The sequence below is a fragment of the Phyllostomus discolor genome, chromosome 6, assembly GCF_004126475.2.
Source record: "Phyllostomus discolor isolate MPI-MPIP mPhyDis1 chromosome 6, mPhyDis1.pri.v3, whole genome shotgun sequence".
Classification (NCBI taxonomy): Eukaryota; Metazoa; Chordata; class Mammalia; order Chiroptera; family Phyllostomidae; genus Phyllostomus; species Phyllostomus discolor.
The window spans coordinates 170436193-170568571 of NC_040908.2; the positions used below are offsets into that span (position 1 = coordinate 170436193).

A 132379-nucleotide genomic window follows, 5' to 3' on the forward strand; every position below is an offset into this window, starting at 1 on the left:
GAAAAATAAATTTCTTGTTTTACGATGAGAAGGGCGGGAGGGGCGGGAAGAGTGAGATTTATGTGTCCCCTTCTCACTTTTCAGGGTCCTCTTTCCTGCGCCCCGAGGCCCCTCCCCCCACTCCAGGACATCCTGACCCTGGGTCCGGCAGTGGGGAGGAGGAAGAGGAGGAGGAGGAGGAGGAGGGGGCAGGGGTGGAATTTAAGCCGGCTGTCCACCCAACCGCCATCTGAAACCCTAGGCCAGGGCGAGGGGCCTGCAGCCCAGCGGTGTGTGTGGGGGTGGGGGGGTTGCTGGGGAGGCTGCCCAGCCCGGGGAGGGGAATGCGCACTGTGGGGTCTTCTTCCGGGCGCAGTACAGCACCCCAGCTCCCCGGCACCGGCCCTAAAGCGCACTCCAAAGGGAGCTGGGAGGGGTGACCCCTCGGGCTGCGCCCCACAGCCAGGCATCGCAGGGATGGTCCCGGGCTCCGGGCCTGGGGCCCCGCCTTCCCGGGTGCCACAAAGGCGCAGGCCTGACAGACAGGCAGGGGCCCCTCTAGGGGGAGCAGCCGCTTCCGGACCCTCACGCGGTGGTGGTGGTGGTGGGCTCCTGACCCCTGCGGGGCCCAGCCCGCTCCCCCCCGCACCCGAGTCCTCACCCCGCACCCTGCCTCCCCGGGCCACGCCGGTGCCCACAGCCGCGTCCTCCAGCGAAGGGACCCGGCTGCCCCGTGGCGGCCCCAGGCTCCGTGTGTCCTGGGGGCTTGCTGCCCGGGCAGATGCTCCGGCCAGGCTCTGTGCAGCCCCGGGCCGGGCCCCTCCAGACCCCTGGCCCACGCTTCTCCCCTCAGGGTCTTCGCCGGGGCCCGGGGGCTCCGGCTGGGATGCTGCGTCTCGTGGGAGTGGGCGGAGGAGAGGTGGGCAGGGCTGTGGCCGTGGCAGCCCGCACTCCGGGGTCACCGTCCTCCAGCGCCGCCCCTGCCCTGGTTCGGGGACTGTCCGTGGCTCGGAGGTGGGAGTGGCTGCAGCAGCCCGGGGTCCGGGTAGCCCCCAGGAGATGGGCCACAAGGGGGGACCGTGGGCTCAGGGGCTGGGCGGGCACCCCGAGGTGGGGAGGCCGGCCTCTACCCCTGCCCCTCGGGGGTGCCACCCCCTGCACCCCGAGTCTCCGTGAGGAGGGCGTGGTCTCTGGCTCCCACCGGACGGGGCACGAACCAGGGGAAGGGGGGATGGCGTGGGCGCCATGCTGGACGGCCCGTCAGCCATCCCCTGCATCCTCCTGCTCAGCCAGGGCCGGGGGTGGGGGGGGCCAGGGCCGGCCTCTCCGTGCCCGGATGGAGGGCGGCGCAGACAGGGAGGGGGCCAGCAGGGAGAGGGGGTCCTGCAGGGACTCGGTCCCAGCCGGCCTCTCCGGGGTGTGCGTGGGGCCAGGCGGCAGCCCCCCGGCCCAGCGAGCAGGGGACCCCGGGCCGCGTCCACGTGTCTTCCGGCAGCGGAGGGCCGTGGCGGGGTCTTCACCCGGCGGCGGCTCCTGTCCATCCCCCTGGGGCCCAGCTGAGCTCGTGGGACCTGAGGTTCGGTTCTAGGGGACCGGCCCGGGTCCAGCACACCCTAGTGGGCGGGAGGTGGTGGCCCAAGCTCAGGGAGGCCTCAGAGCCTGGAGGGCCCCTGGGAAGGGGGGCCAAGGGGGGGGCACTCGGTCACCCCGAAGCAAGGCTCAGCAAGGGCCCTCTGAGGGCAGGGGCTCCCACGGAGAGGCGTCCTAGGAGAGGGGCCTTTTGGCTCGCTGGGGAGTGGGCTGAGGGGCCAGGGGCGGGGCGGGTGATGGGGACGCTGAGGCAGGGCAGGGCTGTCCCCGTGTGGGTCAGCTCCGGCGGCCCTCGCCACGCGCGCGGAACCACAGAGCCTCACGGGCCCCGTCCTGAGGCCGGCGTCAGAGACCAGGTGTCCTGGGGCCCGTCCCCCCTACCCCGAGGGCTCTCTCCTGGGCGTGCGGACGGCCGTCCACTCCCTGTGTCCCCCCACACGGTCGTCCCTCGGTGTGTGTCTGCGTCCTGGTCTCCTCTTGCAAGGACCCCACCCCGGTGGCCTCAGTTTACCGCGGTCACGGAGTGCAGGGCCCACCTCCCCACGCAGTCACGCTCTGGAGTGTGGGTGGGGGTGAGGTGCGGGGTCAGCGCTGCAGCCTGTGGGTGTATGGGGACTCGACCCTCGAGCGTCACCCTTCTGAGAAACGTCACTGAAAACGACAGGGAGGCCACCGCAGGGCGATGGGAGGGGGTGGTGGGCCCACGCCGGCAGAGCTTCGAGAAGTGGGGGGCACAGAAGCGCCCCACAGAAAGGAGGGCAGGCTGGGGAGGGGGCAGCCGGGGCGGGGGGCTCCTCCTGGGGCTGGAGTTGGGGCCCACGCCCCCGGCAAGCTGGCTCCAGGGCGGGGGCGGAGGCCCCCGGGCGTGGGTGGGACAGGCAGCGGCATTTCCTCAGCTGGGGTGATGGATGGAGTTCGGGGGGCCAAGGGGCTGGAAACGCAGTGTGGGAAACAGCCGAGCCAGGGCCGGATGAGGGAGAGAGTGGGCCCTGGGGAGGGGCCCCAGGGCTGCACGTGCATGCTGCCCCCCTCCCCCCCCGCCCGCCCCCTTCCCCGGATCCCTGGCCTCGGGACCCTGGGACCCCGGGACCCCAGGCCCACAGGCGAGCCAGTGCCCTGGCAGGCAGGGGACGGGGTGCCCGGGCTGTGCGGCGCCCCCACTCCTCGCCTCCCCATCTCCCCGCCTCCCCTAATTGTCCCCGCATGAGCTTGGCCAGCGGAGTGAGTTAACGCAGGAGTTTCCTCCAAAATAGCTCATCAGCCGAGCCCAGATGGAAGCCCGCCTCCGCCTCCGTGGGGCGGTGATTTCTTCCCGGAAAAATGTGGTGCGAGGGGTGAGACAGAGGACAGGCCCTGGGTGTTCCTGGGCCCGGGCCGAGTCCACGCACCGCCAGCCCCCGCCGCCCAGGACCCTCGCCTTCGTGCCCCCTCCCCTCCCTCCCTCCTCCTGCTGCCCCGGGGCTCAGCACCCTGATGCCCGGTCCTGATGCTCGCTCAGCACCCTGACTCTCAGTCCCCGACGCTCGCTCAGCACCCTGACTCTCAGTCCCTGATGCTCGCTCAGCACCCTGACTCTCAGTCCCCGACGCTCACTCAGCACCCTGACACTCAGCACCCTGACGCTCAGTCCCTGACACTCACTCAGCACCCTGACTCTCAGTCCCTGATGCTCACTCAGCACCCTGACTCTCAGTCCCCGACGCTCACTCAGCACCCTGACACTCAGCACCCTGACGCTCAGTCCCTGACACTCACTCAGCACCCTGACTCTCAGTCCCTGATGCTCACTCAGCACCCTGACTCTCAGTCTCCGACGCTCGCTCAGCACCCTGACACTCAGTCCCCGACGCTCGCTCAGCACCCTGACTCTCAGTCCCCGACGCTCACTCAGCACCCTGACACTCAGTCCCCGACACTCGCTCAGCACCCTGACTCTCAGTCCCCGACGCTCGCTCAGCACCCTGACGCTCAGTCCCCGACGCTCACTCAGCACCCTGACGCTCAGTCCCAATGCTCACTCAGCACCCTGACGCTCAGTCCCTGATGCTCAGCACCCAGTGCTCAGTCCCCGACGCTCAGCACCCTGACCCTCAGTCCCTGACACTCACTCAGCACCCAGTGCTCAGCACCCTGACGCTCAGTCCCCGACACCCAGTGCTCAACGCTCGGGCCCTCAAACATCCCTCTGCTCTCTGACCGCCCTCCTCCATCCCCACGAGGCGGCTTCCGGTCTCTGCCGGGGAGTCGGGGGGCTCCCCTCCGCTGCCTGGGGCACTTGCAAATGGGGTGGGAGAGCAGACCCGAAGGGGAGGGTCTGGTTCCAGCTGCGGCCCACCCCCAGGAGCTCAGGGGAGAGAGCAGGGGACGGGGGAGGCGGCCCCCATCCTGGCAGGCCACTCTCTCGGGGCCTGAGGGTGCCCAGAGCAGCCCGCGGTGGCCGGCCCGCCCGGGCTCCAAGCGCAGGGGACATCAGGCAGAGGGGGCCTCCGCAGGGCAAACACTTGTGACCGTCCGGACCCTGGCACGGAGTGTGGGAAGGGGAACGGGGCGAGCGCCCCTTCTCCCGGGCCGGCCCCGAGGGGCCAGGGGAAAAGGTGGAGGAGTCGTGGCAGCCAGGTCCTCGCGGCGGCCCGGCCTCCCGGCTCCAGAGCCCGGACGCGTAGCCTCAGCCTTCAGGAATGTCCTGTCCGTGGCGGAGCCGCCGCGGGGAATGGACGCGGCCCAGGAGCGGGGGCCCGGGCAGGTGGCCGGCGGCTCTGACACTCTCCTGGCCGAGGCCCGCGTCCCCGGTGGACGCCGAGGAGAGGCCGCGGTGGGCTTCGGCACCTGGGCGCGCGGGAGAGCGGCCAGGCCTCCCCGGCCCATCTGCTGGGGCCCCCGCTGGAGCGCCTGGCTTGTCACGCCTGAAATATCTGCTTTACAAAAGAGGAACTGCCAGAAGGTTCTGGAAGGGGCCGGAACCATGGCCGTCCATGGAGGGAGCAGGGAGGCCCTCACTCCCCCGCGGAGCCGGAGCCAAGAAGGCACCTCTGTGCCTTGCAAAGTCGGTCCGTTCTCTTCCCTCCGTGAGCACCCGCCCGTCCACCCTGGGTCCTCCCGCCCCAGTCCACCCGCCCGTCCGTCCACCTGTCCGTCCGTCCACTCACAAGCGGACACCTCCACAGTGACCCAGCCCTGTGGCCGGGGGGCTCCAGGCCCCTCCCGCTCAAGGAGACTTCCCAGCCGGGTGGAGCGTGGGCGGCCACCCCTCGAGGGTCGGAGTCCCCCCGCCCCAGGTCCCTACACTCACAGCTCTCCCTCCCCCTGTGTCTCTGTCACACACACACCCGGGGCTTCCAGGACCTGTTGCCGTGGGTGTCAGCCCCGTGTGGTCCGGTGGCCCCTTAGGGGTCCGGCGGAGCAGGGGAGGCGCCTGCCAGCCCTCCTGGGGAAGCTGCAGTGCGGGGAGTGGGGGGTTCTCCACTGTCCCGTGTCCAGCCCGAGCGTGGCGGTCGTGGGGTGGAGGTCGCTGTGCCAGGCGGTGTGTTGGGTGACGGCGAGTCTGCTGGGGCCCTGGAGCCCCGACTGAGCGCCTCGGGGTCTCTCGCTGGGATCCCATGGGAGCCTGAAGGGTGGGGGCAGCCTGGGGGCCCCAGGAGAGCCGGAGGGTCGGCACGCCCCCAGGAGCATGGGTGCCCAGGGCCAGAGAAGCATCCCGAAGGGAAGGAAGGCAAGTCCGGGCCGGAGGAGGCGAGGGCCAGGGTCCTCAGCTCGATGGCGGGCGGTGGTGGCTGCAGGACACCCACAAACCCAAGAGGACCCACACTTCGTCCCCGAGGACGCCCGCGTGCCATGTCTCTACCCCGACGTGTGACTGGGGGGCACAAGGCCCCCAACGTTCAAACACCGTCCCCGCGTGGCCAGCACCACCCAGATCCCTGTGGAGGAGGGGGTCCTCAGGGAAGCATCCAGGCTTTGCTTCTGGACACAGCCCAGGCCCACCCCACTCCACCACAGCTCTGGGAGGATGCTCGCCAGGCCACACCCTCAAGGCTCCCTTGGGAGTCTGCAGGCCCTGCACCCCGACTCTGTCCCTGGGGCTGGGACTGTGGCACACCCCTGCCGTGCGGGAGCCTGAGCTCCGGGCCCCAAAGGCTGACGGAGGGTGGCCCCCGGCCTGAGTTGAGCCGAGAGCCGTGTCCCTAGACTTAACTGGGACCATCAGGGAAGACACCATCTTCCCGTGGGAGGCCTCCGTCCATTTCCTGGGCTCCCCCCGAACCGATGACCTCGCCCTGGGCCGGGGACACAGCAGAAGTCATCCCGTCCCCATCCTGGGGGCTGGCGGTCCAAGGCCTGAGGGGTTGTGGGGCTGTACTCCCCCCGAAGTCTCCTGGGGAGGGTCCTTCCTGGCCCCCCCCCTCCCAGGCTCTGGGGCTGCAGGCGGCGGCCCAGGCTCCAACCCCCCCTCCACACGGCCTCTGCTCTCCTTCTTCCGACAAGGACACTTGTCCCTGGACTTAGGGCCCACCTGGCCCCCCGGGAGTATCTCATCCTGTGGCCCTGAAGTGGGGGAGTGGGGTGTCCTGTGAAGGCCCTTTGCCCCAGGAGGCCGCCGGCCCCTGTTGGGGACTGTCACCCGCTCACTGGGGGCTGTGTGCCCGGGCAGGTGGCGGCTGCCCTGTCCAGCCTGGGGACTGGTGGCCTGCCGACACAGGACAGGCCGGCGTCAGGGCCTTGTGCTGCACTCACGGGGACGTCCAGGGACTCGGCTCTGCCATCGGTCCCCTCGCAGACACTGGTGTCTTTGCTGCCGAGTCCTGTTGGGGCTCCGGGCCGGCCACAGTGCAGGGAAGGAAACCCAATGCGGGGCGGGGCGGGGGGGAGCTGGGTCCCGGAGGCTCTGCCAGCACCTGGCCCGGCTGCGCCACCTCCGGACACCCACCGGTCAGCCCGGGCCCCTCGTCCTCCTTTGGGCTGGGGTGAGTCCTCCCCTTCGTTGGAGCAAATGGCTGCTCCTGCCTGCTGGCCCGGCCACCCCCGAGTGGCCTCCCCGCCCTCCCCCGCGCCTGCAGGCCCCCCAGAGGGGCCTGGCGGGGCGGCCCTTCCCTGATGAGTGCATCTGGCTTCTGCCCAGGGCTCCCTCCAGGTCCCCGGCACCTCCGTGTCCAAAGCCAGTCCCGAGTGGTGTGGGCCGGTGCAGACCGGCCCTGCGCGGGCCAAGCTGATGCCCCTCTGCTCTGAGGCCGAGAGGGCAAACCCCGCGCCCGGCACCGCCTGTCCGTCCCGGGCCCCGTTCGGGGCTGCATGGTCTGCTCCCCAATTTGCAGCCGTAGCCTCCGTAGCCCAGAATGGGTCTTATTTGGAAGTGGGGTCGTGACAGAGGTCACTGGGGAGGTCCCATGGGAGGAGGGTGGGCCCCGCACCCAGGCGGACTGTGTCCTGGCAGGGGGAGGACGGCCCCAGGAGGGCTCAGAGACCAGGAGGACCCAGAGACCAGGGGGACCGCCCTGCGAGGCTGCAGGCGGGAGCTGGAGTGACGCCGGGGACGGGCACCACCACCAGGGGCCGGGACGAAGGCCGGGAAGGGCTTCTCCCTCGGAGTCGGGGGCTTCCGGCCTCCAGGACGGCGAGAGGGTGCGCTCCTGCTGTCCTCACCCGCGGCCGGCGGGACCTGGACATGGCTGCCTCGGAACGGCACGGGGCCCACGCTGCCTATGCCCACACCAGTCAAGCATGCCGGTCCCTGCCCGTGGGCGAGGGCGCCGAGCCGTGCCCTTTGAGTGGGTGACGAGCAGTCACACCTAGCACCCGCACCCGCGTCCCTGTGGCCAGAAACAAGTCACGTGGCCACACCTAGCTGCAAGGGAGGCTGGAGGATGTGACGGTGCAACAAAGTAGCCCACACCGGTTACTGATGGAACGTGAGGTTGGTGCGTAGGGCGGGAGAGTGGAGGGGGTGACACTCAGCCGTGTGGGGTGCGAGGGCCTCGAACCAGCATCTGCAGCGTCCACCCAGGCACACAGCTGCCCCGAAGATTCCCTGCTGGCTGCAAGCCCAAGCCCAGGCAGCCCTGCTCCCGGGGGTGGCAGCCCCTCCAACGGGGACCGCTGAGGAGTGACGGGACAGCCTGGTGCTCTGGCTGTTTGAGTGTCAGACCGGGAAGTGTGGGTTCACACTGTCCAGCCTCAGGGCAAGGCAGCGGCTCCAGGCGCTGACAATGGCCAGTGGTCAGCCGCAGTGGATGGAGAGGAGCAGCCTGGGAAGGGGGAGGCGGCTTCTCGAGGTGCCCTGGGGGTGAGGCCCGGAGGTGTGGGTGCTCGCTGCTGCGGCCCCTTTCCGCCGCCGTGGGCCGGGTGCACGGGTGCCCTGCTCCCGGGGGCTCCGGGAGGAAGACACACGGGCCGGTGTGGCACGGCCGTGCTGTGGCAGGTGTCTATGCCAGGTGACACAGGCCTCATTGTCTGGGACCTGCGGGGGTCAGCTTCAGGGTACAGGACTCTTTCGAGGCCAGAAGATGAGGTGGCCAGAGCGGCCGAGGGCAGAGGCCGTGGCCGGCCACCAGGAGAAGGGAGGGAAGGAGACACAACCATCTGAGCGGCGGGGTCCGGTGCAGGCAGGGGAGGCCGGGCCCCAGGGTGGGGGCTGCTGCTGGGCCCAGCCGCTGGAGCTGGCAGGACGGGGAGGGCAAAGGGGTCCCGGCTCACAGAGTCACGGGGACTTGTTGTCTGACTGGATCTGGAGGGGACGGAGGGCGAGTGGCAGGGTGACGAGGCCAGGACAGACACTTCTAGGGAAGGGACACAGAGGGCAGCGAGGCCAGGGGCTGGGGAGATGAGGGGGCGAGAAGGTGCACCAGCCGTGGTGCTGGCGTTAGCTGTCCCTCCGTCTGGACACCCGGGGGGCCGCTGGCCTGGGAGTCGGGGACCAACTGGGAGTGGTGGTGTGTGGGCAGGGGAGCACCCTGGGGTGACGGGCTGTCAGCCTTTGTCCCCGCTGCTCAGGGTCCTGGTCTCCGCCCCCCACAGGGTTCGTGTCTCCGCCCCCCACAGGGTCCCCATCTCTGCCTGCTGCAACATCCCCAGGCTAGTGGCGGTGAATCATCGCCCGGACCTCAGCCCTTCCCCCCTCTCCACACTGGGCCGGGTTTGGCCCCGCCTCCGTGCTCCTGCTCCGCCCCCTCTCCACTCCAGGCGGGGCTCCCCAGTGTCGCCTTCTGCGGTGGCCCGTGTGCCTGGCGCGCTGGCCATCTGGGGACCAGGGCTCTGGGGATCGGCGGCCCGGGGACCGGGGCCTCGCTTCCTCGTGAGCCTACACGGCGCCTGGGCCCTCCCTGGGACCTCCCGGGGGCCATGCCCAGCTCTTCACTGAGGTCTCTCATGAGCCAGATTGTCGCCCCTGTACCCGCCCAGCATCAGCTTCAAAGGTGACCCCTGCGTGCCCCGCCTCCGCCCCCCCCGAGGCTGGGGGAGGGGCCTCTGCCACACCCCGTCCGGTCACTTGTGTCGGCCAGCCTCTCTGCACACGCCCCGAAGCTGATGACGCCCCCGGTGCCCCCGTCCCCCAGCCAGCACTGCCTCCAGCTCCCTAAGGCCAGCAGCTCCCCCCCCAGGGGTGGACAGCACGGGGGTGCGCACCTGTCCAGCGGCCGGGCGGAGCACACGCTGCCCCCAGGACGCACGTGGCGGCTGTGGTGTGGGCGCCCACAGCTTCTCAAGGGTTGGCAGCAGGCCTGAGCAGCTCGGGACGCCGGTGCCAGGCAGCAGCCCCAGGGGCCCACACGGAGGCGAGGCCAGGGGTCCAGGCGGGAGCCCTTAGCTGGGCGGGGCTGCTCCATGCCCCCAGGAGGCAGCGGCCTGGGGGCGGCCGCACTCCGGGCAGGCGGGCGCCTGGGGCCACCCCTGCACGAGCTCCCGTCCTGCTCCGGGGGGCGGCGGAGCTGGAGTCGCATGGTGCCTGTGAAGGCTCGCGAGGCGAGGGCGCCCGCGGCACCAGGGCCACAGGCGGAGGGGGGAGGGAGGGCGGGCCTGTCTGGGGCAGCGCAGGCTCTGGGCCCGGGCCCTGCCCACGCGAGTGCAGGCCGTGCGTGGGGCGCAGCCCCTTGCCCCCCGCTGTCACCGCGCCCACTGCGGACCAGACTTCCCAAAGCTGCACCCACCGCGGCCAGCCCGGCGGGCCCTCCGCTGGGAGGCCTCTGCAGCCGAGGGGACCGAAGCTGGGGTCATGCGGCCCTCTGCAGGGGCCCCACAGAGACGCCCGCATCCCCGGGAGGAGGGCAGCCGGAGGCCCCCCAGACGAGCACGCCCAGACACTCCCCAGGGGAACGGAGAGCTAGAGAGGGGTGCTTTCCGCCTGGTGGCAGGGCGGGTCTGCACCTGGAGGGCCGCAGGATCCGGGCACTGTGGAGCCCGCACCCGGCTGGACGCCCCCCCACAGGGCCGGCACCGCGGACCTGGCTCCGGTGTCCTGGGCCAAAGGGAAGGTCGCAGTGGATAACCAGAGGCACCGGGGTCCCGTGTCCGGGGCTGGCCACCTCTGAGAGCCCTGACGGAAGGTCCGGGGCAGCAGGCCCGGCCCGGCAGCCTCCGCGGCAAAGGGTCCCGACGGTCGCTTTGCCGAACAAAGGAGGGTTCAGGGTTCTCCCTCCGCATCGGGCCCGGACCCCAGCCGGCCCTGAACGGTGTCCACGCCGCGACGGCGTCACCTCAGTCGTGGTGGTGAAGACAGCGGTGTCCGCGAGGTGGCAGCACCGCTCAGAGTGGCGCCCGAGGCGGCGGGGCCCGGGGTTCGCCCGGCACCCGTCCCGGGTCCGCCGGCCCGGCGTCGCCGGCGCCCTAGGTCGGATACCCCAGTGGCCACCCCAGAGGGTCATCGGGAGACTGGACGCTCGCCAAGCCACCCTCAGCTCAGATCGGGTTATAGCCGCAGCCCCTCGGCCCCGGGTCCCCCTCCGAGGCGGTTAGCACCGGGTGGAAAACCTTCATATTCGGTCCCAGGTCAATGAAGGGGAACGGGCGACCAGGTCCCGGGGCCGCCCCGCCGGCCAGTGGCCGCCCCACCAAGGACAGACCCCAAGGCTCCCCAAACTCAGGGCACTTGATTTCGCCAGCGTCCGCTTCCCCAGGGGCAGACTCGGAGCTCCGCAGAGCCCCCGGGCCAGGCATTAGCACCTCCATTCACAGGTGTTTGAGATGCTAAAGGCCAGGGCCACGCCCCCGCGGCTCTGCTGCCGGAGGGTCCCGCTGCGCGCCAGGTGAGCGCCGGTTTGGGCGCAGCCAAGTCTCCCGAGGCCTGGGGGATCGTTAACTCAGGGGTCGTGACGGGCCAGCGTGCGGTGGCCGGGGTCCGGTTCCCCACGTTGTGCTCTGGGGTCAGAGTGCACGGGGGGCATCACCCGACTGGAGCGACTCTGCCTGCCCTGGAGCCCACGCTCTCTTGGGAGTGGGATCCCGGCAGCACCCAGGGGTCGTGACCCGGTGTCACCAAGGCCAGGGAGACGGGTGATACTTCGAGCTCAAGAGGTAACCTACCGCGCGGGACCCGCGGCCGCACCGGGCCTGGGGCTGCTTGGAGGAGCGCAAGAGCACTTTGGGGGCGCTGCCCTTGGTCTGGGCGGACCCCCACCCCTCTCTGCTCTGCCTGTGTGCTGCCGAGTCGGGTGTGGTTTTGGAGACCGGAGTGGCCGCGAGGTGGCGGTGCCGGCTAGCACATTACCGCGGGCGGCGGCCGAGGGTTCGCCCGCGCGGTGTCCCGGGTCTTCCCGCCCGATGTCCCGGGTTCACTCGCGCATTGTCCCCATCTGCCCCCCCCGCCCAGTGTCAGGGGTTCGCCCGCGAAGCGTCCCGGGTCATCATCCCGCCCAGCGTCCCGGGTTTGCCTGTGCGGTCCCACGTCTCCCGCCCCACGCCCCTGGCTCGCCCACTCGGTCTCCCGGGTCTTCCCGCCCCGTGTCCCGGGTTCGCCCGCACAGCGTCCTGGTTCCTGCCCGGCCTGGTACCGTGGTAACCCGTGAGGTTCTCAAGGAGATGTGGTCCTCATCGGGGTCGACCCAGGCTGCACAGTGAAGTTGGAGCGGCGAGAGGGGATACTTGGGACAACGAGGGGCCCCATGCTTGGGTGATGTGGGGCGCAGTCTCAGAGGTTGGCCCTTTCCACAGCCCCCCGTGGCACAGGGTCCTGGGGGCGGCCCTTCCCAGTGCAGGGGGTTTTCAGCATCCCCCCCCCGCCCCCCGGCTTCGGGTCCCGGCGCCCTAGCTAAACTTAGCCATGAACGGTGCGGAACCGGTTGTCGGTGTGGAGACAGCCACGGCCGCGCGGTGGCAGCCCCGACTCACACATCGCCGCCCGAGGCGGCGGCGGAGACCGGGGTTCGCCGGCCCCACGCCCCAGGTGCGCCGAGGCCTACCGCTGCAGTGGCCGGCGAGAGTCATCACGGATACGGGACACCTGCGAGCCACCGCGGCTCAGCTCGGGTAGTACCTGCAGCCCCTCGGCCCCGGGTCCCCCTCCGAGGCGGTCAGCACCGGGGTGGAAACCCTACACTGTCGGTCCCAGGTCAATGAAAGGGAACGGGCGACCAGGTCCCGGGGCCGCCCCGCCGGCCAGTGGCCGCCCCACCAAGGACAGACCCCAAGGCTCCCCAAACTCAGGGCACTTGATTTCGCCAGCGTCCGCTTCCCTGGGGGCAGACTCGGAGCTCCGCAGAGCCCCCGGGCCGGGCATTAGCGCCTCCATTCACAGGTGTTTGAGATGCTAAAGACCAGGGCCACGCCCCCGCGGCTCTGCTGCCGGAGGGTCCCGCTGCGCGCCAGGTGAGCGCCGGTTTGGGCGCAGCCAAGTCTCCCGAGGCCTGGGGGATCGTTAACTCAGGGGTCGTGACGGGCCAGCGTGCGGTGGCCGGGGTCCGGTTCCCCACGTTGTGCTCTGGGGTCAGAGTGCACGGGGGGCATCACCCGACTGGAGCGACTCTGCCTGCCCTGGAGCCCACGTGCTCTTGGGAGTGGGATCCCGGCAGCACCCAGGGGTCGTGACCCGGTGTCACCAAGGCCAGGGAGACGGGTGATACTTCGAGCTCAAGAGGTAACCTACCGCGCGGGACCCGCGGCCGCACCGGGCCTGGGGCTGCTTGGAGGAGCGCAAGAGCACTTTGGGGGCGCTGCCCTTGGTCTGGGTGGACCCCCACCCCCCTCTGCTCTGCCTGTGTGCTGCCGAATCGGGTGTGGTTTTGGAGACCGGAGTGGCCGCGAGGTGGCGGTGCCGGCTTGCACATTACCGCGGGCGGCGGCCGAGGGTTCGCCCGCGCGGTGTCCCGGGTCTTCCCGCCAAGTGTCCCGGGTTCGACCGCAGGACGTCCCGGGTCTTCCCGCCCAGCGTCCCGGGTCTCCCCGCCCAGCGTCCCGGGTCTGCCCGCACGGATTCCCAGGTCCGCCCGCCCCATTCGTGTCTCTGGGCCACCCGCTCCGCGCCTCTGCTCTTCCCGCCCCGTGTCCCAGGTTCGCCCGCTCCACGTCCCGGGTCCACTCATGTCCGATACCACGGCGGTCCCCTAGTGTCATCAGGGAGATGGGGTGCTCGCCTGAGCACCCCAGCGATCCTATCCGAGTCACAGCAGGCTGTGCGGTTGGAGTTGGGGAGGCGGGGGCGGGGAGAGCAGTGAGGGACCTCGTGCCCGGATGACGCGGAGCCGATTCTCAGAGGGAGACCCTCCCCACGGGGCCCCGGGGACTGCCCTGTCCAACACCGGAGGACTTCGGGTGTCCTCCCCACTGTTTGGGCGCCCGCCGCCCCCGCGGATCCCCGATCCGAGCGGCGCCGAGTCGCTGAGGGTGCAGACATGGTGACGGCCGCGAGGCGGCGGCCCCGACCGAGGCGCTCACGGCCGCGTGTGTGTGGGACTCTGCTCCGTCCTGATCTCCGATCTGGAGGTCCCCCACGGCCACGTCTGGGGTTCCCCACGCAGGTTGTGGGTTCGTCCATGACAAAGGGCGGGTGTCAGGGTGGGTCGGTGGGGCACCCCACACCTCACGGTGGAGTCCACGGCACAGAGGGTCTGCCCAAGCCCCTTCCTCCGAGGCGCCGGCCTCAGTCCCCCCGAGTCTTGCTCCCTTGCCTAGGCATGGCCGTCCCCGTGGCTCCAGCACCCAGGCTAGGTGGGCGACCCGTGGACAGCTCGGGGTTCCACGGCCTCCCTGCCGCACGGGCAGTCGCTCCAGGGACGGGACGGCCGTGGGTCTTTGTCCCGTTCCCGCACGGGCAGAGCCTCGGGCCGGCGCTGGGGACGGAGCTGTGAGGCTGCAGGCGTCGTGACCGGGGCGCGCCTGCGAGCCGCGGTGCACGGCTGGCGCGCTGCACCCACGGGATGGGAACGTGGCAGTGGGGGGGGGTACTCAGGGCGCCCAACCACAGTGGGAGCCTGCCCTGTGGACACTGTTGTAGCGCAACGGTCACCGTTAAAGAGGCACTCGGGCTGGGGACTGGCCACCCACTGTATCCTGCTGAGACCACCCCTCCGCGCTTCCCTGGGCCCGCGCAGAGCCCAGACCCCCACCCACACTCCCCGCGAGCCTGCTCCCCGTGGATCCCGGGGCCGAGGGCGAACGTGCGGTCTCAGCCACGGAGACGTGGCTCTAAGTGCCGCCCGAATCCCGGGTCCGGCTGGAGCCCTCCCACTCTGTCCACGGGCAGGGTGGCCACCCGGCGCTGGGGGGGTGAGGAACAGCGTGCGTGGTCTGCCCCGGGGGGACCCGCCTTGTTTCGACTGGGGGGAGGGGGTGCTTGGGGACAATGCCCAGCCCTGTTCGCCCCTGCCAGGGGAAGGGTGCGGGCAGGCTGTCTTTGGAGGATTTCGGATCGGGTGAGGTACGTGCGCGGGGCGGTCCCGGCTGGGGGTGGCGCTGGCAGTGGCCCCAAACACGGTCCCCGCTTTGATTGGCTGGCGGGGTAGGGGCGGGAATTCTGGGCGGGGCCACCCCAGTTAGAAAAAGCCCGGGCTAGGGCCGGGGAACAGGGCGCGGGAGGGGGTGGGTGCGGGATGGGGAAGCCCGGGGGAAACTGGGGAAGCGGGGGTGCCGTGGGGTAACCAGGGAAGCTGGGGCGCTGGGGAAACCAGGGGAAGATGGGGAACTGGGGTTCGGGGAAGTCTGCGTGGGCCAAGGAGCACCTTGGAAATCTGGAGTCTGGCAGGAGAGGCGGGGGGCAGAGGGGCCGGCGGGGGCCTGGGAGCAGGGCGGGAGGGCGGCGTGGGCTCCTGGAGGCAGGGCGGCAGCATCGGCGTGAGGCGTGAAGGGCCCCAGCCGGCGGGGACAGAGGGGTGAGGGGGGAGCCAGACATTCATCCCGGTCAACTTTGGTTTCAGGACGTGGCGGCTGGCGGACAGGGGGAGCCGGAGAGGGGTTCGTCCCCCGGGCCTGGGCCGTGGAGTAGCTGGCAGCCACGGGCGGAGTTGGAGAGCGACCTGCCGGGCCAGGTGAGTCCCCTTCCCCTCGCGCCCTCGCTTCCGGGCCCTTCTGCAAGGAGGAGGCGCCCGGGGGTGAGGGCGGCGAGGGGAAGCGGCTGACCGCCCCGGCAGGGCCGCAGGGACGAAGGCAGGGCGTGGGCACAGGTGACACCGTCTCGGGGGGAGCCGAGACCGTGCGGGCTGGGGGGGCCGCGGGCCCGCCCCGGGCAGAAAGAGCACTTCGAGAGGGCGAGGCGGGAGACGAGAAAGGGCTGCCAGTGAGGGAGGGGACAGGGGCCCGCAGACCTCCACCATCTGCGGGGACACTCCAGGCCCGGTCGGACAGGACAAGATGAGCGGGGGACTCAGGTCACACAGCAGGGTCCCCGGCCGCCACCACACCCACCGCAATTCACTCAGGAGAGGGTTCAGCAGGCGCTCTGGCCGGGCCGCCCGGGCCCGCGCCGGGGCCTCGAGGGCCGGAGAGCGAGACGGAGGGCACAGTGCGCGGGAAACCGCCGAGGGGCGACACCTGGGTGGGGCGGCGGCCGCGGGTCCGGGCCCCGGAGATTTCCGCAGCGAGGAGGCTGCGGGGGGCCCGGCCCGCGGACGCGCCGTTCCCACGTGGCACTGTGGCTCGGCGGCGGGCGTGGGGACCGGTCACAGGTCACTGTGGCCCTCCCCCGCACGCCTCTGGGACTGGCAAGGTAGACAGGTCGACACCAGGGGAGTCAAGGACACACGCGAGACCTAGGCTAGGCGAGGCGGGCAGGGCAGTGTGAGTGAGAGTGGGGGGAGGGAGGCAGGGGCGCAGGCAGGCAGGGACGCAGGCGGCAGGCAGCCTGGCGGCGATCCGAGAGGGGCGCTGGACTCCAGAGCCCGTGGCCGAGGCGCGGCCGCGGGCGGTGACGGAGCGGGGATCGGTGCCTCCGCGTTCGGATCCGAGACCAGGTGAGCGTCCGGCCAGCCCCGCCCCCGCCCGTGGGCTCTGCCCGCCCCACCCCCCGTGACCCTGGCCGCTGTCCCCAGCCAGGTCTCTGGTGGCGGTGACGTGCGTGCCAGCCCGCGAAGGCCGGGCGCCAGGAGGTGCTCAGAGCGACATGACATGGTCCGGTGTGACGGCGAGGACGGCAGAGTCGCCCGGCCTTCCTCGTGAGTGCGGGGGCAGGGCGTGGTCCCCAGGCCGGTGGGCCGGCGGGGACGGCCACCTCGCGCCTGACCCGTCTTCTCCCCACAGGACATCTCGGCTGGAACCGCGGGCAGCAGAGCGCCCGGCAGGTCTCTGTCCCTCGGCTTTCCGGAAGGAGTCGGCACACCCTTTGCTCTCTGGACCTCTAGAATCCTCAAGATGACAAGGTGACAGCCCCGGGTCCCAGGGGACACGGGGCTGGGGGCGGGGGGCGTGGGGCGGGGCCAGGACCCCGCTCACGCTGCCCCTCCCGCCCACAGAGATGGTGCTGCCCAGCTCACGCCTGGGCCTTGGACCCCGGACTTCTTCAAGTCCCTCTAGCTCTGACTCAAGAATATGCTGCACATCGAACCACCACACCACCCCACTCAGGAATCGGCTCCAGAAGGTGGGCGTGGGAGCCCCCTCTGGAAGCTGCCCCGCCCCCCCGCCCACCGCCCGGGCCTCGGCCCCGCCCACACGTCCCCCCACTGTCTCCGCAGGTTTCGCCGACGGACCGAGATCGCGCCCAGCACCACCGGAAGGGAGCCGCTCCCGCGGCAGCACCCGCCCCGCCGCCGCCGCCCCCGCAGACGCTGGAGACCACCGCCAGCACGCCCCCATCACCACCGCCCTCCCTCCCCCCCTCCTCCTTTTCCGACTTTTCTCTCGTCTTCTCTCGTTTCTTCCTTTTCTCTTCTGTCCTTTGCTCAGCGGGCTCGAGCCCCCGGGGCTCCGTTCCCCCTGCCCCCCAACTCAATTTGCACTATAAGTCGTTTGCACTGGTTGGGGCCCCGGACACGGCCTTGCACCCCTGAGCGTGTGCGTGACACGACTGCCGAGCGTGCCCGGCCCCTGCGGCCGGGGCCGCCCCCGCGAGCCCCCGCCACCCATCCTCGGGGGCGACCGGGGGCGGTCGAGTGTGTGGGGCCCTGCCCGCCCCCCGCCTGGTCTGGGAGCTCCGAACACCGGGAGCACCTCCAGCATTGTGCTGGCCATCTTGCGTGTGTCCCTCCTCACCGGGGCTTCACCAGAGGCCCTGGACTCATCAATAAATTCCGTTACAGCACTCCGGGTCTCCGCTCGTTCTTGGGGGGCTCCTCGGACACGGGGACGGGGTGGGGGACATGAAGAACACAGGGGGACAGGGGAGGGCAGGGGGGACATGGGGGAAGAAACCCGACCGTCACTGGGTGGGGCGGGCAGTGCAGGGTCCATGACTGTGGTGGGGCTGTGGGCCGGGGTCTCTGCAGCGAGGGGTGGGGCTCCCCCACTCAACCACGAGAGGGTCCCCTCAGTCCTGCCACACGGACCACCCCCTGGATGACACCCCAGGCCCTCCTGGTCCTTGCCACACACCCCAAGGGCCTGCTCTGGGGGAGCAGGCTTGATGGAGGTTGGGGGGCACTCTTGGCCTGGGTGGGCAGTGTGCCTGGGCCCCGCCACCCCCTCAGCAGACCTATGAGCCCCAAGCCCAAGGGGACAGGGGGATGTTCCTTCCCACACGACCCCCACCGCCCTGGCGCTGTGGTGAACGTGGGGGGGGGGGGGCGGTGCAGGGGTTCTGCTCAGCTCCGGGGAGGAGGGAGAGCTCGATAATAGCCAGGTGACAGCTCAGCAGAAGGGGGCGGGGAGCAGGAAGGGGGGAAGGGGTGCCGCTGAGCAGAGAGAGCCGCGGGAACTGGGGGGCGGGGAGCGGGGGGACTGAGTGGAGGAGGTGAGGGGTGCCAGAAGGGGTGTGGGTCTTGCCTTGGAGGAGGCCCCAAGACTTTGGGGTGTGAGTGAGGCCCCCACCCTGGTTGGCGGTTGGGCGGCTGGGCCAGGGGCCTGCAGACGGGGCGCGGGCTCTGCCTCGGAGCTCCGGGCCCCCCGCCCCGGCCCCCCCCACCCCCTCCAGCGGAGCCGTGGCTGGAAGCAGCTGTTGGAGATGGGCCTGGGTCCCGCCCCTCCCCTCCCCTCCCCGCGCTCAGAGCGGGAACGCGGCCGCAGCCCCAGATAGAAACCAGAGAGGGGAAACGAGGAGCACGCCCCGCCCCCCTCCTCCCGCAGGCCCCTGCCCCTGTGGTCCCCCCAATCTCCTGCTCTGGGCTGCCTGCCCCCCGGCCGTGTGGGCTACAAGGGGACGGTCTCGGGCCAGCTGGGCGGTGGTCTCCACAGCGAGCATTTGCATTTGCGTACAGGAGGTTCTGGAAGGCCTGACATTGGTGTCCTCAGGGTCCCCACGTGCCCTGCAGGGGGTTGCAGGCCCCCAGCCCTGCTCCGGGCAAGGCTGCCTCCTCTCTGGGCCTCCGGCTGGGCCCACTCACCCACGTGGGCTCCCCAGGGGGCGAAGGGACCCATGCACGAGAAACTAGAGTTAGGGCTGTAAACGGCCTTTATTAATAATAAGCACCGTCCCTGCTAGAGCGTCACAAAGGGAGGCTGTGGGGGAGGCAAGCTGGGCGGCCAGGCGGTGGGCCCTGCCGAGGGTGGGCTGGGAGCCTCCTCTGGGGAACACGGGGAGTCGGGCCCCCGAATAGGGTGGGCAACCCCCGGGGGTCCTGGAGTCAGCCGGGCTGGTTCCTCAGCGTGCTGCGGCCCCCTCCTGGTCGCTGGGGTCTCACGGTGCACCCCACGAACACTCCAGGGCCCCCACCTGGGCCCGGAGGCCCTGAGCGAGAGCACGAGTCTGGGTTGGAATGCAGGCGGGTGGGGCCTGGTCCCACACCCACCAGTGGCGGGGGGGGGGGGGGGGGAATGCTGAGGCCCCAGCACCCCCTCCCACCTGCCCCCGGTGAATCCACAAGCCAGGGTCCACACTGGGTGGGGTGCTGTTTTCCCCAGCATTCCGGGCTGGTCCCAGGCCGGGGGATGGGGGGAGCGGGAGGGAAGGGGCCTGAGCGCCCAGAGGGGCCCCCGCTGCGGCGCGGGGCCGCCCGTGGGGCCGGCGGCGGGCGGGGGCAAGAAGCCACAGGCCAAGGCCCCGCTCTGCAAACAGGCCGTGAGCCCCGCGCCTCGCCCAGGGCCGGGCAAACAGGCCCGCCCGCCCCCGGAGCCCTCCGAGGAGCTGGGGCCTGCGGGTGGAATGTTTACCTTCGGCCCAGCCCGATTTCCTGCTTTTCAGAAAAGGGGCTCAGAGAGGGTGGCCAGACGGGCTCCTGGCGCCCCCACCACCCAGAGGCGCTTTCAGAACGCCCCTGAGCCGGGTTAAGTGTCGCCGAGCAAACAGGGGCTTGAATTTCACTCCCCAGCCCCAGCCCCAGCCGGGGCGGGGGCGGGGGCAGGGGGCCGCGGCCACCGGCAACGGGGCGGGAAGTCTGGGGGCAGGCAGGCATTTCTGAGGCAGGGGTGGGGGGCGGGGGGTGGGGGGGAGACCGGGGAGCGGCCCGGGCCCCCGCCACCCTCTGCCCCTTCCTTCGAGGCTCCCGGCCGGAAGGGCCTGGTGGTCACACCTGGACCGTCCACACCGGCCGGGGTTCTGTGCAGGGGCGCTCAGCTGGCCTGGCCGCCCCGCTCACAGCAAACAGGGCGCACCGCCTGTGTCCGGGCACGTCCCCTGCCTGTGGGTGCTCACGCCTGTGCGGTCACACAGGCACCAACATGCGTGTGTCCCTGTGCATCCCCATGTGTCCACACGTGTGTCTACAGCTGCCCTTTCATGCACACGTGCCTGTGGGTGCCTGTGTCCGTGCGTGCCCACACATGTCTGCATGCGTGCCTCTGCGTGTCCACGTGCACGCCTGTGTGTGCCCGTGTGCCCACATGTGTGTCCACACGTGTGTTTGTGAGCACCCCTCGGCGTGGCCCGGGGCCCGTTGTGCACAGCTGGGGGCTGTGGCGGCCGGGGTGGGGGTCTCTCTCGGGGTCCCTCGCCCTGCCGTCACGCCGCAGGCACGGCCGCGGGCCCTGCTCTGCTCGGCAGCACTCGGGGGGCCTGCTGACTTCTGCGTGGCCCAGCCCCCCGCGTGGGACCGGGGTCCCTGGAGGGCGGACATCGGATTCGGCCTGTGTGTGGCTCGTGCCTTGGTATGGGTTTGCCTCTCGGTCTGGATTTAATGACCCGGGAGCCCACTTTCAGGGGGACTGCGGGCAGCTGGGGGGCAGGGCCGAGGCAGGACCCTGGCTGCACCCCCGAATGAGGAGGGAGGAAAGGCTCCCAACACAAAGGAAATGAAAGCCCCCAGACGGTGGGCCGAGGGACAGGCTCGGGCTGGGGGGTCTCAGGGGAGGCCCGAGGGCCCCTGCCCCAGCCCGGATCCCGGGGAGGCGGCAGCACCCCGCGCCCCGGAGCTGGGGGTGGCACCTGGCCCCGACGCAGGGGGAGCAGAGCGCCCGGAGCCAGTGCGCCGGTTCGAGACCCAGCCTGCACTCAGGCCCGTCCTCGTCTGCGGGCACGTGTGTGCGCTGTGCCCGACGGGCCCCAGGGAGCTAGGGGCCTGGCAGAGACCCGTGGGGAGCCCGGCAGAGAGGAGTGGGGGGTCTGGCAGAGATGAGTGGGGGGCCAGAGCTCCCAGGAGGGGCGCGCCCAGCCCCGGCGCCCTGAGCCCCGCCGACTGCACTAGGCCGCCCCCGGTCCCCCCACTCCCTGCCCCTGCGCTCCCCCCTCTCCAGACCCCTCCCCGGCCCACACCTGGTGACACGGCTGGCCCCTTCCCAGAGGCGAGGGGGCCAGCGGGGCCCCTTCCTGGAAGCCCACCTGCGGGCCGCCTTGCTGGGAAGGGGCCCCCCGCGGCGCCCCCGCCCGCTTCCTGGAAGCGGTCACTGGATATTCTGCCCCGAGGCAGCGCGGGGCTGGCCCGCGGCAGACACTGGGCCCCTTGTCCTCCGGGAGCCCGCGCTCCATCACCGAACACCTGGCCGGACACAGGCGGGGAGCCGGGGCCCGCGGGGCCCGGGGCTGGACCGGCAGACCAACAGGGGCGCCAAGTGCAGGGAGGTCCCCTCCTCCCCCGGTCCCCACCTCTGCCTGAACCCCCCCACCCGCGCGCCACGGGCCCCTCGAAGGGCCGGGGGCAGCTGTGCACACGCGGCCGAGAAGGGGGCGGGGGCCGTGAGGGTGCGGGGCCTGGGTTCACGTTCGCTTCCCAGAAACACGAGGGCCTGGGGCTGAGGCTCGCTGGGAGCCCGGGGGGGCTGGAGCCGGGCGGGAGGGTGTGGTAGATTGGGACGGGGCCCCGGACCCCCGCCCTCCCCGCTCTCTCTGCACGCAGGCAGGGGTGGGAGGAGAGGCCCCCGGGGCTTTGGAGGGTGGGGGCGACAGGCCGCGGCAGCCCGGAGCCTGTGGGTCTGGTATGCGGCCCGGAGGGGGGAGGGGGCGGCAGGATGGCGGGAAGACCGTTCCCGGGGTTGGGGCCTGAGCGAGGCGCAGGCGGAGGGAGAGGGGGTGGGGTGGCTGGGACGGAGGCCCAGAGGCCCAGCTCCAGCCCCGGCTCAGGGGCTCCTCGCTGCCTGCGCGGGGGCTGCGGAGCAGAGCTGGGGCGCGGAAGGGGGAGCGGGACCAGGAGGGGGAGCGGGGCCAGGAGGGGGACCGCAGATCCGCCTCCCAGGACACGGCCCAGGGAATGGGGGGCCGTGATCTCAGGGGGTGCCTCGTCCCTGGCCTTAGGGGTGCAGGGGGACAGAGTTTGGGGGGCTCCGGCAGGGGGGTACATAGGTCTACATGCCCCTTCCCTCTCTCCCGCCTCTCCTGGGGGGATGTGCAGGACTGGGGCCCCTTGGGTTTACTCAGGCAGCTTTCAGGGCACGCCCTGTGTGTGCCGGGGGCCCCCAGAGCCGGAGAAGCACACAGGGCTCCAGCGGTACACCGTGGGCCCCCAGTGGTGCCCCCCCTGTGTCAACACCCGAGGGGTGCAGGGTCCACGGAGCAGGACCGGCCGCCCAGGCCTCTGCCCCACACCCCATGCCCTACACATGGGCCCGCTGTCCTGGGGGCAGTGTCCTGGAGCTGCCCGTCCCGCCGACCCCCCAGTCCCAGCACTCCCCCGGAGAGGGAGGGTCCGAGGGCTTGGGGCGCAGGCCTGGGGCTCGAGGGGGTGCAGAGTGGCCTCCGGGGTGGGCCTCAGGCTGAACACCGTGGAGGGGGCTCCCGCAGGCCCCTCCACATGAGGGGCAGCCCTCCACAGAGCCCTGAAGGGCCAGAGGGGACACCCTTCCTTGTCCCTCACTCTGGCTGACCACCCTGGGGTGGCAGGCCACTGGCCAGAGGGTGGCCCCGGGAGCAGGGACCGTCCTGCCCAGCTATTCCGTCTCCAGGACACCGCTGGGCGGCCTGCCGCAGGGCAGGGGGGCAGGACGAGGCCCAAGCCCCTTGCTTCCCAACACCCCTGCAGCAGTGGGGTCCAGGAGGGGCCCCCTCCGCAGAGGGCACCAGGGCTGCCAGGCGACAGAGACCCCGAGGGGCCACGGTGGGGCCTGGTGTCGGCTCAGCAAGCGCATGCTCCCCGCCGGCCCCAGGGGTGGCTGGGGGACCGCTCCTGCACACCCCCACTGCAGACTACTTTGGGTGGGGGGCCGGGGGGGGCCCTGCCACGAAGTGCCTGCCCTCCTGAGGGTGCATCCTTTCCTGGGGGTCTCCGACCCCCAAGAGTGTTGGGCTGGATGGCAAAGGTCACCTGGGCCAGAGGACCTGGTGGCGGGGGCGGGCGGGGGGAGATCGCCCCTCCAGGGACCCATCTCCCAGGAGCTTGGAGCCCCTCAGGGTGCCCTGAGACACAGCGTGTCCCCGTGTGCTGGTTGGGGACAGGCCTGAGAGACGCCGCCGTGACTGTGGCTGTGGATGGCGTGTGGGGAGAATGGAGGGGGTCCGCTGCCCCCCACCCTGTATTCCACTGTCAGCTCCGTGGTCACCGCCCATGTCACCCAAGAAGTGGGGTGAGCCCCCTCGGCCACCAGGAGGGTCCCTGCGGGCTGCACCCCCCCCCCCTCAGGCTGAGCTCCCCTCAGCTGCCTGTCTGCTATGTCCCCTCCTCCCCCAGGGCCTCGGTCCCCAGCCCCCACTGTCCCTTCAGCCCCGGCAGGCAGGCGGTCTGAGCTGGAGCCTGGGCCTGCGCTGCTCCGGCCCCCTCCCCGGGCCCCCAGCCCCCCTCCGGGGGTGAAGGACCTCACCCCGGGGCACGGGGCAGAGGGCATGTGTGCCAAGAGCAGCCCCCGGGGACACGTGTCTCTGAGGCTGTTTGCAGACCAGGAGGCAGCGGAGATAAAGCGGCTCTTTTCCCAGTTGGATCGCGGCCAAGGGGGCCGGGGGGCCGGGGGCCGGCCCGGGGTCAAGGGTAGGCCCCTGCTTCAGGCCCCCCTCCTGTGCCGCCGCTCTGGTCTCGGGGACGGTGGTTGCACAATGAGGCCCCCCCCCACACACACACAGTGCAGTGGCGACAGGCCGCCGAGCCCCTCCCCACCCGGAGACGGTCCCTTGTCTGTGCCCAAAGCGCCCCCCCCAGGTGGCCCCAGAGGGTCCCCGGGTATTAGCCTCCCACACTCGGGCCCCGCCCTGCAGCAGCCCCCTAATTAAGGCCAGATTTCACGGGGCTTGAGATGTAGGTGGGCCCGGCCCCTGCCCGAGGACGGTGGCCCGGACAACGGGAGGGGGACAACAGGCTGAGGGGCTGCCCTGTGGTCCCTGTCGCCAGGAGCACTGTGGAGAGCAGAGCAGGGGCGCGGGGGCCAGGTGGGAGGACATCGGGCGGGTGGGACCCCAGGACTCGGGGCCTCGGATGGAATTTCAGAGGCCTTGGAGCCCCCCGGCCTCAGGAAGGCCCAGGGCTGGGGGCTGACCCCACTTGGGCCTCTCGGGTGGCGCAGGGGGCACCCCCGAGGAGCCCCCCAGACCCCTGTCCCCAGCTGGGTGTCGGGCGCAGGCTCACGGGCCGGGTGTGCCTCACTCAGCACCCCTGGGGAGGCCTGGGCCGGGGCCGGGGAGGTGGGAGCGGGCCCCAGCAACGAGGCTGCCCCGCGTGGCACGGCACAGCACAGCCCAAGCCCACGGGCCGGCCCCAGGCATCTCCGCCCCCCGCCATCCATCACAGGGGCTGTCACGCAGGAATGCGCCAGGTCTGCACTCCCTCTGCCTGAGGCCCCTGCCGCCCCGCTCCCCTGCCCGCCCCCTCCCACACTCCCTTGCAGTCCCGGGGTCCCCATCCCCCAGCCCCTGCCTCCGCCCTGGACACCCCCTTCTCTGGCCTGGTCTTAGGGGGACACGGGGCGTGCCCCCCAAGTCAGCTCGGGGAGCCCCGGGCGTGCTCTCCGGGTGTCTCAGAAAGGGGGTGCTCCACAGACCCGCCCGCCCCATTCTCCCTGGGTGAGGAGGAGGCGGCCCACCTGCCTCAGCCAGCTCCAACGGCCTGTTGCTTGCAGAGCAGCACGGAGGCCTGGGGGCCCCGTGAGGGGGGAGGTCTGTGAGTTCTGCACCCCACACACACACCCCCTGCCCAGGCCAGGCCCGACACAGGGGGCGCTGAGAAGGAAGAGTCGGGGAGCCCTGCCGGTCCCGGACGGGGGCTGCCCCTGCCCGGGGACCCCTGGGAGCCCAGGGTGGAGGACAAAGGAAGCTCAGCCGTGGGGAAGCCCCGGAGATGGGGCCTTTGCTGGGAGAGCCGGCGCCGCCCGCTGACCCTCCGCACCGAGACGCGGCTGCCGCCCTCAGAGGGTGCCCGCCCGCGGGCCGGAGCCTTCAGCCCAGGTCCCCGTTTGCCTCGGCTCCTTGGTGGGGGGGCCCACCCCTTGTCCCTCACGCACGCACTCGTCCCCCGCTTTTTATTTTGACACTTGAGCTGACCACGGTCCAGGAGCAGGAGCGGGCAGCCGGGTCTGTCCCGGTGACGGTTGCCCACGGGCCCTCCCGGCCCAGCTGCTGTCCGCTGCTGGATGTCCCCCAGAAAGAAGGCCCTCGAGGTCCCAGACTTGGGGTTCTCTGGCCCCCAGCTGCCGAAACCCCTTGGGGTCCCCAGCGGCAGGGCCGGGTCTCGGCTGCGCCTGGGGCAAGGCGGGTCAGGCAGGACCCCAGGCCGCACGCGGGCCCCGGGGCTCGGGGCCACAGCCCGAACAGGCCATGAGGAGGTGCTCTCCACAGCCCCCTCGTGCGGATGAGGAAACCAAGGCACCGAGGGGTGGGGGTCTCCCCGAACTCCCAAAGCCATTGTGGGAACCACTCAGGGTGTGGGACCGGCGGCCGCTCCTGTCCCAGGTTCTGTCCCTCTGGCCCTGCACTTGCTGGCCGGGGGTGGGGGGGGGCCGGGGGGCCCTGACTGGACAGGACAGCTCCAGGGCAAAGCAGCCCCACCTCCCGCAGGGCTCAGGCTCTGGGGCCCAGGCAGGAGGAACCTTCTGGAAGGTCAAAGGCTTCTGCCCCCTCCCCAGCCCGGAAGGAGGGTGCGGCCCGCGTGGGTCCAGAGCACCCCACCGAGGGCAAAGTCCGGCCTCTGACCTGGAGCTCAAACAGGGCCTGCGGGGCCCCTCGGGGGCCAGGGGCGGGGCGGGGGCTCACCCAGGGAGGCAGTGGTGACACACCCGCCCCGCCAGGGCCCTGCAGCCGGCCTGCCAGCCTCGCTTCTCCACACCCCCCGAGGGGCCCCACAGCCTGCGGCCTCCCGTGCCAGGACTGGGGTGTGCAGGGGGCTGCCCAGGAAGGCCCCCTCGCTCTGAGGGCTCCCCGCCCTCGGGCATCTCTGGGACACAGGCCGCAAGCCTGCTGCCCGCTCGCTGACACCCCCCACATGTCTGTGGGTTCCCTCTGCACCAGAGTCACAGCCCCGGTGCCCAAGCCGGGCTGGGTGGCCGGGGGGGTTCTGGCCGTTCTGAGGTGGGCCCAGCGCCGGGGACTACAGACACCCTTGGGAGACACAGGCAGCTGGGGGGGTGGAGGGGGGACACTGAGCCCAGCCACAGGTCGGGGAGACATGCCCCAAAGCCAGCTCTGCCGTCCCCCCACCAGCCCCGCCCTGCCAGGGATGAGAAAGGGCACGTGGAGCACTCAGGGCAACATGCTCTTGCTTCTAGAAACTTCTCAGGGCACTGTCAAAGCTCTGAGCCCCCCCCGGGCTGCCTGCCCTCTGGGCAGGAGGCAGCCAGCGGGTAGGAGGGAGCCCCCCCAGGCGGGTCCCCCCACCCTCAGGCCTGAGCTCAGGCGACCCCTGGAAGGGGGGGGCTGGGATTGGTTCCCAGAGCAGGAAGTGCCGCGCTGCCTTAGCAGGGCCTGTCCTGGGGGAGGACCTAGTGCCGCACGGCCGCCCCTCACCCCCACAGGAAGCCCCTGAGCCTCAGGTCCAAGGCCTTGGGGGTGCAGGTCTCCGCAGAAAAGTGGGGAGCAGGGTGAGAGGAGAGGGGGCCCGCCTAGGAGACTGGCCAGGGCACAGTCACCTGTGTGGAGGCCTCCCCTCAGACACGAGAGCCAGGCCACACGACGGTGTCCCCGGCTCTGGGTGGCGACAGGGCGCCCGGCCTCCAGAGCCTTCTGGCTGGGAAGGGCCCTGGCCTGGCCGGCCTGGGAGGTGTCCCCCGGGGGTCCGAGGCAGCTCTGGCTGGGAGACCCCCGAGCTGCCCACCCCCGCTCTCTGGGGGTCCCGGGCCATCAGAGGGGCGCCAGCACCAGTGTTTATTTTCAAGTGACATTTTTAAGAAAAACAGCTTCCCCCAAATGCTTGACCTTGCGTCTGGAATGCGGGCAGGTCAACAGCTGTCCACTCCCCAGACCCTGCACAGCCCCCGGTCACGGGCAGGGGCCGAGGGGGCCTCCTCCGGGACCCGGGCCGTACGCGGCCAGAGCGTGGAACCCGGCTCTGGGCTCCGTTCCCAGTCTCGCTGGGTCCCCAGCGGGGCGCTGACACCCCCAACCCCGCCCCGTCCAGCAGCCCCTGCAGGGACGGCTTATCTTGGCCTGGGCCCCGGCGCCCAGGGCCCGAGGTTCTGGACCCGGACCCCGGTAGCACGCGCCGCGCTCCGGGACGGCCCTGTGCTTCTGTCCCCGCCGGGCTGGCCGCTCGTGTCCCCCTCGGCTGCCAGCTGGCCGGACACTCTCGTCCTCCCTGAAGCCCCCACCTCCGGGAAGCCCTCGGGGGAGCTCAGCAGGGTCTGCTCTTGGGGAGCAGCGGAGGGCGCCCCCGGCGGGGGTCTGTGCCGCCCGCCCACAGGCCCTGTGCCGGAGGCAGGCTGGATCAGTGGATCCCACCCGAGGACCCCTGCCCCGGGCGGTGTCCCGAGCCGGACCCTTGCCCTGGGACAGTCAGTGGCTCTCCCGTGGGTGGAGCCCACAGCCCTGGGTGCCAGGCAGACCCCCTCGGCGTGCCCTGCCTCTGGGGGCCCACCGTCAGAGAGGAGCCCCGTCCCCAGCGACGGCCTGCCCTTCCCCCGCAGAGGGGCCCGGCCCCGGGGTCCCTGACAGCCTGCTGCCGAGGGGAGGAGGCGCCGGCACGGCCCCCGAACCCCGGGGCTTCCTGTCTCGCAGCCCACAAAGCACTCAAGGCCGCAGGTCCCGGGACATCAAAGGCCCGGGGAGCTCCTTGTGCGGAATTAAGTGTCAATGAAGCAGCCATGTGGCTTGCATTTCCACAGGCCGCCCGCCCCGCCGGCCTGCTGCTCGGGAGGGCTGGGGCGAGGGCGGCGGGCGGAGGGGCGGCCGGGAGGGTGGCCCGCCACCGGAACTGGCCCCCTCTGCTGCCCCCCAGCCCCCGGGGCGGGGGACACAGCACACACGACCCCTCCAGGCAAAGCTACTTCGAGCCCCAAAGGGAGGGGACGGAGGGCCGGGGTTTGGGAGGGTGCTGCCCACACCTGGGCCCCCTCTGCCGCCCGGTGGGCACCTTCAAGTGTTTGCCAGGCCCGGGGCCCTCAGGGGCGCCAGGCCCGAAGGCCAGCCTGGCCTTCGCCCCCCTGCCCTGTGCTCCTCTGAAAGAAGGGCTCAGCCCTCGAGCCTGGGGCAGGGGGAGCTCCTGGCGGACAGACAGACAAAGAGCCAGGAGCTCCATCCCCCTCAAGAATGCGTTGGGTGGGGGACAGGTAGGGGGGGACGGGGGTGGGGAGGCCGCGGTGGGAGCCCGGAGCCCAGCCCCGCCCGCCTCCCCCTCCTCTAAGTGGTGGGACCTCCGGCAGCTGCCAAGCTGCCAGGAGAGGGGAGGCGCCGGGCGGAGGGAGAGGGGGCCGGGGCCGGGGGCCCGCTGAAGAGGAGGAGGAGGAGGAGGAGGAGGAGGAGGAGGCCGGAGGGGGGGCGCCCCGGAGTCAACGACCCGGGGCTTTATCGCGGGTCTCTTTGCACAGCGTCTCGTCTGCAGAGCTGGCTGAGCAAACACGGGAGGCAAGGGTCGGGCAGATAGGGCTGGGGGGGCCCCCCACCACCCCGCCACCCCCTCCTCGGAGCAGCTCCCCCGGCATCCAGCCCACAGCTGCCCCCGCGGTGACCCAGCGCTCCCGGAGGCTCAGGGGTCCCCTCACTGCTGCCCACCCCCACGGATGCCCCAGCACCCACCCCCTCACCGTTCCTCTCTGCCCAGGCAACAGCGCCCCCACCCCCGGGCAGGGGCATTTACTGCTTCTCCCCGTGCGTGTGTGCTGCCCACCGACTTGGGCCTGGTGGGGGGCATGTGAACGCATCCTCCCCCAGGTCCCTCTGCTGGGCCTGGTGACTCGGTTTACCCAACGTGGCCAGAGCCCTGGAGCCCTGCTGGGCCCCCTCTGCGGGGGGGCAGGACGGGGTTGGGGGGGCTCGCACTTCCTCTGGGAAGGGCCCGAGAGCCCAGAGAGGGGAGAAAGCCGAGTCGAGGCCGGAAGGAGCCGCCGCGTGGGAAGCCGCGCAGGCAGGGCTGGGGGAGGGGCGGCGAGGGGCCCGGGCCCCTCCAGCAGCTGCCGGCTTATCCGGCCTTCTCCCCCAGCGCCGTATCCGCCACCATCAATCATGGAAGCCTGGGCCGGGGGCTGGGACAGCTGCGGCTCCAGAGGGCTCCCGGGGCCCGGACCCACCAGACAGCGGACTGGGCCCCACCCCCAGGGGCGCCCCCTCCCAGAGCCCGGGCCGCAGGGTCCGGCCCACAGAGGCCACGGGCAAGGGCGAGGGCGGGCATGGGCCCCTGCACGAGGTGGCTCGGGGAGGGGGGGCAGGCACTGGCTCCCCAAAAGCTGGTCCCATGGGGAGCCCCGGGGCTGCGCCTCTGGTCCTGAGGCAGGCTGTGGGAGCCCCCCAGGGCTGGGGCCTGACCCCCTCACGCCCAGGGTCAAAGGCCTGTGTGATGAGCGGCTGGAGGAGAGTGGGCGGGCGGACTGGTGGATGGACGGGGACAGCTGCCGCCTGGACTCTCCCACGCACAGGGAGCCCCTGCCTGCCCATCGGGCCCACCCGGGACCCCGGGCCCGTTGCCCCCCTCTCTAATCCCCCTCTGGCTCCTTCCCAGTGTTCCAAGCACTCGACACATTTTCCAAATTCTCGGGCCACTGCCGCTTCCTCTTCAAATTCCTCGCCCCCCCACCCCCGCCCCAGCCCCATCCTGGGAAAGGCCGCTGCTGCCTGGACACAGGCTCCGTCCTGGGCGGGGCGGGGGTTGGGGGGGCGGCCAGCAGAGTGGTCCCGGCAGCTGGGAGGTGTGGGGGTGCCAAGGAGAAGAGCCCGGATTACGGGGGCGTCATGGGAAAGCTGTGACGGAATGCTCCCCAGAGCCCCTCCCGCTCTCGGCCGGGCCCCCGCTCCCTCTCAGGGTTTCTGGCCTCCCAGTGGCTCTGGGGGGAGGGCGGGAGGGAAGGAGAGGGGGCTCCCAGCCGGGACCTTGGGGTCCTGTGGGCAGCCGGCTCTGCCAGGAAGGCCCGTGGGTCCCTGCGCCCGGGCCCGGGCCGAGTGCGGCCTCTGGGAGCCTCCACGCCAGGGCATCCCGCTCCTGGCTCAGAGGGTGCAGCCCCACCAAGCCCCACACGATGTCCACGGCCCCCCATCCCCCCCCACCCCCCAGGAGGGCCCAGGGCGCCACTGCTGCAGGACGAGCGAGGGAGGGGGCGGCACTGGCGGGCGCTGCGACGCCCCGGGCCCACCTTCACAGGGCCGGGCAGCCCAGGGGACCCACGGACGGCGCACGGCCACAGGGGGACTGCTGTGCGGACAGAGGGCAGCTCCCCTGCTGACCACGAGGGCTCCCCTCTGCCACCCGGGAGGCGGAGAGGGAGACCTGACCCCGGGCCCTGGGCCTCCCCTCGGAGGTTCCTCGGTCGAGGTCGGCCCCCGAGGCACAACCAGGCCTCTCTGAACGGCGGGGGGTGGGGGGGGCGGTGCCCAACGCTCGGGTGTCCCTGCCACGCCGGTGGCCCACCTTCAGATCTTGACCCTGGCCTCCCCGAGGCGGCCGGCCTGCCCTCGCCCTGCCCAGGCCCGGCGCTCCTCACGCCCCCTCGCCGTTCTCCACCACCGTCTCCCCTGTCTCCCCCTTGTCTCCTTTCTCACAGACCGTCAGGGCCCCCCCATCCTGCCCGTGGGGACGGGAGCCCAAAGCAACGCAGGCCCCTGGGCCGGTGTGGCCAGTCCCCGGCCGTCCGAGGGCTCCGGTGCCAGGACCCCGGCCGCCCCCCCAGCCCCCCGTGCCAGTGGCCTCTGCCCTGCTCCGTCCCTCGCCGGCTGGTCCACGGCTCCCCGGTGAGGGGGACAATGTCAGTGTTTCTCGAGGCGCAGGCTGGGGACAGCGAGGGACTCGGTGCCCTCCCCGCGCTGCGGCCCCCACCTCCGGCCCGCAGGCGGCCACACCTGCCTCCATCAGGGCCCAGCCGCTGTGCACGGGGTCGGCAGCAGGGAGGCCAGAGGCTGCGGGCTAGGGCTGCGAGGGGTCGTGGCAGGAGTGGAGGGGACAGTGTCCCGGTGGGAGCTCCCGGGGGCAGGCAGGTCGGTGACCGGAAGCAGGGTGGGGTTCCGGGATGCCGCCCCGCTGCCCTGGGTCCCACAGGGGACGCTGCCCAGCAGTCAGGACAGCAACGGCAGGCGGTCCCGAGCTCGGTCCTTTGTGCTTTATTGCGGCAAAACAAAACGAGGACCGTAGGGCCCGCCGTTGAGCGCCTGGAGGGGGAGGTCAAGGGCGTGCGGCGCCTTCGCCACCACTGCCCGTCTCCCCAGGGTGTGCCCTCCTGGAGGGACGGATGGAAGCTCCTCGGCCTCCCCCCCCCCCCCAGGGCGGAGGGAGGGGGAGGCAGCCGTGTGTCTCATAGTGGCCGTCGGGACCCTCACCCACGGGTCTCCCCGTGGAGGTCCCGTGGAGACCGGGGTGGGGGGGGACGTGGCGGGGTGGCCCACGGGCCCGAGGCAGGCCGAGGCAGACCTGGGGGCCAGCGGGGGCCCCGGCCCGCTGCCCACCTGCCGGCCGGAGGGTCGGCCCACCGCCTGACAGCTCGGGGGGTTTCACCTTCCAGCCTCTGGTTGTCGTTAGCCGCGCCCGGGCGGGAGGCGGGCCCTGCAGCCAGCGAGGGTCGAGGCTCACGGAGGGCCACCTGGACCTCATTATTCTTAAGTGGTCGGGTTTGCGCGGGTGGGGGAGGGGAGGAGGAGGAGCTGCCCTCCCCACCCCCTCCCAGCCAGCACTTGGGGAGCTCCACGCGGATGGAGTGCACAGAGCCAGGCCCCCCAGAGCCTGTGAGGGGCGTCTGCGGGGGCTCAGCCCAGTGGGGGGACGGCCTGCAGGACATGGGACCCCGGTCCTCCCCTATCTCCCCGTGGGGACCCCGTCCTTCCCCGAGGAATGCTGGGGAGTTTGCAGTCTGGGCCACTGCCAGCGCCTGACCCCGGGAAGGGCCCTCCGGCCCCCCCCTCCGCCCTGGTCTTCCTGGACCCCAGGGAGCCCCCCTCCAGGAGGCTGCTCAGGGGGTGCTGTGCCAGTGAGCCCTGGTCTCAAAGGACCCCCTCAAGGGGCACGTCAGCAAGCGCCCTCAGCCTCCAGGAGGCCCCTGGGTGCCTCGTGGGAAGGGACTGGGGTCTGGGTGCTGGGCCCCCCCCGCATGAGCCAGGGTGAGGCTCCCAGCTCCCCCCCGTGTGGGTCAAGGGCCTCGAGGGCCCACACTCTGGGCTCCGGGCGGGAGACAGGGTCCCCGGTGGGGCCCTGGGGACCTGGGGGCCAGCTCCCCACCCACGCAGAGGGTCCCACATGCGTCCCCCCCACGTGCCCCTGCGCTCACTTCGGAGCGCAGGGGAGGGTCCCGGGGGCCCCCAGGCCGGCCGCGGGAATGTGCCAAATGGCCGCTGGAGAGGGGCAGGTGGGCCGGGAGGGGCGGCCTCCGGCCCGAGGACCCGGCGGGGCTGGGCAGCCGAGCCCTGGGCGCCCTCGCCCCGAGGTTCACCCAGCGAGGAGACACACACACAAACACACACACAGTGAGCGAAGCACGCACAGGCAGGGCCAGGGGACACTCGACTCTCTCCTCCCTCCTTAATCCCTTTGGCTCAGGGCTTCCCGGCCCGGGCAGCCTGTCCGAGGGGAAGGCCGCCCGGGGGCACGCGGGCACCCGTCCGGGACGCTCAGGCGGCGACCAATCCCTGCCCGCCCCGGGCGCGCCCTGCTCCGTGGACCTTTCTCCAGGCGGCAGCCGGGCGGTGGTGGGGCCGGGGGGTGGGGTGCAGCCGCTGCGGTCCCCCCAGGCAGGGAGAGATGGCCCCGGACAGACTTGGGGTGGGGACCCGTGTGCGGCTGTGAGGGCCTGAGCAGCAGCGCCGGGACGGAGGACCCACTTACCGTCCGTCCCCCGGCCGAGCCACGGAAGGCCAGCCTCCCTGCCCCCAGCCCCCAGCAGCTACCTGGAGACCATGCTGGGCCGGAGCCGGCACGGCTGCCACCGCCTCCCAGCTGTCCAGCTCGGACAGGTCAGTCCCCGGAGGTCCAGGCTGCAGCAGGTCCTCGGAGACCCTCGGGGTGGCAGCAGGCGCTGGAGTGTGCAGGGGTGGGGTGGGGGTGGCTGGAGAGCCCGCTGTAGGCATTGGGGTGCCACTCCGGCTGGCTGGGACACCGGCCCTGGAGGAAGGGTCAGGGTCAGTGGTCTGGAGGGAGCCCCTCTGTGCAGATGAGCTCCCTGCGCATGGGGCTGCTGCCCTGCCCACTTGCAGCCTGGCCGGCCTTTGGGGTCAGCAGACCCCCCTCAGGGGGTACGCCCCGTGTCCCCTCCTCTAACGCCCCCCCCTCCCCCGCTGACCCTGCGGGGCCGGGAGCGTGGAATAAAGCCAAAGGCCGGTGCCCGCATCCTCACATGGTCTGGTGTCCACCACGAAGCTCTGCCTGTTGCTGGGGCTTCCTCCAGGTGCCCCCCAGCCCCAGCCCAACAGAGAGAGGGAGGGCGATGGGGCTGCCACCCACCCAGCACAGGGCCGTGGCCCAGCCAGCTGGGGTCCATGCTGCCCAGGACCATGTCGGGCCCTCCTTGTTCCTAGGGGTCAGCTGGGGATCCTGGGGACGGAAAGGGGATGAGGAAACTGCCCTGGGTTTCCAGAAGGTTCTTTCCTCTTTTGGTTGAGTTTCTCTGCAGCACTGAGCCCCCTGGGACGAGGACCCCTTCACCTGGGCACCCACCTCTGGCCACAGGGAGAGAGCACGGTGCCCCAGTCCCCGGGGCCCCGCCTTCAGCCGGGCAGTGGGGGTGCTCGGTCATTTCTCAGACAACTGTCTCCCCAGAACCCACCCCTCCCCGCTCCTCTTGCAGAGGACAGAGCCCTGGGGGGGGGGGGCAGCCCCAAGGGGGGGATGTGGCCCAGAGCACCCAGCCTCTCTGGGCACCTCACGCACCGGTCGCCTTCCCACCCCGCCAACCTGGAAGGGCAGGCGCTTGTCAGCTGTAGCTCCCTGCCCGCCTGCCCGCCCACCGCCCGGCACTCAGCGCAGCTCGGGCGGTGGAGGGCCTGGGCGCTGCGGGGGCCCACGGCAGCGGGAAAGAGGGCTGCACCGTTTAGCCGTGCACACAGCACCCTTCTGTCCGGCCCGTGTCCGCCCCCGCTCTGGCCACGGCCCCTGCGACGAAGGCCCGCTCCCCCGAGCCCTCTCCTTTCCACTCTCGTGATATGGCCTCTTCTCCGAGGTCCCAGCCGGTCCCCGCCCCGAGACACCCTGCCCTCCCAAAGCCCCCTCACCTCCCTGTGCTCCGCCTCCCAGAACCTTCTGCCGCCTTCAGGTCCCGGCTCCGCACGGGCGGGCGAGAGGGACGGCAGGCAGGCGGGCTCCTGCGCCGTGGCCCGGGACGCCGCTGGCCGCCTCCCAAGGAGGCGCGAGGAAGTGGCCATGTGGGTGGCCCTGTGGGTGGCCATGTGGGTGGGTGGCCCAGCCCCGAGGAGCGGGAGTCAGCCAGCATGCGTCTCGGGGTGGCCTCGCCCTTGCAGCCAGGCAGGGCCACCTCCGGCCGGGACGCCCCGCCGGCGCCGGGGGGCGTCCTACCTGAGGCAGCGCCCCACGTGCCAGTGCCGGCGGGGAAACCGCTCTGGGCCTCGGCTTGGACTGGGCCCCGCTTGCGTGCGTGCCGCTGTACCTGACCATGTGACCCCGGGGTCCCCACGGTGGCCCTCAGGCCACCCCGCGGCCTCAGCCAGGCCTCCCGGGACCCCAGCGGGGCTGCCCACGGGGCCCATGGAAACGTGGCTGGACTGGGTGTCCAGGAGCAACTCAACAGCCGGCCGAGGTGGCCCAGGCCTCACTTGAGCAGCGTCCCAGCCCAGGGGAAGAGCCGGCCCGGTGTCTGCGGCCAGCGCTCTGGGGCCGGGCTGCCCACTGGGCTGCAGGCGAGTCTGGGGTGCCCCCTGCTCTGCAGTGGGCGCCCGAGTGGGTGGTGGAGGAGGCAGCAGGCCCGGCCGGGAGGGGAGGAGAGGGCACCCTGGCTGCTCCGCTTCCTGCAGGGCACGGAGGGCTGGGGGGGGCGGGTGAGAGACCCGACAGGAGGAGTCTGGGGTGCGGCAGCACGTCGTGGGGGGAGCCCACACCGGGGTGAGGGCGCTGTCACCGGGGAACTGAGTCGTGCACCGACGACCGGCTCCGTGGGGTCTGCAGAGTGCGGACCCGCCAAGCCCGCGGCCAGATCCGCAGGGGACGGGAAGGGGCTGGCCGCCTGGCCCTGGGCACGGCTGACCCGTCATCGCCCACTCCCAGGACCCCAGAGCCACTGCATCTGCCAGCTAGGTGCCCAGGGCGGGCCCGCCGGGGCACTCGAAGCTGGGCTGCCGGCCTCACGGGGCGCAGGGGAGGTGTGTCCTGCGGCCCCGCGCCCTGGTCCAGCTCCCGCCCTGGGGCCTTCCCGGCGCCTCCTCCAGGACCCTGGGCTGCATCTCTCCCTCGGAGCGGGGCGCAGTGGAGCCCCCCCCCCACACACGGGAGCCCCGCCCCCTGCGTTTCCTGCCCTGTCCCCAGTCCTCCCTGTGCAGGAAGACCACAGCGGATGTCCTCGGTGGCTGAGGGGCCGGAGAAGAGCCTGGCCTCAATGTCGGGGGCCTGCGTGGGACGGGGTGGGGGGTAGTGGGCAGCAGGGAGAGCCTGGGGTGTCCCCTGTTGGCCTCGCCGGCCCTAGTGGGTCCCTCTCTGTGGGCGGTAGGGGAGGGCGGGAGTGGGCCCTGCCGGGCGTGAGGCGAAGAGCCAGCCGGAGGTGGGAGGGTCAGGCCGGGCTCTGCAGGGGTCCAGAACACAGAGGGTCCAGGGCCGGGAGGGCCAGGGGCAGGCTGGCTGGCTCTGAAACCCGCTGCGGGGCCGGGAGCTGGGCCCCAGCGGGATGCCTCTTGTGTGCCGGCCTCGTGTGGGGCCCCGTGGGGGTCACCAAGGGAAGGGACCTCGGGCCTGAGCCTGGCGATGGCCTGGGGAAAGCGGGGTGTGCTGGGAAGGGGCAGGCCGAGAAGGCTCCCCCCACAGGGGGCCGGGCGGGACTGGGGCCGGTGGGGTGCCAGCCCCACCTTGGGCCCGTCCCCCTTCCCACGATATTCGGGGGTGAGGCTGGGCCGTGTCGGCCAGGCCCTTGTGTGGAGCACCGTCAGGAGGACCCCGGACGGGCTGGGGTTGGGGTTTGGGGTTTGGGGTTTGGGGTGAGCGCATCCCGGCACAGCCAGCGGTGACGGCCGGGCCAGCCATGAGTGGGGTGGGCGAGTGGAGCCGCAGCCCCCTGCCCCCCGCCTCCGGCCTGCCCGCTCAGGGGCTTCTGGATTCCATCAGGTGTCGCGGCCATCTGGCTGTGACATAACGAGGCGGGCCTGGGTCAGCGGGGTGACCTCCTGTGGCCCCGATGTTCGGAAATCCCCAAATCGGAATGACCCAAGAGACGGGCTCAAGACTGAGCGTTCCAAGGGGACCCCCTCCGACTACCCAAGGACCCGCTGTCCGCCGAGGGTGCAGCCTCTGGGCCCCAGACCCTCCTGGGGCCAGAGCGGTCCCCCCACCAGGGCCCCTCAAGGAGGGTGGAGGGCGGAGGGCAGAGGGCAGAGGGGAGGACAGCCCCGGGGACGAAGGACAACGTGGGACCCAGCGCGGCTCCCCGTGTGACCCTGGGCCCCCACTCCTGTGGGGCCAAGGGGCAGGGCTGCCCGCAGGACTCGGGGGGTTGCGGGGGACCCCGCCGGAGCCAGGCCCAGGCAGGAGGCTCCCGCAGCCGGAACCTACAACCCACAGTCACATTCCTGGAGCGGGTGTGGGGAGGGGTCCCTCCTGTCCCCAGGTTCAAAGTCTGACGGGAACAGGCCTAACGCCCTTCTTGTCCCTCCCCTCCAGGTGTGTTCTGGAAAAAAATACGCCTCAAAGTACACGTTGAAACCTCGGCACGAAAATAATGTCAGAAAGCAGGCACCCCTCCTCTGGGGCCGGTAGGGCTGGCGCCGGAGACCAGGCCCCGCGGCCCGGAAACCGCCTCGGGGGGCGGCTGTCCGAGCAGGCAGGCACGTCCGCACGGGGCTCCGGCCTCCACCACCGGCTCCTGCCTGCCCTCCGGGCTGCGCCGTCCCAGGGGCCGGGCCGGACATTCCAGCTGCCGGCAGGTCCAGGTGTCCGCCCAGGGCCTTGCCCTCGGGCCCTCATTCCGGCCATGTGACTCCCGACCAGCGTGGGGGGTTCAGGTTGTCAGCGGCCGAGCGGGAAGGGACAGCTCAGCCGTACGGCCTTTCCGAGCAGCCCTGCCCTTGGGGGACATGACCCACTGCCCCCGGGGGACCCCGCCCGGGTCCGCCGCAGCAGTCAGCTCCGGGAACTGAGTCTGGGTGTGGGGGTTGGGGGGTTCGGCACTGCCCTGGTCGGCCCCGGCCCCAGCCTGGGGCGTGGGGAGGCGAGCCGAAGACCCCAGCCAGCACCGGCCTCAGTTTCCCCTTGGTGACACACACAGAACTTCGTTGACCCTTGGCGTTGGTCCCCAAGGGTCCCCAATGGAAACAAAGCCTTGACCTCGGCCCTCAGAGAACAGCCAGACCCCCACACCCCAGGCCGCCCCTTCTTGGGGGCACGGCTCAGGCACCTTGGTACAGCAAGTGGGGTGCCCCTCGGGCCTGTGGGCGCCAGACCCCGACTTCCGGGTCCGTTTTCTGGGAGGGCGGCCGGCAAGCAGGCGCCGGGGCAGAGAGGCGGCCGGGCTGGGGGCGGGGCCCAGGCCGCCCGCGGCCTCACTGTGCGGTGCTACTGCCCCCGTCAGGCCGCCACCACCTGTGGCTTCAACCCGGCCGCCCTGCCCAGCCCGGCCCTGCCCAGTTCCGGGACCCCGAGTCCTGAGGGATGAGAGGAGCCCTGGCGGGGCCGGCGTGTCCCCGTTTTAACGGAAGGAGATGGGGACCCCCCGCGTGTCCCGTTGCCCCGTGCACGAGTGACCCAGAGCCCGAGGTCTCGCTTGCCAGTGGTGGAGGCCCTCTCTCGCTGAACTCCGACATCCCGGGGGGCCCTGAATGGGGAGGGGGCGCCAGCCCCCTCGCCCCTGCTTGCACCCCGTGTGCACACGCCCTTGAGGGGTGTCCCGGGCTGGAGCGAGGCCGAGAGGTGCGTTTCTTCTCCCGGTCAGGCTGCCCCGCCCCCTCGAGGGGACCAGGAGTCGGGGGGCCACTCTGTTGTGGGCTGTTTGCTGGCCCATCCCGGTGTTGCTGTGGCAACGCCGTGGGTGCGGCGGGGGGGGGAGCCATGCCTCAGAGGTGACTAAGTGTGCTGCGTCCCTGCCCAGATGGCCCCCAGCCCCCTCCCGGGACTCTCGCCCCGGCCCCCGGCCCCTGGCCCCCGGCAGGAATGCTCTGAGACCCCACGGGCGAGCACGTGCGCCAGCGAGCCTGGCCGGCGCCTGCCCCCCTCCTGCCTGCGGGCCTCCCCCTCCCGGACCACCACGGACCCGCCCACGTGGCCACGCTGTCCTCCTCCAGCCCCTCCTGGGGGCTCCCAGAGGCTTTCAGGGTCGCCCTGCTCTCCACCTGGTCCCCGAAACCACACTCCCTGTTGTGCACCCCACGCTCTGTGGGTCACTCCCTGGCCTTGGCCCCCCGACTGTCCCAGAGCCCCTCCCTGCTGCTCGGGACCCTCGGCCAGCACCCCCGGCTGTGGAGGGGGCTTCGGGCCGGGAGCAGAACCCCGGGCAGGTGGGCGGGCAAACAGAGAAGCCACAGGCCTGGCATGGAAAAGGCTTTAAATGGCCCTGGCAACCCCCGCCCGGCCCTCTTCTGGGGTCTGGGGGGCGCTGGCAGCCCCCCTGACCGGGGAAGTCAGGGAGCCTGGAGGCTGCAGCCCTGGCCGGGTCATCCTGACGGACGGGGACAGCTGTGCCCCACCTCCCACGGCTATTTCAGTTTCTGCGGGAGTCGGGGGGCGAGGGGGGGCTCCGGCATCTCTCAGGCAACCCGATAGCTCCGGAGGGAGGGCGTCCCTGGGGCCCCTCCGCTCTCTCCCGGGGCAGCTGTCGGCCCCGCGCTCCCCCGAGCCCCGAGGGAGGCTGGGACGCCTAGTGTTCCCGTTCCACACGGGCCAAGGGGCCGAGAGGGACTTGGCTGGGGCGGGAGGTGGGGACGGCAGGGTGAGGGCCGGCCAGGACCAGAGCCCGAGCCGCTCCGAACCCCGCTGGGGCTCCTACAGGGCCGGCTGGCCGGCACTTCCCGCCAGGTTGTATTTTTAGAGGGTGCCTTCTGGAGCGGGCACTGCCTCGTCCTGGGGCCACGGGGACAAGTCCGGCGTGGTCACGGGCCAGGCCACCCCGGGAGCCGGCGGCGAACCCAGCTGGTCCCAGGACCTGGGCACCGAGTTCTGAGTGGTGCTCCCCACACCCCCAGCCATGCCCGCCCCCGGGCAGCGGCCAGGGGGCCCCCAGGATCCCCCAAGGCTGAGCCTGGCAGGGCAGGGCACTGGCGACCCCGTCCTGCACACCCTCCTCCTGGGAAGCCCAGGGGCACCCTGGGGCCGCCCGCAGAGCGCTGGGAGGGAGTGAGTCTCGAACCCAGACCCTGAAGGGTACCCCCCATTGCAGGCCCGCACGAGCCAGGCCCCCAGGGACGGAGGGGAGCACGAACAAGGAACGGGTGCGGTGACAGTGGGAATTCTCTCTCTGAAAGGACGGAAAACCGGTGCAGCAGGGATGTGGGTGGTACCCCCAAATCACGGAGGGGAACAGGGGTGTCCCAGATGCCAGGGAGCAGCAGGAGGGCAGTGGGGCTGGGATGGGGCTTGCGGCGGGGCTGGGTCCTCTCAGAGGGCGAGGCTGAGCGTGGCCAACTCAGGAGCCACGTGACAGGCTGGCTCAGGGGTGACGAGAACCTTGGTGGCCTCCCCACTGTCCCCCAGGGGTCAGGGACCAGCCTGGTTGGACATGATCTCCCCCTGGCCAGCAGGGGCATGACCAAGGGGGCTGCTCTGGGGGGTCGCCCGCTCCGCAGGAGCCTGGACCGACTCACACTGGGGTGGACACCCCGAGAGCCCTCCGACCCTCGACCCTGGGGGACGGGGGCCTCCAGAGGACCCGCCATGTGCACTCGGCCCCGAGGACAGCCCAGAGCCACACCCAGCAGGGACGCAGGGTGGGCCGGGGACACGGGGCGGGGCATGGTGACTGACAGCCCTGGAGGCAGAGACCCAGGCCTCCCTCCACCCCAAGACACGTCTGGGGGACAGGCGGTCCGGGGGTGGGGGGCGGGGGCAAGCCCCAGGGTCAGCCCGTGTGGGACGGGCGCCCCCACCAGCAGGGACCCTCCCCTCCCTGGCCTGCACTATAGCCCCCACGTTTCAGAGAAACACAGTCAAGGCTGCAGCCGCCAGCGGCTCCCGGCGGCAAGGCCGCCCGCCGGAGCCCCCGCTCTCGCCCGTCCTTGCACGTCACCCTCGGCCCTCGCTCGGGCCCCGCTCCTCCGAGGTCCCGGAGGCCCGCTGGCGGCCAGTGTCCTGGCAGCAGAAACCACAGGGTGACCTTGGAGGACCGCAGGGCCCACCGACGCCCCCCTGCCTCCCCAGTGCGGGGTTCTGGGCCTTGGAGACCGCCTGTGACGACCCGCCCCTCCGAGGGCCCGGCTCCGTTCCCCCACCAGGGTCCCCAGCCCATGCAGGGGGGAACACCCAGACGCCCCCCACAGCCGCAGCCCCAAGCTGGGTGCTGTGTGCCCTGCTTCCCGCCAGGGCGCAAGGGGACACTCCCTGCCGTGTTCTGGGCGGGAGGTGGCCAGGCCGGGCTGCCCCCAGGCTCCATGTTGCGAGACAGAAACACCGTTTTGTCACCGGGGGCTGCCTCGGAGACACACGGGCTGCAGCCGGTCGTGGGGGCCCGTGGGCCTGCCCCAGCCCTGGCCCTCGGCTTGGGCAGCCAGCTCTCTGAGGGCGGCTGGGGCAGCCTGGGACGGGGAGCCGGGACCCCCTCCCCTGGGCACCCTGGCCTTCTCCAAGCACTGCCGCTAGGCCGTCCTGCCCGGCAGCAGCCGCTGGTCCCCAGCCCGCAGGGCTGCAGGAGGCCTGAGTCCCCCCCAGCCGCAGCCTGAGCAAGCACGGCGCGGAGTGGGGTGCGGGGTGGCAGGGGCAGCTTCGGGGCGCAGCCCGGCTCCCTCCCTCACACGCATGCATGCACACGTGTGCGCACACACATGCGTGCCGGCCCCCCGCCGCCCCCACTCTGGCAGCCGGCGCGGGGTTTTATTGCTGCTACAAATCAGATATCACACAGTTTGGGGCTGACGTGGCTTTTATAAGAATTATTTAGGGCCCTGGCCGCCGGTGAGCGGAGTCCCGGGGAGAACCTGGCAGGAACACCCAGCCGCTCGGGCCGTCGGAATTCCAAACACTTCGTAAAGCGCCGGCTCTCGGGGCCAGCACCTTGTTCTGTTTAAGGGGCGCCTCACCCCGCCCTGAGCCCGCCGCAGAGGCTCCTGGGAGGCCCCTCCCCCAGCTGGTGGGGGCGGGGGGCCTCCCGCAGCTGCGAGGCGAGGGCTGCCGGGGGGTCCTCCGCCGGCGCCTGCCCCCCACCCCCACCCCGGAAGCGCCCCCCAGGAGCCTTGGAGGCCCAGACCCTCTCGGTGGCCGTGCACACTGTGTGGAGTGTCCTCGTGCTTTCCCCACTGCCTCTGCCCAGGCCAGCGGCCCGGGTCTGCCACCGGCCAGTCCCCGGGGCCGCGGCGGCAGCCGCTGGGGGCCGCAGCCAGCTCAGGGGCCGGCCTCCAGGTGCCCCCGGCACCGTGCAGAGCGCCACGGGGCTGGTGGAGGGACGGCGTGGCGGGCGGCCCAGGGTCCCTGACTCCACGGCCACACGTGGGCGACGGGGCAGTGGGGACGTGTGTGTGGGGGGTCCGCCCCACGGACACCGCGCATCGACTCTGAGGACACTGTCACAGTCGCCCAGGTCAGCGACACGCCCCGTGACGCCCCTCCCCTGCCCTTGCAGGCCCCGGCGTCGGGACGAGGGGAGTGGGTCGGAGAAGAGGGGCCGAGCTCCACCCACACGTCAGCCCACAGGGCACCCCACAGTGGGGCTGCCCCGGGGAGACTCCCAGGAAGCCCCAGAGTGGCACCCACACGGGGAGGAAGGGCAGTAACAGGGTTCCTGTGGGAACCTGCGACCAGCCCTCCCTCCCGCAGCCCCCCAGAGCGGGGGTGCCGGCGACCTGGGACCTGCAGGCCGGGAACCTGACGGGGACCTTCCGCGTGTGGCTCCGTGCAGCAGGGCAGGGGTGACCCGGCTCCGGAGGGAGGGACGGATGGAGGGACCTGGAGGGACCAGGGGCAGCAGGTCGGCCGTGGGGACCTGCGGGACCCCTGTGGAAGGGATGTCCCCTGGGTGCCAGCTGAGGCGGCCACACCGGGGCCCTCGAAGCCGGGTGGGCAGCAGGCAGCTGTGTGCCGGGAGGGCGCCCCCGGCCCCTGGGCCTGGGCCCCGCGTGGGGAGGGAGGCGGGCTCCCCCTCCCCCCTCCTCACGACGTCAGGGCTCCAGCATCCGCCCCGTGAGGCCGGGGCCGATCAAAGCCAGATGTGGGAGCGGCAGAAAAACGCTGATTATTTTGACTAGGAAAAGCCCTATTTACGAAGAAATAATGAAGTGATTTGGGGGGATTGGTGTTGGGGATGATCTCAGCAGGGAGGAGTGGACACAGACGCCGCACGGGTCGCCTGCGGGGTCCCGTGGGGGGGGTCCCGGGACAGCTGCTCCCCAGGCCAGTGGCCCTGGTGTCCCCCCAGGCTCCCCACAGGCGTCTCAGGGTGTCCGAGGCTGAGCCCCGTGGGGTGCAGCTTGCCCGGCTGAGCCAGGCACGGACCCGGAGAGAGGTTCCTGGGTGGGAGGCAGGCCAGGCCCGTGCCCCTGTCACCCAGGCAGCTAAGGTGGGAGTGTGGGCACGGCCCCACCATGGGGGTGCCCTCACGCACAGCGGAGGGGCAGGGCCCGCCACCTGCCTCGGACAGAGTCCGGGCGGTGGGTGGCGTGGGCCGCGGGGCCGCGGCTGCGTGCACACTGCGGGGACTCCGCTCCCCGAAACGCGGGCGGCCCTGCAGGGCACTGGGCCGAGCGACAGGACCCGGTCGCCACAGGCAAGCTGCGTGCGTGCGTGTCACCCGGGGCCTGTGCCACACAGCGCCCGCAGACCGTGGCGGGTCCCGGGTCGGGGGGCACTGGCAGGGGCTGCCGGGGGCAGCACGGTGCTGTTCCAGAACCGTCCTGGTGGCCGACCGGCGCTGTCCATGGGGGCCCCAGGGTGTGAGCTCTGCTCAGCCGAGCCGCTGAGGGGGACCAGGCTGCTCACGCCAGCGTCCTGCCCTGGGACGGCGGAGGGTCCCCCGCCCCTTCACTGCAGCTGCATGCCAGGGGCCCCGCCTCAGGCGGGACGGCCACGGTGCTGGTGGCAGGGGGCCAGCACCACCCAGCACCTCCCTGGCAGCCCCCGGGACCCCCGCCCACCCGGTCTGACCCCTGCCTCCGGCTCCCAGGGACGGGCCGCCAGGCTCCCCGTGGTCCACTTGCTTGTTCACTCGGTCCCCTCGATCTGGACCCACAGGAAGGCACGGAGGTGGGAGACTGAGCCCAAGGTCATGGTCACCCCAGAGCTGCCCTCACGGGGCCTCGTTTCTTCAGCTTCTGCAGCCTCAGGACCTGAGGCAGGAGCGCAGCGGGGTGGGGTGGGGGGGCAGGAGGCAAGAAGGCTTCGGACCACCTCATGGTCGGGGGCGGGGGGCCGGGCCCGGCAGGCGGGGTGGAGCCCTGCGGCGAGTCCCTGTGGGGAGTCCTTTGGAGACGGGGTGGCAGGTTGAGGCAGCCGGGCCTCACACCACCGGGAGCTGCTGGGTACCCTGGGGTGCGTCTGTGGGTCTCAGCCCTGGGCCCGAGGGGTGAGGCCCATGGGCTCCGGCCCCAGAGTGGACAGGCGGCCGGCCCGGCCCCCGTGGTCCTTCCCTAGCAGGCCTCTGCCCTTCCGCCTGCCCCCCCGGCCGGGGCCTCGACACTCCTGCAGAGTGAACAGACCCCCGCAGTGCGGCCAAGGGGCAAGGGGTGAGCTCCGGGCTCTCCTCCGCCCCCCAGCTGGGCCGACCCCAGCGCCCGGCAGGAGGCGCCCGCAGGGGGCTCAGGGCCCCTCTCCCGGCTCCAGCCCTGGGAAGGACACCCCACACAGGCGGGCACCCACCCTGAGCCGGGAGCCTGGGGGGGCACAGGGCGACTGGCCAGCCCCCTCTCGAAGCACTGCGCCTGGGGACGACGGTGGGGAGCGACCCCGCCGAAGGCCCACCTCCTGGATCCTGGCACGCCACCCCCGGCCCCTGTACTCCCCCCCTCACTGCCCTGCCCGACCCTAGCATTCACGCAGGAGCTCTGCCGGCCCTGGGTCTCGGGGGAGGCGGAGGGCTCTGGGGCTGGGGCGTCCTCCGTGCTGGGCCTTGGGGGCCCAGGCCTTGGGGGCCTGGGTACAGCACGGGCTGCACGGCAGAGCCAAGGCTGCCCGGGGGCGGAGCCGTGTGGGGGCAGCGGGGCAGGAAGGGCGGCCGGTGAAGGGTGAGATGCCCCCCCACCCCCGGCCTTGAGTCGGGGTCCTCAGGGCCGCGGGGCCCCGAGAGCTGTTTCTCCAAGGAAAACACCGTGGCCGCAGCCTCCAGCCTGCTTCCGGGCCGCCCCGTCGCTTTAAATCAACACTCGAGAGCGGGGTGGGCCCGGCAGGCGGAGGGGTGCCTGGCGCCAGCGTCCTGTCCAGGTGTCCCCCACCCCCGGCAGAGGGGGTGGCCCGGCCAGCTCCCCCATCCCCGTCTCCCCTTGCAGCCTCCGGGGAGGAGCAGGGCCCCGGTCCCCACGGACTCGCTCCTGCCCGCTGCACAGCCCTCCAGCCCCCCCCCCCCCCCCCGACACCTCCTCCTCCTCCTCCTCTGTCCGGGGAGAGAGCAGCCAGGCGGCCGGGGGTGGGGGGCTCTCGGCACAGAGCTCAGACCAGTAGGGCTGCGGACGGGCCCGTGGAACCTGAGACGCAGGGCACTGGCCGCCTGGGCGCCGCGGCCACCGTCATGCCCCACTGGCCTCGGGCCGGGGCTCCGTGGTGGGGCCGCCTCCCCAGTTCCCAAACAGCACCTCCCTCGGGCCCCCGCCCCCCCAGCACCCACCGGTCACGCAGAACCGGAGCCTCGGCCCAGAGGGGTCGGGGCCGGCGTGGCTCCAGCCAACCCCCCCACCTGGAGCCGGCCCCCCGGCGTGCCCACGTGGGGCTGGGACGCAGGTGCCCCTCCTCGGCGCGGCCGCGGGGACAGAGGGACGGAGCCACTGGTTCTGTCACACGGGGCACTTTTATTGGGGCGTCAGCCCGTCACAGGCCGAACCAGCCAGGGACGCCCCCGCGCCGGGGGTCGCTGCTCTGCCTCCTCCGCTGCTCCTCCAGCAGCTCCTCCCGGGCGCTGTCCTCCGCGCCTGGCGTCTTCTCGGGGAAGAGGTCGGGGAACGTGAAGGTCTGTCCGTGAGCCTGCGGAGGGAAGGCCAGGGCTCCAGCACGGCCGGCTCCGGCCGCCCACGGGGGGGAGGGTGGGGGGCGCCGTTCGGCCTGGACAGAGTCTCCCCACCCCGCCCCGTCCATCTGCCAGGGCTGGGCCCCGCCCGCGGGCCGGTACCTGGTTCTGCCCACCCTCCCCGCACATGGCCCTCGTGCCCAGCGTCTAAAACAACGCCTGGGCACTTTGCACACCAGGGCCCGCCTTCCGGGGCCACGCTCCGGTCCCACTGCAGGCCCAGCAAGCCCCTGCCCCCCAGCTCAGTGGGCCCCTGGGGCGGGGGAGGGAAGACCCCCACTCCCAGGCGCAGTGGGAGAGGAGAGGACGTCGACAGGGTCGGCAGGCAGGGACGGTGGGGGCGGCACGGGGGCTGGGGCCCTCCGGCCTGAGGAGCCGGCAGGCCGGGCTCGGTCCCCGCAGACCCTTGCTCTGGGCAGAAACGTGGATGTGGGCAGGAGCCCCCCGAGAACGCGAGGCCTGTGCACGCGGGTCACGTGGCGCGGGGCGCGGGCCTGCGGTGATGAGAAGCAGCCGCGGCGCGCTCGGTAGCCAGCCCGCGGGAGGATTATCTTACACATTTCAGACCCTTTTTTTTCTCTTTTAAAATACCAAAGGGCAACAGTTTACGTGCAGGGCTGGCTGCCCAGAACGGGGGGTTTGTGTTTAATATATGGAGGTGCTTCTGCTGGTTTTCTGGGGCGGGGGAAACCAGAGTGACATTTTGAACGTAAACACGAAGATGGCGGTTTGCAGCAGCAGCGCGGGGAAGGCGTGCGGAAGGGAGGGGCGAGTCCGGTTCCTGCCGGCAGGGACAGCTGCGGCGGTGCCCCGCGGCCCCTTTCCGGAGAGCTCACCTTGTGCTTTCAAAAACAAGACTCTCAAAGAGCAATCTGATAGCGGAGAAGTACAAAAAAGGAGAAAAATGCCATAAAAACGGAGAAACCGGCCCTGCCGGAGCCCGGGGGCCCGGGCGGTGGTCTGCTGGGGCTCGCCCCTGCGCCCGGGGCCTCCCTCATTCCTGCGCGGCTGTGTCACCGCCGGCCCCGGCTGCGGGCCGTGCGGGCCCGGCGCCGGCCGGACTGGGTGGGGGCCCGAGGAGATGCTTATCCGGTTGTCTGAGGAGGGAGAAATGCGGGTCCCCCCCCACCCGTGGGACCAGCCTGTCCGCGGCGGCCATCTCCAAGTAAACCCGGTGACTGAACTTGTCCTTCCCATCGACCCTCCATGTGTGTGCTTCACAAGCAGCGGTTTTCAGAAGCTCCGGGGCGGGGGGGGGGGGGGCCCAATGAGACGGGCCGGCAGAGGACGGGCCACAGAGGGGGACCCCCTTCCAGGGGTGCAGGCTCAGACTCCTGGCTGTGTGCAGGGCTGGCACATGTCTGCAGGAGCCCGGGGGAGGGGGTGTCACGAAGGTGACCCCGGAGCAGCAGGGCTGTGTCCCGGCCGGCAGCCTGCACCTTGTGGCCGGCCCCCCTGCAGCTGCAGCCCCCGGGCCTGCGTGCCCCTCGGTCCGGGGTCCCTGAGTTGGGGGGCGGAGGTCAGGGAGAGCTCAGTGAGCGAGGCTCGGACAACGCAAAAGCCACTTCTGACCGCAGCTCTGCTGTGCGGGGCCTTGTGGCGGAGGGGGGCACTCGGGCTGCCCCCGGCCGGGCCCCTCGGGAGGACACCCCCCCCCCCGCCGCGGGAGAACTTGGGGCACAGCACATGCCGGGCCGGACAACCTTGGGCCCCGTTCGGGACGGCAGCTGTGGCCGTTTCCCGGGGAAGCCGCCATTCCACCCCGGCCCCTGACGAGCTGCTCCTGAGGCCCCGATCGGGGCTGCGGGCGCAGGGTTCGCAACAGCGCTACTGCCATCTAGCGGCCGCCCGCCCCGGCTCCTGGGGGCCTGCCCGCACGGGAGCCCCCAGGTCCCCAACCCCCGGGGTTTGAAACGGGAGCCCCCCAGGTTTGAAACGGGAGCAGGGGAGTCCACGGCAGCCCCCCAGGTTTGAAACAGGAGCAGGGCAGCTCACAGGAGCCCCCCAGGTTTGAAATGGGAGCAGCACTGACCCCGGGAGGGCCCCCGCACTGGGGAGGAGACCGTGCCAGGGTGCGGGGTGTGGGAGGGAGTGCACCAGTGTGGGCCCCGCAGTCCCACTGAGGGGGGCGGTGAGCAAGGGTGCGTCCGACCGCCCCCAGCCCTGGGCCTGCTCAGTGAAGGCTCCTGTGGCTGGAGCCCGCGCCTGGAGCCCCGGCCGGCCGGGCAGGAGCCGCGGGGGCAGGCGGCGCCCGCGGGGCCACAGCCCCGCGGAGGGGCGGGATACCAGCCCGAGGCCCCGGCAGCGGCGAGCACCCCAAGGCAGGGCCGCCTCCCGCCTGGGACCCGTCCAGGGCCGGCCCTCCCGAGCAGGCGGCCCCCGGGGCTCAGCGTGGTCTGGTTTCTGTCAGAGCCCAAATCCCCGGGCCTGGGTGGGCCTGCTCTGCCCGCAGCACGTTCCGAGTTCAAAGGCTCGACGGGGGTGGCCCCCGAGACGTTCCAAAGTGCCCCAGCCCGTCTCCTCCCACTGGCTTAGCTGTGCTTTGAACCCCGGCCCCTCCTGGGCTGCGCTGTGGATTAGCGCGGAGGCAGCCGCCCCGGGACCCTGCCCCTCGAGGCCTCCCCGGCCCGAGGCAGCGGCTGCACAAACACGGCCCCCGCCCCCGGCCAGGGCGCTGCCGCCCGCCCGGCCAGCCATGCGGTCACACTCACCAGCTGCACGTAGGCCACCTTGTAGTCCGGCGTCTTCACCCGCACGTTCCTGTGGTCCCTCTTCCTGCCGGGACCTGGGGGGCAGGCGGGGGGCACAGATGCCACACTTGTGAGCGCTCAACCTCTGGAAGGACACGCCTGCGAGAGCCCGCTGGTTGCACCCCGAGGTGCCACTTCCAGTGCACAGGCTGTGCCCCCCCGGGCCCAGCCGCAGCCCCCGCAGCCCCCCGCCCGTGTCTGAGATGACTCGGGGGGCCGTCTTCCCGGCACCCCCGCGGGCCCCCGGCCTCAGGCTGCAGGCCCCGGGTGGGCGGGCGATGGGGCCCCCAGGAAGGGCCCAAGGGTGGGCTCAGGGGAAGAGAGCGCGTCGGCCGTGCCCAGAGGGGCCGGGGGGGGGGGGGCAGCCACCCCGCCCCGGCAGGAGTGCAGCCCTAGACGTCGCCCGAGCACTGTGCCTCGGTTTCCCCCTGTGCCGAGAACCAGGCCCGCAGAGCGGCCACGAGGACGGCAGGGGTCAGGGGCGTGGGGTGGCACAGCCGTCTGCTGGGGAGGGGGCAGGAGGGGAAGGGGCCCACCCACACGACAGGCGCAGCCCTGCCCGGCGGGCACCCACCGTGCTGCACCCTGGTCCGCACGGCGGCCACGGGCACACCGTAGATGCGCTCCAGGTAGTTCCGCAGGTCCACCCTGGTCATCCTGGCAGGGAGGGGGGGCGACGGGGACCGTGAGCCACACCGGACCGGCCCCCAAGGGCAGTGACCGGTCCCCACCCAGCACTCCCCCCGGGACCCGCCAGCTCGGGGGCGATGGAGGGCCGGCCCGGGCTCCCTGGACTAGGCCGGCCCCATCGCCCCCCCCCCTGTCCCCCCCCACTGGCCCACGCTGGGGCCAGGCGGCCGAGCTCCAGGGACTCTCCAGAGGGAAGCCACGGTCTGCGAGTGCCCCCTGGCTGCCGGGAGCCCGGGCCGGCCCGAGTCCGAGGCCCTGGGGTGGCCCGGTGTGCGGCCGCCGCCTCACCGCACGGCCCGAACCCGCATTTCTGAAAAGCAACTGTCTGTCGGGTTGGGTCTTGCTCCCTTCCCACCTCGAATGTGTCAGCAGCTCAGGCCCTCGGCCTCCCCTGCCCCTGCCCCTGCCCACCGGCGCCCCAGGGGCACGCTGAGGCCGGGCCACACGGGAGCAGTGGCACCGGGGGCTCCGGGCGGCGCCCTGCAGCGAGGGTGGCGGGTAGGCCGGGCCCCTGGGGCGAGCACAGGCCTGGTGGAGGGCCGGGCTCTGGCCCCGTGTCACAGCAGCTCTGGGGGCCGGGCCCAGCCTTGGGGTGGGGGTGGGGGTGGGGGGCACGGTGACCCGACCCTGCAGGAAGGGCAGGAAAGAAACCGGCTCCCCACCCGGCCTCTCCAGGTGGAGGGCGCCCGGCCGCCTCGGCAAACAGCGGGCCTCTGTCAACATCGGCAGAGCTTCCGCGGCGGGAGGCCGGAGGCGGGAGGGGGCTGAGCCCCCACCGTGGCGGGCGCCCGCGGACTCACTCCATGGGGATCCGGAACTGCACGGTGTCCTCGGGCTGGGCCACGCCGGGTCGCACCAGCTGGATGAAGAAGTTGGTGCGGAACACGCGGAGCTGGGGGCCGCCCAGCTGGTAGAGCGGGTACCTGCGGGGGAGACAGTCCACACCGTGGCAGGGCGCCGCCCCACAGCCCCCGCCGCCACTCGCTCTCGTGGTTCTGCCCAGCGTGGGCGGTCACCCCCTGGCCCCGGCCCCACCTTGGGGCGACGTGGGCTGGTGGCCCTGAGGCTGGCCTTCGGAAAGGGGCCGGTGAGCCATTCGAGAAACGACCAGAGGCCACAGAGAGCGTGCTCCCAAGTCCCCGAACAGGCCGGTGGTGAGGCGCAGACACGGCGTGCGCTCCACGTGACCGTCCCACGGGCACATGGCCGTCCCAGGAGCGGAGTGGACCCCACCTGGGACGGGCCCACTGCCTGCAGGGGTCGCCCACCGACTCCCTGGTGCCGGCTGAGGTGGGACGGCTGCGGGGACATGAGGCTCGCAGGTCACCAACCCCAAGCTCACCCCGAAACCCCCCAGGGTGGGCAGGCTGGGAGCCCAAGGGCAGGTCTTGGTGGGAGGTGGGTGCTGGGAGCCTCACTGTGGAACTGGGCCGCCCCCGGGGGCCCATCGGCAGCGCTCAGCACCGAGGAAGGGGCTCGCTGGGGCCACATCCCACGCTGGCTCTCGGCCCCCACGTCTGGGGAGGGTGAGGAGGGCCAGGGGGTCAGAGGACCTGGGCAGGGATGGTGGGGGGCTCCCCCAGAGTGAGGCTTGGGCTGGGATGTGTGAACTGAATGTGTGAACTGAATACCATCTCTTTGGGGCACGTGGGTGACCGAGGCAGCCCGTGGTGGCCACCCCGGCAGGACCTCCTTGCGGCAGGGCCCCTGCAGGCGTGAACATTGCTGGGGACTGGGAAGGCAGGTGGGTCTGAAGGGTGCGGGGCCTGCTGGTTTTACCCTTGCGGGGGGCTCAGGCTGACCCCTACCCGCCCAGGGGGCTCTTTTCCCCCGTGGTGACCAATGGCAGCGCTCGCTGTGAGGGGCAAAGGCTGGGGCCCAAGGGTCACTGTGGGAGTGTGGGGGTGCTGGCTCAGACCCTCCAACCTCTCCAAGGCACCCCACCATCTGGGGCCGGAGGGCTGTGCTCAGCTTCGGCCGGAGAGAGGCCCAGCGTGAGGGTCCAGGTGAGAGGCGGAGGCCAGCAGGGGCCAGCGTGCCCCTGCCCCCACGCTGAGCCCCAGGCCCTCCCAAGGCCCCTGCCTGCGGCCTGGGACACCGCCCCCCCAACTCGGGAACAGCCCGAGCCGCTCGCTGCCCTCCTGCTGGGTCCTGGAACACAGCTCCCTGGGCCTCCTGGAGGCCCAGCGCCCCCGTGGGGCCCACCCCTGGTCTCCGGGTGGTTTCACCCGGCCCCTGCCTCCCTGACCGCTCCCGCGGTGTTTCGCAAGCACCTCGACCTAACATCTCGCAGGCAGGGCTCTGAATCTCTCCTCTCTCCTCCAAACAACAGGCTGGCTGGCTGCCACCAGCCCTCCCGCCCTGTGGCCCCGAGGGTGACTCATCCGGGATCCCACCCTCTCCCTCCCCCCTGCCTCATGGCTCCACTGCAAGTACTCCCCTCCAGGGCCTCCCTGGCCAGCGAGGGAGCACGTGCACTCAAGCTGGGCCCCTGTCCTGGTTCCCTTCCTGCCTGCACGTCCTTGGCCTCCAGGGCGGCCTTGGGGGCAGCCTTGAGGGCCTTGGCTCGGAGCTCCCATTCCTTGAGGCCCCTGCCCCTTGCAGGCAGCGGCAGAAAGCCGAGTCCCCTCCTCGGGGCCCCCCCTGTGCGGTCCCGCTCCCCAAATCCACACCCTGGCCCAGCCATGGAGTCTGCTTCCACGCCTGTGCGGGGGTGGGGGGGTAGGGAGAGTGGGGGCGCCCCTCACTGTGTGCTCTCCAGGGTCAAGGGCATGCAGCGTGCATGTATGCATTCGCTCCCTCATTTATTCATGCTTCGCACATGCATAAACTCAGAAGGCCATCTGTTCCCGGGGCTGAGGGATCCCTACTTAAGCCCACTCACTCACTTATTCACGCAATCACACAGGCAACAGTCACGAGGCCTCCGGTTCCCGGGGCCATGGGATCCCTGCTTAAGCCCACTCACTCACTTATTCACGCAATCACACAGGCAACAGTCACGAGGCCTCCGGTTCACGGGGCCATCGGCTCTCCACTTAAACCCACTCATTCACTTATTCACGAGTTCGCTCGTGCATGAATTCACGAGGCCTCCTGTTCAAGGGGCCCTCTGATCCCTGCTGAACACCAGGGTGGTCGCCCGGGCAGCGCGGGGGAGGGGCGGGTGGCGCGCGGCGCGGCCCCGCCCCAAAGCCGCGCGGGCGGGCGGGGCCGACCCTCGGGGGCGGGGCTTGCCCGGCGGAGGCTGGGCTCCGCGGCCGGGCCGGCCCGCACCCGGCCTGGCGTCCGGATGGGTTCGCACACGTGGCCGCGGGGGTGGCGGCGTAGGCTGCGGGACCCGGACCACGCTCCGGCCGGCCGCGCCCCCCTCCCCAGCCCCCCTCCCCGGGCCTGGGTCCCCGGCTCCTTGACTGTGACCGTGAAAGCCCCGCCCCGCGCGGGCCGCCCTACTCACAGCACGTTCCGCGCCATCGCCAGCTTCCGGTCCGCGGGCAGAAGGAACGGCGTGCGCGGCCCGCGCGGCCTCTGGCACAGCGCCCCCTGGCGTCCGGAGGGCGCGCCCCCGCCCCGCGCGGCGGGCCTTGCCCCTGGAGACCGCCACACCTGAGCCCCACCCACCGACCAGGAGCCCAGGCCCGGGTCCCCCGTAGCTGCCTCTCCCCGTTCCCCCACTCCCCCGGGCTGGCCCGTGCCTTTCTGCACCTGCAACACACTCCGCAGGGCAGGGATAGCGTTGACAGGGAGTGTCAAGCCAGCCACTGGGAGAGAAAGGGCCCAGTCAGCGGCTGTGGAGAAGCAGCAGGCCGGCCTGTAGGCTGGGGATGGGACCCAAGAGGGCAGCAGGGTGTGAGGCCTGGTGGCTGCCCCAGGGAGAGCAGGGGAGGCTGCAGGGAGGCGAGCACGTGTCCCTCCGAGAGGCCCAGCTTTGGGGCGGGGACTGCAGGCCTCCCCCCGGGTGTGCTTGCTGATGGGAACGGCACAGTGGTCTCGCCTAGGACCCAGGCACTGCAGAGGATGACCGATGGGCGCAGGGCAGGGCTGGGTGGCGAGGGTGGGCTGCACTTGCCTGCTGGGGTCAGGCGGGGGGGAGCCCAGCTGTCCCCTGCTGGCCGCCAGGCCCACCTGGAGGAGATCCGGTGGAGGGGACAGGTCAGAAGGGCCACTGTGCTGGGGGCCAGGACTGGGGCCAGGCCTGGAGGACCAGCAAGGGGCTGGGAAGCAGGGTGGAGCACAGAGGGGCCCCCCTCACACCCGCCCGGGGCAGGGGTCCCGAGGGCTCTCTCCTTCTTACAAAGCGCCGGCTCCCGGGCCAGCGTCTAACCGGAAGGTGCCATGTCGCTCACACAGAGGTTGCTGGAAATTGGGTTCCGAGTTGTGTGAGGCAGACGAGGGGGGCGGTGGGTTTGGGGGCCCCGCTACGTTGCAGGCCCCTCAACGCTCAGGCCTGGCCTCTGCTGATCCTCCAGCTGGTGCCTCCCTGCCAGGCCTGGGCTTTCTGAGCTCAGCGGAGGGTCCCCCTGTCCCCCCTGCCCTGAGGCAGCGGTGCCCGGGGAGCGCATGGCCGCCCCCACTGCCCCCTTCTCCGTGCTGTCTGCCCTCGAGTCGGTCACGCCGCCGCCGCCGCCGGGCTTGCCCCTCCTGACTTCTCCAGCAGGTCCTCCCCGGCCGAGGGCTGCCAGTTGAAACAGAGGACGCCCAGCTGACTTTGAAGCTAGCTAGGGAGGGTGTGTCATGGGCTGAGTCGTGTCCCTGCCATTCACTCCCGGAGCCCTGACACCCCAGGACCTCGGAACGTGACTCGGCGTTGGGGTCCTTAAAGAGGGGGTTCAGCCTGGCTCCATTCCGCCTTGCTGGACGGGGCCACTAGAATGGGTTCTGATGTACGGGACCTGTGTTCTTGTCAGAACAGGGGACCGGGATGCAGGCACGCACAGAGGGACGCCCATGGGGGGACGCCCGTGGGGGGACACAGGGAGGGGACGGCCGCCTGCAGGCCAGGAGAGAGGCCTCGGGGGCACCAGCCCTGTGACAGCCGTTCCCGGACTCCAGCCCCCAGGATGGGGCCCCTGAGGGTCTCTGGTCCGAGAGGCCGCCTGTGGGACTGGGCGATGGCCGCCCCGGCAAACCCGGGAGAGTGCTGACGTTTCCGGTGGATTTCCACTGCATGGAATGTGTTCCTTATGCTCCGCTCTTGTCCATCATGCTCAACTCAGAACCTTTTCCCAGATCGCCATCTGCCTTTTCGTCGTTCCAGCCGGCCCTGCTGAGGTGTGTGGCACACTCAGCGTGCACGCCTGGGGCGCACGGTCCCACGGCCCTGACCCCGGGGAGGGCCGGCGCCTCTGGTGCCCGGGAGTACCCTCAAGGGCCCCGCGTGCGGTCCCTTCCCCCTTCCCTGCTCGCCTCCCCCCTTTCCCAAGCACCCGTGACCTGGTCAGCTTGCACTTTATAGAGTTTTCCATAAATGGAAGCATCGTATATACTTCTCGTTTGGCTCCTTTCCCCAGAATGACTATTGGGAGACGCCTCCGTGCCTCGCGTGCATCGGCCCGCATTCCTCCGGCCGCCGCGGCGCGGACGCGCCCGCCGTGGACGTTTGATGGACGTTTGGGCCGTGTCCAGTGCCGGACGGCGGAAAACAAAGCCGTGTTTACGTCCATGTGAAAGTCTTTACAAGGACAAGCACTTCCTTTTCTCGTGGGGAAATGCCGAGGCGGGCGCCCGGGAGGGAGGGCTGGGTGTGCGGACGGGGCGAGGGGAGAGACTCTGCCGAAGGGGTCACCTCGCGTTCCCGCCCGCCCTCCCCGCCATCCTGCGCACGCACGCACGCGCGCGCGCGGCCGCTCTCCTGGGCCGGGGTCCTGCGGCGGCCGTGCGCGCTCCCCCGGTGCGCGCTCCCCCGGTGACCGAGGGGTCCTCGAGTTCTCGGCGCCCCGGCCGCCCATTCGTCTTGTTAATGAGGTGTCACTTCTAATCTGTTGCCCATTTTTTAAAAGCGGGTGGTTTGTTTTCTTATTATTAAGTGTCTGCACTTTTTTTTCCTTGCGGGCGGTGGGGGGAGGCACGTTTATTGTTCATTTTCCCTTTTCTGAGCATTCTTTATGTCTTCTGGGTCACGTCTGCATGGGAGAGTCGCCGGGCAGACGCTTTCCTCCGGCCCCTGCCTTCCCCTTGCCTTGCCTTGACAGGGTCTTTTACGGAGCAGGTCGTAAACCTCCTTGATGCCTTCCAGGGCCCCGGTGCGCTCTCCCGGGGGGCCGTGCTCGGGGGGGCCGTGTCCGGGCGCTCGGCCCGGCCCACGCTCTCCGAGGGTCTCTCCCGGGGGCAGGCCTCCTCCCATCCGCAGGCCTCCGCTCCGTGTTGGGTTGGGTTTTGGCCGCTGCAGCGCGAGGGGCGATTCCAAGTTACTGTTCCTGCCTGTGCTGCACGTGGCTCCCCCCCCCCCCCCGACGGCCCGGCCCAGCTCACGGGACCAGCAGCCACGTCCACAGGATGTGGGGGTGACTCCTGGGCCCCGAGTTCCACCAAACTCTTGACCTGTTTGAGTGTCTTTACACCGAGACCGGTCTGTGTTCGTGACTCTAATCTCGGACTGACTCGGAGAGGGTCAGCGTGACTCTTCCCCTCGGCCAGGGTCCTGTGGGCGCCTCTGGGTCCCCTGCATTTCCACAGGGACCCACAGGGCCTCCTCTCGGGAGGGGGGCCTCCTGGGGGTTTGCGATTGATTGGCCTCTGTCGGCAGGTCGGAGGGGGACCTGCCTTCCCCACAGGGCTGACGGGGTCTCCCCGCCAGCAACCATCACGGGTCCCTCCTCTGCTTCTCCCACTGATGTTCCAAATCTTTCCCGGTGTAGGTCTTTCACCCCCTTTCTCAGTTTTATTCCTGGTTTTGTATACTATTTGGAAGTGGCACCTTTTTTTTTTTTTTTTTTTAAAGATCACCATCTGAGTGTTCATGGCTGTTTTCCAGAAATCTGAGGGACCTGGAGTGTCGGCCTTGTGTCCCGAAGCCTCGCCCAGCTCGCCCGAGAGCCCCTCTGGCTTTCCCCGGAGGCCCCGTGGGGCGAGCCGACTGGGCTGGGTTGTCTGCGGCGAAAGGGGCTTCGCCTCCAACCCCTGAGAGTGTCCCCCCCTCCACCTGCGCACCGGCAGCCCCTCCCACGCAGGGCCCGGGGGCTGCGCGGTCGCCCAGGGTGGATCCCCTGTCTCTCCCCACGAGGCGAGGGGCCCTGCGAGGAGGAAGCCCCCCCACCCCGGCCCGTGTGTGCCGAGACCTTTATGTCCTCGCTCTTTTAACACGGAGCGCGGGCGCTGCATTGTGGGCCCCGACGGCGCTGACCCCGGCTTTGGGTTTCTTCCCTTGTCGCGTCTGTGCGCGCGGGGGTCCCGACCCCGCCTTCGGGGCGTGACCCGCACACCCGTTTCCTGGGCTCCCTCCGCCGAAGTCGCGTTTGGGGCGTCTGCGCCCGGGGGGTGGAGGGCACCGGCCACCCGCAGCTCTGTGTCCCTCCGCCGTCACCGGGGCCGGTGATCGGGCGGGTGGGAGGTGCAGCCACCGGGAAGGGGTCCGTCGCCCCTCGCTGCAGGGTCTGCATGTGAGCGCCACCATTTCCCCGGGAAATGCTGGGCGGGGTCCGCCGGGAAGCCGTGCGGGCCTGGAGTTCTCTTTGTGGGGAAGGTATTTTTTTGTTTTGCTTTTCAGGGGGAAGTTTTTAACGACGCCCTTTCCTTTCCGAGGGAGCTTTCTGACCGGCGGCTGTGTTTTTTTTCAGGCAGTGGGGTCGTTGCCCCGGGCCTGTCCCCCTTTCCCACCCCCCCACCCACCCCCGTTTGCAAGCGGCTGTCCCTGGGGTTCCCCGGGGACCCCGTGCTGCCGGTGGTGCCGAAGGGGCAGTTTGTGGGTGTCCCTCTGGTCTCCTGATCAGGGTGGGGGGGCGACTAGAGCTTTATCAGCTTGGGTTGCTGTTTTCAAAGCAGCACGTGTGGGCTTTGTCTGCTTTTTTTCCTGATGTTTCCCTTTTCACGTTCTCCATTTTGTCGACTTCCACTCCATCTGCACGATTTCCTGCCTTGCGCTTTCTGGGGATTCAATCTGCATGTTTTTCTGTAACCCCGAGGGCGGGAGGGGGCCGCGGACCGAGGTTACTTTCTCACTCCCCCGCACCGCAGGCCCTCCGGGCGCCCCAGCCCCCCTCCCCGTCCCCCCAGCGCGGCCCCCGGCCCCGGCCTCCCGGATCATTCCGCCCAGAATACTTCCTAGGCCCCCTCCTGGCTCTCCGTCAACTCATGGATCATTTAGAAGTGTGTTATTTCGATTCCAAATACTTGAGCGTTTTCCAAGGATCTTTCTGTTATTGATTTATAATTTAATTCCTTACGGTCCAAGAACATAATCTGTGTGACTTGAACCCTTCTCAACTTATTAAGTCTTGTTTTATGGCCCAGAGCGCGGTCGATACTGGGGAGTGTTCCGTGCGCCCCGCGAAGGAATGTGGGCCCCGGGCGGCGTGTTCCACACACGCCAGCCGCCGCGCCGCCCGTCTCCCCCACCCCCGCTGGGCGCCCGCCCGCGCGGCCGGGTACCCGTGGAGAGGGGGTACTGGCCGCTGCCCCCCCAACTGTGGTCTGGTCGGCTGCTCCTTCCAGGGCCGCCCCTGCAGGGCTGACTTCCATTTTGAAGATCTGTGTCCACCCTCAGCCTGCGGTGCCTGTGTCTCAAGATGCACACGTGTCCCCCCGGGCGGCAGGGAGACCCCTGCCCAGCACCGTGTGAGCAGCGACACTGGTGCCCCCAGGCCAGCCCTGAGGCCCCCTTTGCAGCTCTGGCCCGGTCCCCCAACCCACCCCCCGGCCCCGGGCACGTGCTGACTGGGCCCTGCCGTCCTGGAGGCCCCCCTGCGGGTCCCTCTCTGCTCCTCGGTGCTGTGACTCCTCTCTGCCGGGGTCTCCCCAGACCCTCCCCGGCCTTCTCTCACCAGCCCAGGGCCCCGCTCCGCGCCTCCTGCCCGCACCGAGGCCCGAACACCGAACACTCTCTCAAGGACGGGGGCCCAGCAGCTGTGGGGCTCGCCCTGAGCCTTTCCCGCCTCCCGGGGGCCTTGTGGTCCGCCGCCTGATGTTTTTTCTGTATCTTGTATCTGTTTTCCCTGTTGTTCCAGGCAGGAGGAGGACTGTGGCCCCTAGCTGGACGTGGTGGACACCCTTTTTGGTGTGCAGAAACTCAGCGGTCTTTCTGAGCCACAGAAGTCACCAGGCTTGTCCCTTCCTCCCCGGGTACTTCTGCCACACGCGTGAGCTCGGAGAGCAGCAGACCCCGGTGCCCCGGCCTCCCCTCCAGCCTGCCTCCCGCCTGCCCCCACTCCGCCAGCCTCCGGTGCCTGTGCTGTCACTGCGCTGACGACCCCGGAGCACCGGGAGAGCCCGCGGCTGTGCAACCTCGGGTCTCTGCGTGACCCACTCTGAGCTCCGGTTGCTCCCCTGGAAAAGGCAGCCAGTGGGGGGGCACTCCCCACTGTGGGTGAAGCGCTGACCACACTGCCCGGCCCCCCAGCGCCCGCACACGTGCCGCCTTCCCGTGCGAAGCCGGCTCCTGACTTCCAAAAGCCCCTTGGCGGCCCCTGCCCGCTCTCCCTGCCGCCCGAACCCAACGTGCATCTTGTCACCCCCTCCCCCGTGGCAGCACCCCCCCCCCCCGCCCGAGCCCCAGATAAATCCCATCAGGGTTTCGCCTGGAAATCTGGCAACTCTATACGTTAATGTGGGAAGAGCTGGTTCTTATAAACTTCCTGCCCAGAACAGGACGCATTTTTTCCTTCTCACTCTTTCCCCCCTCGACGTTGTTTATATATCCCTCATTAAAGTTTGTCATGCTCTTCCTACAGACCCCGCGTGGTTCTGGAGGGGGTCGCCGCCGAGCGGGCGTCCTGTTGTTTGGGGACGAGATGCGGCTCATGCCCCTTTATCTCCTCGCGGGCCCGGGCCGCAGAGCCGTGAGCGATACCGAGGTGAAATATGTGCTTGGCGTCTGGCGGCTTTCCTGAGGCCTCTCATCATTCTGAAGGCGCTTCCGCCGCCCCTCTGGGGCCCCCCTCCCCCCCCACCCCCCGCCCGTCCTGCGATTTCCGCCCCACGTCTCCGCATTGTGTGGGGTTTCCAGGGGCCCGCGGAGCCCTAATGGCAAAAGCAGGCATCCGTGCCGGGTTCCTGTGCTGGCCTGGAATGCGGCGGGGCCCACCGCACCAGCCGCCCCCCCCCCCCCCCCGGAGGAAGCGCCTGTTTACCCTGCGCTGTCGCTCCTGGGGGGTTTGTTTGCTTTGGTTCTCAGGAGTCGGGGTTCACTCCCCGCCGGCGCCCTTCCCCGGGGGCTCACTGTGGAGGGCCCTTCCAGACAGCTACTCGGGGATGAAGATAGGAAAGGGCCCCCGCTCTTTACCCACTCCCCCCCGCACCCAGCCCTGCACCCCTTGGCCTGAGAAACAAGACTCGGGGAGCCCCGTTCTGCTCCGAGCGCCCCCCACCCTGCCCCAGCCCTGCCGGAGGAGCCCGTCCATCTGCAGAGCGAGCTCCTCACACCCAGGCCCGTGCCGTCCACGGTCTCGTTCAAACAGCGCGTGGCAGTAAACCTCGTGCTCTCTGTTCTCCTCTGCTGCCCACACACCACAGCAGAGCCACGCCGTCCACATTTTGCCGGCGGCCGCGGGCAGCTGTCGGTCCCCAGTTTTGACCGTGTGGGCCCGTGCAGGGACGTGGTGGACTTTGGGGTCACAGTGCCTGGCGGGGGACGTGGGAGTGCCCGGCTTGGGCGCCCGCCCCTCTCAGGGTCAGTGGCCCCCATGCATGCCGCCGCCGTCACCGCCACCCGCCGCCACCCAGCCCAGGGAGCCCACCAGGGACCGCGGGTCTCCCCCTCCAGGCCGGGTTTCTGTGATCGTGGCATTGACTCGGGGTCTGAGAACCGGCCTGCAGGCTCCCGTGTGGGTGGTGCGTGGGCAGGGCCCTCGAACCCTCGTGTCCTGCTGGTCTCGGTCCACATGGAACCACCCACCCCCGTGTGTGTGTGTGTGTGTGTGTGTGTGTGTGTGTGTGGCTTTTAGGTCCCTGGCAATCCCAAAGCGGACTCTTGGCCACTGGGGCGAGCCCGGCCGGTCCTCCCTGGTTGGACAGAGGTGGCCAGAGTGTAGCTCGGGTGACATGGCTCCTGCGTGTGGCTGCTTGTGTCACTGTTGTGACGCCAGGATGGGTCCCGCCCCCCCACACTGCTTCCTAAGTGCTCTTCCAGGTGTGAGCCGGAGCCTGAGCCGGAATCTCCGTCCGTCCATCTGTCCATCTGTCTGAGTAGAAGCAGCTCTGCCCTGGCCGCCCCGCCAGTGACGCCGTGCGTCCCGTCTGCACCCGCACCTCTCAGCGGGCGTGCTCCCGGGACCCAAGTCCCTTTCCTCCCCCCGACACCTGAGTTTCGAGCGACCTGCCATCTCTCGCTGTTCACACCTGACGGCCCCCTGAGAGCCGCTGGGCTTGCTGGCTCTCGGGCCGCCGTCCGCCGGCCCCGGGGCCTGGCCCTTCCTCGGAGCCGCGCTGTCCTGCAGCTCTGGCTGGGACACCTGGGTGGCAGGGGGCAGAGTCTGCCTCCCGGAGAGGAGCCCCCGTGGAGTCAGTGACGGCTTTAACGGGCTGGGTGGTGCGGAGACGTAGCCGTGGTGGTGGTGGTGGTGGGAGACCCTCAGCACGAGCCCAGGGCGCCCCTCGGGAGCCCGCCTTCACCCCCGGGAGGGGTCTGCCTGGGCCGGGGGCCGGGGGCCTCGGTCTCCCACAGCAGCTGTCGTCAGGGGAAGTCACAGACACACGGCCCTGCACCCCCGTTTCCTGCTCGCCCCAGAACTGCCTGCCCACCCCCTCACCCTCTGTTGTCTGCAGCTAGCTGCAGGGGGCGGCGGCGGAGGGGTCGGCCTCTGCCACGTGGGCTGTCCACCCTGCAGGCACGGGAGGTGCCCAGTGGGCACATGTCCACTCCCGTCTCCGCTGTGCACTGGTCTCACGGGGGTGCCCCGGTCAGAGCCGTCGGGGAACCTGGGCGGCCGGAGGGCTGTTTCTCCTCCCTGGCAGAGGCCGTGAGGTGGGGGCCGGGAGCCGACGCCCTTGTCTTACTCTCGACTTGGAAGGGACGCTTCCCCACATCCCTGACGTGTGCAGCAGGGTTGGGGAGGTGCCTGCCTGAGGCTGGAGACGTTGGCTGGGAATCCTACTTGCTGTGCTCTTTCTCCCCCAGCGCCCCCCGGCCCCCCCCCCCCCCCGCCCTTGAGCTGACTCTCGGATGGAATGTCACCTGGACCCGTTTGCTAACAAAGAGCCGTCCCCCGCGTGCGAGAGGCGCCCCTCGCTGGGGCGGGATTCAAAAACAGCCGTTGGAGCTTTTCGGCGGGAGACGGGTAACTGCTGGTTCAGCATCTTTCGAATGAGATCAGCCCGCTCCCGCTCCCGCCCGCCGCCTGACTCCAGGGCGCGGCAGTCCCTCCCGGCCGCCCTGGACGCCGGCCACCGCGCCTGGTCCTCACGTGGCGCCGCTGACCGGCGGTCCTGCCCCTGCAGACCCCCTGCAGACCCCCGGCGTCCGCACACACACGACCCCTCTTCCTCCTCGCCCGTGGCCCCGGCTCTGCTCCTCTGCAGAGCCCGTTTTTAACCTCATCTTGTCCGTTCACTTTGCTGTCTTGCTAAGTTTTACCACCTTTTCATTGTGATTTGCACCCTGTCCTTTCTCTTTACGGGACACTGTGGGTTCGTTTGCCCGTTTCTGGCCTCAGGTGCTGAACTTACTGAAATCTGGGGCTCCCCCCACCCCTGGTCCCCCCCGCCCCAGTGCTCCCGGGAGCCCAGGCCTCAGGTCCCCCCGGCGCGGCGAGCTCTGTGCGGTGACCTCCTGTTAATGATCCTCCCCAATTTCCGCCCCGGGTCCGTCTCTGACCCAGGGACCGTGAGCCCGTGTGCCTGCATTTCTGAATGCCTGCTAATCAGCGAGCTTCCTGTGGTCCCTGCCGTGGCCGCAGAGGGGTGACCGCCGCCGGGGCCTTCCCGTGAGAGCTGCCCAGCCCCCGCCTGCCTGTCACCCCCCACACCACACTGAGGCTCTGTCACCGTCCTCGCTGCGCGTGACCCTCCTGACCGCGCAGTGACTGCCAGGTGGCTGTGAAGGCCCCCAGTCCTGGGCCTCCTCCCTGTGGTTCTGCTGTTCGCCATTGAACTCTCATCCTTCTGGTCCTACACAGCCCCCTGCTCCCTGCTGCCCCCCATGTGGTGAGCGGCCTCTCGTGCCCGTGGGTGCTGACTGGTCCACAGGGCAGCTTTTGCCTCTGGCCCCCCCCAGCTGTGCTGCTCGGGCGCCCACGGGCCGACGGTGACACAGGGTGGTGGTGCGGCCATTCCCTCCGGCACGGCGCGTGTCTGTGTCCCCGAGGCCGAGCGTGCCAGTCACTGCGTGTGCCTGCACCCACAGCTGCAGCCCGGTGTGCGGGGGAGGGCGCGTGTGCGTGGGGGCTGTGAGTGTCGGGGGTCCACCCGCAGGGCGCGGGGTCTGCAGGGGCCGCGTGCGTGTGCTGGGGCGGGCGCTCGTGTGTGCTGGGGGCTCTCCGGGGCCCGCTGCCCCGCTCCCCACGCCCCCCTCGGCCCGGCCTTCCTGGGGGGCCGCTCCGGACGCGGGGCACTTCCTCTGTGAGTACCTGGCTGCGCACGGCCCTGCGTCTTGATCCAGTTTTTCTGATTTATATTTTCCATAACTCCGCTGGGTCAGGGTTTTCAAACCCCCGGCACAGTGTGTGCACTGTGCTCTCTCAGAACGCAGAAAGAGCGGTCTGTCTGCCCGGCGCTCGCTGCGCAACGTGCTTTCCGCCGCTTCCCTCCGCAGGGTGCGGCCCCCCTCCGGCTGCTGGCTCCCTCTGCCCCCCCCGTTTCTGGGGGGCGTTTGTGCAGTCTCCCGCCATGTGCCGGGCCCCCCTTCCCGAACCCCCTCAGTGGCAGAGCCCTTCACCCCCACACCAGCCTCCCAGCTGACCCCGGGGCCCGGGGGCTTCCCGCAGGGACCAGGGAGCCCGGCTGAGGGTTCGAGGGCACGCCAGCAGGGGCTGAGGGGGTCCTCAGGGTGGACGCCCCCGACAGAGCCAGCTGGGCACCCTCGGCCCGGTGCCCGCAGCAGAGCGGGGCCGCGGCCCAGCAGCCTCCTGGGCTGAACCCCGAAGAGAACCTCCATGTCCCCAGGACCCTCAGCGCTTGTGCCCCCCTCACCACCCCCCAGCACCCCTCCCCCTTGAGCCAGCACACGCCTGGTGGAGGGGGGTCTGACGGCTTTATTCACAGACCCCGGGGTGGGGCGGTAAGGACAGAGACAGGGGGGTTCTCGGGAGCGGGCCCCCCACCCCCAGACCTGGGGGCCGGGGCCCAGCGTGGGGGCGGCCCCCGCGCCGGTCTCTGCCTCGGGGTCCCCACTGGCCGCTCTACTTCCAGCGCCCGCCGACCTTGCCCTTGGCCGTGGCCCCGGCCTTCTTGCTGCTGCAAATGGGAAGCAAGTCGGTCTTGAGCGTCAGGGTGTCCGGGACCCTGGTGGAACCCCCTCCCTGCCCCCCGCAGGCCCCCGGCGGACCCCCGGCCCGAGTGGCTCTGCCAGCCCAGGCTGTTCTCAGGGCGAGGGGCCCCGCCTGGGCCCCCAGCCCCCCTGCCCACCCCCCAACCCCAGGCACACATTCCTGGCTCCGTCCGAGCGGCAGCGACTCACCTGTACCTGGCCCGGCCGGGCCTGGGCGGCCGTGTGCTGAGGCGGTTAGTGTGGTTAGGAGAGCAGCTGGCACGGCGCGCAGGGCACACCCTCCCCCCCTCCTGCTCAGGGGGCCCCACCTAGGGCCGACCCCAAGCCCGCCTGGGTCCCGGCGACTTTGCTCGGGGACCGACGGGCCCCTGGGTCACAGGCTCCCAGTGGGGTGGGCTGCAGATGCTTCCTTCTGGTCAGCGGCCCCAGTCCCTGGGACTCGGGCCCGTGAGGCCTCTGCCTCTGCCTCTGTCCGGAGCTTTGGCCACTTGGCCACAGTTACAGCTGGACCTGAGGTCAGGCGGTCACCCGCCCAGGGGTGGCGGTCCTCAGGACCGGCCCCTTCTGTCCGAGGCCCACTGCCTGCCAGCGAGCTGGGCGCTGGGCCGGGGAGGTGGGCATGAGGCCTGGGGCGTGTGACCCCAGAGGCCGCCGTTGGGGACCACCGGCTGGGGAAGACCGTGTGGTGCCCTCGGCTTCAGGAGGAGACCCGGCACTGCCGGCCGCACCCCGTCCTGTGTCCTGCGGGAGCCAGCCCGAGGGCTCTCACACTCGTCCACCCGTGCACACACACGTGCACATGCTCGCATGCACACGCACACCCTGCCCCTGCCCCAGGCAGCGGAGCCCGGGAGGAGGGCCCATCCCGGGGAGCAGCCAGGAGGCAGAGAAAAGTCTTAAACTTCAAGACTCCAAGCCGTCCTGGGGCCACTGCGCACCCTGGAGGGGACCACACAGGGACCGGGCTTGGGGACAAAGCCCCGGAGAGGTGGCAGGGGTCCCGGGGTGGGCACTGGCATCCCCGGGGGCTGATCCCACAGACGGAAAATCACCGTCCCGAGGAACCAGGCTCCCAGAGGGGCTGGCGGCCGACAAGGCCCAAGCCCCCTCCCTCCCTGCCCCAGGGACTCACGCCTCAGCCCCCAGGCCTCCTGCTGCGCCCCCTCCCCCCTACCACGTGCTGTCCTCCGGGCTCCGGGGCGGCGTGGAGAGGGGCGGGGGGGTCTAGTGGCTGGCCAGTTAGTCCTGTTATCGCTCTGCCGGGGGCCGGCCGCCGCCGCCGCTGGGACGGACTGAGACGGCCGAGCCCCCGGTGGGGCAGGGGCCGCCCGCCGGGCGCAGAGCGGGGGCGGGCGGGCGGGCTACTCACTGCTTCTGGGCCTGGTCGATGCGGCTCCGGAGGTTGGTGATCTGCGGACGACACGGAGGACTCACCTGGCGCGCCCCGGCCGGGCCGCGCGCTCCCTGACCGCGTCCTCACTCCTCCGGCTGGAGGGCCCCGGCCCTCGGCCCTCGGGCCGTCCCTCGGACTTACTGTCGGGGGCACGGAGGCCTGGGCCGTGCCGCACAGCAGCTCCCGAGCTGGCCACTTACCTTCCAGGTGAGGATGCGTGCGGAGGGCACGGGCAGAGGGGAGGCTCCCAAAAGGAGCCTCTGACCCTGGGGGCCGCTGAGCTCGGTGCCCCCCTGCTGCCCCCTGACCCCGCTGCTCCCTCCTGCCGACTGCCCGGAGGGGGCCCAGGGGAGGACAAGGGCCCTCCCCGCCTGCCAGCAAGGAAGGCAGGCGAGCCCCAGGCGGGACCCTCCGGGCCGCAGGCAGGGGGGAGGCGGCGAGGGCCGGAGGTGCGGGGCGAGGCCCCGTCACCTCCCTGCTCGCTGCCGCCGCACCCTCCGAGACTCAGGGCTCTGCCATGCGAGAGGCGCACCGTGCACCACACACCGGGAGCCCGGTCCGGGCTGACCCGGCTACTCACAACTTGGCCAGCATCTCCACTCTGGCCCGGGCAGTCATGATCTGGAAAGACCGAGACGGTTTCAGGGCCGGGGGGCGGCAGGAGCCTGGGCCCTGCTGTGCGCTGGGCTTGCCTGGCCGGGACCCTCATGGCTCTTGTTCAGCCCAGGACCCTCCAGGGCCCTGCCCGGGGGCGTCAGGAGGCGGGGGGCTGGTCTGGCTTCGTGAGCACGAAGCCCCTTCCCACAGGCCAGCCTTACCCGGGACCACACTGTCCCTGTGCCCGGACCTGCTGGCCCGGGGGAAGCCTGGGCCCTGCGGGCGGCCCGGAAGGGGTCTGGAGGCCTTTCTTCTTGGAGGGGGTGGGGAAACTGAGGCACAGAAGGACAGGCGACGTGCCCCAGGGCAGGGCTCCCGAGAGGAAGCGAGGACCCACCCGGCTGTCGGCTCCGGGTCCCCAACACCCCCTTGTCAGCGGCGGGGATGGCCGTGCGGACTGCCCCCACTGGGGGCCCCCCGGGGTGGGCTGCTGCTCTTACTGGTGAGCCCCTCTCCGGTGACTCAGGAGGCGCAGGGGCGCAGTCCCAGCTGCCAGGCCCAGCTGCGGGGCGGGGTGCACAGCACCCTGCCGGCTCCGGGCTGAGGAGGGGCCCCAAGGAAGCGGGTGTCGTGGGGGGGTCAGTGTGTCCAGGACTTGGGTGTGCAGAGGAGGCTCTGAGGGGAGGACGCCCCAGACCCCGGGGAGCCTGGTGCCACCCTGGGGTGGGCTGGTGCCATGGGACTCTGCACAAGCCCCGGGCGACTCCGAAACCGGGCCCGGGTGCTCTGCTCGCTGCTCCCCTGGGAGCAGGGGCTGCAGGCTCAGGGCCCGAAGGGGCAGGGTGCTGTGCGCAGGGGGCCGGGTTCGTGGGGACCCGGGCCGCGGCTGGCAAGTGAGACCGGCCCGGAGCTCCGGTGCCGGTCGGTACTCACGTCGTATTTCTGGCGCTTCAGCTTCTCCGCAAACTCGTACTTGTCGGTCTCCAGCTGGTACAGGGTTTCCCAGAGCTCCTTGGCCTTCTCCCTGGGAGGGGGCGACCGTGGGACTCAGCTGGAGCAGCCCCCAGCGCCGGCCCCCCCCCGCCCCCGCCTGTGGCCTCGCGGAGACCCCGCCTCACCTCAGCTTGTCGTCGCTGAGGTGGTCGATGTTGAGGGGCTTGCGCCGCTCCGCCAGGATCTTCTTCTTCATCTCCCGGGCCGTCTGCTTCTTGCCTCTCTTCTGGTCGGCCTGGGGGGACCCCGCCCGGGGGCCTGCCTCAGGAGGGGGCACGGCGGGGCACGCCAGCTGCCCCGCCCCGCCCCGGGCCCCGGGCCCAGCGGATGCCCGCGCTCACCTTGGCCAGGTAGCTGCTGTAGTTGGCGCCCATGGAGGACAAGGCCTTCTTCTTCTTGAGGTCGTCCTCCGCCCTCCTCTTGGCGTCCTCCTCCTCCCTCCGGGCCTTCTCCTCCTGTGGAGACCCCACCCCGCGCCCCGCAGGCCCCGGTCAGCGTGGTCAGCACGGTCAGCGGCTGCCCCCTCGGGGGCAGGAAGGGCCCGGGGGGTCCGGGGGGTCCGGGGCGGGGGCGGGGCGCAGCTCACCGCCAGCCGGTTCTGGCGCTCCCTCTCCTTCTCCGCGCGGATCCGCTGCTGCTCCGCCCTCTCCGCGCGGCGCTTCTCCTGCGGCCGGGGCGGCGGGTCGGGGCCCTGGTCAGTCCTGCCGGCCGGCCCCGGCCCCTCCTAAAATGGCAGGCACCCCCCTACCCAACCCCCCCACCGGCTGCCCCACGCACGATCCTCTCCTTCAGCGCGATCAGCTCCTCCTCCTCCTTCTTGCGCGCCTCGAAGTGGCTGTCGATGAGGGCCTGCAGCTCCATGAGGTCCTTGTTCTGGCGCTTCTTCTGGATGTCCTGTGGGCGGCAGGCCGTGGGTCCCTGCCCTCCTCGCCCTCCGCCCCGCCTGGCCCCCCTGGGCCCCGGCACAGGCGCCCTGAGCCACGGGGTCGGAGCGGTGTCCCCCACCCCGCGGGGGGGTCATTGGGACCCGGAGCTGGACCAGCTCCCACTAGGTCCCGTCATTGTCCTCAGAGATGTCCCGCGTGCACCGGGCAGGGAGGAAGCCGGTGAGCAAGGGAATGTGTTGGAGCGGCCTGTGAGGAGGTGGGTGCATGAGTGGGGTGGGTGGGTGGGTGGGTGCATGAGTGGGTGGAGGGATACATGGATGACGGATGGATGATGGGTGGATGGGTGGGTGGTAGATGGTGGGTGGGTGGGTGGTAGATGGTGGGTGGGTGGGTGAGTGGATGGGTGGTAGATGGTGGGTAAGTGGATGGGTGAGTGGGTGGGTGTAAGGGTAAGTGGGTGGGTGCATGAGTGGGTGGAGGGATACATGGATGATGGATGGATGATGGGTGGATGGGTGGGTGGTAGATGGTGGGTGGGTAAGTGGATGGATGGGTGGGTGGGTGGGTGGGTCAGTAAGTGGATGGGTGAGTGGATGGGTGGTAGATGGTGGGCGGGTGGGTACATGAGTGGGTGGAGGGATACATGGATGATGGATGGATGATGGGTGGATGGGTGGGTGGTAGATGGTGGGTGGGTGGTAGATGGTGGGCGGGTGGGTACATGAGTGGGTGGAGGGATACATGGATGATGGATGGATAATGGGTGGATGGGTGGGTGGTAGATGGTGGGTGGGTGGTAGATGGTGGGTGGGTGGGTGTAGATGGTGGGTGGTAGATGATGGGTGGGTGGGCGCATGGCTTGGCAATCTGGTGATGGACGGATGAGGGGTAGAGGGGTGGAGGGGGGAGCAGGGAGGAGAGACGGCCGTGTGGGAGAAGTGTGCTCTGGCCCAGGAGTGCGTTAAAGCAGAACGGCCCCGGGCCAGGGAGCCCCAGCTCTGGATGCCTGGGAGACGTGACCTCCTCAGACCGGGCACCTGGGGTCGGGAACGGAGACATGTGGGCCCGGGCCCCATGAACTTACATCGAAGTCTACCTTCTCCCCTTCCGGGATCTTGGGAGCCGTGAGTCTGAGGGAGAGAGAGAGGCCCGTGAGTGGAGACCCCTCCACCCGGGAGAGCCGGCCTGGCCCCGGCCGGCTGTTCCGGCCTCGCGTCCCGGCACCTGGCGGAGGGTACACGGCCTGGCCTCCGTTCTCCTCAGAGACATAGCCCACTGTCCCCAGGGGGACCTGACCCCCTCGGGAAGGGTCCACCTCTCCGTGCTCCTCTGTTTTGCCAAACTCTGGACTCCTCCAGGGCACCCCTGGGTGTCCAGGAAAGGGCACCCTCGGTGTCTTCCCCAAACAAACAGAACCCCGTGGGCGCCACACAGGAGGCAGGGCCTCCGAGGCCACAGAATGGCCCTCTTGACCCTTGGCATTTCTGGGGGGCCCCCCCGCTTCCATCTCCCCTTCTGGGGACCCACAGGAAGGGGGCTGGGCGGCGAGCGGTCTGCTGGAAGAAAGCAGCAGCAAGCCCCCCGCTCTGGCGGCGGCGAGGCCCGCGGCGCCCCTCCCCCCCACCGCCCCAATGCATTCCAGATGGCGCAAAGAGTTAAAACGACAACAGCGATTTTTTAAAACAAGCCGTAGAAGAAAGTGGAACTGAATATCGATCAAACTGCTGGACGGGGAGAGGGTTTTCTGAGCTCACAAGGGCCCGCCGGGGGAGTGATGGCCAGATGAGCGCATGCAAATGAGAAACGTATGTACGTGGAAGCGGGCCGAGGCTGCAGGAGTGGGGGCGGGGGCGGGGGGCGCGAAACCCAACCCGGACCAGAAAAATGTTTTCAGCAAACACGGAGAAGACTTATATCCTCGTGCGAGCGGATGATTAAGAAAACAGAGGGCCGCCCGCCTGAGATCGATGGGCAGGGGCCATAAGCCGCCACTGCTCAAAGAAGAAAGGGGGCCCGGTTCGCCAGCCGGGCGGGCGGGCGGGCGGGCGCGGGGGGCGGGGGGTGGGGTGGGTTGCAGCCGTCGCAGGAATGCGGCCCCGAGAGGCCCCTCCCCATCCATCAGCGCGGCGCCCCGGGCGCGGCGCGGCGGTGTGGGGCGCAGCCGCGCTCAGGACCGCGCCGGGGGCGCGCTGGCAGGCCTCGCGCAGAAAGAGAGCCGTTTGGCAGGGGCCGCCGCAGCCTTAAGAGCGCTCATACTCTTTGACCCATTAATTCCAGTTCTGGGAAGGCAGCCTAGGGAAATAACCCGAAAGACAGAAAATGCTTTCCACCCGGCGTTATTTATGATAGTAAAATATTGGGGGAGGCCAGCGGGTCCCGCGCGCCGGAGCGACGGTTAGGAAAATTATGGTTTGTCCAATTGATGGAATATTATGTGGCCATTCAAAATATTTAAGAAGACTATGTAAAAACATGGAAAAATACTTATGAATGGTGCTACATTTTTAAAAAAAGCAGGATTCAAGGTCGTATAGACAGTCCGGGGTTTGAAAAACAGCTCCGAGTTTAAATCTTTTTTTCCGAGCCCGATGCATGGGAAGGGTAGGAAGAAATAAGTCTTTTCATTTCTTTCCCCTCGTTCCCGCAGTCTGGCTGGCTGGGTGGGAGTCATAGATGATTTTTTTTTTCTTCGGGGACTTTTATGTATTTTCCAAATTTTCTTTAATGAGGTGTTTTATTTTCATAATGAAAACACAAACATTTTTTTCAAAAGGAGAAAATATCTTGTGACCCTGCAGCTCTCCGTGAAACTGCTGACAAATAAAGTGGCGGGGACGGGAAGGAGCTGGCCCCCCACCCCGGAGCCCCCCGGCCGCCCACCCGGGGGGGAGCGGGCGCCTCTGAAACCCCACCTCGTGCAGAGTACATGCCGGCACCGGTATGCAGGGCCGGGGGGCCCGGGCACCGACCCCAAGCCGGGGGCTTCCGCGCCTGTCTCCGCCGGGGGAGTCAGAGCGCCCGGATCAAAACAACACCCCTGAAATCTCCCCTCCGGGGGTCCGCCCTCCCGCCCGCCCGGGCTGCTGGCTCCCACCCAAGGGGCTCCGGGGCCCCAGGGCCTGGGCCTGGTCTGGCTGTTGCTCTGGAGTGGGATTCAGGGGCGCCGGAACGTCCTGCCAGCCACCCCACATTTGGGTTTCTTTCTCGTCTCAGGCCCTGGGAGACCCCACAACACAGGGTGGGCATGAGGGGGTCCCAAGAGGACATGTGGGAGGCCGTGGGGTCTCTCTCCCTTGTTCTCTCTGCCCCTCCTGCTCGGGCCTGTAACCTCCCCCTCCAGAAAGTCCCCCTCGCCTGCACTGGGTGACCTGGGGCAGTGACCTGCCACACCTAACAGGACCCCTCCGGAGTCCGTCCGTCCGTCTGTCCCTGGAGACAGAGTGCCGAGGCGGGGTCCGGTCCTCGCCTGCGGGGGGTGGCACCGGCCGCCCCCAACAACCTCATTCTCACAAAGCGCCTTCAGTGGGCATCGAGTGCTGTGACCTCCACACCAAGCAGCAGAGCGGTGGCCACCTTCCCTCCGGGTTTTGGGGACCAGCTCCTCCCCCTCGGAGCCCCGGGGCACAGCCCCCCTCTGGGGCGCCCAGCTCCCAGCCCTGCAGGGTGTCGGCGTCCTCGGCTGCCTTGGTCCCCATCCAGCCGCACCCTCGGCGCTGCCCCTCCCCACACCAGGCCCCCCGGCACCCCTGGAGCCCGGAGCCCCACCCCACCCAGGCCCCCACTCACTTGGGTCTGGGTTTCTCCTCTGGTCACCACAGCGCCGGCCGGCAGGGGAGAGAGGAGAGAGAGGCCGCATGAGACAGGGGCCCACTCCTGCCCGCGGGCCCCCAGGGTCTGCCCCACTGCTGCGGGCTGGCTGGGCTCCGGCCCCCAGGGCCGCCTGCTCTCCAGCGGAGCCCACCACCCAGCCCACTGCCCCACCCGGGCTAGGGGGTGTTGCCCCCCGCCCTCGGGCCTGCAGGGTCCCAGGAGGAGAGCCCAGGTCTGGGGTCGGGGGGCTGGGGGGGACAAGAGAAGGAAGGAGGGACACATGAAGATGAGAATGACCCGGGGCAGGGGACAGGGCAGCCCAGAGGGCTGGACAAGGAAGGAGATGGGCAGAGTGGAGGGGGCAGTGCGTGCCCCCCGCTGCTGCCCGGGCTCCGGGTCTGCCAGACCCCCCCACACCCCGCCACGACCAGCCCCTAGGCCTGCAGAAGCTCGGAGGGGGCAGCGCCTGTGCAGCCCCACCGTGGACCCTGTGACGACGGCCATGCCAAGCAACCCCTGCTGTCCCTCGGCCGGAGGGGGTGGGGGGCCGGGGGGCCACAGAGAGAGCGGGCGGCGGCAGAGCCCCCCCCACCCCTGTCACGGGCACCAGCGCGGGGCGGTGCGGCCCTTACCTTCCTCGTCCTCCCTCTCCTCCTCCGCGGTGTCTCCTGGGCACAAGCACACAAGCAAGAGGGAAGCCAGACAGGCTGCGGGCAGCGTTGGCGGCAGCGGGACGCGGGCGGGACGCGCACGGGGGCACAGGCGCCCGGACCCCCTGCCCCCTGGGCGGGGCGACCTGGACCTCACCTGTGCCTTCAGCTGGGGGCCAGAGGAGGGCCGTCCGGGGAAGGATTGCAGGGGGTGGGTGTGGCCACGCGGGGTGGGGGGCCCGGGGAGGGGGGCGAGTATGGGGGAGGGCCCTCAGAGGCCTGGGGGTGCCAGTGGGGCCCACCTTGGAGAGCCAAGACCCCCCCCCCGAATGTCGCAGCCCTGGTGCTGGAGGTGGGCAGCCCCGGAGGCCTGATTTCTGGGTTTCCCGGGTCGAAACCCAGTGGGTTCCAGGCAACCAGGCTGAGGCAGCCTGTGGGTGCCCAGGGCCTGCGGAAGCCCTGTTGGTCCCAGCCCAGGGGCCCGTGGGCCCAGGCCCACTCCTCCCTGCCGATTGATTGGGGCTGCGGCCCTCTGGCCCTCCCGGGGTGGGGGGCCCTTTGCTGGCACTGACGGGGCAGAGGTGTCCCGTTGAGAAACCCCCTCTGACCTCCGGGCTCCTTTCTCTGCCCTTGGTCGTGGCCAGCAGGCCCCCTGGGGGTGGGGTAGGGGGGTGACCAGCTTTGCTGCCCCGGCCCGTGTGTGCTCCCAGCTTGGGGACCACTCGGGGGCTCGGGACCCGGCAAACAGGCCTGCACGGGCGGGCCTGGCGTCGCCTGCGGTCGGCACCCTGGGCCGGGCCCGTGGGAGCGGGAACCTGAGGGTGCGGTGGGCGCCCAGGAGCAGGTCGAGGGGCCGGCAGGGGGCCCGTGACGGACTGGGATGGGCTGTGGGGTGCCCGGCTCTCCCTGGGGGCCGGGCCGCGCGGGTGCCTGGCGGGGCCCCAGGTTCCGGGTGGGTGCGGGGACGGGCCGAGAGCTGGAGGGAGCGCGGCCATGCGGCGAAGCGCCCCCCCGGCAGCGGGCAGCAGCGGCCTGGCACCCCCAGCTGTCTGTCTGTCTGTCTGTCTGTCTGACTGTCTGTCTGCCTCGGGGCTGGTCGGGCGGCCCGGTGACCTGGCAGCTCCCACAGGCCCGTCCCCTGGACACCTCTGCCACCCCCCGACGTCCCTTTGTCCCGAAGCTGGCAGCCTCCCCGAGCCCAGGAGAGGGAGGACAGTCTCGGGGTCCCGCGTGGGGCTCAGGCCCCCCGAGGAGCCACGTGCGTGCAGGGAGCTGAGAGCAAGGCCCACGCAGGCCCGGACCCGGCTCTGCAGCTACACCGCCCCTCACACACAGTGGGGGTGCGGCCCTCACTCCCGGCCCGCCTGGCTTCTACCCCGGCAATGGGTGGGCCGCCTGCTTGTTTGCACGCGAGGCCTCTTGTCGGCCTGGAACTGCCGTCCCCCCCTTGGGCCTCAGCCCAGCTTTGTGCTTCCCTCAGGCACCCCCCCCACTTCCCCTCTCCACTCTGCTCTCCCGGGCAGGGCGTGGGCCGCCGGCACAGCCCCCGCTCTGCTCCTCTCCACTGCACCCTCGGGGGGCCCCCGCGCCAGCCGCCCGAGGCCGGCACCCCTCTCGGGCCCCCCCCATAGGCTTGGCCACCCCCAACGTCCCTCCAGGGGGGCTTTCGCCCCACCAGCCAGCGCTGCCTGGGTCAGCACCCCAGGCCTAGCCTGTCCCCACTCCGTCCCAGCCCCAGGGACGGGGGGCAAGAGTCACACAGGCAGAGGGGGTGGGGGGAGGGGGGTGGGATGGGGCACCGTACCTTCTTGGACCTCCTCTGCAGCGGCAGCACATGTGGGGAGAGAGGGGGAGAAGGAGCTGTGATGAGGAGGCGAGGACGGGTGGGGTGGGGGGGCCGTGCCAGGCAGAGGTGGGGTCGGCGCGGCGGCACCGAGCGCGGGCCACGGGCCACGGCTCCTTCCGGGCCGGGCTCCGGCTCCACCCACACGCAGTCCCGCGTGCCCACGCGACATGCGCGGGGCGGAGGTCACGGCACATACCTGGTTCGTGAGCTGGGTGGGCTAAGGAGGGCACGCAGCGCGAGGCAAGGGCGCGGGTCAGAGGTCAAAGGAGGAAGGGTCCGAGGTTAAGGGGCACAGCCGGTCACCACGAGGGAGGGCAGCATGCGGGAGGTGAGCAGGACACGGTCAGTGTCGGCCCCGGGGGCCGGCCCCCCCCAGCGCTGTCCCTTCCTCACACTCGGGGAGACCGAGGCTGCAGGGCTCAGCGAGGGGCTCCGGCTCCGGCTTCCGCTGGGACGTGGGGGCCCCTGGCCTGGGGACACCATGGTCCTGCCCGTCCTGCAGCTCCCGAGGGGTGTCCGTGCCCGGGCCCGGCTGCGGGCGGCACCAGGCCCTCCCTCCGAGGCCAGGCTGCGGGGCCGCGCCTCGGTTGCCCAGTTCTGGGCCGGGACCCTGACCCTGCTGAGGGGTCAGAGGTCACAGGCGCTCTCAGGGACCCCCCTGGGGCAGAGGACGCTTTTCAGGGATCCAGAGGCCAGGCCTGATCTCGCCTCTGGCTCAGCAACCCCTCAGGGACCCACCCAGAGCCCTCAGGGCACCCCCAGTCTGGTCAAGCTCTGGCCGTGGTTAGTGGGTTATGTGGGGGCCACATGTGGGGGCCCCTTGGCCGGCTGGTGCCCCACGGAGTCCAGGTCCTCCCCCCCCCCGCCCCCACGTGGGCTCCAGCCAGGCCCCGGGCTCCACATGGGGACCAGAAGTCCTGGGCGTCCATACCTTCCTCATGGACTTCTGCAGGCAGGGGCGCGGGGGGCGCCAGGGGCGGGGCCAAGAGGAGAGAGGAGAGGGTTAGGCCAGGGGCACACGGCACATCCTCGGGGTGTCAGTGGGGCAGACGGGCTGGGGGCAGGCAGGGCTGCGCCCCTGGGCCTGCTCACTCACCTTCCTCCTGGGCCTCCTCTGAGCCGGGGCGGCAGGGGCGGCAGGGAGAGAGGAACAAGGGCCGTGGTCAGTGGGGCAAGCCGGGGAAGTTGGGGAAGGGGCCGGCGTGAACGGGGGGAGCGTGGCTGCCGGACTCGGGGACCCGGGGACTGGGGCGCAGCCCTGCCTCTGCAGAGCCGCCTCCCTGGGCCCCCCCTGGGGCCTGCCACCCGCGCCGGCCTCGAGGTCTGGCTGACTCGCGACCTGAGGGCATGAGACGCGGGGGCAGGGACAAATCCACGTCTCGTGGGAGGACACGGGCCCCGGGAGAGGGTCGGCGAGGGCCGGGCGGCGGCCGGGTCTGCCTGAAGGGGCCGGTGGTCCTGGGAGGGTCTCGGAGGAGCCCAGTGCAGGGCACGGGGCCACACAGCCACACTGCCCGTGTTGCCCACCCTCCCTGGGACGGGCACAGCCGCCCATCCAGGACCACGTTCCCGCCAAAGCCCCCCCCCCCCCTTCATGGCGGGAAAGGAATGCTTCGTGCACATTGTTAGGGGAGCTGAGCGTTTTCAAAACACGTCCAAAGCACGGCGCCCAGAAGGCCTCCCGGAGAGCCCGCCGGGTGCGGGCGCGTGAAGGGGGTCCCAGAGGTCCTCCCGTCCGAGCCTGAGAACCGCCTCCCCACAGGGTTCCCAGGTGTGCCCGCCCGCCGGGGCACGGCCAGGCGGTTCCCACGGACCCCGGGGGTGGGTGCGAGGGCGGAGCTGGCCCAGGGTGACACAGGGCGCGGGGACAGGGGTGGGGGGGTGCAGAGAGCCAGGCGGGGCCCGCCCCACCGGGCCCCCCATGCTAATGAGGGTGAAAGTGTTAATGACCAGATCCGGGCTCAGTGCACACGGCAGGGCCTCGATGAGGATGAGGGGTTCATGAATGATTAATGAGCGCGGGTCCGCGCATCGGTCAAGGGGGTGGGAAGCTGGCCGTGACGGCACATGGGAATTAATGGTGAGGAAGCTGGATCGTGGAGCTCCGGGAGGCCCCGAGGGGCCCGAGGCCGGGCGGATGGAGCCGGGCCAGAAAGGTCAAGTTCAGGGGGAGGCCGGGCGGGGGACTTGGGGGCTGCGCACTCACCTTCCTCCTCGTACTGCTCTGCTTGGGAAAGAAGAGAGGGTGGCAGTGTGTTAGCGGGGCGCCCCCCCCCCAGGGCCGGCCTGCAAGGGAGCGGGCCCAAAGGAGCCTGTGGGAGCCAGAGGAGGGGGCCCCAACCCTGGGGGTTGCCTCTCGGGGGGTGTCTGAGACCCCAGAAGCCTCTGTCCCATGGGGGAGGGTGGCCAACGGTGGTGGTCTCGGGGTGCCCAGAGCTCCCCTGGGGCCAGGCCACCCCAACAACCCGCGGTGCGGGCTGGGGACTCGCAGGGCGGGGTTCTGAGGTGACCTTCGCAACCAGGAGGCCTCGGGCATGGCCGCAGGCAGGCGGGGGGTGGGCGGCGGTGCTTGTTTCCAGAGGGGGTGTTGCACTAGCGCCCACTGAACGGGGCAAAGCCGGGGCTTCCGGCCAGGGAGGGGTCCCCCAGGAGGGCCATGCTGTCATGGGTGGGACGAGAGCCTCCCCAGGGCGCCACGCGGCGAGGGGGAGCGGCTTCCGCACTTACCCTCTGCCTGGTCACTGCGGGGCGAGAGAGAGAGAGGGGAGGGGAGGGGCCTTCGCTCAGCCTGGGGGGCTCTCAGGCACGCAGCCACGGCCCAGGGGTCCCAGGCAGGCGGGGGCCACACAGAGGGTTACTCACACTTCCTCGTCAGACATGGTGGCGGGCGTTCCCTGCGGGGGGCGGGGGGGGACCAAGAGCGGAGTGAGGGGTGGGCTCCGTCCGGGGGTGTCGGGACGGGTAGGGGGTGGGCGCGCGAGGGGGCACATCTGCGGACAGGGTGGGGGGCTGCGTCCCTGGCCTCGGGCGGGCCCGTTCCGGCACTGCAGGCCTCTCCGCGAGGCCCCCTGCTTTCCGCCCGGGGCCCCACACTCGGAGCGGCCCCCTCCCCTCCCGCCCTGGCTGCAGCTCCCCGCTCGGAATCCCAGGGCTGGACAGGATGTGGGGAGGTTGCGGCGCCGCCCCCGCCCCCCCGCCCCACCGCCACGGCGGACATGCTCCCCCAAGTGCTCCCCGAGGAGGGCGGTGCGTGTCCGGGCCAGCGAGGCCGTCCAGGCCGCCCTGGACCAGGCACAAGGCCTGCTCTGGCTGCCTCCCATCTGCTCTTGGTGGTCTCCGCCCCGAGGCCGGGGTGGGGGCCCCCCGGCCTCCCCGCCCCACCGTCCCCACGAGAGCCCACATTCCTGTTGTGAGCTCCAAGCTCCCTCCCCCGACCCTCATGTTCCTGCAAAGTCTCACGTTCTCTTTCGAGAGCCCCGGGGTCCCCTGTGTGTGCCCACCGCCCTCTGCCCGGATTGTGGGGCGCACCGGCTGCTCCCGGTGCCTGTCCCTGATGCTGCCAGGCAGCAGCGTGGGCCCGGAGCGCGTGGGGGCCGAGGGGGCTGACTCCCCTCCGAGTCCCCCGCACGTGCTCTGCAGAGCGGGGCGGCACGTCCCTATCCCGCCAGCCCCCCCCGCCCCCGCCCGCTTTCCCAGGCCCTCTGCACGCTCTTGAATTTGTCAACGTCTTTGGGAAGCTCTGGGCTGGGGCCGCACGTGTCCAGGTGTGGCCGGCGTCGGGCCAGCGTGCTCGAGGGCGGTTTTCCGGGGGCCCAGGAGCCCCCGGAGCGGCTGGAGGTCTCGAACGACTGGGGTCCTGACGCCGTGTTGCAGCCCACTCGGAGACAATAGTGGCAGCCCCCCCGCCCCCCGCCCCCTCCCGGGAGCCCCGCGCAAGCCACACGCGTTCATCACCGAAAAATGCGCCCCGCGGCACCGCTGAGCTGGGAGCGGCCCTGCGCGGCCTGGGCCAGGAATGTGGGCTTTCCCAGCGCAGCCCGGGCTCCACGCACCATTAACCGGCCCGGCTCCGCGGGGCCCTCCTGGCGCCAAGCCCTTCCCGCCCCCGGGTCTCTTCCTGCACTCCACCGCCCCCCGAGTTACAGCCTCCGGCCTCGTCTGCAGCGGGGGTCTCACGGCTCCGGGGGTCTCACGGCTCCCCGGGCCTCCCGGCCCCAGGCTGTGCACCCACCCTTGGGGCGCCTCCCCGGAGGGCTGGTGAGAGCTGGGCCTCCCCCTGCTGTGCCCACCTCTCCCCCTGGCAGTGCCCAGCACCTGTCGCCCTCCTTGAGAGGGGGCGGCCGTGGCCAGGGCCCAGGGCGGGTTATTTTAAGGAGCCAGAAGCAGCTGAGGTGTCCAGAAATAGGCACCCAAATCGGCCAAGACTCCTCCACTCAGAAACCCAAGATGGTGGGAGGGGGGCTGCCGGGCAGCTGCCCGCTCAGGTCTTGGCCAGGCCAGCCCCCTCCCTGTCCCTCCAGGTCTCCCAGGCCGGCCTGACCTCCTTGGTCCTTGTGAGCAGGCGTGGGAGGGCTCCAGAAACCAACGGGGCGGGTGCCCCTGCCATGTGAGACGGCAAGGGCTTGCTCTCCAAGTGGGGAAACCGAAGCCCCTCCGGGCCCCCGCCCCTCCACCCAGTGAGGTGCTGACAGCCGCCCCCCACCCCCACCCGGGGCTGCTCTGTGCCCCTCCCCTCCTGTCCGTCCGGAAGGGGCCGAGCGTCGGGGGTGCTCGGGGGCAGGGGCTGGCATTGTGACAGCCAGGAGGGGAACCAGCTGTCCGAGCAGTGTCCCGCCGTCAGGGGGGCCGGAGGGGGCACAGCCTGAGAGGTCACCTCCCCTGGGACGCATGTCCTCCCTCCCAGGGGACGAGGCCCATCGGGGTGCAGGTGGGGGGGCAGGGTGGGAGGCCCTGCCAGTGCCTGGCCGTGGGCCCCTGACAGCGCACGTCCCCCCACTGGGCCCACCCTATTGGTCGATTTCCTCGCCCATCTCCTCCCGGGACGGCTGAGGGCACCCAAGAGGGAGCGGGTGGTGAGGACGCCTGGTTGGGATGCCTGCGGGCGGGACAGCTGGGCCCCGACCCGATGGGGCGCTAGGAAGGGCGGGAGCGTGAGCAGGGCCCCTCAGGGCCAGGCGGTGCCACTCCAGGCGCCACGGGGGTGGGACTCCTCATCCCGGACAGGACAGCGGGCCAGAGGTCTGGCTCCCTTTTCCTGCGCCCTGTCCCCCACCCCAGCCCCCCAGGCCCTGTTCACCCCGTCGTTGACGCTGGGTCCTACCCACCCGGCCTGGGAACCACCCTGGGGTGAACAGGACGAGCCCCTGCCTTGGTGGTCGTCTGTTCGAATGGTGGCGAAGGAGGCCACCGGGCCGCCCCGGGGAGGGGCCTGGGGCCGAGCTCACTGCAGCAGTACATGGCTCTCGGGCCAGCGGACCCCCGCTCTCCCAGCTCCCGCCGCAGGGCGGCCCTGGCACCCCGGGGCCTTCCCGAAGGCCCCACCGCCCTCCTTGGGCCTCCGCTGACCCCGTACTCTGGTCTGGGATGCCTCTTCCGTGTCATTCGGACGTCCGGAGACCCTCAGCCCTCGGGGCCGGCCCCCAGCCCCTGGGGGGGTTCCCTGGGTTCCCCCGGCCACCATGCTTAGAACGGAGATGCTCGGGACCCACAGCACCCCGGGGCCCGAGGGGGCCTTCGACGCCGACGTCCGGCAGGCCCCGCCCAGCCCCAGGCCGGCGGCCGGCGGCCGAACCCACCTGCGGCCGAGTCCGGAGAAAGGGCTGGCGCTCCCTGTGGACACGAGTGGCTCAGGCACTGCGCCCTCGGGCCCACGCCCTCGTGTTATAGTGACACCCGATCTTTCCCAGAAGCCCACTGGCCGGGGGCGGGCTGGCGGGCCGTGCCCTCGCAGGCCCCTGACCAAGTACAGGAATAGCTGAGCAGGAGGCCCAAGGAGCTGAGGCCGGGGGACGGGTCTGCCGAGGAGGCCGCGTCCACCTGCCTCCCTCCGGCCCGTGTCAGCTTCTATTTTTACCGCCCCCCCCGCCCCCCCCCCCCACAGCGGGCGCATTCCTGGTGGCTGAGGAGGATGGAGGAAGGTGTTGGGTGGCCCAGGGACACAGCGCACCACCCCCTCGGGCCAGCCTGCGGCGGGGTTCCCGGAGCTGGAGTCCCAGGCCCCCCGCCAGGGGCCCCTCCATCCGAGGGGCTATGGGGGTGCTCTGCCCAGGAAAGGGGGCTGCACGGCCAGGTTGAGTCGCACGTTATCCCTGGCCCACCTGCCTGCCCCGTCAGAGGAAGGGCCTGCTGCCTGGGGCCGCCCGTGGAGTGGGGGACCCCAGACGTCCTGTCACTGCAGAACCACACTGAGGCCAGTCCTCGTCCTGCAGGCGGACACGCCGGGGTGGGCAGGTCGCTCAGGCAACAGCAAGAAGTCCAGCTGCTGGGGGGCTGGTGTCTGCCCCCCCGCCCCGGCCGGTGCCCCATGAGGCCAGGGCCACCCCCCGTAGTCAGCCCACGGCTCCCAGTTGGGCTCGGTGGGCTCTTGGTGGCCTCAGCCATGGGCCCGTGAACCCACACGCCCCACGGCCCTGCCCCTCCGATCGGGGCAGTGGGGGCACGGAGCAGGGTGAGAACGGCCTGGCCGCTCCTTCTGGACACCCTGGGCCCAGAGGAGGGGCCGGCCAAGGGGGGATGGTGGGGTCTGGGGAGTGACCTCACCCAGGGCAGCTGCTGGTGGCTTGGCACCCAGGATGGGGTGGGTCCTGATACTCGGAAGAGGCCCCTGCCCTCTGGCCCTTGAAGTCAGGGGCGTCAGGGTGTCCGGCGGCCGTTGTGCCCCAGCTCCCCCCGCTCTGTGCCCGCTCTGGGTCCTCAGAGCTTTCTGGAAGGTCCTCGTTGTGCCCCATCCAACCCCTGCAAGCTGGAGATAAGGCCACAGGGACTGTAGGCGGGCAGCGACTGGCCCGCGGTCACAGAGCAGGGGCGGCAGATGGAACCCCTCCCCCTCCCACCCCTTCTGCGTGCCCCCAAGGCCAGAGCTGACGGGGGCGTCCCCACACTCCTAGTCAGAGCCTGGGGTACCTCGGCCTGCCGCCGTCCCCACCGCCTCGGACGGGCAGGGACCCGGCCGGCCACACTCAGCCCCAACCCTTGGCTGTGTTCAATCCCCCTTCCTACCTATGGGTTCCTGGCAGGGCCCCCGAGTGGCTCGTGGGTCTGCCCTGCTTGTCACCCCCATGGTGCCTTCTCAGCCCGGCCCCCCTGGCTATGCTGACAGACCGGGGGACCCCCAGACCCTCGGGTGCAGGGACACATGTGGGGACAACGCCAGGAGGCAGCCGGCTGCCTCTGCAGGCCGGGCTGGTGCTGGGCCCGGGAAGCCCCGTGGACCCAGCTGGGCTCCGACCGTGCAGGCCCGGGCGCCCCGGGGGCCTCCCTGCAGTGGCCCCGCTCCGCCAGCAGAGGAGGGTGGCTGCCCGCGCAGTGCCCGGGCCTCTGGCAGGTGCTTCCCCGCGAGGGCAGAGCCGGAGCGCCAGCGCTGAGGTCAGAGGGTCGGGCAGGTTTTATTTTGGGCATCAGCGGCCTCCCCTCAGGCGCCAGGCCTGCGGCACAGCAGGGCAGCACCGGCGGGCACTGCCGGACAGGTGGGCGGCCGGCCACCGAGGGCCTCCGGCAGGTAATAAGCACCGTCCCCCGTCTGGCCAGGCTGGGGTGGGTCGGGAGGGGCCCGGGCAGGGCCCTCGGCCGGGCCCTGGAGGGGGACTGGGGGAGGGCACGGGGCAGCCCCGGCCGGTCTGGGTTGGGGGCCTGGCCTTCACCCCAGGGGGCGTTGGAGGGCCAACGGCTGACAGGGAGGCTCTCAGAGCTTTGGTTCCGGCTGTCCTTGGGGGTGACCCCAGGGTGGCGGGGAGCACAGGGTCCCTTGATCACGGCCTGGCCCTCAGTGCGCTTCGCTGGTCGCTGGGGGTGGCGGGGCCCAAGGTGACTTGACCGTCTGCTGGGAGGGAGCTTGGTGCCGGCCTGCCCCGCAGCCGGCCTGGCCCCGGGGGCTCCGGCTCCGCCGGGTCCGGGAGAAGCTGCCGATTCGGCTCCTTCTCGGCCCCGCGCAGCGCCCCACGCACCCTGGGCGGTCTGTGGGTCGGGTTTCCTCCGCCTCCCGTGGGGGGCGCTCTGGGGCCCGGAGCGGGGGGAGCAGGGGGCCTGCCTGAGGCCTCTCGGCCTCGATGAGGCGGGTGCTGACCCCAGGGCCTGCGCTGCCGCAGCTGTGGGGGCTCAGGGCCCCGTGGCGGTTGCCCCCAGGCCTCTCACCCACCCCCCAGCCCTGCGGCTTGCCCCTCTGGTCCCGGCTCACTGCCTCGGCCTCCTGCCCTGCTGTCCAGGGCCGGTGTCCCGTCCTGCTCTGGGGACAGAGAAAGCACCATGACCCGGGACGCTGCCACAGGGGCGGCCGTGGTGAGAAGGGCAGCCATGACCTCCCCAGGTCCTACCCTTCTGGGCCGTCCGGCTCACTCTGTGTTGGGGGAGGTCGGCGCACCCCACCACAGGGGCCGCAGGGACCAGAGGCTCTGTGTGGGCTGGGCCCTGGGGCCGGTCTGTAGGGGGCTCCTCAGACGCTGGGGGGTGGGGCAGGGCCCAGAGCCCGGCCTGTGTGCAGGCCCAGCGAGAGGGGGGCGAGCCGGGGGGGTCTCCCCCTGTGTTCCACTCCACACCTGCGTCCGCCCGCCCGCCCCTCCACCCACTTGTTTGTGTGGGCCCACGCTCACACTCACAACTTCCCTCCCCCTCCCTCTGTCATCACCCACCTTCCACCGCCATCCGTCCGCCGTCCATCTGTCCCCCCGCCCCCCCAGCACCACCCCCCGCGTCCTGTGCAACACGTTTTTCTGCTGGCCTCTCCACCAACCCCGTTTCCTCTCTTCACAAACCGTTTCCTGCCCACCTGCCTCCCATCCCTCTACAGACCCTTCCCTCCGTCCCTCCGTCCATCTCCCACCCATCCGTCCGTCCGTCCCCCCGTCCCCCACCTCACCGTCCATTCCTGTACGTCCGTTCTCACGTTCCCTGTCTCCCCCCTCCCCACCTCCCTCTTTCTCTCCGTCCACCCACCCACCCGTCCACTCACGCACCCATCCTTCCACCCCCTCATCCATCCAGCCGCCCCCACCCCCCTGCTGTCGTCCATCTGCCGTTCACCCATCTGTCTGTCCACCGAACCTTCACTGCATGAGGCAGGTCTTGTCCTCGGGGGGCGCTCAGGCCAGAGGCGCACCCTGCTCCGGGCGCCCTGGAGTCCCCATAGGGCCAGGCGGGGCAGGGGCCTCGCAGACACTCTGGGGGAGCAGGGTAGGCCCCCGGCCCCCGCCGCCGCAGGCCTCAGACCCCAGGCGCGGACCCCGGAGGCCGCGGACGGGAGGGTGTCTGAGGCCGCCGCCGGCCTGGGGCCCACGCCACGCCAGGGGGTGGCCCTGGCTGCCCGGCCGGCCTGCTCCCTCGCCACTCCCCCATCGAGTGAGCACCGAGGGCCAGCGCGTGGGGGCAGAAAGAGCTTTATTGTGCACAACGGTGGGGGGGCCGCAATCGGGGGACGGGGTGGGTGGGGCGCACTGGCCTGAGCGCCCTGCACGGGCCTCGGGGGCTCCCAGCGGGGGTGAGGCCTGGCGGGTGCCCTGTCTCTGCTCGGCCTCCGTGGGGACAGTCCCCTCAGCCAAGCATTGGGGAGGACCCCTTGCCTCCCCAGCCGGGAGAGGCAGAGCCGGCGGGCAGGGGAGCGTGGGGGACAGCGGTGGCAGCAGCGGCAGCTTGTGGAGGGGCATGGGCAGGCAGGTGGGCTGTGGGCAGCAGCATCTTCGGCGGGGCAGGGGGTGGGCATCGGGCGGACTCGCCCCTGGGAGCGTGGACGGGGCATGTGGCAGGAGATGGCAGCCGGCGGTGCCTGGCCTCAGGACGCTGAAACACAGGGTGGGGGTGGGGGCGTGTGAAGCCTCGGTCCCCCGGCGGGCGCCCTGGCCCCCCCAGCCCCCAGCCTCTCTCCGGGGGCTGGCGGCTTAGGGCCCCACCCCGCACACCCCTCTCGCCACCCAGAGAGGCCTGCAGGCTCCAGCGGCCAAGGCTCTGCCCCTGCCCACCCCGTGCACCCGGGGGCAGCCTGCTACCTGAGGCTCTGGCACCCCAGGTCGTGCCCAGGGGGGCTCAAGCTGGTGGAATGAACGTCACCCCCCACCTGTCTGCCTGCAGGCCTGTCCGCCCCCCCAGAGACAGACCCGGGGTTCCTGCGGTTGCTGGGGTCCCGGCCGCCCCAGAGGCAGGCAGCAGCCCATAGGGAGCTCCGGGGCAGCCCCTCGGGCCCCTCCCCAGGCCTACCCCCGCCTGCCCACCCCGCCAGCGGCTGGGCCTCCCTCCTCTGCCACCCAGGCAGCCGCAGGTCGGGCCAGACACCGTTTGTCAACGCCTGAACTGGCACGGGGCGCCCGGAGACCGGGGTGGGAGGCCTGGCTGGGACCACCCCGGCCAGGAGGTCTGTGGGAAGACCCCTTTAGCGCAGCTCAGCAGCCACCGCTCCCACCCCCCCGGGCCCGTCGACCTCTGGTGATGCAGCCCCGGCCCCCCGGCCCCCCGAGCCCCCCAGCCGCCGCCCTCACTGCCGGCTCGCGGCGGCCGCGCCTGTGGTCGGCCGGCGACGGCCCGGCGCCCCTCACGCGTCTGCGGGCGGGCGGCTTCCTGCCCCGCGGGCGCCCGGCCCAGCACGTGCCCCCCACTTGGAGGCGGCCCGTGTGGGTCTCCCGGCCCCCGGCTGCGTTCCAGCCCTCGTCCATCACCCACCAGCGACTCGGGCCTGTGGGGGCTCCTTCCTCACCCGGGGACGGCGGGGCCACCCGCACAGGGCTGGAGCCACGGGCGAGTGGGAGGCACCAGCTCCCCGGGCCCCGAGGGTGGGAGTGGACAGCGGGGGCCCACGCACCCCTCTCCCAGGATGAGAGACGGCGTCGGGCGGGGGGGGGCGGAGAGCGGAGCTGGCTGACGGCTGCCCTTCCTGCCGCAGACTGCAGCCATGCTCGTCGGGACGGCGTCCATGCCCCCCAGCGCAGACGGCCTGGGCCCCCCAGGCCCCCCGGGCCCCCCGCCGCCCCTGCTCCCGAAGCCGGGCAAGGACAACCTGCGTCTGCAGAGGCTGCTGAGGAGGGCGGCCCGGAAGAAGGCCCCCCCCGGGGGGGCCGGGCCCTGCACCCCGCCGGGGACTTTCCGCGCCTCCCTGTCCCCCGTGAGCGAGGCCAGCCACGACCAGGAGCCCGTGGCCCGGTGCCCGGCGGAGGCCCCTCGCGTGGTGGTGGCCACCCTCCCCCGCAGCCCCGCCACCCACCACGTGGCCGCTCCGCTGCAGAAGTCCACACTCTCCTTCAGCTTCACGCAGCACAGCCGCCTGGCCACGCACGCCACGGCCCCGGGGCTCCAGCTCTCGGCCCCGGCCCCGGAGCCCACCCGGGCCCCCGGTGGCTTCGCCCACGTCCCAGCCCCCACTGCCGGGGCCGCCCACGCCAGCCAGGCACAGCTCCCGCCGGGGCCGCCCCCACAGGCGGGGACCCCCGAGCTCCCCCGGAGGGGCCCAGACAGGGGGCCCGGCGGCCAGGACAGAGACACGGCCCCCCGCCCCCCTGCAGCCCAGCACTCCATCCCGGTGGCCCACATCCGCCCCCTTCCCGCGGGGGCCCAAGATGGCAGGCCCTGGCCTGAGGTGCCCCCTGTACCCAGGCCGCCCCCTGGCCCCCAGGCCTCGGGGCCCAGAGAGGTCAGGCCCCGGGTCGTGGCGCCCGTCGCCCCCACCTGTCGCTCGCCGGGACCCTCGCCTCCCAGGCCGGCCCCTGCGGCCCCCGAGGCGGAGCACCTGGAGGAGCCCCCCGCGGCTGGCCCTGCTTCCGAGGCTGAGCAGGCCTCCGGCCTTCAAGGGGCCTCGTCCCCCGCCTCGCCGGTGGACCCCGATGCCCGCCCTGCCCCCAGCGCTGCACCCCGGCCCCGGCTCAGCGGCTGGGCGCGCCTGAAGAAGCAGCTGATGGACGAGGCGGACGAGCGGCCGCCCCCGGGGCCGGAGCAGAGCCCCGTGCGGACGGAGCAGGCAGTGGCGGCCCCTGCCACCCGGGCACCCCAGCCCGCCCCCGCGCCGGCCCCCGGCCCCCCTGCCTCCAGGGCCTGCGGGCTATGGGATGCCGTGCTGTACCGCGTGGCCGTGGCCGAGTCTCGGAGGAACCCGGCGGGGCCCAGCGGTGGGGCAGGCGCCCGGCCTGGCCTCGGCCGCCTGCCCTACCTATGCCGGCCTCGCTTTAACGCCCGGAAGCTGCAGGAGGCGGCCACCCGGCCCCCTCCCATGACCCCCTCGGTGGTCCTGGAGCGGAGCCCCCAGCCCAGGAACTTCAACCGCACGGCGGCTGGCTGGAGGCTCCCCTGACCGGCTCTGGGGGGGCCCCGGGCTGGGGACTGGGGGGCGGGCGGGAGCCGCAGCCACAGAAGAGGGTGGCAGGGCCCGATGGGCCTGGCTGGGGCCGTGGAGGCCAAGGGAAGGAGCCCGTCAGTGGCCGGGCCATCGGGAGCAACAGGCCGGTGCCCAGGAGTGCCAGGACCAGGGCGGGCGGGGTGAGGCTGGAGCAGGTGGGGCGGGGAGCAGGCTGTTCTGGGTTTGGGGGCCAGGGTGTGGGGGCTCCCGGCAGGAAGGGAAGTGCCCGGGCCCACCGTGAGGCGGGGCACTGGCAGGGCGGACCCCACACGGGTGCCCACCGGGTGCCCAGGGAGGCCTGGGGGCTGGGGTGAGGGGTGAGGGAGGTCCGGGCTCAGCCCCTGGACGCTGTGGATGACCGACACCGAGGCAACGGAAGAAGGACATGGAGGTTCCTGGGGAGCCCCCGGGCCACAGCCTCCCTGGACACAACTCGGGAGGGGCAGCGGAGCTGGGAGGGGGCTGGCCGTCCCACCCACCCACCCCGGCACACAGCAGGCGCTGTGCATGCATCCTGGGACCCAGGCCACAAATAAAAGTGTCACACCACAGCAGTGGGTCTCTGTCTGACTCTGTACCAGCGGATGGGGAGGGCGGCAGGGACCACAGAGGCCCCCCACGGAACCGGAGGGCCGGACCCTCAGCCTGCCACGGTGGGACCTGAGCCCCCAGGGTTCCGTTCCAGGTCCTGCCGACCTCCCGCGGTGCCAGCCCTGTCGTGGCCCCTTCCCAGGAGGGAGGTGCGACCTGCTCCCTCAGAGAAGGGCCGAGCGGGGTGGAGGTCCCGGGAGGAGGGGTCCTGATGGAAGGTGGGGAGGGGGAGAACCTGCAGGGCTGGAGCACCCAGCGGGCTCTGGGCCCCAGCCGGCTCTGCGGCAGGCCCGCCGGCCCTCACCGGCTCCTGTGCAGCCGCCGACACAGGTGAGCAGGCCCCGTCGCCCCGTCTCGGCCGCCGCGTTCCCGGAACCCACGCCACGCAGCCCCGCCGGCTGCCGGCCCGGACTCACCAGGAGGGGAGGCCTAGGGCTCGGAGCCCTCGTCCATCAGCACCTTCTCGTACTTCCCGTGTCCAGTGGCCACGAATTTGTACCTCTTCCCAGATGGGGTGCCCTGCCGGGACAGGAGGCCGAGAGCAAAGATGAGCGTGGCGGAAGGGAGCCGGGGCCGCCTCCAGGAAGCCCTCCCGGGTGCACCGAGAACGGTCCCTCCGGGTGTCTGCCTGCGGGGCCCCCGTCCCCCGCATCCACCCCACTTAGACTCTACCTTAGCTGCCGTGGGTGTCTTGGAGTCTCCTTTCTGCTCCCAGAGGTTCTTCTTGCTCATGTCCCCAGCTACGATGTCCTGGGGGCAGGAGGGGGGACAGCTGCAGACCACAGCCCGGGCGGGGGCGGTCCGAGCCCCAGCCCTCCTCCCCTGCCTCGCCTGGCAGGGGCCGGGCCTGCCTGCCCGCCCGCCTTCTCGTACGGGGGCGAGGGGGACGCAGGGGTGGGCGGGGGCACCTTTGACCTTCCCTCCGCCCAGCGGCCTTCTCCACTTGGCCGTCCGTGCTCAGGGCCAGCCTGGCGAGCCCTGGCGTCCGCAGACAGCCTGCCTGGGGCGCTGTGTGCCCCCACTCATGCCCGCAGGGCTTCACGTGAGCTCCCCCCCACCCCGAGGAGCCCAGCCTCGCCTGGGAGGGTCCTACCTTGCAGGAGGGGCCCTTGGCCGGAGACTGAGTCTGCACCTCCCCCGCCTCCCACCGGCTCTTGGTGCTCGCCACCGTCATGCTGGGCAACTCGATGGAGGGCTGACGGGCTAGCTTGGGGGTCCGGCCAGCCGTCTGCAGAGGAGACAGAGCCGGCGGCCTCCTCAGTGGGTGCCCCAGAGGCCCGTGCGAGAGCCCCCCCCCAGCACGCAGATGACAGCCTCTGGGTCCCTGTCTCCTCTGGGTCCCTGTCTCCTCTGGGTCCCTGTCTCCTCAGCGCCGTGTTCCCCGTGCGGGGCGGCACGGGCCTGCTCCTCCATCACTGCTCTGGGGAGGCGTCCGGTCTGGGGGGGCCTGGGTGTGCGGGGGCAGGGGACAGGCGCGAGCCGCCCTCCTGTTGTTCCCGGCTCAGAGCTGGAAGGGTGTGCGTGAACGGGAGGGCGCCGGGTTCGGGAGTGAGTGTGGGGTGGGTGGGGGGTGTTGGTTGGGTGGATGGAGGGGTGTTGGTTGGGTGGAGGGGTGTTGGTTGGGTGGAGGGGTGTGGGGTGGATGCAGGGGTGTTGGTTGGTTGGGTGGAGGGGTGTTGGTTGGGTGGAGGGGTGTAAGGTGCATGGAGGGGTGTTGGTTGGGTGGGTGGAGGGCTGTGGGGTGGATGGAGGGGTGTTGGTTGGGTGGGTGGAGGGGTGTTGGTTGGATGGGGGGGTGTTGGTTGGGTGGATGAAGGGGTGTTGGTTGGGTGGAGGGATGTTGGTTGGGTGGAGGGGTGTGAGGTGGATGGAGGGGTGTTGGTTGGATGGGGGGGTGTTGGTTGGGTGGATGAAGGGGTGTTGGTTGGGTGGAGGGGTGTTGGTTGGGTGGGTGGAGGGGTGTTGGTTGGGTGGGTGGAGGGGTGTTGGTTGGGTGGGTGGAGGGGTGTTGGTTGGGTGGGTGGAGGGCCATGGGGTGGGTGGAGGGGTGTGGATGCAGGGAACAGCTGTGCGCACAGAGGACAGACCAGTGGTGGGTAGCGGGGGGCGGAGGTACCTCGACGGCCTGGGTGTACTGCTCCAGCCGCTCGTCGATCTTGGACACGGGCAGGACGGGCTGGGACCTCTTCACACTGTTACTGGGGGGCAGGGGAAGGGTCACACCCATGCCCCTCACCGGGCTCCTACGCCCGCCCTGAGACCTGGGGGAGCTCTCCCAGGCCCCCAGTGTCCACCCCTCCCTGCTCTCGGGGGGCCCTGGGCCCTGGCCCGCAAGGACATACCTCTTCTGGATGGAGCGGTTCAGGCACTCGGTCCGGTCGACGATCTGTGCGGGGTGGTGGGCAGGGGCGTGAGCCTTCCGGGCCGAGCGAGGCCCAGGCCCGTCCCTGCCCCGGTGCTGCGCCCTCCGATGCCGGGGGTGGGGAGGGGGGGCGGGGGCAGGGGGCGGGGGCCGGGGGGCGGCGGAGGATGAGGAGAACGAGCAGCAGCCTCCCCGACCCGGGGCTGGCCTGGGCTGCTGCCGGGGCCGGGAGCGAGGCAAAGGCAGTTTGGGGCTCGACCTACATTGCTGCCGGGGCTCAGGGGAGGCGAGCCCGGCTCTGCGGTGCCCTCTAGGACCAAGGGGCTCGGGGTCCGGCGCTGCTGGCGTTCCTGGGGCTGAGAACAAAACAGGCTGAGCTTTGGGGACTTGGGTGACTGTCCCCTTTGCTCCCAGCCTGCCCCCCCTCCCCGGGACATGTTGGAGCAGCTCTCTCCCCTTCCCGGGCCCCAGGTCCTGCCCAGCCCCGACATGCTCTGGTTCTGGAATCCTCTGCAGCAGGGAGCAGGGCCTGAACAAGAGGGATCCCCCCCACCCCCAGACTACGGGTGAGGGGTCCTGGCTCTCCCCGGGCCGGGCCCACCGGGCGCACAGGGTGCACAGGGAGCAGGAAGAGACGCAGCCCAGACCCTGGGACTCGGCCTTCACCTGCTCCTCCACCTCGGGGCCCAGGCTGCTCCCACCGGTCTCCTCGGGGCCCACAGGCTCCGCACCCTCCGACCCCGGCCCCTCCAGGGGCTCGGAGCCAGGGCTCAGACGCAGCCCCTCCAGGCGGGCTCCAGTGGGGCTCAGCTGGTCACCTCCCTGGTCCCCGCAGGGCCTGCGGGGGGAAGAGGGACGCCGCCTGACCCAGGGTCTTTCGGTGGCCCCGTCCACGTCCCTCCCTGTTCCCTGGGCTCAGTCCCCCCTCTGCAGGATGGGGGTGGTCAGCCCCCTCGAGTGCTGAGGAACCCCGAGACCCAGCGAGCACCTTTGGGGAGTGGGTGCCGGGACGTGGCAGCCGGCCCCTGTCCCTGGACTCCTGCACAGCGCCCCCCCACCCCGCCCCTGCACCCCACACCCCCGCACGGAGGGCCACCCACAGGCTGAGGCCGGAGCCGGTCTCGGGGCCCTGTGGGCCGGCCCCGCCTCACGTCCCGCCCGTCCCCGTCCACCCTGTGGCCGAGGCTGCCCCGCTCTGTGGGTGGCGAGTGGGCCTCAGGGACAGGCCGCTGCGTGGGAATGAGGCAGGGGCTGTGGGTGGTCTGGGGCTTGGTCAGCGGGCGCGCAGGCCGGGGCTGGTCCCGGCAGGAGGACGCACCCCCCAGGAGAGGGGCCGCCGGGCCGGCCACGCGAGAGGGTGGGGGCCGGCCCGCTGGCAGCCGGCCGCGCTGCTGCGCTTGAGCGGGGCTGAGCCTGGAGGGGAAGGTGGGAACTTCTCGCATTTTCCATGATTTCAGGCCCCTCGGTGTCCGCGCCAGCCAGGACCCAGACCCACCGCCCAGGGTGGGCTGGGGTCCAGCCAGCGGCAGGCACACAGAGGGCCCATTCAGCCGCGGCCGCGGCGGCGGGGCTGTGGGGACGCAGGGCCAGGCAGGTGTGGGGGTGCGGAGAGCAGAGCTGGGGTTCCACAGCGGTGCCAAAGTGCCCCCTGCTGGCGGGACGGCGCCGGCTGCAGGCCGGGAGGACGGGGCTGGGCGGTGGGCCACCCAGCTGGCCCCGGCCCCGCTGCAGGAATGCAGAGTGTACACCAGCTCACAAAGGCAGACGGGGGAAACTGAGGCCCGCAGGGGTTGGCGGGCAGAAGGCCACGCCAGGCCCAGGGCCCTGGCTGGGCAGGGGCTCAGGAGGCGTGGGCGCCAGCTCGTGTGGGAAGGAGAGGGGAGAGCTGTGGGTCAGGGGCGCTCTCGGGGGCTGGGAGGTGGCCTGGATTTGGGGGGCAGTGGAGATGGGGGTCGGGTGACACCTGGGGCAAGGGGAGACCCTGGGGCGCCAGCTGAAGCCCCCCCAAGCGGAACTGGGACCCTAAGCGAATGGCCCGCAGCCGCGGGGCAGCAGCCTAGCGGCTCAGATCCCTGAGCTTGGGGGCGGGGTGGGGCAAGGGGGGAGCCAGGCTGCAGGAGCAGCCCCCGGCCCCGGGTCTGGGGGTACGGGGCCCCCACCACCCCCCCCGCCCGCCCGCCCCGGCTCAGCCCAGCAAACACGTCCGCACATCTGGAAAGCCGGTCCCCCAGGCGGAGGCACATCTGGAAATACCTGCTCCCCTCCGTGGGAATGGGGGCCAGCCAGCCCCGAGGGAGGAAGGGGCGGGCGCGGGGGCCGGGGCCTCCGTTACGTAAGTGGGCCGCAGATGTGGGCTGGTGTGGCAACACCCGCCGGCCGCAGCTGGTCTGGCCGGGGCCCAGGGCCCTGGGGAGCCCGGGATGAGATTTCCTCGCCGGCGCTCCGCAGCCCCTCGCGCCGCCGCGCTGTCTCGCCCTCTTCCTCCCTCTCCCCCGCGCAGTCGTGGGGCCTTTTCGGGGGGCTGGCGGGGACGGCGAGCGGAGGCCCGCTGCTCGGGCCCAGGCCGGGGGGCTTGCAGAGCCCACGCCGGGGGCCCGTCTCCCGCCCCGAACCCCCACTTGCCTGTCCTCGTCCACCGCCTCGTCCTCTGCACCCTCTCCCTGAGGGGACGGCTGCGGCTCCGGCCTCTGGGCCCAGTCGCTGAACCCCTCATCCTCGTCCAGGCCGGGGCACTCCGAGGGCGTCAGGCTGTGGGCAGAGAGCAGCGTGGGCTCGGGCTGGGCTGGGGTGCGGGGCCGGGGGCCCTGCCTCCACTCCCTCCCCGACCCTAGGGGCCACGGAGGTGCTCTGCATGGCTGCACCCCGAATCCCACTGTCAGAGAGTCCCCGGAGGCAGGACCGGGTCCCCTGTAGTCCGGAGCTGCCTGAGGCCGAGGCTGCGTCTCACCACACTAAGGCAGGGCACCCCCAGAGCACAGCTGTGTGTCCCCCCTCGGCCCAGGGCACCCCCAGAGCACAGCTGTCTGTCCCCCCCTCAGCCCAGGGCACCCCCAGAGCACAGCTGTGTCCCCCCTGGGCCCAGGGCACCCCCAGAGCTGATCTGTGCCCCCCCTCGGCCCAGGGCACCCCCAGATCTGATCTGTGTCTCCCCCACCAGCCCAGGGCACCCCCAGATCTGATCTGTGTCTCCCCCACCAGCCCAGGGCACCCCCAGAGCTGATCTGTGCCCCCCCCTCGGCCCAGGGCACCCCCAGAGCACAGCTGTCTGTCCCCCCCTCGGCCCAGGGCACCCCCAGAGCACAGCTGTGTCTCTCCCTCGGCCCAGGGCACCCCCAGAGCACAGCTGTGTCCCCCCTGGGCCCAGGGCACCCCCAGAGCTGATCTGTGTCTCCCCCACCAGCCCAGGGCACCCCCAGATCTGATCTGTGTCTCCTCCACCAGCCCAGGGCACCCCCAGATCTGATCTGTGTCTCCCCCACCAGCCCAGGGCACCCCCAGATCTGATCTGTGTGTCCCCCTCAGCCCAGGGCACCCCCAGAGCTGATCTGTGTCCCCCCTCAGCCCAGGGCACCCCCAGAGCACAGCTGTGTCTCCCCCCTCGGCCCAGGACACCCCCAGAGCTGATCTGTGTCTCCCCCGTCAGCCTGTGTCCTCCGTGTGCCTGACTAATGTTCCCCTGCCCTCCTAGCCGATCCCCAGGCCCCTGCCCTGGGCAGCAGTGTGAGCCCCTGTACCCCATCTCCCACGGCAGACTCGTGACCCTGGTGCTCGGGGGCCCCCGCCTGCCCCCCAGCCTCTGCCGGCTCTGCACAGGACCGGGCCCGGGCCGTGACCGCTGCAGGACCCCACCCCGCCCAGAGCTGCTGACTCGGGGAAAATGGAACGGAACAGGCTGGGGAGGGGGCGATGTCGGAAGCACAGCCCGGCCCGGCTGTGAGGCCTCCCGGGCCCCGGGGAGGGGGGTTGGGGGGAGCGAGCCAGCGGCGGGCCGGCCAAGTTGGCCGGGGTCTCCGTGAGTCACCGGCAGTGGGGAGCCTGGGCGGGGGGCTTGGGGCCCAGGGCCGCGCAGCTGGGGTCAGAGCATGTCCAAGCGAAGGCCGGATCGCCCCGGAGGCTGGCCGGGCGGGGGGCCGCATGGGGGGCCTGCCAGGCGAGCAGAAGGCTCCACCGGCCCTGGGGCTGGGAGGCCCTTCACCCACCAACAGCCACCAGCCCTGTGTCCCGCGTGGGCCAGGCCCTGGCCATCTTATCTGCTGTGCAGCTCCCAGGGTCCCCCTCTGCCCGGGGGCCAGCTTACAGCTTCTCCTGCTCCGGAGACCCCGGGGACTCGGGGGACTGGCCACCGCCGTCCTGGTCCTGGGCCCGCAGGCTGTCCCCCTCCTGCCGGCCTTGCTCCTGGGCAGTCTCGTCCTCATCCTCCGGGCTCCACTGGGGGGCGGGTCTGGGGGACACAGAGAGACGGTCACTCACACCTCAGCCCGCGCCCTCTGCTCCCGGCCAAGCAGGCCTCACTGGGGCTGCCCCAGCCCTCTCTGGGCCTCAGTTTCCCCATCTTTTAGGCAGAGTCATGTGCGATGGCCGTGGAGCTGCCCTGGGCTGGGGGGGCCACCCTGGTGCTCTGTAGGCAACTGGCGTCTGGTGGCCCCGGGCACGGTGTCCAGACCTGGAGGGACCCAAGGGCCCCCTCCCACCAGCCTGGGACCCTGGACCCCAGCAGGCGAGAGGCCAGAGAGGTTCATGCCCCGGGCAGGGCCCCAGAGGACGTGGCGGGCGTCACTGGAGGGCTGGAGACCTGGTGTTGTGGGTCCCCCCCGAGTCCAGCGGCGACTGCCCACTGGGACACGGCCGGCCCGGGCCTGGGTCGGGCAGGGGCGCACCTGGCCAGCCAGCTACCTCACTGCCTTGGCCACCCTGGCTGCAGCGCCCCTTCCTGCTCCCCAAGAGCACGGTGGCCAGGGAGGAGGGGGGCCTGCAGGAGGCCCAAGGCCCAGAGAAGGGGAGCCTCCAGCTGGAGCCCGACCCCAGAGCTGGGGGGCCCTGCAGGGTCGGCTCTCCCAAGCCCACCAGCCCCTCTCAGAGCCCCCCACGCCGTTGTCCTGGGTTGTTTCACAGATGGGGAAACTGAGGCCCATGGCAGAACCGGGGCCAGGAGAACTGCCCCCCTCCACCTCAGGGCTACACAAAGTTCACCTGGGCCAGGGGGGATTCCTGGCCCGTCCTGGACCCTCCTCTGCTCCCCCACAGCCCGGGGGGGAGCCCCGGGACCCCACTTCTGCAGGGCGCGCCGCCCCCCAGCCCCAGCCCCTCCTGCCCGTGTCCGCTGCCTGACCCCGAGGCGCAGCCCGCTCTCCGGGGCCTCCTGCGGGCCTCCGCCCCTCGGCCCGCGCGCCAGCGTGATCTAATCTCTCCTGAGTCTCCTTGGAGCCGCGCAGACAAAAGCCAGGCCCCTCCACAGCCGCAGCCCCAGCCCCAGCCCCGGGCCTGCCCCCCCTCCACCGCAGCCGTGGGACTCGGGCCCTGCACCCCCCGTCCACCCCCACGCCCGCCCCCACGGGCCCCAGGGAGCCCCTGATCCCCCACACCTGGCCCCATCACATGGGCCCGCAGCCCCGCCCCCGCCAGCCCCCAGCCGGGGGCTGCAGGCCCCTTCTGTGTGGAATGTGGAGGTTGGAGGGCTCTCGGGGCTGCGGGGGGTGGGCAACAGCAGCCCGGGGTCCCTCCCCGCCGTGCGCCCCAGCAGCCCCTGCACACGGTGGAGTGCTGGGTCCCAGGCTGTGGCAGGGGGGGAAGGTGCCCTCCAGCCCTGTCCCGGGGCGGCCAGGAGACGACACCCCACACTCCTTGGAGGAGGGAGACGGCCATTTTGTCCCCCTTGCTCCCTCTGCAAGCTGCACGGCTGTGCTCGTGCCGGGGGTCCGGACGGAGTGTGGGCCCGGCGAGGGTGTGCATGGGCCCGCCTGGGCCCCCCTCTCTCTCCCAGGAGCACATGGCCGCCCTTCTGCCCCCAGACCCCTGCACCGAGCCCCGGGGCCCGGCCCTGCAGAGTACGGAGGCCATGATGCATCCTGGGTTTGGAGGGGCACAGAGGCCCCTGGGCTGACCCACGTGGCAGCATGTGCTGGCCACAGCACGCGTGGCTGGGCCCCCCGAGCCCGCGCACACGCTTTGTCCAGGTGCCCCGCACTCAGGCCCACATCAGCACATGTGCACATGCACCCACACTCCACGCGTGGGCCCGGACAACCCACCCCGTGTCCACATGTGTGCTGCACGGGTGTGCACGTGCGCAGCGGACGTGGGAACGAGGTGAGGGCCAAATGGCAGGTCTGGCCCCTGAACTCTGTTTACTGTTTGCCCGGCCATCGCCCTGGCAACGCTCTGGCAGAGGCCAGGGCGCGCTCCCCGACGGCGCCCTCTCTGAGGCCCCTCCGAGGGTCGCCCCTTGCTGAGGCTGCTGCGGGGGGACTCCCTGAGCCGTCCCGGGCAGGGAGCTTGGGGGGGCAGGGAGCAGGGTGCTGGGTAGGGGTCCCCGGTGTGTCCCCCCAAAGCTCCACATGGAGAGAAGCCACCCCCCGCCCCCGCCAGCAGCCCCTGACCCAGCGGCCCGAGGACAAGCAGCCCCGCTAGGCCCCTTCCCCCCTCCGCCTCCCTCCCCTGCCCGAGGCCCCAGGATGTGAGTAATGCAGCCCCTCCTGGCCCCTCCCATGACCTCAGCCCCTCACTGATCCACAGCTGGGCCCTGTTCTGGGAACTGAGATGGGGGTGGCTCTCTAGGGGTGGGGTGGGGGCCCCCGGCCTGGGAAAGGCGCCCCCGGCCAGAGGCCCAGGCCCCTTGGCACGCTCAGCGGAGCTGTCAGGACGCTGGCGACAGCCGGCCGCCTGTGGCCCCAGCTCAGCCGCTGCAGCTGCAAGGGATTTGCCGTTCCTAAGCAGAAGCAATTAGGCGATTTCCTGTGTCTGTTCTGGCTCCGCGCTGGGGGCCCCGGGTTCAGCCCGGGGGGTGCGGCGGTGGGGCCCGGCCCCCCTCTCGCTGTGGGGCTCCACCGCGGGGGCTCTGGCTCAGCCGCATGCGCGGGCCGACCGCCTCCTGCTCCCTGCTCCCCCCACTCCCGTTCAGAGTGGGGGGTCTCTGAATCTCTGAACTCGGGGGATTGCCCGCCCTGGCCAGGTCCTCCGTCTGTCTGTGGGACCCCCGACTCAAAACCCCGGCCCCCTCCTCTGGCTCCCCCACAGCCCCCAGCCCCAGCCGAGGGCCTGCATTGCCGTCCTGGGCCCTCCGGCTCAGCCCCACCCACTTCCTCCCCTGCCTGCGTGGCAGCAGGCTCCTGAAGGGGCTTCAGGCCCGGGGCCTGCCTCGGCTCTGCCCCCTGCAGGCGGCTAGTGGGCTGCCCCAGCAGCTCTCAGGGGTGCCCCCAGGGTTGCTCCGGGGGCTGGGGAGAGCTGGGGGCCCAGCTGAAGGGCCGAGGGGCTGAGGCCCGAAGGGGGACGGCCGGCCCAGGCTGCCACGAGTCCCTGGACACCATAGTGGGAGTCGGCTGGGAGGCCTGGGGAGCTGGACCGGCCCCCCTACCTCACACCCAGCCTCCCTGGGGTCTCCCATGCCACGGACCGGCCGGAGTGGACACATGCAGAGGGACGGGCCGTGAGCGAAGGGACAGAGAGCGCAGGGCAGTGGCCAGGGGATCCCAGGGAGGGAGAGCGCCCCGGCTGCCTCAGCCGCACCGCAGGACTCCGGGGCAGCACGCCCCCTGCCCTCTGGGGCCCCCCCACTCATGATGGCACAGTGCGGGGTCCTGGCCCGGGCAGCCTGGGGAGGGTCCGCAGCGGGGCGCTGCCAGGGGGCCGGCCGGCTGGCACTCCCTTTGGCAGGGGCAGCTGGGCATGCAGCTGTGGAGGGGGGGCGGCCGGGAGCACACAGAGCCCCCAGCCAGCTCCAGAGCAGGTGGGTGGCGGGTGGGGCGCAGGAGTGCAAGGAGGCGCCCCGGGCGGGGGTGTGGGTGCGCTGCAGCTGCCGGGACCCTCCCCCAGCGCCCTGGCACGGGTCCAGGCCGCCCCCCAGCAGCACCTTTTGGAGAGTGCCTGTGCCTGGCTGGGCCCTGGGTGGGGGGAGGCCACCCCGTCCCAGGGCAAGACACCCTGCCAGGCACCCACTGCCCAGGGAAGCTCAGGAGGCGACCTTCCACTTGGGTGAGAAAGCTGAGCAGGGGCCCGGGGGCCCAGGAGAAGGGGGGCGGGGGGACGAGAACCCCAGGGTGGCTGGGGCCGGGCGGGGCGGCTGCGGGGAGGCGGGCGGAGGTCTCCGCGTCCCCCCTGAGGGCGACTCGGGCAGGGCCTCCGCCGGCACAGGCCCCGTCAGGTTGGCGTTCTGGAAGGGGGCCCAGCCGGCACGTGCAGGAGGGAGCGGGGACAGGAGGCAGGGACGGTCTGCCTGCATCTGGGGGTTCCCGGGGGCCGGGTTTGGGGGAGGCACAGAGTTCGCCTTGGGTCCACAGGGTGGGCCGCGTGAGGTTCCCCCCCCAGGAGCTGGTCCATGAGGGGAACTGCGGGTGGGGGGGGGGGCTCCGGGGGCCAGTCCGCAACAGCTGCGACCGCCAGGGACCTGTGGTCAGAGCTGGGGGCGCCGGCCGAAGCCCCCTCAAAGCTTCCCTCACCGGCCCCCTCCTCTGGCCAGGGTGCTGCCTCCCCTTTCGCGCCGAGGCCTCCCTGGCAGGTTCCCGGCCGGCCGGTAGTGGTCACGGTCCACGCCGCCATGGGGCGGGGGGGCGGCCAGCCTCGGTGTCCCCGTGGGCACGGCCCAGGGAGCTGACGGGCACTCCTGACCCCCATGACTGCAGGCCCTCCCTCCTGGCGGGACCCAGGGGCCACGACAGCTCCCGCCATGGGGGGGAATTCCTGGCCAAACTGAGCACTCCCGGGGTCCCAGGGGCTGCACGTGGGGTGGGTGGCGGCTGAGGGGGGTGAGGAGGGGGCCAGCTGCCACCATCCTTGGCGGCTGGGTGAGGTCTGCAGGGGCGGGGTGGGGGTTCAAGCGGTCCACAGGGACCCAAGGGCCAAGGCCAGGCTGGGGAGGGCGGGCCCAGAGAGGCCAGAGAGCAGCCGGGCCCCTCTAGGGAGCACAGAGGCCGGGCCCACACGGTGCCGCGCGGTCTCGGACCCCAGGCCCGGCCTCTGGCGCCCCGCGGTGAGGGGGAATCCCATCCCTCCAGTGGAGCGACCACCGGGAGCCTCCCCCGAAGGCCCAGGCCCAGGCCCGGCCATCCCGACGGCGATGCAGCCGGCAGACCTGCACCCCCGGCGTCCCGGGAGGTCCAGGCGGGGCCCACGCCCCCCACCCTGTCCCTCTTGGCCCTGAGCATCCTCCAGGAGGGGGCCACGGAGGCCTGTGGAGCTGGCTTCCCCGTAACCAGAGGTGGTGGCGGCCCAGAGGGCTCCGCGGGGGTGCGGGCTGGGCCCCAGGGGCCAGGCCCTGGGGCGGGGGGTCCCCCGGGGCACCCCATCCTGTGAGGGGAGGAGGGGCGCAGGGCACAGCCGAGGCCCCTGGGAGCCTGAGCTGGAGGGTGAGAGGCTGGGTGCCCTGGGCCAGGTGCCCTGAGGCAGGACACCCCAGGGGCAGCCTCCGACAGGGGGTGCAGGGGGCCCTTCCTAGCCCCGGGGTGGGGCCGGGCGGGCGGGCAGGGGCCCTGTGACCTGGGTGGTCGGCTTTCCCTCTCTGAGACTCGCCTCGGGGTCAAGGCCGGGGCTGTAGGGTCATGGGCATCTTCACACCATCAGGGAGTGACCTCGGCTCGGGCTGACGACGCCCCTCCTTCCCCTCAGTGTGGCCCCTACAGGGATCGCTGGGCCGCCCCATCCAGCACCCCCTTGCCCTCCCGGTGGGGCAGTACTTGGGGGCCTCTGGTTTGGGGGGACACCTAGCTGCCCCACCCAGAGCTTCCGAAGCCAAGGCACCCCTTCTTCAAGTCTGCCCTGGCCGGCCGGCCCGGAGCACAGACTGAGGGGGGCAGCCGCGGCCCAGACGTGGGGTCCAGCCCCAGCCCTGACCTCTGGGCCACAGCCCCGCCAGCCTGAGGCGGCCCGTCCCTGACTCCCGACCGACCCCACTGGGCTCCTAAGGTCCCCATCCCGTCTCAGGGTGCCACTCACTTCTCCCCCAGCTCAGAGGGGCTGCCTCCCCACTCCCTCCCCAAGCTCCCCAAGCTCCCCGTGCCCCTCAGCGACACCCAACACCTGCCACCTGCCCCATAATCCCCTCACCAGCCCGGCGCGGGCCCCCTCCCGCCCTCCCCCCGCCCTCCGCCAGGTGCTGGGAGCCCAAAGGTGGCGGGGTTCCCTCCCTGCCCTCACAGATCCCGGCGTCTGCCAGGGACGCCGGCGTGGCGCCGACCCTGACACCCGACACCCGGCCCACGGTGCGGCACCCGGGCCACACAGGAGGGACCCCACCCCGAGCTTCTGTTTGGAGAGGGGAGTGGCTGGCAGGAAGTCCTCTCAGGAGGGGCCCGGTACCTGCGCCCGCCCAGAGGGACGAGGGGAAGAGGTACGGGGAGGAAGGGCCATCACTGAGTTGGTGTCGGGCATCCGGGGTCCGCCGTGAGGGGCAGGGCCTGGGGGCGACGGGGACCCCACGCCCGCCAGAGCCCCTTTCCCTCCCCGTGCTCCCCAGGACCCGGGCCTGAAGCCCCCCGTGACCCGCAGTCCCAGCACCGCCCGTGCAGCCGCATGGGGGGGCGGGGCGCCACAGTGCTGCGGGAGGGTGCCTGCTCCCACGGGTCCCCGTCCCCCGCATCTCACCCGCTGTCCCTCCTCATGGCTGAGCAAGACCCCAGCCAGGACTCTGGGGCGTGGTGGCCCACGCCTCGACGGCACTGTCCCCTGCGCCCCCACGATGCCCCTGGCCCGGGGTTACGGCAAAGCCTTCCCCCCACACCTACGACATGCCGGCCGGCCCAGGACCCACGCGGCTCCTGGGGGCCAGGCTCCACGTGCTGGTTGGGGTGACCGCGGCTCCAGCCTGCCCAGCACACCGCCCAGCCCAAAGGTGCCCGGGCAGCAACCCCCCCCGCCTCCGGCACCCGCCCAGACAGCCTGAGGGAAGGGGTTCGGTGACGGAGGCGCTGCCACCGGGCAGCCCTGCCTGGGCGGGAAGGTCCAGCCCCAGGGTGTCTCCCCCTCACGGGTCTCCCTTCATGAAGAAGTGGGGCCCTTGAAGACCCTGCCGAGCCCAGACACCAGACCCTCGGGCCTCCGGCCCCTCTGCCCCAGGCGGAGTCTGGAACCTTCCACCGCCACCTAAGGGCGGGGCTCGGAGCCCTGCCGGCCGGCCAGCGGCCTCCCTCTGGCCATGGTCCTACCTCTGGTGACGTGCTACGCGGTCAGCTTCTTCCGCACCTCGGCCCCCATCCGCTCCGACCCGCCACCTGTCCGGGCTTGGGGTCGGAGTCAGAGCCGCCCTGGCTTCGGGGTCACCTGACCCTGGGGACCGGCGGGGCTGCCCTTGCTCACCACCCTCCCTCCGCCCGCCCGGCACGCCACGTGGCACACGGGTCTCTCTGTTCCCCCCGCGTCCCTGGTCATAGTGCTGTAGGGGCCAAGTGCCACGCCACCCCGGAGACCTTCCCGGGCACCCCAGCCCTCCGTGCCCTGCACCCTTCCCGCCAGACCGTCACCCCGCCCGCCCCGAGGAAGCCTGCACGCCACATCCCTCGGCCCCGCGCCCAGGGGCCGGGACCGAGGGGCTGACCACACGGCACCCCGACGGGCCGGCAGCCCCGGCCGCGTCTGCAAGTCCAGCCCAGCCTCCGGGAGAGCCGGGCACTGCCGGGCGGGCCGGGACTGCCTGGCACGGCTCGCGAGCACTCACGAGGCCAGGCCTTGGCACGCTCCCGGATGCGCGACTGGAGGTTGGCACCGGCTGGAGCCGCTCCATCCCGCGCCCCTTTCCCCTGCCCTGGGCCCAGGTCCGCCGCTCCCCGCCCCCCCGAGGGCTCTGCCCACCCTCACCACTGCTGAAGCGGCTTCCCCCGTCCGGCCTGCCCCAGAGGCTCTGGGCAGCAACTGGACCCCGGCTGCCCACCTGGGCGGGGGCCGCCGCCTGGCACCCAACCGCTTGTCCATGGGCTCTGGCTCCACCGTCCCTGGGAGCCCTCAGCTCCCAAGTGCACGGAGCAGCCAGGTGCCCTCCCTGCCCGACGCCTGGTCCCCCAGCGCCCTTTTTGGAGCCATTGCTGCCCTCCGGGGCTGGTCATTCCAGGGGTGGGGGCAGGTGGCCGGGGGTGGAAGGGGCACAGCAGAAAGGTCCGGAGCTTCACCGCCAGCCTGGCCCTAACCCAGTGTCTACCTCGTCACCTCCTGTCTGCCGGCCCTCTCATTCCACAGACCCCACTGCCTGCCCCCCAACCCCAGACAGTGGGCCAGACCCCAGCCTCCCTGGGCCTCAGCTGCCTCCTGCGTGCGCGCAGTGGGGATGCAGCTCTCACGAGGGGCCCAGAGCCTCCCGGAGATGTGCCCCGGGCACCCCGCCGGCCGAGGCCAGGTGAACAGCACGGCCTGGCCCTCTGCCCCGAGGTCCCGGCCAGGGGCCGAGGCTTGGCCGGAGCAGCCCCACTGGAGGGGGCCAAGGGACCCCTCCATAGCCAGCACGTGGCTCCTCGTGGTCACCTTCCTGTCAGCCCCCTACAGGTGGGGAAACTGAGGCTCAGGGTCGGGTGTCTCCCCGTCGCTCCTGCCTCAGCCGAGGACAGCCGGGCCAGGTCCAAACACGCAGCCCCCGACGGCGGGTGTGGGCAGCGGGCAGCGGCCGGGCCGGGTGCCCACTTGGGGGTCTGGTCCTGGCACAGAGATTCCACGCTCAGCACCCCCCCCCCCCCCGTCGCTCGCCTTTCCCTGCACCCCCTCTCCACCTCACCTGGCTGCCCGTCCTTCCCTTCCTCCCCCCACCTTCTCCACCCTGGGGTCCCCCCTCCCTCCCGCCCCTCCAGCCTCCCTGGGGCCGCACGGGACTGCATGTGGGGACCGATCAGCCTCGGGGGCACCCACAGCCCCTCAGGCACCTGGCCGCCCCCTGCTCCTGACCCCCGCCCTGTGCCCAGCCATTCCATCCCGGGAGCTCTCTCCCTGTCCCCACCCTTCCTCTGCCCACCGCCACCTTGGGGACTCCCTGCACCGTCCTGTCACCCAGAGCTGTCCCGGCAGAGCCGCGGGGCGTGCCACACCCCGGTCCAGTCTCGCCGCGGGGCCTCCCTGCCCTCCGGAGCCACAGCCCTCACACGGGCCGCACGCTCACCTTCTGGGCTGGGCTGGGGTCGGACTCCACTCAGGGCCCAGACCCCACCCTTCTTCCAGCCCCCCAGGGGCTGCTAGGGGCTTCTCAGCCCCGAGGCCCCACCTGCACCCGATGCCCACCTGCCCCCGGGCACCTGTGTGGGCCGTGCCTGGCTGCCAACCTGAGCTGAGCCCCTCTGCGTGTGACGAGATGCTGCTGGGCCCGTGTTTCCTCCCGCTGGCCCTCGGGACCGGGAGCCACGGCGCGCCCTCCCGGGGCTCCGGCCAGGGGGTGGGGGTCCGCCTCCAGGCGGCCAGTGTGCCCTGGCCGCCGCTCACTCACCGCTCTGCCCGGCGCCTGTCCCCAGGCTCGAGCTGGAGCCAGGCCTGAGCTTCAGCGCTCTGGGCTCCTGCCCTGACACCCTGCCCAAGGGGCTGGGCCACTCGGTCCCTGTGCCCCCTGCTGCCGGCTCGCTCAGGCTCCCAGGCCAGCACCCGCTCTGGCCGACAGACCACCCCGTCCCGAGGCGGCGCCGCCCACCGGACGCCCGGCCCTGCCAGGGCGGGGGGCCACCCCACCCCCAGATCTGGGCCTTGGGTGGGCCCGAGGCAGCCACGCCCCTTTGGACACTGTGGTTTGGAGGCCTGGCTTCCCCCAACCCCCTCGGGCCAGCCCAGCAGGCTGCAGGCCCCGGTCCTCACCCTGCTGGTCCCGACCGGGTCCCCAGAGGCCCCCAGAGGCCCCCGGGACATGGCGGCCCTGGGGTGCAGGGACAGCTGGCACGGAGACCCCCGTGGGCTCGCCGTGGGCAGACGCCTGGGCCAGAGGCAGACAGGCCCCCCTGCCCCGGGGCTCCTTCAGCCTCCAGAGCCTCCCCTGGGGGACCGGGAGCCACATGCCAGCCCAGACCCCGCCTCACACAGCAGGCACCCAAGGCCCTGGGGACCAGGGCTCAGGTGACTCCTGGGAGTGAGTGGGCTTGGGGTCCCCGGCCTCCCTCTCACAATCCCTAGCACTGGCCTGGCCTGAGGGGAGCCCCCAACCAGCTGGGGCAGCTGAGGGGATGGGGAGAGCTGGAGCCTGGCTCCAGGCTCCGTGGGGGTGGGGGCCAGCCCTGGGCCCGGGCCTGCCAGCCTGGGGCGTCCTGCTGGGCAGACGAGACGGGTGGACCTGGAGTCTGGGAGGCCACACGGCTGGCACAGCCCCGGGGGGACGGGACAGGCTTGGGTGAGAAAGACTCCGTGGGTGCCTAGCCTGTCCCAGAGAGGACACCCCCGTCCCATCCTGCCCTGCGCCCAGGCACAGCGGCGGCTGGGAGGGCCCGGGCGGTCCGCAGGGGGGACCAGGCTGAAGCAGTGGGCGAGGCAGGTGGGCGCCCCCTCCAGGGGGACCTTGGGCAGGGCGGTGCCCTCTCAGGCCCGGCTCTCCCCCATCAGACAAGGGCTGGGGTTCACTCTCTTGGACACAGAGACCCGGTAACCACAGGGACAGGGGTGGCCGAGTCCCCAGACCAGCAGGGCCGAGGAGGCCCCGTGGGCGTCTCCAGGGCGGGAGCCCGGAGGGCGTGCAGGTCAGCGCCTGCCTGCGAGCACCGCCCCATGCGGCCCAGTGTGGCGGGCAGGCGAGCCCCTACTGTGCAGGGGGCGCCCCGCTCCCCGCTGCCCGGCGGCGGGCGTCCCCCGGGAGCTCAGGGGGACCTTTCCTCCACTCCGACCCCCTGGCCTGCCGCCTGAAGGCCCGCCCGCCCCTGCCCAGGCCGTCCGGGGCTCGTGCCGGAGCCTGCCTCCGCCTCGGCAGAGCCAGAGCTGTGCCACCCGCCCCGCGCCCCGCAGGCCCCTGCTCACCCCGGGCGGCGGCCTGGGAACGGGCACTTGGGGCCCGGGCCCCCCGTCCCACGGGGGCTATGCCCAGCCAGACCCCGGGGCTCTCCTTGTCGTTTCTTGGGGTGCCTCAGTCTCCCCATCTGCTCAACGGCCCTGGTCAGCCCCAGGGATCGAGCCCAGGCACGCAGGGTGACCACGGTGGCCCCCGGGAGGGCGCATCCCCGCTGGCAGGTCCCGGGACAGGCTCGCAGGGTCCCCCTCGGGAGCGGGCAGAGTGGGGCTGCCAGGGGACACACCCGGCAGGGCCCCCCAGACCCCGCAGCCACTCCCACGGGGGTAGGGGCGCTCCTTGCGCCGTGCCAGCATGGCCCTGGCAGAGCACCGCAGCTCCGTGTCTCCAGGGGCCTGGCAGGCAGAGCTGCCCAGCCTCCTGTGCACCTCGTCCCTCCTCTTTCCCGGTGCCAGGGCTTCCGGGGCCCTGGGGATGCCAAGACATGCCCATCAGGAGCTTCCCAGTGTGCCCCATGACACTAAAGGAGGCAGGGAAGCAGCTCGTGGCCTGGCAGAGGAGCACAGTCCTCCCAGCTTGGAGGAAATCGAGGCAGACTGCATGGAGGAGGCAGCATTTCAGCTGGGCCTCCCGTGCCTGGAAGGGTTGAGGAGGAGGTGGAAGGGCATTGCAGGCGGCTCAGAGGGAGGTGGTGAGTGTGGAGCCAGTGCTGTCAGCCCCCTGGAGCCCAGCTCTGCGGAGCCCCTGGCCCTTTGCCCCTGAGCTCTCTCCACGGCACTGCCAGGGGGTGCCCCCACACCGCTCATTTACAGAGAGGGAAACCGAGGCCCAGGGAGGATGGGGCACTGGCTCAGGACCTGAGGAGGCTGGGACCGGGGGGGTCGGGCCAGGAGGAGTTCTGAGTCCGAGGCCCGAGCGCCCCCCACGGCCCGTGGTGCCACCAGCGCAGGGATGGCGCGCTGGGGGAGGCGGGTGCACGGGCTGCCGAGTCATGTAATCACCTGTGCAGTGGGAGTGACTGTGTGGTCCCCAGCGTCAGCTGGGCCACAGGTGAGGCCTGGGAAGCTGTGTGCCACAGGCTCTTCATCCCGGGAGCCCCGAGCCAGGGCGGGGAGCCCAGCCGGGGCCTGGGGAGCCAGCCGGCTGCCTCCAGGGACCCAGACGCGTGGATGGGATGGGAGGAGACGCAGCCCGTGTGTCCGCACCTGCACAGACCTGCACCCAGCCTGGCCGGCCTGGCGCAGCCCTCACCCTGCCCACAGCGTAGGGGCAGCCCCTGGGAAAGGCTCGGGAGCCCCCTGCCCGGGGCCGGCCTGGCACGGCCAGCCGGGCCCGTGGTCAGCCGGAGCCAGCCGCCCGTGGGGGGTGCCAGCACGGACACCCGGCCCGGCCCTCGGAGCCCCGGCCCCAGGCCGGGAGAGACCTACCTCGGGGGGTCCTCCAGGGCCTGTGTGCCAGGGTTCCGCCTCGAGCTGCTGGCGCTGCTGGGGCTGCCCGCGTGGCCAGTGGCCTGGGCTGACCCCGGCCCTGGGGATGCGCCAGCTCCTTCTTCAAAGGCCCTGCTGGCCCTCTGTCGCTCGCTGCCCTCCTCCTGCGTCTCCTCCTCGACTTGGACCCCTCTCCCCCCTGTCTTTCTCTGTCTCTTTCTCTTTCTCTTTCTCTCCTCTCCCTGCCTTCCGCTCCTTCACACCCTCCGTCCCGGCCCTCCATCCCTGCCGCCACTCCCTGGCCGGCCTGGTCCTGCGCCCTGACGCCCCTGCCCCTGTCCCCTCTCTCCATCTGCTCATCCATGCTGGACCCTCAGTCCCCAGGGCGGGAGGTCTCCTGGGCTGCCCCCTGTGGGCTGTCCCCGGGGGTCTCTGTCCCCCTCTGTCCCCCTCTGCCCCCCGCCTCTGGGCCTGTGGACTCCGTGGGTCCCGGGCCCCCTCTTCCCGCTGGCTCAGCAGCTGCTTCCCTTTTGTTTCCCCCCGTCCCCCCCTCGCCCCCTCAGTCCCCGCCACCTCCGCTGCCCTCTCCCTGCCAGACTAGTAAAAGCACCAGGGAGAAGCCCTCGCTCGCTGCCCGCCTACCAGCCGGGCTCGGTGGGACCTGGGGGGGGGGGCCTGTGATGGGCAGGAGCTGCCCCTTCCCCTCCGCATCCCCCCGGGCCACCTGGCCGGCCTCTTCCCGCCCCACTCCCCCGTCTTCCCCATCGCCCCTGTGCCCCCAGCTCGCGGGGTGCGTGGTCCCCAGTTCTGCCTCCCCATCCTTTCGAGCCTTCCTCCTCCTCCTCCTCCTCGCCCGGCCCGGCCCGGCCCGGCCCGCTCTCCGGCCCTCCTCTCCTCCTCTCCCGCATCTGCCAGCTGGTCCAGGGTGCTCGCCCGCACCCTCTCCCCCTGCCGCGCGCTCCATCGCGCTGCCTGGGCCCGGGCCCTCAGCCCTGCCTTCCTCAGCCCCTCGCCGCCTCCCTGGTCCCAAACTCAGCCCCAGTCTCCTCTCTCCCCTGCGGTGTCTCTCTGTCCCTATCTCTGTCTCCCTCCCTCCCTCCTTCCCTCCCCTCCCTTCCTCTCCCCTCCCTTCTTCCCTCCCTCCCTCCCTCCTCTCCCTCCCCTCCCCTCCCTCTGGGTGCTCCATTTTCCTTTGTTTATTCCCAGCCCTCGGCTCCTTTTATCACCTCAAGGGGGAGGCCTGGCACCCCAGGGATCCTCTCTGCTCCCCAGATGGGGAGGCCAGGGCCCTGCCCTCCGCCCCCCCCCACCCCCCCCCACGCTGGGCGGCCGGAGCAGCGGGACCCCGAGCGGCGGGCACCGGCTCAGCCTCCCTGGGTTGGCATGCGGCTCCCGAGGGGTGGCCCCTGGGCACAAGGTCAGCGCGGTGCCCTGGCCAGCCGGCCTGTGGCCCCTGGCCCTTTGGCGAAGGCCCCGGAGAAGCAGCCCAGCCCGCCGTTCCGCCGGTTGGGCTCAGCCACCGTGACTCACGGGAGGCTAGTGGCCGGACGAGGGAGGGCCTGGACGCGCCCGAGGGGACTCACTGCGGGCCGGCCGGCCTCCCCGAGGGGGCCCGCCGCCCGCCAGCCGGGGCTCGGAGCATCCCGAGGAGCGGACGCCCCGTACCCATGTCTCAGATGGGGAAACCGAGGCTCCGGCCATCCCAAGGTCTCAGAGCCCGGCGGAGCCAGGACAGCGGGCCAGGTCAGCCCCCCCCCGCCCAGCGCTGGCCCAGGAAGGCCACGCCTGTGCACACGGCCCGCCCCGTCCCACAGCCACTGCTAGGGGCCACGTGAGCGGACGGAGCGCAGGGGCGCGGCCACGGGTGGACACACGAGCACACGGCGGTCTGAAGGTGGCGGTACTGGCTGTGGCGGCGTCAGCTGGGAACATTCCACGCGGGCCCACGGCCCCGATCGGCCCAGGGTGACTCAGGTGGTGGCCAGCCGGGGGAGACTCCGTGGGGGTCAGGAAGTCTGGCTCAGATCCCCCTCCGCCCACACACTGGGCCGGCCCTGTGGCCAGTCCTGGAGGGGAGCCTGAGCAGCTTCCCCGCCCCCGCTCCACCCAGGAGGGGCCGGCACGGCGGGGAGCCGCGGAGCCGCGGTGCCCGCTGCCATCTCCAGCACCCGGCCACAGCTGCGCAGACCTCGGGGTGCGGGGTGATGCGGGGGAGGGCGGGAGGGAGGGGCGGCTGGGCGCCCGGGGAGGTGGGCCTGGCCTTCTTGCTCCCCCGACCGCCGGCACCTCCTCTCCTGTCCGCTCCATTGCGGAATCTTAGTCACAGCAGGGAGCGAGCCTTGCCAAGGCCTATTTTGGTTCAAAAGAAGGAAAAGTATTCCCACAGGGTGGAGGGCTGCCTGGGGATTGTGGGAAACCCCTGACACCGGGGGTCTGACAGCAGAGTCGCACAGCCCGCCGTCCGTCGGGACGTCTGGCCAGGGGAGGCGGTGAGAGCGGGCCGACGCCGGTGCCCGGCTCCGGGTTCCGCGCCAGCGTGTGTCCGACCAGGGACACCGGGGCGGCACTCCCGGCCTGGACCCCGCTACCCTGCGTACCTCCATCTGCCCACCCACGCCTTCTCCCGCCCAGCCACTCCTCCGCCGCCCATGCGCCCCTCCGTCCACCACCCGCCCTCACTGCACAGCCCTCTGTCTCTCCACGCGGCAGGGACCCACCCACCAGGTTCTCAGTCTGTCGGCCGCCCAGCGACCGCACAGACACACGGTCTCCTCTCGTCAGCATCCCGGCACCATCCACGCACACATGCACACGGGTGTTTATCCGTCCCCCTGGGCAACACTTTACTGGGCCAGTGTCCACCCACCCACCTCCCTGCCCGTTCATACACACGCTTACACCCCCACACACGCATCTCCCCCCCGTTCATGCACACGCATGCACCCACACACGCACACAGCTCTGTCTCCCAGTCTCCGCGCGCACGCACCCTCGGAGGAAGCGCGGCCCCAGCAGCCGTCCATCAGGACCGTGCCCGTGACCTGCCCCTTCACCCGTCAGCCCGTGCGTCTGCTGGCCCGGCCGCCCCAGCCGTGAGCTCCCTGTGGACTCTGTGCTGTGGCCTTGACCCCCCCACCCCGGGCTCTCCTGCCCTCACTTCCCCCCGTCTCTCCCCAGCTCTCCCCGTGTCTGCCCACCCGGCCCTGCACGCATCCGTCCATCTGTCCGTCCATCCCCCCGAGTGTTCAGCCATCTTTCCACCTGGCGAGTCACGCCTGCATCCAGGGGTGTGTGAACACACGTAAGTGCCCCCGCCCCCCACACGCGTCCTTGCCCACCCCGTCGCCCGGCAACGAGCCGGTGCCGAGCGCCGCCGCTGGCCCTGCAGGGAACACAGGTCCTGCTGTCCTCACTCCCTGCCCTCCTCCTCGTCCCGCCCGGCCAACCATCAATCACCCCCGCCCCCCCCCCCCGCCTCGCCGCGGGTCTTCACGTGATTGTCCGCCTGTCAGCGTACTCCTCGGCAGCCGCGCCAGACCCTGGCCGTGTTTTCGAGGCCGGGGAGCACGTGGGAACGAAGGCCCTGCTCCCTCACGAGGCTGACGTTGTTGTGGGGACACAGGACGTCGGTGCCAATGCCGTCCCGTGTCGGAGAGCGTGAACGTGCTCTGGAGAGCGTGCGTGGGTGTGCGAGGGCACGGGGCTCTGGCGGGGGCTGGGACTCCCCACACACCAGACCCTGAGGGAGCCTCCCGGGACGCAGCCGGCCTCCCCTCGCTCGACGAGAGACCGGAGCTGCGGGAGAGACAGCCGCACGCGACGAGGAACAGCGAGACCCAAGCCCCCGACCCGGACGTGCACCCGTCGCCCACGCTCGGCCACGGCTGCCCCGCCGCGCGTCCGGGTGCTCACGGCCCGCCCACCCACCCGTCCGCCTGTCCTTCCTGTGTTTGCCTGTCTCTCCATCTGAACACCCACGCCCTCTCCAGACCCGTCCGTGCGTCCGAGCCCCCGACACCCCTCGCTGACCTGCCCACCTTCCGTCCAGCCACCAGCCCCCCGGCCACACCCCCGCTCCGTCCACCCGAAGTCCGCCTGGCTCTGGGCCGCCCGCTCCGTCCCCAGTCCAAGGCTGCTGATCGGCTGACTGTGCACGGGCTCCAAACAGCAGCCGGCGGAGAGGCGGATGTCTGTGCCGTCCGCATGGTTCGGGGTTCTAAATGCCTCGCGTGTGTGCGAGTGTCCGCCCATCCCCCCGTCTACCCTCCCGGTGTCTGCTCACGCACACACCTGCCCGCAGTGCCGCACGCCCGCCGGCTCCCGCGCCCGGTGCCACCGCCACCGCCGCCCCCACCGGCTCACGGGTGTGAGGAATTACGTGCCAGAGACTTTTTCCTGCGTGGTTTCCTTTATTACGACGTGACCTTCCTAAAACCCCTCTGGGGGAGGCGGGGTACTGTTTTAATGAGGAAACCAAGGTACAGAGTGTTCAGTAATTCTCTCAAAGTTACATACATCTGTTTTCATTAGTTTTATAACTCAACAATATATGTTTTATCGCTAATTTTGACCATCAATTTATCTACTGTTTGTCTGTATAGTCAACTGACCATTCACTCATTGATCTGTTCACTCATCTGTCCAGCCGTTCGTCCACACAGATGTACTTACACACGTGTGTTCTCCTACCCTCCACTTACTCTCTGTCTGTCCACCCACCCTCCACCCTTTCATCCATCCACCCATCATCCACCCATCCATCCATCCATCCACCCACCCACCCACCTGCCCATCCACCCACCCACCATCCACCCATCAGCCATCCACCCACTCACCCATCCACTATCCAACCACCATCCATCCACCCACCCATCCATCCACCCACCATCCACCCATCATCCGTCCACTTATCCACCCACCCACCCACCACCACCCATCCATCCCCCACCATCACCACCCAGCCATCCACACCACCAGCCACCCACCCACCACCCATCCATCCATCCTCACCCATCCATCCACCCCCATCCATCCTTCCATCCTTCCACCCATCCATCCACCCATCCACCCATCCACCTATCCACACACCCACCCACACACCCATCCATCCATCCATCATCCATCCATCCATCCACCCATCCTCCCATCCATCCACCCATCCATCCTTCCATCCATCCATCCACCCATCCATCCATCCATCCACCCATCCATCCATCCATCCATCATCCATCCTTCCATCCATCCACCCATCCATCCATCCTTCCATCCATCCATCCACCCATCCTTCCATCCATCCACCCATCCATCCATCCTTCCATCCATCCATCCACCCATCCTTCCATCCATCCACCCATCCTTCCATCCATCCATCCATCCTTCCATCCACCCACCCATCCATCCACCATCCATCCACCCACCCATCATCCATCCATCCACCCACTATCTTCCCATTTACTCATTCACCAATCTTTCCACCCATCCATCCACACGTTTATTTACCCACCCTTTCTTTTATCCATTCAGCAATTTATCCACCCACCCATCCATCCATCCATCCATCCATCGTTCATTCATCTATCTCGTTCTTCCTTCTTCCTACGTTTCTTCGTCCACCTTTTCTTTAATTTGTATTTTCCTCCATCACTGAGTCTCCTATTTCCCTTTGTTTCCTCTGTGACTAAGACGCGGTCCCTAAGCCGTGTCCCGAGAGGATGGGGGAGCAGCCCCGTGGCCCGTGGCTGGTGTCGCAGTGGAGCCTGAGCAGGGGCTGGAGAAGGCGGGTCTGTCCTCTGGTCAGACACGCCCGTGCCCACCCACACCCACTCCCACTCCCACTCTGGAACGCGCGACCTCCAGATGGCCGTGAGCTCATCGGCCTCCTGGGCGCCTCCGGCCAGACGGGGGGAGGGGGGGCCTGGGGGGGGGGGCCGATGGAGGTGTAGGGACTCGGGTTGGGTCTGGGACCAGGGGAGAAGCTGAGCCTTCTTTCTAGATTCTTCTAAAATCAACTGGCTAGATGCATCTGTCCCAAGTCCCACTTCTCTTTGAGAGGAAGTACCTGGGGGGGGGGGGCAGGGGAGGAGGAGGAGGAGGAGGAGGCAGCCTTGGGCCCCCTCAGAAGCCAGAGAAAGCGCAGGTCAGCCTGGGAAGGAGGGCACAGCCCCTGCGGTGATGGGGCCCTGTTCCTCCCAGAGCCAGGAGGAGCCCCCTTGGAGCCCCCCATGCCCACGGTGGCGCAGGGCCAGGGCCCCCCTCCTGCTCCCTCACCCGCAGCCCACGGGCCCCACTGTTCCCGTCACCCCCACTTCACCCCACAGGCCGGGTCTCCTGCGTGTGCCTGGGTCCCTCCCTCGCCTCGGCCCCACCGCACCCAGCAGCTGGGGACCCGGGACCTAGGGGACAGGTAGGGTCGTGTGGTCGGCACCACTGCCCCTGGGGGGCTGGCTGCTCCTGCTGCCCCCCCAGAGCTGCCGCCACCACTCCAGGAGGCCCCAGTCCCTTCCCCTTCTGCCCGGAAGGGGCTCTCAGCCAGGGGACCAGACTGTGGGCTCACCCACTGTCCCACTATCCCACTGTCCCCATCCCACCCACTCCCAGTTTCCCAGCCTGGAGGCAGCAGGCAGATGGAGCTCGGGCAGGACCGGCCTGGCCCTGGGAGAGAACCAGGGGCTCCCCACGCCAGCCTTCCCCTCCGCCCGCCTGTGTCTGGGTCCACGGGCCCGGGCCGGCGGTGCAGCAGGGAGGGCGGACTTTCTCCACCTGCCGGCCTCTCGGCCCCACACCCACTCGGCCCCCAGCCCACTCTCTCCTGGGGGGTGCTGGGGGGAGGCGGGGCCCCCCCACAACCGTGCTCCCGAGGACGGTGCTTCCTCCTCGGCCAGAGAGGCCCTGGCCCTGTCTGCCTCGAGAGCTGGGGCTGGGGAGTTCGGGAAGCCCCCGCCCCAGCTGGCCGTCTCCCAGAACCCCCTCGGAAATCCCTGGAAGGACCGTCCCCGAGACCAAGTCGCCAGGGAGGGGCCGGGCCTGGCGCAGGGCCGAGACCTCCGGAAAGAACCCGCCTGCTCTGAGGGCCGGTCTCATTTCTGCTTTCCCGGCAGGTCCCGGGCCCCCCCCCCCCCCCCCAGGGCCCTGCTCCTGTGTTCCCGAGGCCTCGGACACTCCGCCCTCCCCTGCAGGAGCCCCTGTGGGTGCTGCGTGGGGCGACTGATCACCTGCGGGGGGGGCAGTGCAGACCCTCCTGGGCCCCCCGAGGCCTCGCCGGCCCCCGGCAGCCTGGACAGGAGCCCTCGGGCACGCAGGCACCCCGGGGGGTGGGGGGCTCTTCAGGGAGGTGGTGCTGCGGGTGGCTCTCTCCAAGCCCGCCGGGGTGGCCCTGCGGCTGCCCTCGGCCAGGATTCGGCTCTCAGAGCCCTTATTCTACCTGTGACACGGGGGTCCCTCAGGTTGTCCAACCCCCGGCCCTCAGGCCACACGTGTGTGGCCCAGGATGGCTGCGAATGCCTGACACACAATCGTGAATGTGCTTGAAACTTGACGAGAAGCTCTGTCTGCGCTAGGGTTTGTGTACTGAGTGCGTGGCTCAGGGGCGCCGCAAGGGTGGACAGGCGGCCCCGGAGGAGGCTGGCACGGGGGGGGGGGGGTGGCAAGCTCGTGTAGGGGGAGGCCGAGGCCCCAGACGGTGGGGCTGCTTTGCCCACAAAGTACTAGTTCGGGTGACGGCGCTGGGTGCTGGCCGTGCCCCCAGGACTCCGCCTGCCCCTCGCTCTGTGTTAACCCCGCCCCCGTCAGGACTCAGGGGGCCGGCCACCATCCACACCCACGGGCTCATTGCTCTGGCACCCTCTGAGGGGCCCCGAGGAGTGGGCGGCCGGCCTTGTGTGGGGAGGAGGGTAGCATGGACCACCAGGGAGGAGGGGCGGCCCGCCGGGCCTGGTCCCCGGACCCCCCAGGCACTGCCCCTGGGTGGGCAGAGACGTGGGGTCTCTGAGGAGGCGGAGGGGACATGGGAGAGTGTGGGTGCCAGGGAGGATTCTCCCAGTCAGCAGGGCAGCGGCCTCAGCCGCCCTCTCCCTCTCCCCGCCCAGGGAGGGAGCGTGGAAGGGACTGGCCGAAGGTGGGAGGGGGCCAGGACCCCGGGGGCCTGGCCAGGAGGAAGGCACCTGGCCCCCGCGGAGCTCAGCCGCCCCTCCCCGGTGGGATTGCCGGGGCCTGCGACCCCTGACCTGTGGGGATCGGGGAGCAGACCCACCTGTGGGCCCCGAGGCCTGACACGGCGCTGACTCGGAGGGAGCCCCGGGACTCTGGCCCCCGGGACTCTGGCCCCTGGTCCTTCCGCCCCAGCAGCCGGCTCCAGGCTGGCCCTGTCCAGCCCCACCCTCCCTCCCGAGTGGCTGGGCATTGCCCGCGGCTCCCGGCCGAGTGCGCCTGCCACTCCAGGCCGTGTCCAGGCCTGCTGGGAGGGCACGGGTGGGAGGGCCGCCGGGGGCAGTCTGAGGGGGCTCGCCCACCCCACTGCAGGGCACGGCCCGCGCTGCTGGGCAGCGGGCAGGGTGGCGTCCTGAGAGCCTCGTCCCCCCCCCCCACCCCGGGGCATGGCGTGCAGGTTGGGGGCCTGGCCTCCTCGGCCCCACCCCTGCCCAGCAGATCCCTGGGGGCTCCCCGTGGGGTTTCCCGGGCCACACGCCGTCCACCCAGCTCGGGGACTGTGCACCCTCTCGGGAACGTCCCCAGGTCCCCGGGTCCCTTCGGGAAAGGAGAACCCCCCCTCCCCGGAGTCTCGGTTTCGTTCTGAAAGGGCGCACAGTGTGCCACACGGGGGAGGGCCTGGGGGGGGACGGCGGTGACGCGCCCTCGGGGTGCCGTGCTCGGGGGCCGGGGCCCCCTGGGCCTGCCCCGCCGCCCAGCGCCCTGCACAGGGACGGCCTCCCACCCCAGACGGGCACCGGGACGCCCGGGTCAGCCAGGCCACCCCCCTGCTGCTTGGGCAGCACCCTCACCCTCCTCTCCCCGGCTTGGGTGACAGCTGAGGGGAGTCAAGGGTGGGGCCAAGGAGGGAGGCGGGCGCCTGGCCCGGCGGCCTGAGCCTTGACCTTCTACGGGCATGAGGTGGCCGAGGAGCACAGGGCTCCGGCGTTGGCTGGCGCTGGCGTGAGGAGCTGTTCCCGAGCCGGACACAGCTGTCCCTGGTCACCGGCCGGTGGCCGAGCACAGGCACCCTGAGCCAGACCCCGCGGAGGCCACGGCTCCGCCTCCCACGCCCACACTCGGGCCCCCGCGGAGGGGCCGGCAGGTGGAAGGCGGTCCCTTCCTTCCAGCGAGCGCGGGGGCCCTGGCGCACACTCACACGCATGGCAGATGCTTGTCACTCCCCTCGTCCACAGTGAAGGCGTCACTGCCCGCCCCGGGCACTGCGGCCCCCAGCCCCCCCAGGAGGAGCTGGTCAGACCCCCTCGGCCATCAGCCCCGAGGCCCGGGGTCCCTGCTCCGGGGTCCCTGCTCCCCCTCCCACCAGGCCCCCACCTCCTTCCTTCACTCCACGTCTGACCCTTCTCCCTCGTCCCCGGGGCCCTGCTCGCCCCCTCCTGCCCAGCAGGGCCTCGGCCCCACAGACCCCCCTGCCCACCCCGGGCTGTTGGTCTCCATCCCCACAGGGCCCCACCTCCCCATCCAACCCCCACCCGCCCCGGGAAGCCCCACCGCCCCCGAGGCTGCCAGCTCCCATCCTTGCCGGGACCTGCACCCGGGGCCACGGGACCTGAGGTGTGGCTTCGCCCGGGCGCCTGCCCTGCCAGGCCCCGGGCCCTCCTCCTCCTCCATTTGTTTCTGCCTGGCCCAGGCCCCCCTCAGGCCGCAGGTGGCAGCCCCTTTCTGCCAGCAGCCCACACAGAGCCTCTGCCTGCGCCCCTTCACGGTCCACCTCCAGCCCGCAGTCCCTCCCGGCACACAGACTGGGGTCCTGCCGGCCTCCTGCCTCCATCACCGGAGTGGGCAGCCCGGCTGGAGGGCAGCTGCACTCCGTGGAGCCCTGCGTGGGAGCTCTGGCGGTCCCCAGGCCGAGCAGCCCTGTGGGCTGGGCCGGGTCCCCCGAACCCCCAGCTGCAGCCCTCCACCCGCAGCCCTGCCTGCCCCGGGCCCGGGCCCCACCCTGGGTCCCTCCTCGTCCTGGGCCAGCTCTCGGGGACTCAGCCCCACCGGGGGTGCCCAGCCACAGAGGCGCAAAGTGGCAGGCACCACCGTGGGGTCCCGAGGGTCCAGGACGGTGCCCCCGGCCCCCACGGCCTCAGGGACCGAGCATCACCACAGGGCACAGAGCACGCGCCTCTCGGCCTCCCGCGGGCCTTACCCGGCGCCTTCCTCCGCCAGCAGCTCCTCCTGCTCCTCGAGGTCCGGGTGGCCGGCCGCCTCCGCCATCGGCCTGGCGTGCGTCGGGGTCCGGGCGCTCCTCACTGACTGCCTGCTGCAGGGTGCTCAGAGCTTCCTGGGGCGGCGGCCGGGCCCCCACCCCCGCCGCGTTTCACTTCCCCCTTCCGCGGCAGGTTGAGGTTTGCGCCGGGGCCGGGGTGTTGTTCTCAGCCAGCTGCCGCAAGAGGAGAAAGAAACAACACCAGGAAGCGTTGAGCAAGTGGCGGGGCCTGGGGCGGCAGGCCTCAGGATGGCAGAGGGGCGGCAGGGGCACCTGGTCACCCTGTGGCCGGGCAGGGTCCCGGCGCCCACATGGGAACCCCCCCCCACACCCCTGCGCCCTCCTGGGCCCCCTGCAGCCGGCCGTGGCCGCCAGGGCCCTGAGTGCACACTGCGGTCCCTTGGACACGCCAGGGCGTGGCTGTGGCCTCCGGAGCCTCCAACCTCAGCACCTTGGCCTCCCCGGATGGAACCTTCCGGACGTGCCCACAGGGCAGACACACCTTTCCTCCACTCTGGGGGCCGTCGCCCCCACACCCCGACACCCCAACTGGTCTGCGCCGCCCCGCTGACCACGTTCTGTGCGCCCGGGTCTTGTCTGAGCGCTTTGGGGGTCCCTGCAGCTCCTCTGCCTGCCCCTCACCGTCTGCTCAGCGACCTTAGCACTGACCCCGAGGTGACAGCGTCAGCAGGCTGCGGGGCCTGAGGGGTCCCCTGGGGGGCACAAACAGGGAAGAGGGGACCCCCTGAGTCCGTCTCAACACTGGCCACCCTCAGCTGTCGGGAGCAGCCAGCCCCGGGGAGCAGGAATCCGTGCTCGTGGGGGCCAGACCTCAGCGGCCTCAGGCCGGGAGCTGTCCGGCCACGCTGGGGCAGTAGTGAGGCGGGCGGCAGAGACGAGCCACCAGCCCTGGGCTGACCCCTGGGCCTTGAGCTGGGAAGACGGGAAGAGGGGAGCCTCAGGCCGTCTCGTCAGGCCCTGGGCAGCAGCAGGCCTGAGCCTTCCCAGCGAAGGGACTTGGAGGGGCCAGAGGCGAAGGGGGCGGGCAGCGGAGAGGCCCGGGGGTGGGGGCCGGCAGCATCTCCGCAGTGTTCATCTGTGGGGTGGGGGCCCAGCCGGGGGACCAGCTGGCACCGGAGGCAGGGCCCAACTCCCAGGTCCCATGCACGCCTGGGCACCAGGGGCAGGCCCGAGCCAGGCCCGGGGCCGCAGGGGAGCCCCCCGGGGCCCCTGGGGCTCTTGTGGCTGCTTCCTGTCCTGTCCCTGGTGCCACTCACCGTCCAACTGGGGACCTGGTGGTCGGTGGTCCCTCTGAGCAGGGGGGCAAGGCCCCAGCCTCCCGCCAGCATCCCCGGAGCCCCGCCCCGCCGGGCGCCTCGCCAGAGGACGTGACCTTGGGTTGGCCACCTCCGGCCTGCGGTGAGCGTGACCCCGACATCACAGCTGAGAGTTCTCGGGGCCGTGGCAGGATGTGGCGGGGGGGAGAGCACGAGAGGGTGGACACCCCCCAACGCAGGGTCCCCCCGCGGCCACGGCTGCTCTCCCGGTCCCGGGCTCAGGGTGAAACGAGCCGGGGCTTCTGTTCAGCCGTGTGCGTCTCCAGGTGGATGCGGGGCAGCGTGAATGCTAGCCTCGCTCCTTGCAGGCCCAGGGAGCCCGCGGACCCCCCCACCCCGTGCGTGTGCCAGGCCCCAGGGCCCTCCGGAGTGGGCTCCGGCCCCAGCCCCCCTGGTCCCTCCCGGGGGAGGGACCCCCCTGGTCCCGGGAGGGACCAGGCGGCCTGGTCCCTCCCGGCCGCGCTCTGTCCCCCAGAGTCACCCCCGGCTCCTCCGAGGGTGCCGCTTCGGGAACGGGGCCTGCGCTGACGTAACCAGCTGAGATGAGGTCACTGGGGTGGGTCCCCGCACGACGGCTGGTGCCCTTCCGAAAAGGGGAACTTTGGGGACAGACACAGGCACGCACGGGGGGAGAACGCCGAGGGACTTGAAGGCAGAGGCCGGGTGGTGCACCCACAAGCCCAGGAAGCCGGCGGATCGCGCCGGAAACCCCCGGCAGCCGGGGGCGGGGCCTGGACCAGCCTGTGCCTCCCGCTCCGGCGGGGGTGGCCCTGCAGCCACCAGCTCTGAGGGGACAATCGTCCGGGGCCCTGCAGCCACCAGCCCTGGGACAATCCCTCTCTGCTGTTGGGGACTTCCTGTCTGTGGGACTCGCTGTGGCCGCCGCGACACTGACACCCCTCCCCCGCTGCCCCCAGCCGTGCATCTAGCCTGCAGGCCCCGCCCCACACCTGACGAGGGGTGACAGTGGGGATGGCACCCCGCCCTCCAGGACCGTCCTGTGGAGGAGGCTCAGCGGCCACACCAAGGACGCGATCGATGGGGGCTCTGGGGACCTACGGGGTGCGAGGGGCCTGGCGCCGCTCCCCGGAGTCACCTGGACCCCTCCCAACTTCACGGGGGAAGTGGAAGTGAGAGAGCCCCACCTTGAAATCCGGCCCCGGCCCCCCGCCTGCTCCAAGACTCCGCTGCCTGCCAGCCCTGGGTGGGCCGCCGCTCGGCCCGGCCCCTCCGCCCTGCAACTCGGGGCTCGTGCCCGAGTCTCATACCCTCAGAAAACTCCAGAGGAGCCTCCCTGGCCGGGCCCTTCTCAGGCCATCCCCCCTTCCCGCCTCCGTCCCCCAGTCCCCTCCGAGGGACCGGCCACACACACCGGAGGGCTGGCCGGGCCCCGCTGGGCGGCAGGTCCGGCAGTCCGGGCCCTTCCTGCGCGTGGCCCGAGGCACCGGCACCCGCCGTGGGGTCCCTGGGTGGCGTTCACGCAGCCTCTGGGGTGGGCGTGGGCAGGGGGGCCGAGACCTCGCCTTGCCCATCCCGGTGCCCCCAGACCCGGTGCTGTGTCCGGTGACACAGTGGGTGCCCGGGAGAAGCACCGAGCCCGTTGGAAGCCAGGACAGAGCCTGCTCCGTGGGGGTCAGAGTGGGCCCAGGGAGGCAGCGGGGAGCTGACCTCAGGCGCAGCACCCCGTGGGGCTGGTGGGGGGGGCATCCGTGCCACTGCAGGGCACGGAGCCGAGGCGTCCTCCAAGGCCCGGCTGGCACGGTCCCCAGGAAGAGAAATGTCAGGACCACACGCTGGTGACATGGGGGGACAAAGACCCCAGGGTGGTCACAGGGGAGCGGGGGGGGAACGACGGAGGGAAAGCGGTCAGCGCAGGGCAGGGCAGCCCGGGGAGGGACAGGCCTGGCCCAGACGGCGCCGTGAGCATGGGCCAGGCCACTGGAGCGAGGCGGGGGGCACTGCCCATCAGCACGCAGGGTTCCGGCGCCAGAGGGGTGGCTGAGGCAGGGGGCAGGGGCAAAGGCTGGCCCGTGAGCGGGGTCCCTGGGAGGGTCGCGCTGGAGGTAGGACGCCGGCCGAGGCAGACAGGTGGTGGGAAGGGCGCTTTGAGGACCCGTGAGGGGAATGAGGGTCCGACAGAGCTGCAGGGGCTGGGCAGGAGAGAGGGGGGCTCGAGAGTCCGGGCTGAACCGGGGCCCCGAACACCTGCGCCTTCCGGCCCTGACCCTCGACACCCGCGAGCACGGCCTCGGTCGGAAGCAGGGGCTCTGCGGGCGGGCGACCGAGTGGCCGTGGGGCCCAGTGCGGGCCTCACCCAGTGTGACCGGGGTCCTCACAAGGCGAGCGGTGGGGACACAGACATGTACAGAGGGACGCCCTGGGCCCAGGACCACGGCCTCAGGAGGGACCCGCCCTGCAAGTCCAGGACCGGGACCCTGAGGGGCTGCGTCCCAGCCGCCGTCCGTGGAGCTTTCCAAGGGGCCAGGGACACGGGCACAGGGGTTGTGTGTGCACCGGGGAAGGCAGCCCCTCTCTCAGGAGCCCCGGGGCGGGGGATGGGAACGCATCACCCGAGTGGTGGAGGTCGGTGCATGGGGTGGGCGGGGTCTCGGAGGAAAAGGAAGGGGCCATGAGGGTCCTTGGGACGGATGGGGACAGGGAATCCACCAAGGGGGATCGGAAGGGAGGGGCCCCGGGAGAGGACAGATGGGCAGGTAGGGAACAGGCCCCCTGCGGGGGGAACACACAAGAGGCCAGGTGAGGTGAGGGACCTGCCGCTGAGGGCAGGTGACGGGCAGGCAGGTGACGGGGCTCAGTGCAGCCCCCTGGTAAGATCAGCCCCCGTGTGCGGGGGGGCAGCTTTTCGGTGCCATCTGTGCCTCTGACTGGAGCTGAGGGGGCCCTCCTTGTCCTCCTGGCACCACGGGCTCATCTGGTCGGAGCCCCCCTCCCGGCTCCGAGTCCCAAGAGCCCCTCAGCCCTGCCGTGCGCCCCGAGCCCTGGGTGGGCCCCTGCGGTGACACTGCTGGGGTCGGTGCCACCCGCCCGGCCCCAGGGATAAGCCAGGGCGCTTCCCGGAGGCCCAGCCGTCCCCGGGGAGCGGGCAGCGGGTGCGGGCCCCGGGGGCTGATAAGCCTGGGCCGGAGCCACAAGGCCACATGGCCGGGGGGATGGTGGCCCGTGCGGGCTATTCGAAGGACACGGCCGGACCTCGGACTGCGGAGGGCGGGGGCGGCCCCTGGGGAAGGCCATCGGGGCCCCGGCTGACGTCAGGCTCTTGGTCCCTCGGGAAGGTCAAGGCATCAATCGCTGGGACCTCCGGAAGGCAAAGGCAGGGCCCCCCACCGTGGGCCAGGCCGGGTCCTGGCCTCCCCGGGGCCCCCACCAGAGATCTGAGCGAGGGGAGCCTCAGAGGGCAGGCCCCGCACCATCTGTCACCCGGGAGGCTGAGGGCCGCGGCCTCGCTGTGACAGCCTCATCCGGGCCTGCCAGGGAGGTGGCGGTGGGCCAGGGCCTTGGGGCTGAGCAGGAGGGGGCCTGAACCCTCCCAGGGGCCCACGAGGGGCCGGGTTGGCCTGTTCTCAGCCTCTGGGGGCACAGGCACGGTCCCCAGTGGCGGTGAGCCCCTACTCCCTGGGCACAAGGCACCCCAGGAAGGCCCTCTGACCCAAGACGGCCAGCCCCGGCCGTGTGTCCCCCATGGGGGGCTGTGGCTCCGAGGAGGGGGAAGTGGGGGCCGCCAGCGTGGGGCAGAGCCATGCCGGGACGTGTCCGGACAGACAGGGCTCCTTACGGGGCTGTGCGAATGGACACATGGCCTCACTGAGAGAGCCGCTGCTCAGGCCGGACTCGGGCCGCCGGTCTCTGGACCCCAAGGCACCCAGCGGTGGTCCAGAGGGAGCCCTGGTGCACTCTGGGAACTGCCCACCGGCCGCTGGCCACAGCCCAGGGTGCCGGCCGGTGGGGGCAGACACCTGTGCTCTGGGGCATGGCCCCCGAGGCCCCGAGCCCTCGCCGTTGCCCGCGCCCAGGGCTGGGGCGGGCGGCCCGAGTGCGGGCGGAGAGGCGGGACAGGACCACAGCAGACCAGTCGTGGGTTCGGGAGTCTTTATTGACAGCCACACGAGCCAGTCCTGAGGGGCGGCGGCGGCCGCTGCCGGCCACGGGCACCTAGGACTCGGACTCGAACATCTTCTTCCGGCCCTCCATGCCGGACTTCTCCTCGATGTTCTTCCTCCAGTCGCCCACGTCACGCAGGTCACGCTCCTGGGGGCGGCGGAGGCGGCTCAGGCCCTGCCGTCCCGTCCCCGCCCCCCTCGGCCCCCCACCCCGGCGCCGCCCCCCGCCCCTGGGGGCAGGGACCCCCGGCCTCGCACCTTCTCGGTGTCCTCCTTCTTGACCTGCTTCAGGTTGGCCCGCAGGTCCATGCACACCTTGTGCTTGGAGCCCAGCAGGGCCTTGAGCATGGCGTCGGCCGACATGCGCACCCTCCTCAGCGGCGGCCTCTTGAACTTGCCGCGCAGGTCGAACAGCTTCTGGTTCATGTCCTCCAGCTGCGGGGGGTGGATGGGGGGGCAGGGCTGGGCAGCGGCCGGCAGGGCCGGAGCCCCCCGAGCCCCCTGCACGGAGCCCCTAGGCCGCCCGCTCACCTCCTTGGTGCTCTTCTGAACCTTCATCTCCATGTCGTACTTCTCCTCCTCGGCCACGTCGATCTTGGCGTGCAGCTGCTTGCAGAGCTCCTGGGGGGGGGGGGGCGGGCTCCGGCTGTGCTGACACCTGACCTCCCCTGGCCCCACCAGAGCCTCACCCCCACCCCGTGCCCGCCCGGCCGCCGGCGGCGGGGAGCCCGAGGCGGGGGGCGGCCGGTACCTGCACTTCGGCCATGGAGCTGGGGATGTGCAGTGGGGCACAGTGCTCCGCCAGGTAGTTCTGCTTCTCCGTCTCCTTGCGGCTCTCCTCCTTCTCCAGCTCCGTGGCCGCGATCTGCAGCATCACGCTCTGCGGGGGGCGGGGGGGGGCCGCGGGCGGCGGTGAGGGGCTGTGGTGGGGCCGCCCGGCCCGCGCCGCCCCGCCACGGCCCCCCGGCCCCGGGCGGCACCCACCTTCAGGTGCTGTCTGCGGGCCGTGATGGCCCTGTTGCGCTTCTGCGAGGCGTGGGGGGAGAGAGGTGGAGTCAGAGCCGCCGGCCCGCACGCCTGCACGGGGCCCCCCAGCCCGCACCCCGCCACCGCACACGCCCCCCGCACATGCACGTGCAACGCACAGCCCGGGCCTGCTGCTCAGGGCGGCTGGGCCCCGGGCTGCTTGGGGGTGTGTGTGGGTGCAGGGAAGAGGCCGTGCCCAGAGGACACAGGGAGGGTCGGGGGGTCCCTGCAGGGGGTGGGGTGGGGGCAGGGTGCAGTAATCGGAGAGAAGCCATTTCCGGGGTGCCCGAGCCGAAGCCCCACGTCCCCTGCTGCCGGGACCACTTCTTCTGTGGCGCCACTGTCTGCAGGGTGGGCTGGGCGGTCTTCCTGGGCCTTGAAACTCCGGCCTCCGGCTTACCCCAAGTGGGGGTCCTGCCCTCCATGCTCCACCCCCGAGAAGATACTCACCTCATCACTGCCCCGGGAGGGGAGGGGGTGGGGGAGAGAAGAGAGAGGTTAGGGACCTGTGAGGGGGCGGGTGGGAACGGGGGGTGGGCAGGGCGGGCAGAGACCCCCACCCACGGGTGGCAAGAGGGGCTGGCAGAGGACACCGGGCTTGGGGACCTCACTTACTCCCCCATCCTGAGGTCCTGGGCTTGGAGCCTATGGGGGAGAGAGACGGGGTGTGAGGGGCACAGATGTGGTGGGGGTGGGGGCAGCCCCCTGCTGCCCGGCCCCCAGCTCCAGCCTCCCGGGGCGGGGGGCGGGGTGATGTCTTGGAATTCGCTGGGGTGCCAAGGGAGAGGAGAAAGTGTCCCAGAATACCCCGGCAGGGCCCACGGTGCGCAGCTGTCCCCGAGGGAGGCGGGCCGGGCCGGGCCAGCGCAGGTGGCCGCCAGAGCCACCCCGCTATTTTTAGCGCAGCTCCTTCGGCTCGGGGCCCAAGTGCCCGCGCGAGAGAGAGGCCGGTCCCCAGCCCGGCCCGGGCGTCCTCACACAGGAAGACCCCTCCCCGGGTTCCAGAGAGGAGGCCTGGCCCCCGAGGGCCGGCCAAGACCCCTGCCCACCCCCAGTCCCACCCCGCTGCGTCTCTGGCTGGCTGTGAGATCCGTGGAAGCCCCCCACAGAGGGCGGCCGGCGGCAGCCCCCCGCCCCCCAGCCCCCAGTCCCCAGCCCCAGGACGTCCCCCTCTGAGCTCCCTCGTGCGGCGCCCGTGCCCGGCCTCCGCAGGCCGGCCGCCTCACCTGGCGTCGGGGCCGCTGCGCTGGGAGCAAGGTCGGGCGGGCAGTGGCGACTTGGGCTGGTGGGCCCCGGGGGAGGGGTATAAATGTCCTCCCCCAGGCTGGGCCCCCGCTCAGAAAGGACATGGAGGCCTCCTCAGACCAATGGGGGCGCAGGGACCTCCCCACCTGCCCAGGCCGCCGGGCCCTGGCCTGGCCACATGCCGCCGTCCGGTCCAAGAAGTCTTGGTGGGGGGTGGCCGAGGTCGAGTTGCTCTATTTAGGGACTGGTGACGCCTTGGAGGCATTCTTGCTCCTTGCAAGGAGCCCGCGGGCAGCTGTGCCCGGCCTCCGGGGACCTCGGGGGCCGGGGTGGGTGCGCGGCCGGGGGCCAGTGGCGGGCTCCCTGGGTCCCTCCTGTGGACCCTGCTGCAAAGCCCACACCACAGTGTCCACCCAGGGACGGCAGCCACCTCCCCTGCAGCCCCTCCTTTCCCTTTCAGCCCGGGGGTGGGGGTCTCTGCCACAAGCTGGCTGTGCCCCTCCTTTCTCCGAGCCAGTTCCAGAGCGAGGCCTGGACCCCCCCCAACGGGGCCTCTGGGACCACAGGAGAGCCAGGGGTCCCGGGGGTTGGGGTGTGCCGCCGCCTGCCCACCCAGGAGCAGGCGGGGGACGCCCTGGACGTGCCGCCAACGGGACGCCCCACCCGAGGGCTGTTCCTACACGACTCAGAACACGTCCTCCCCTCCAGGACGAGGAGGCCCTGCCGGGACCCTCCCTGACCCGAGGGGCCGGGGCCCCGCGGCCCCCACCCAGCGCAGGCATGTGGAGGGCCCTGACTTGGCACCCTCCGTGCGAGCGAGGGGTGTCTGGGCCTCGGGGGGGCTCCAGGGGAGCGGGGCCTCCCGGTTAGCGGGGCCAGAGCCGCCCCATTCTTCCCGCCAGGCCGGGCCCCCCTCCCCCAGCCCCCAGCGTCTTCCGCAGGCATCTGCTGCCCCCTGCTGCTCACACGGGAGGCCCTGCGGGCGCCCGCCCTGAGGTTTGAGAGGTTTGAGGGCTTTGACCTGGGCTGTGGCAGCCCCTGGGGTTGGGGCCCATTCTTTCTACCATCGCCCCCCCCAAAGTGTTTCCTGACAGCCCACCATGTGCCTGCGGGGCGGCCTCTAGCCCAATCCCCTCCCCCCGTCACCGACACTGCAGCCCCCCGGGGGGGGAGGGCCCCCCACCTCCTCATGTTGTCCTCTTTGGGCTTTGAGGGGCCCCCTTCTCTGCACCCACGGGTCAGGCATTGCTCAGGGGCCTCAGGGCCTGGACAAGTGTGGGGAGGAGGCCTCCCCCCTTGGTGGGGGCCCCCATCTTACTGTGTCCCCGAGGGCGCAGGAAGGACAGGAGGCAAGGCGGGGTGGGAGCGAGCATTTATTGCGGTGGCCCCAGGGCGGCCCGGACAGGCGCCTACAGGTCAGTCTGGGGGAGCTGGGGTGCCGGGGTGCCTTCAGGAGCCGGGCAAGGGCAGGCGCAGACGGGGCCGCAGGGCCAGAGCCTCGTCCACCTCCCCGGGGGGCCGCAGGCGGTGCCACTGGGCGATGGGCCGCCGGGCGTGGGTCAGCATGTCCGCCCAGTGCTGCAGGGGCTGGCCAGAGGCCCGGGCACCCAGCGCCACCTTGCCCACGGGCTCGGCCCGGAGCCGCGGGCCCCGAGCCCAGACGGCCAGCACCAGGTCCACGCTCTGGGCAGGGGCAGGCAGAGGGGCGGAGGGGGAGGACACAGGCAGCGGTCAGCTTGGCCCCGGAGGAGCGCCCGCCCGCCCTCCCCTGCGGGCAGCCCACCTGGATCTGGCTGACCGGCACGAGGAAGGTGAAGGCCTCGTTGAAGTATGGGGCGGCCGTGCCCCCCCTGGCAGAGGTCTTCCTCGACGTCCACTTCCTCCGGCTCCGCGCCAGCTGCAGCTTCACGTAGGGCTCTGGGCGGGCGGGCGGGGGAAGGGGCGGGGGCGTCAGGGGCCTGACGGCCGCACGCAGGGCCCCCTGTGCCCGCGCGGAGGGTGCCGGCCGGCGCTCACCTGCCAGCCCCGGGCTCAGGCCTCGGGCCTCCAGCACCACCACGGTCAGCCGGCCTGCGCTGGGCACGTACCGGAGCGAGATGCACAGCTCCCCCGCCGGCTCAGCCTGCGGGCGGGCGCGGGGGTGAGCTGGGTCTGCGTGTGGGCACCCGGGCAGGGCCGGGCTGAAGCCAGGGGGCCGGCGGCCTCACCTCGACGGCACCCGGCGGGCCCAGCTGGTGCCAGAGCTCCAGGACGTGCGGCAGACCGGCGGTGCCCAGCGGCAGGCGGAGCTCGCCCAGGGGCTCGTGCCGCGAGAAACGCCGGAAGTCCAGCACCTGTACCCGCAGCGTGGTCCGGGGCAGGTCCTGCGGCGGGACCTGCGGGCCTGGGGATGAGCGGGGGGACCCCGCCGCCCGGGCCCGCCCCTCACTGCCCCCCCCCCCCAGACTCACGGGGAAGCAGCAGGTCTCGTCAAACAGCGGGCACAGCGTGCCATGGTGCACCTTGGTCTCGTGAGCGCGCCCGGCCCGGGGGGACAGGCTGACGCGGGCGTAGGGGTCTGCCGTGCGGCCGGGGCCCCTGGCCCTCAGGTCCGCCGCCTGCTTGAGGCCCACCCTGACCTGGAAGTGGGGACGGCTCAGCCGGGGTGCCCCTGGTCCGCCCCGCACCCCGCGCCTCTGCACGAGCCCGTGGCCCCTCACCTCCTGGCTCCCGGAGTCATATTCCAGGGACAGCTGCAGGCGCCCCCACTGCGGGGCTCCCCCCGGGCCGGACTCCCCGCCGTCCACCTCCGGCTGCACCTGGCGTGGGAGGGGCCCCAACAGGTTGTGCCCCCCACATGGCAGTGCGGAGCCCTGGGTCGGACCAGACCGCCCACCTGCGGGCGAGGCTGCCACCAGGGCTCACGCCCTCAGCTCAGCTCTGAGCCTGGCCGCGGCGGACGGACCGGCCCCGGGTCCCGCGCTGGCACCTCTCCTCTCCTCAAGAACGTGCCCGGACCCCCTCGGTGCTGTCCCAGCCCTCGGGCCCTGGGCCTGCCTGCCTGCCTCCCCTTCTCCCCGTGGGCCCCTCTGGGAAGGCTCTTGGCCTCTTCTCCTGGGCACACTGGCCACCGGGGGCTGAGCTCAGCCCTGACCACGCTGAGCTGCCCCGGGCCCCCGAGCCTGGCCCTTGAGCCGCCCGCGTGCCACTGCTCACCAGGTGGGTGGTGGTGCTGCTCCGGGCACTGCCCAGCCCCACGGCCTCCTGGTCCCCGGGCTTCCTCCTGCGGCGCCGGCGGCGGCAGCAGCACAGGGCACAGAGGAGGCAGGACACCGCGAGGACGCCGGTGGCGACAGCAACGGCCACGAGTGCCCAGCGGGGCCCTGGGGTGGGCGAGGGGTGGGCCTGAGATGCCCCGCCGGGCCGACCAGCCCCCCGCCCCTCCCAGGCCCCGAACTCACAGGCTGTCCAGTCGACGAGGCCCGGGACCGGCCCGGGTACGCCCGTGGTGCCCCCCGCAGCTGCAGTCCCCACCGGGGCCGGGGCGCCGTGGGGCTCTGGGGGGCGCCCCATCTCCCCGCTCTGCTGGCTGAGGGGAGACAGCCGGGGGGGCCGCATCACTGGAGGGGATGGCCCCTCAGGCCCCTGCCCGCCATCCCGCCCACCCCACGGCAGCCCGCTGGGGTCTGCCTGGGCTGGGGGCAGCCGGGACGGTGGCTCTGAGCAGAGCCGAGGGGAGGGAGGCTCTGGGCTTTGGCCAAAGTGCCAGCTTCCCAGCCACAGGCCTACCTCCCGGCCCCTGTGCAGCCCCCAGCCCTGGCCCAGCAGGCCGGGCCTAAGCAGCCTGGGTCCTGCGCTCACCGGCCTTCCCTGCAGAGCCCCCCAACCGCCACGGCAGGGCCTCCTCCTACAGGAAGCCCCCCTGGTCCCAGTCCCTTTGCCCTGGCCCAGGGCCCTGCTTGGGGGGTCGTCACCCGGGGTCCTGTGTCATCCCCCCCCCGACCTCAGGCCCCTGTGGTTTGCTTGTCACTCAGGGAAAATGTTCACACACGTGAGCCCCGGCCCCCGCGTGACCTGGGAACACGGTGGAGGGGGCTTGCAGGGCCGGGGCTCCGCTGGGGTCACGGGGCGAACAGGCAGGGGGAGCAGGGGGGCCAGGTGCCGGTGCGAGCCGGTCTCGGCAAGCCGGGGCTGCGGGTGCGTTCCTGGCACGGCAGGCGCGGGGCCAGAGCACCTGAGGGGGAGGGGGGGCGGGGGCAGGCAGGCACAGGGTGTAGCTGGGCGCGGCCAGAACATTCCTCGCAGGCTGACTCAGCAGCCGCCGGCCCCGACCTGCCTACCTGCCACCCTTAGGCGAGGGGGGGAGAGAGGAGGGTGGGCCAGCGCAGCGCCTGCCTGGGGCCGGGGTTGGGGGCCCCTGGGGAGGGGGAGCGCACCTGGCCAGGCCGGCTCCTCCCTCAGCAGGGGCCCAGGATTCCAAGCTGGGGGCTGACCCCACGACGGGGCACCCTGAGTCCCCAGCCCCACCGGCGACCCACCCTCTGGTTCCGCCTCTCCTGGCCTCCCTCCCTGCGGGTCGCACCCACAGCTGAGGGGCTCATCTCCTGCAGTCAGGGTCTCCCCCTCTTTACCCACAATAGCCTGCCACCCTGCTCCCTTAGGGGCTCAGCCCAGGCTGCCCCCTCCAGGAGTAAGCAAGCACCCATCCGGCCAAAGCCTCCACCAGCCGGGGGCCGAGCATGCCGGGGGGACAGGCAGGAGCCCCCTGTGGTCCTGAGGGGACCCTCCCCCCCACACACACACACGTGATCCTCACTCAATGCCCCCACCATGATGGGCTGGCCCAGGCAGCCCCCCTCCCAGAGCCGACCCAACCCCCGAACATTCAGAGGGGAGGAGCCCCGGCCGGCACTGCCACCCTCGGGGGCTGGTCCCTGCCGGTCAGGGGACAGAGGAGGGCCCCGGAGCCCCGGCTCCGTGTGATGCCTGCCGCCGCCACGTTGAAGGGCTAACTGTTTCCGAGCAAGAGGCTGCACGTGTTCTGCCCGGGCCCCGAGAACCAGAGGGCCGGGGTGGCACCGGGGGCCTGGGGAGGCCTGGGCGCCCCTGGGGGCCCGGCAGGGTCCCTGGCACAGCTGCCAGGTTGGGGGGCCGGAAGCGGAGAGACCCCCCTGCTCCCCACGGGGAACTTCAAGTCCATCTCCCCGTCCGGGGCCACCAGAGCCCATGCAGAATTAGAAGGCTCCGTCGGATGGAGACTGTCATGGTGGAGAACTCGGGGCCCGCGGGGGTGGGGGCTGAGCCCCCCTGTGTGTGTACTCGCGTGTGTGTGGGGCCCCCATGCGCGCGTGCGGCCTTGGGCCTGTCCCTTGACCTGCTCCCCTGGTGCCCTCACCTGGGTCAGGTCAGGGCCAAGGCGGGCGCTGAGTCACAGGGGCCTGACACAGCGGGTCCGGCCGGCTTCCTGGCCCAGCCTGGGGACGGTCGTCCCCCCCAGGGCCACAGGAGATGCCCGGAAGCTGGCCCCAGAGGGTCACGGGGCCCTCCAGAGAGCAGAGGGGGGCCTGGGGAGGCCTGGGGAGGCCGAGGGTCCCTCTGGACCACAAGGTCTGCACGGTGGTCAAGGTTCGGGGATCTGGTGCCACCAGGTGGCGCTGTCTGCAGCACGAGATCCTGCTGCCTGCAGCGGGTCCTGCCTCCTGGCCTGGGGCTCGGGGGGACGTACACAGGGGCCTGGGCAGGCGGACCCCATGGGGTGACCCTCACAGGCCCCGGGAGGTCCGCTGGGGTCTCCTCCTCCTCCTCCTCCCTAGTGCGTGTGAGGGGGTGCTGCTGGTGGCCGGAGCGGGGGAGCCTTGCTGCCCACCGCCCAGCAGGCCGGAAGGCCTTCCTGTGCTCCAGCTGGGGCTGCCCTGTCCTGGGGGGCCTGGCTGCAGATGTCCCTCCCGCGCCAGGGGCCCACGCCGAGTTCCCCAGCAAAGGGAGGGAGACGGCCTCCGTCCAGGGTGCAGTCCCCCCCAACCCCACCGTAGCCTCCCACCCGCACCCTAGCCCCTGCCAGCCAGTCTGCAGGCACAACCCTGCACCCTCCTTCCGGGCGGCCCGGCGGCCCCTGCTGCGCCACGCCAGAGCCGTCCCTCCCCACCCCCGCCCCCTGCACCTTCCAGGGCTGCCCGAGCTCCCCTTCCTCTGGCAAGCCCACTCTGGTCGCCCCTGGCCCTTCCTTGGGCCTGCCCTGAACTCCGCCGGGCTGGATCCCACCCTGTGTCCCCTCCCAGCCCGGCGTCCCAGCTTCCCCAGCCGGGGGGTTGGGGGAGGCAGCTGGCTGCCCTCCTGGGGCCTTCCCTGTGTGCCTGGCCCGGCCCCCAGTACCCCCACGCTCACTAACCCTCTGTCTCCGGCCCGCCTGGGATCCTTTGGGCTCCAGTGGGAGTGAGTTTCCGTGGGCCTTCCCTGGGAGGAGAGGGTTGCCCCAAACGCCGGGCGGCAGCCCCCCAGGGGCGGTGCGTCCTCACCTGGCGCCGACCCCGTGGCCCGCCCGGCTGGCAGGCCTTCCCCGGGCACGGCGGGCACGGCTCGGAGGCGGTGGCCGGGGCCGGGCGCTCTCTGCCTCTCCCCACAAGAAGTCTCCTTGGTGGGTGACAGGGCGTGGGGGGCAGGGCCACGGGCAGCCCCACCTCAGGGCCGGAGCTGCCGGCCCTCGGGAGCCAGGAACTCCCTGGGGAGGGGGGGCCTCCTGAGCCCCAGGCGCCAGGCTTCTGGGCACCCCCCCATCCTCCCAGAGGGCTGGACAGAGCGGGCGGCCGCCCACCTGGGCTGACCCCCGGCTGGGGCAGCGCGAGGAGGTCAGCCTCGGAAGGGCTTCGGGTTTGAGAAAGCTGTGTCCTTCGAGGAGGGCCCTGAGCCAGGAGGACATGGGGATCGGAAGGACGGTGGCTTCCCGGGGCCAGTGGCACCGGGCACCGGAGGCCTGGGGCCGGCGAGGGGAGCGTGGGTGCCGCGGGCCGAGTCTGCCCAGCCTGTCCGGGGCAGCGCCGGGGGCCACACCGACTCCAGGCCAAGGCCCGGCGCGGCTGCCGCACAGGACGCTGGAACCCAGAGAACCTTCCTGGAGTTTCTTCACCTGTGCCCCAGCCTCCGGCCGAGCTGGGATCCAGGCCACCTTGCTCCCAGGGGGCGTCAGCGGGCCCAGCAGGGCCTGTCCTCTGAGCCCCGGCCCCCGGCTCTGGCCAGTTTATCTGGGCCAGTCCCTCCGGGGCAGGTCCCTGGGCCCAGCGCCGAGGCCCCCCCCTTCCCCGGGCCGGGTGTCTCCAGGAAGCCATGATGGGCCGGTGGCCAGACCTGGGCTGGTTAACGTTTAACGGGAGGGCCGCCCCCCAGGGCCGTCCAGAGGGCTGGTCGGGCAGGACTTCCCTCTGCCCGGGCTCCAAGGCTGCTCGGTGGACACAGCCGGGGGGACGTGTGTGCACGCGTGTGCCCGTGCGTGTGCCCGTGCCAGTCACGAGAGGCCCCGGGCACGCGGCCCACGGGGCGCCTCCGAGGTCGCCCCGGCGATGTGCGGTTTGGAAGAAGCGCCAACGGCAGAGGGCCCGGGAGCCGCCGGCACAGGTCCCAGCAGGGGACCTGCAGACACGCCACAGGCAGCACCCTGCTCTCGGGGAACGGGGCGGCCGCGGAGGGTGGCCCAAAGCCAGCCCCCCCCCCGCCCCCGCGGGGCCCTGGGGTGCAGCCCATCACGAGTGCTCCGCGGGCGTCGTCACCCCGCCCTCTTCATGCCTCCCCAAGACGCGGGCGCCCCCGGGGCCAGACGGCGGCTGAGGTCCCAGAGCAGGAGGGGGAACCACACAGAGCCGGGCTGGGGCCCCTCGGCAGCCTGGCAGCCGGCGCCTCCCCGAGACCCCGCGGGTGGGTGGGGCTCCTGCTTGGCGTCCCCTGGGGTGGCCCGGGCAGGGTGGGGGCCGGGGGGGGATGTTTGAGGTTGGCACTCTCGGCAGATGCTGGCGGAGGGAGCTGGGAGCTGCCGGCACACGGTTGTGGGACCTGCACCCGACCCCCGCCGACCCCTGCGGGCCCCGGGGCGCTGAGGACTGGGCGCTGGGCTCCCCGCTGTCCGCTGGGGAGTGGGGAGCCCCGGGCCCGTTTGCCGGCTCCCAGCCTGTGGGTGCCCGGGCTCCTCTGATCAGACCGCCCGTGCCGTCCCCGCCCGGGAGCCCGCACCCCCGCCTCCTGGGCGTCAGTGCCACCGGGGCTGGTGTCGGGGTGCCACGCGCCCCCTTTTCAGTCTGCGTGCATTTCTCTGTGAGTCTGGACTTGTGGTGGACGTGAACCCCATTCTTTGGAGTTTCTGGGTGAACTGTCACCCATTCGCCTGGAAATGAGGGGACGTACCCCACCGCCCGACGGCTTGTGTTGTGTGTGTGACCCACCCACCGCGCGGCAGGGCTCCAGCCTCCGTGTCAGAGACCCGGGGACCCCAAGACAGGCCCTGGGTCCCTCCTGGGGCTGCCGCACCTCCAAGGGCCCCGGGACTCTGGGGCCTGGCTCCCCTGCAGCTCTGGGCGGGCTGCGTTCACCCAGGGCACCCCGAGGTCCAGGGCGGCTTTCACCGCTCCT

At 71.5% G+C, this 132379-nt stretch overlaps 6 protein-coding genes and 1 long non-coding RNA gene across 18 annotated transcripts; 2 read left to right on the plus strand and 5 right to left on the minus strand.

Annotated features, from left to right (window-relative positions):
- Positions 1–13221: 13221 nt before the first annotated feature.
- On the plus strand, positions 13222–17283 carry LOC118501460 (proline-rich protein 2-like). The gene is made up of 6 exons (XM_036030034.1): positions 13222–13374; positions 14904–15014; positions 15062–15262; positions 16323–16340; positions 16434–16561; positions 16656–17283. The coding sequence occupies exons 1-6, from the start codon at positions 13222–13224 to the stop codon at positions 17281–17283; spliced, it is 1239 nt and encodes a 412-aa protein (XP_035885927.1).
- An 11688-nt stretch (positions 17284–28971) lies between these two features.
- On the plus strand, positions 28972–104655 carry LOC118501421. Its single transcript, XR_004904076.1, has 3 exons — positions 28972–28989; positions 29988–29990; positions 104639–104655. It is a non-coding gene; the product is annotated as an uncharacterized LOC118501421 (long non-coding RNA).
- On the minus strand, positions 45238–52512 carry MRPL23 (mitochondrial ribosomal protein L23). The gene is made up of 5 exons (XM_028515462.2): positions 52369–52512; positions 49712–49834; positions 48796–48878; positions 48183–48256; positions 45238–45428 (listed from the first exon to the last, which is right to left on the minus strand). Exons 1-5 carry the CDS (start codon positions 52383–52385, stop codon positions 45276–45278), a joined length of 450 nt encoding a protein of 149 aa, XP_028371263.1. The 5' UTR covers positions 52386–52512; the 3' UTR covers positions 45238–45275.
- On the minus strand, positions 63231–79552 carry TNNT3 (troponin T3, fast skeletal type). Of its 10 annotated transcripts, none has more exons than XM_036029898.1 (17): positions 79458–79552; positions 76525–76556; positions 76390–76403; positions 75869–75886; positions 74759–74776; positions 74594–74608; positions 73859–73879; positions 73621–73635; positions 71143–71161; positions 68441–68486; positions 67247–67363; positions 67056–67133; positions 66811–66924; positions 66595–66704; positions 66410–66500; positions 64856–64896; positions 63231–63452 (listed from the first exon to the last, which is right to left on the minus strand). In XM_036029898.1, the coding sequence occupies exons 2-17, from the start codon at positions 76539–76541 to the stop codon at positions 63398–63400; spliced, it is 789 nt and encodes a 262-aa protein (XP_035885791.1). In that variant the 5' UTR covers positions 76542–76556; positions 79458–79552; the 3' UTR covers positions 63231–63397. The 10 variants fall into 10 exon arrangements, with proteins under 10 accessions (XP_035885791.1, XP_035885790.1, XP_035885793.1 ...); XM_036029897.1 differs by having other exon boundaries at positions 75869–75889; positions 79458–79536; XM_036029900.1 differs by lacking the exon at positions 74594–74608.
- Positions 83234–103160, minus strand: LSP1 (lymphocyte specific protein 1). Its single transcript, XM_036029885.1, has 11 exons — positions 102742–103160; positions 93436–93579; positions 91761–91886; positions 89805–89976; positions 89402–89494; positions 89119–89162; positions 88893–88974; positions 87870–88004; positions 87449–87526; positions 87193–87295; positions 83234–83649 (listed from the first exon to the last, which is right to left on the minus strand). The coding sequence occupies exons 1-10, from the start codon at positions 103149–103151 to the stop codon at positions 87206–87208; spliced, it is 1374 nt and encodes a 457-aa protein (XP_035885778.1). The 5' UTR covers positions 103152–103160; the 3' UTR covers positions 83234–83649; positions 87193–87205.
- A 16829-nt stretch (positions 104656–121484) lies between the features above and the next one.
- Positions 121485–123874, minus strand: TNNI2 (troponin I2, fast skeletal type). The gene is made up of 8 exons (XM_028515461.2): positions 123769–123874; positions 123158–123187; positions 122993–122999; positions 122501–122542; positions 122268–122396; positions 122048–122137; positions 121775–121951; positions 121485–121664 (listed from the first exon to the last, which is right to left on the minus strand). The coding sequence occupies exons 2-8, from the start codon at positions 123163–123165 to the stop codon at positions 121569–121571; spliced, it is 549 nt and encodes a 182-aa protein (XP_028371262.1). The 5' UTR covers positions 123166–123187; positions 123769–123874; the 3' UTR covers positions 121485–121568.
- Positions 123875–124191: 317 nt separating this feature from the next.
- SYT8 (synaptotagmin 8) lies at positions 124192–130743 on the minus strand. 3 transcript variants are annotated; one of them, XM_036029883.1, is made up of 8 exons: positions 130155–130743; positions 127228–127355; positions 126983–127149; positions 126487–126585; positions 126238–126405; positions 125995–126162; positions 125804–125909; positions 124192–125704 (listed from the first exon to the last, which is right to left on the minus strand). In XM_036029883.1, exons 2-8 carry the CDS (start codon positions 127337–127339, stop codon positions 125046–125048), a joined length of 1479 nt encoding a protein of 492 aa, XP_035885776.1. In that variant the 5' UTR covers positions 127340–127355; positions 130155–130743; the 3' UTR covers positions 124192–125045. The 3 variants fall into 3 exon arrangements, with proteins under 3 accessions (XP_035885776.1, XP_035885775.1, XP_035885777.1); XM_036029884.1 differs by lacking the exon at positions 130155–130743 and having other exon boundaries at positions 125148–125470; positions 125571–125704; positions 127228–128972; XM_036029882.1 differs by lacking the exon at positions 130155–130743 and having other exon boundaries at positions 127228–128972.
- Between the last annotated feature and the right edge of the window lie 1636 nt (positions 130744–132379).

Bases quoted from the DNA above. Each gene is read 5' to 3' on its own strand.
- TNNT3 (XM_036029897.1), bottom strand. The intron at 66,705-66,810 runs GTGAGCGCGGGC...GGGTCCCCCCAG, and splicing joins ACAGCAGCTACCTGGCCAAG to GCCGACCAGAAGAGAGGCAA. The intron at 63,453-64,855 runs GTGAGTAGCCCG...TCCCATTTGCAG, and splicing joins ATCGACCAGGCCCAGAAGCA to CAGCAAGAAGGCCGGGGCCA.
- TNNI2 (XM_028515461.2), bottom strand. The intron at 121,952-122,047 runs GTGAGCGGGCGG...CACCCCCCGCAG, and splicing joins TTCAGAAGAGCACCAAGGAG to CTGGAGGACATGAACCAGAA. The intron at 121,665-121,774 runs GTGCGAGGCCGG...CGCCGCCCCCAG, and splicing joins AGAAGGAGGACACCGAGAAG to GAGCGTGACCTGCGTGACGT.
- SYT8 (XM_036029882.1), bottom strand. From the start codon at position 127,384: ATGCGGCCCCCCCGGCTGTCTCCCCTCAGCCAGCAGAGCGGGGAGATG. The intron at 127,150-127,227 runs GTGAGTTCGGGG...CGCCCACCCCAG, and splicing joins CCTCGTCGACTGGACAGCCT to GGCCCCGCTGGGCACTCGTG. The intron at 126,163-126,237 runs GTGAGTCTGGGG...CCAGGCCCGCAG, and splicing joins ACGAGACCTGCTGCTTCCCC to GTCCCGCCGCAGGACCTGCC.
- LSP1 (XM_036029885.1), bottom strand. From the start codon at position 103,151: ATGTCCCGGGGGCCTCTGGGGGCCTCTGGGGACCCGGTCGGGACCAGC. The intron at 88,975-89,118 runs GTATGTCCTTGC...CCTGCCCCCCAG, and splicing joins AACCGCTCCATCCAGAAGAG to TAACAGTGTGAAGAGGTCCC. The intron at 88,005-88,892 runs GTACCTCCGCCC...TCTCCTCTGCAG, and splicing joins AGTACACCCAGGCCGTCGAG to ACGGCTGGCCGGACCCCCAA.
- LOC118501460 (XM_036030034.1), top strand. From the start codon at position 13,222: ATGACGCGGAGCCGATTCTCAGAGGGAGACCCTCCCCACGGGGCCCCG. The intron at 13,375-14,903 runs GTGCAGACATGG...CTTTGGTTTCAG, and splicing joins GCGGCGCCGAGTCGCTGAGG to GACGTGGCGGCTGGCGGACA. The intron at 15,015-15,061 runs GTGAGTCCCCTT...CCCTTCTGCAAG, and splicing joins AGAGCGACCTGCCGGGCCAG to GAGGAGGCGCCCGGGGGTGA.
- MRPL23 (XM_028515462.2), bottom strand. The intron at 48,257-48,795 runs GTGGGTGCCCGC...CCTGCCCCCCAG, and splicing joins GCGGACCAGGGTGCAGCACG to GTCCCGGCAGGAAGAGGGAC. The intron at 45,429-48,182 runs GTGAGTGTGACC...TTCCCTCCGCAG, and splicing joins AGGTGGCCTACGTGCAGCTG to GCTCACGGACAGACCTTCAC.